We start from the raw sequence: 121,896 nt of genomic DNA, 5'->3' as shown, positions 1-121,896 counted from the left end.
CCTCTTTGAGGTCCCGTTGAAGGAAAAAAAAATCTCAAAGCATATAAGGCTAAAACTTGCTTTAATAAATATTTTAACGGTAACACTTTATTTTGATTGTCCATTTGAGCATTAGTAGACTGTCTGCTTAATATCTGTTAATACTGCTCGACAGATATTTGACTCACTGTAAGAAACTTTTCAAGTACATGTAAACAAATAAATAAATAAAAAAGGTCCATAAATCCCTGCATAAATAAAACAATAAATAATAAATAAACAAATACGCAAATATATATATATATATATATATATATATATATATATATATATATATATATATATATATATATATATATATATATATATATATATATATATATATATATAAAACATTAAAAAATCTATAAATCCCTGCATAAACTCATTCATTCGTTTTCTTTTCAGCTTAGTCGGTTTATTAATCTGGGGTCGCCACAGCAGAATGAACCGTCAACTTATCCAGCATGTTTTTACACAGCGGAAGCCCTTCTAGCCGCAACCCATCACTCTGCAACATCCATACACTCTCATTCCCACTCATACACTACAGACAATTCCTCTATAGCGCATTTCTTTGGACTGTGGGGGAAACTGGAAAACCCAGAGGAAACCCACGCAACCGCAGGGAGAACATGCAAACTCCACACAGAAACACCAACTGACCCGGCCAAGGCTCGAACCAGCGATCTTCTTACTGTGAGGCGACAGCACTACCTACTACCTAAGAAGTTTATAAAATTGCGTAAATAAAACAATAAATAAATACACAAATATATATATATATATATATATATATATATATATATATATATATATATATATATATATATATATATATATATATATATATATATATATATATATAGGTGCCGTGGCTGGGTCAGTTATTGTTTCTGTGTGGAGTTTGCATGTTCTCCCTGCGTTTGCGTGGGTTTCCTCTGGGTATTCCAGTTTCCCCCACAGTCCAAAGACATGCACTATAGAGGAATTGGATTGGCTAAACTGCCCGTAGTGTGTGAGTGTGTATGAATTTTTTCCAGAGATGGGCTGCAGCTGGAAGGGCAACATGTGCTGGATAAGTTGGCAGTTCATTCCGCTGTGGCGAACCCAGATTAATAAAGGGACTAAGCCAAAAAGAAAATGAATGAATGAACGAATGAATGAATGAATAAATGAATGAATGAATAAATATATAAATACACAAATTCCTGCACAAATCAATACGTAATTAATTAATAGTGTGGGCTAATAAATAAAAAAATAAATTACACGAGAGTTGGGGGAATGAAGAAATTCTAAGCAGAAAGTTAATATAAATTCAGAAATTCCTCCATAAATAAAATAATACATAAATGTGCAAATGTATAAATAAATGAATAAATAAATCCATAAATTTCTGCATAAATAAAATTATAAATATGCAAATCTATAAATAAATGAGTAAATAAATCAATAAATTCCTGCATGAATAAAACAATAACTAAATAAATATGCAAATAAATAAATCAATGTTTAACAAAAATCAACAAATTCGTGCATAAATATGTAACTAATTAATAGTGAGGGCAGGTAAATAATTAAATAAATTAAAGAGGGGGTCTGTGTCAATCATCAAAAGGCGATCTTTATTATATCTTTATAATATTTTTATTATATCTTCTGATGATTCAAATACATTTAAGAATAAATAAACGTTTTTTTTATTATTTATGCAGGAATTTATAAATTTATTTACTCATTTATATATTTATTAATTTATTTATTTATTGTTTTATTTATGCAGGAATTAATGGATTTATTTAGTCATTTATTTATTTATTTATTGTTTTATTCATGCAAGAATTAATAGATTTATTTACTCATTTTTATATATATTTATTTATTTATTATTTTATTTATGCAGGAATTTACGAATTTATTTACTTATTTGGGTATTTATTTATTTATAGTTTTGCAAGTCTCGTCCTCTATAATTCCACACAATGTGGCTTGTAGAAATACAAAATATCTTAAAGGATATACAATTAATTGTGTTTTTATTTGCATTGTCAATAGAAAATGTTAGAAAAAAATCGATTACTAATCGACCAGACAACCTTTGCTCATTTCGAGTAGGGGGAGGCTGCAGACTTGGATCTAGACAGATCTACGGCCCAAGCAGTTTTACGGCCTAGGCAGTTTTACGCCCCTGTTGTTCCTGTTGTGTCCAGTAGAGGGAGGCAGTACAGTATTATTTTAAGCCTCCAGAACTTTATCACACCCAACCAAACGCGACATGTTAAATACGTGTTTAAAACATTAGCAAACATGAAACTTAAACCTTGTTTTATTAGATTAAGGTCGACATGAGTGTATGTCAACACAAACAAATTGGTGTAGTATAACAGCAATTGAGTTTGACTCAATTTTAGCAGCAATTGAGTTTGACTCAATTTTAGTTAACTATGTGCAGGCCAGCTACATGTTATACATCAACAAAAGAGTAAAAGAACATTAACCTACATAAGAAAGTGTGTTATGTAGGCTAATTTTCTTGTACCTTTTTGTCTCAGCAAGGGAGTAATTATTTTATATTTTATAATTATTTAAAGATATATATTTTCTCATAGATTAGACAATACACTTGCATGGTCTGGGTTGTCAGCCAAATCTACACTTCAACTACACTACATTATTCCTCCAAATTTGACTTTCTTAAATATTGAAATAAATCTAAACAGATCTGAAAATTTAATTGATTTTATTTTAAATTGCATTGCTTTCAATTACAATCAATATAATACAATCCTGTTCTAGTTTAAACAATTAAACTATCATATATCCATAAATGCATATAGAAACTCACAATTATAAATGGTCTGCTCATTTTTGTTCATATAGCTATACAGTACATTTTATATATTACCAATGAAGTTTGCATTGCACATGCAATCATATTGTTTATCCCTTATTTTTTCATAATATTTATTGTAACAATACCTCTGCATTCTTATCAAAGCATATCATTACTCCATATTACACTGTATTGTTTGGTTATCATTTTGTTATTTTCAAAATGCAGTTATATATAAACAATGCAACAAATGCATATCTCTATATGAAAACGTATAGCTAGGCTACAATTAACCATTACAGTATCCAACAACTTGTGTTTTTAAGTTTTTTAATTAAATGAATCTAAATTAATTTGCAATAGAGCTTTTGCAAATCTGGAATTATTTGGTGAGTGTATCAATTCTGCATATTTTATAGTGAGTTTATAACTCACTTTATGGTACATTAATCTAGCGTTCATATTTAGTGTAATCTAATTGAAATTATATATATTTATTAACAGGACATTTAATAATCTGAGAGCCTTGACTTCAAATGTATTATGTGATCATGTATCTTTCATCCCCCCCCCCCCCCTACTGAACGCATTAGGAACAACAGGGGCGTAAAGCTGTGGGGTGTAAAACTGCCTTGGTCGTAAAACTGCCTGGATCCAAGTCTGCAGACGCCCCATATAGAGCTCATTTCTCCAGTCAGAGCTGTTTCGTCGCCGTTGGCCGCACGGGGGCGCCGCGACCTCCGTGAATAAACTTCCTAACAATCCAGCAAGCGCGTACTCGCTGTTTGGGAAACAACCATAAATTGAGTTTTCGTTTGGAAAGGTTGAGAGGAGGGGGTCAACGCCTGTACCCATTTATAGACAAAAAGAGCAGTGAGAGAGAAAACGCTGAGAGAACTTGACAAATCTTCTTCAGTTTAAGTACAACCTGGAGCGCAGGAACTTTATAACTCTGAATTACTGCAGCGCTGACGGGCTGGAAAGAAGACCAACACTGAGGAAAACCAGGCACATGCCATTGCTATAAATAACTGCCCATAAGACAGTGGTAAGTGTGTTTTCCCTGCGTTTTCAAGATTTATGGAAACTAGAGAGCTGACAATGCAATGCTCGGGTTTTTGCTGTTTAGCAGTAAATACAACTGCCAATTCTTACAGGTTAAAATTCCCGAGAGCATTTACTGCGTGGTATATAATCTGTATATGACAAAGTCAACCACTATAGACTTTGCATTTTAAGTGTTAGCACTTAATTTGCACGATTGAATGTGTTTTAATTGGATTTTGTTTGGGATTTTGTTTGTTCAGAGTATTCTCATTTCCCTGCACTGTATATAAAAAATACACAATTTAATGCATCATGTCACATTTCCTAGTATTTAATAGATATTACCCTTGCAGCTGACACTACTCAGTGGTCTCGTGCGCGCGCGCGATGTGTTTTTTCCTTTAGGAAACTGAAGCGCGCACGCAGCACTTCCAGTGAGCTGCTGAACACGCGGTAGCAGCTGTAGTCAGTGTGAAGGAAACAGCTGTGTGTGTGGGTGTGTGGGTTTAGCTATACAAGTAAGGGCTCAAATAACCTCACTTATATCAAGAAAACCAATAAGTGAGAACATCCTACTTTTCTTACTAGTTCAGAACTCATGTTTTGCCGAATGTACTTGGTTTGTCCAAATTAAAGATTTCAAGTCAAGAGCCCAGATTGTCACTACTGGTGTCCCACAAGTTTCTGTACTGGGTCCACTCCTGTTAATCATATATCTATTGCCTCTTGGTCACATTTTTAGAAAATACACCATACAATGTCACTGCTATGCTGACAACACTCAACCTGTCCACCAAGCCCTCCTGTTCTTTTCCTCCTTCTGCTTTGAGCAGATGTTTAGCTGAAATAAAAATCTGGCTTTCAGCTAACTTTTTAAAATTAAATACCGACAAAACTGAAGCCCTTTTCATTGGGACTAAAAGTGTTTTGGATAAAGCTGATAGTTTTACAAAAGACATTGATAATAGCACAATTCTTCCCTCTGTGCAAGTAAAGAGTTTGGGTGTCTCTTGGATAGAACACTCTCATTTAAAGGCCACATCAATAAAATTACGCATACTGTATATTTCCACCTGTGTAATATCACTCGTCTCTGTCCTACTGTCAAAACCAATGACACAGCAATTCTTATCCACGCATTAGTTACTTCACGTCTTGACTATGCATTTCTTTCTGAGCTTCCTTCTAAACTTCTTCATGAACTCCAACTGGTTCAGAACCATGTAGCTCGTGTCATCTCTAGCACTCCATCTCACGAGCATGTCACACCACTTCTTCATCAGCTTCACTGGCTTCCAGTAAAGTTTAAAAATATTACTTCTAACTTTCATGGCACTTCATAATCTTGCTCCTCAATATCTTATCAGACTTCACATTATTTATACCCCTTCGCACACCCTTGGATCAGCCAACTCTTTCTCCCTGGTACCACCTCGCACTTGATTGAGCACAATAGTCGAGTAGTAGAACCTGTCTCCCTTCTTTAGCTCTATGGCTACTCGACTAAGGAACTCACCTCCCCTGGATCTAAGGAGCAGTGATAGTCTTGACACATTTAAATCTCGTCTAAAGACCCATCTTTTTAAGCAGGCTTTCCTTTAACAATGTTTTTTGTCATGTTTTGCTATCAGGTTATTTTATATTCGCGATGTGTGTTTATACTTCTTTGGTCAATGCTTGTTTGGTAATGTTTTATTATTTGTTTAAATTTGTTCTAGCATGCCTGTTGATGCTTATTGTAAGATGACCTTGGGTGTCTAGAAACGCGCCATTTACAAATAAAATGAAATTATTATTATTTTTATTATTATTATTATCATTATTATTATTATTAAAATGCTTATACATAAGCCAGAGCATGTTTTATTTGTAACTAATAATAGGCATATGTTTTTTTGAGAGGGTTGAGGTTTGGGTTAAGGTTAGGCCAATAAAAATATCCTGAAACCGATATAAAATGAGTGGAATTGTTGGCAATGACCGCACTAAGACAACAGATACAAGATATAAACATGTAAGGAAGTCAGAAAGAGCAGAATTGCAAGAAATAAAGTCAAAATCACAAGATATGAACTTGGAATTGGGAATTGTAAAGTCAAAACTCTGCAATATAGACAGTGAATTGCAAGAAAAGGGGACAAATATCCGCTATATCAGATTTGTAGCATATTCAAAATAGTAAGAAAAGGGCAGAATTGCAATACATAAAGTCAGAACTGAGAAAATTCAGAGTTATTGTTCGTATTTTAGAGTGGTTGTGAGTATTCATCTTATCTTCAACTTAATTGCATTCACTCATGAGAAACTGCCAATTTTTGGGGGGGCAGGGAAATACAACATTTCCTGAGGGAATGTAAATATTTTCCAAACAAGTGTTAAGTTAGCGTATATAATCTTATATACGTACATCCAGGCCAGCTATTGAAAGGGCTGTGCAGATAAACCTCACTCCTCTGACCTCTAAAGGTGCTATAGTGACAGACACTAGAGGCTACAGTCTTTAGCCTCCTTGTTAGAACAACCAACTCCCATACAAAGAATCGCCAGTTCGATCCAAGCTGAGACCGGGTTGGGTGCAGTAGGACCGGTGGGTTAGATGTGGGGGCTCATCTGGGATAGGAACGAGGTTTAGGGGGGTGAGTGTAATGGAGGCCAGGTAGCGAAGGGTTGTGCTGGTAAACCTCACTTCTCTGACCTCTAAAGGTGCTCTAGTGACAGACGCTAGAGGCCACATTCTTTAGCCTCCTTGTTAGAGCAACCGACTCCCATACAAAGAATTGCCAGTTTGATCCCAGCTCAGACCAGGTTAGGTGCAGTAGGACTGGTAAATTAGATTTGGGGGCTCGTCCGGGATGGAAGTTAGCTTAATGCCTAGTTCAGACTGCGTGATTTTAGCCCCGATTTTGTCTCGCCGACAGGTTTTGAAAAATCGCCGACAAATGCCTGAAATCACAGGCAAATCGCTGCTCGTGCATGTGAGTGACAATCACACAGTATGAACTATCAAAGGCGCAATCTGAGAGAATCGCTGATGAGTCGCTGATGCCTGTGAGATATTTGGCATGCTAAATATCTGGAGCTGTCGGCGATTCAAATCATACCGTGTGAATTGAGTTTTGACTGAAAATAACATTGGCGATCGCCTACAGCCAATGAGAGAGCGGCATTCACTTGTGTGTACGTGTGTGTATACCTGCTGCAGGCTAGCGGGAGGCTGGGGGAGAAGTTAAAAGCGATCTTTTTCGGTTTATTTGGACCCACGAAATGGAGGAAAAACTAGTGCAGGTTTGACAGGACTCAGGAGCAACCGTGTCTGTTTGACGTTTCATACAGAAAGAAATTAGTTTATTATCAACGTTAAGGAGAAATGGCTAATTCCCTTTAAACCCAGGTGAGCAAATATGGACATTTTCTACCCCATTAAAGGCTTCTTTCTCATTATGTAGTTAATAACAAAAGACATACTACGTGTTTTTGGCTGTGAGACGTAGTTTGGACGAACTTGTCGGCGATTCTTCCTATAGTAAAGTCATGCAATGTGAAAGTCCTTGTCACAGATCAATTTTGCAGTGTAAACAAAGCAGCGACGAAACGCTAGCCCAGATAGTCATGCTGTGTGAAAACATCTGTGACACGATTACTTTGAAAATCATGCAGTCTGAACTCGGGATTAGGAGGATGAGTGTAATAGAGGCTAGGTAGTAAAGAGCTGTGCAGGTAAACCTCACTGCGTTTACACTACCAAGGGTACCTTTTTAGTGGGTGTGGTGTATGACAGAAAGTTTCAGTCAACGTCATTTTCGCTTAAGAAAATGTCTACAGTAAAGCTGTACGGGTCATTTACATATCATATGAGAAGCACTTCTAACAAAACAGAGGCTTTATACACAAATACTGGTGTATAAATGTTAATTACTAACTTATTTATAAACAGCATTTGATTATAACTGCAGACCAATGACAGTGCGAAATAGCCTACTGTAATGTCTGCAATTATATACACTAAATAAACAAATGCATCATATATGAACACATACAGACCCTTACAGTCTCCGATATGTAACCAATTAAAGAAAAACTACACACAGCAGACATTTAGTCCTTATTTGAGTTAAAAAACACAAAATATAGCCCACAGTCAGAGCAGACCTCTTATCTGTGTCTGTAATCTTCAGCAGCACTTGTATCCTCTGTTAGAGAGTAATTCTGTCATTCTGAGTTAATAATAGTCTAAAAGGTGATGATAATAGCTAAACAAGGCAGTTTGTTCAAGGCAGTTTGCTGAAAAATAATGTGCTCCTTTATTTTCAATAATCAAGCGCACGTTATTATCATCAGCTCAAGAAATTTGTTATTTCAGATATAGACGTGTGGCGAGCCAAGCAAGAAAGCGAAACCGCTCGCTCTTCAGACTCGCTTGTAAAAATGTAAGGGGCACAGGGTAAATCTGCTCTTCTTTTTGACTTTGTGGCTGTTCCTCAAGACGACGACAAGGTTTGTTTGAGCCCGGGTCAACAATGGCTTGTTATTAAATGTAAATATTATTACGGTGTAATCTCTCGGCTGTGTATTTTAAACATGGCAGTTTAACAGTGGAAACGCCCATAAAAGCGTACCAAACCGAACCGTACCGTACCACTCAGTGAAAAGAGCCATAAAGGTGCTCTAGTGACAGACGCTAGAGGCTACGGTTTTTAAACTCCTTGTTAAAACAACCGACTGCCTTACAAAGAATTGTCGGTTTGATCCCAGCTCAGACCATGTTGGGTGCAGTAGGACTGGTGGGTTACATGGGAAACCAATTAACATAAAAAAAGAAGGTTTCGAAGATAAGTTTGCATTAGAAAAAAATTATATTCAATATCAAGATCGCAAATTACAAAAACCAATACAAATAAGTCCTGTGTCTCATCAACACAGGAACTCTCACGGATACAGTTAGCCTCTCCAATAGATCCAGGGAGTTTATTGAGTGAGTGACCCCTCAAACTGATTTAATCTGATTCAACTTTGCATTTGTGAATCTTTGAAAGATTCATTTAAAAGGCTGACACACTGTGTGTTGTGAATTAGAAAACAGGTCATGAACAGTGCTGAATTCAGTGCATGACATGTAGATATTTGTTCAGAATTGACTCGATTCATAATTAAGTGGTGCACCGAAAATCACAATAACAATGTTTTTCTGTAAATGCTTTGTATAAAACACACAGGTCTATTGCTAGGAACTAAATATTGACCATATCTCAATACAAGATATATATCAATATACAGCAGGGGAAATAAGTATTCAACACGACACCATTTTAGTCAGAAAACATATTTCTAAAGGTGCTGTTGACTTGAAATTTTCACCAGATGTTGATTACAACCAAAGAAATACATAAATGAAAACAAATCTAATTACTTTACAAATTAAGTTCTGTGTAATAAAATGAAACAGGGAAAAAGTATTGAACACATGAAGAAAGGGAGGTGTAGAAAGGCAGTGAAAGCCCACACAGCAGCTGAAATCTCGCTGTAGTTCTTCAGCAACTCTCTGTCCTTCATTGTTGTAAATTATCATTAGCTGCTTCGGTCCAACATCTACATCACAAGGATGATGAAGATGAAACCAGGGTGGACATTTCAGCAGGACAATGATCTAAAACACAGCCAAGGAACCTCTCAGATGCTTTCAGAGAAAGAAAATCAAGCTGTAGGATGGCCCAGCCAATCACCTTGACTTGAATCCTATAGAAAATACAAAATAAATATCAGATTTGATAGACGAGACCTGCAGAACCATTAAGATTTTTACGCTCAGTCTGTGAAAACTAACACCTGAACAATTCATGTGACTTAATTCTTTATTTAAGAGGCGTCTTTAAACTGCAATATATAACTGTAAAGCAGCATTATTTCTGATGTCACTGATAAAATAAAGCTCATGTTTATTAGGCTAATAATTACGTTTACAGTACACTTTGGCAGAAAGGTGGCTAAAAAGAATAGCAAAATTGAGCAAACTCATACGGATTGGCCACTATAAATCAAACAGTGGCAAATTGCCATGAGATTGTGTTGGTTTTACCTCATGATCCAAGTTCATATCAGTGTTAGTGCAGCACAGTGACAATCGGTCACAGCAGTGAGATGCCCATGATGTGCATTGAAGGTTGTGACTATTTCTGGTGTCAGCAGGTCAGGGGGTGTGTGGACATGTGCTCTATGGATAATAAAAATACTTCACATGTGACGGACAAGTATGAAAAGCTGAGTTCAGGTCGTAAATAGACTCGCATGCAAACTCACCGATTATTAGAAACGAGGTATTTAAGCAATGATTCGGCTGTCAGATGTTTGCACTCTGTCCTAAATCACAGTCTCCCATTTCATTTTGCAACCCAGACGTGTGCTGTTCAAGAATGTGCTGAAGAAAAAGAGGACAAGTCCTGACAAAAACTGTAGCAGTTCTGTTTGTATTGGGCTGATTTCTGCTCATTTCTGCTGTTCACACGCAGGCAGTATAGTGAATGAAAAGTTTGTGTCATGAATGAGTGCAGGTTCTGAAATGAATGGTGTGTTTTCATAGCTGCTTATTTACATTTGTGGTCCTCGGCACACATTTAGGCATGAACGATTCTCAGATGCTGTTTGTTGATTTTAATGAATATTTTGTGTATTCAACTGCAGGTAGAGTCAATATGAGACAATATGTGTCTACTGTATGGAGTCAGAATAGACTCAATAATAATTCACGCAAAAGACACGATGTACACATGCGTAGCCAAATTCACGTGCATAAAACCAAATTCGCGTGCGTAAAATATTTATTTATATTCACAAAAAAATTTCAGGTGCACAAAATAAAAATAAATTTTCATAAAATACGTTTCACAAATGCAAAACACGATTTGCAAATGTATACGAGTGTACAAAAAGTTTTGAATGTTTAAACCTTGCGAGTTCACCCTGAATGAGAATGTGCAAATCCTCTTTCACGTACGACTCCCCCTGGATACGTGTGTGTGTATTTTTGAGACTTTCTTGGCAGAGTCAGGGTTACTCGTACCTTTCAGCCAATCAGATGAGAGCTGTATTCAATGAAACCAAATCTGCGCTTCTTTTGCGCAGACTGTTCCTCTCCTCTTTTGAATTTCTTTTGAGACTTATCTGATTCCATATGTTACATGTCCATGTATTTATTATTTATTTATTTGTTACTTTGTCGCCCTCTTGTGTTGTGTTGATGGTTGTGTTTTCATTTAGAGTTGATTTCCTCCGCACCTGCAGACAATTCATCGTCGGCTATTTAAGAGCTCGTGCTGCAGTGATTCAGGGACGGGGATTTGAGCGGCCGTCCAGACGTGGAGTTGTGCTCCTTTGTTCTCAGCCTGTGTTTATTGTGTTTCCTCCCCACACTTTATTATTATTTGATTGTTTAATTAATAAAACCCCTAGACTGATCCATTTGTGTTTTTCCCTCATTTAATGTTGTGACTGGGTCGTAACATTAATTGGGGGCTCGTCCGGGATTTGAACCCCGGACCTCTCGCACCCTAAGCGAGAATCATACCCCTAGACCAACGAGCTGGGTTTGGGAGCTCGTCCAAAAAGTTTAGATTATGTTCGTCAGCTGTTCAGTGTGGGAGGAGAGATGTGTGGCCACCCCGTTCATTTTGTGATTCGTCTGGATATGCTTTCGTTTGAGTGATCTCTTGCATCCCATATGTGAGTATTTGCCCTATTTAATTTAGCCGCCGGGTAGGTTGTGGACCTGCCACTTTGTTATTTTGCCTTTCTTATTTTTGTGGTTATTCGGAGTGGAGGTATGCTTCAGAGCACTTGCTGCTGATCTATCAATTGGGTCAGTATGCAGTGTTCATGATTTCAGCATTTAAAGTCGCCTCGAGCCCCTAACACCACTGAAGACTAGGGAAAAATATTGTGTTAAATGGGGTAAATACATTAGTTTTTTAGGGGATTGCATTTGGTTACGATTTTGTGAAATTTAAATTGATAACCTTTCAATTTCGTGTAATTTGTGGACTTATTAGGTTACAGCCTGGCTGTGTGTGCGCGCGCGGCTGTGTGTGGATACGGCTGTATGTGTGTGATTAAGTTGGAAAAATTAAATTTCGTTGATATTTTTGCTTAATCAGGTGAGTTGATGCTTTTTCGTTTAGATTATTTGATGGTTTAAATATTTGTAAACGTTTGGTTTAAAATATTTATCGTTAAAACCATTATTTAATTGTTTTGTGAGCATAACTGTGTACGTCGGAGATGGCGTCTGTAGTGGACACATTTCGTGAGTCTCCTTCTGAAGAACTGCTTTTATCGTGCACAAAAGAGCAGTTATTGCAAATTGCAGAGTCTTATGAAATTGAAATTGCTCCAAGATATAAGACTTTGAAGGAAACTCTACGAAATGTGTTAAAAGGTTATCTGGTGGAATTAGGCGTTTTAGAAATGCCTGCAGAGACTGTCAGTCTTGTGGAGGAAGTGGCTGATCCTTCAGTAAGTGAGCACGCTATTCGATTGAGAGAATTAGCATTGAAAGAAAAAGAAATCGAGTTAGAAAATGCTAAATTAGAGTTGCGAAAGCGTGAAATCGATCATCAATATGAACTAAAGCGTATGGAATTAGAGATGAGCGGAAAAAGTGTAGTCTCTAATGAATTTGATGTTGGTCGAAATCGGAGTATGGTTCCTCCTTTTTGTGAAAAGGATGTTGAGAAATATTTTTGTCATTTTGAGAGAGTCGCTGCTTCTTTAAAGTGGCCGGAAAATGTTTGGTCGCTACTATTGCAGTGCGTGTTAACCGGTAAAGCACAAGAAGCATACGCTTCGTTGTCTATTGAAGAAACTGCTGACTATAAGCTGGTGAAAGCTGCTATATTGAGAGCATACGAGTTAGTTCCGGAGGCATATCGACAGCGTTTTCGGCATTATGCAAAGCTTTCAAATCAGTCTTATGTCGAGTTTGCACGAGAGAAAGAGATGTTGTTTGATCGGTGGTGCACGTCTCAAAAAGCTGAGAGTAAAGAACAAGTGAGACAACTTATTCTTTTGGAGGAGTTTAAAAATTGTGTACCATCTGCTCTTTCTACGTACCTTAATGAACAGAAAGCTGATACACTCCACAAAGCTGCCACTTTGGCAGATGATTTTGTTTTAACGCACAAAATCACTTTTAAAGAGAAACCGCGAGAGAAAGTTTTTGCTGAAGCACCTGTTTCACTACCTCGTAAATCACTCCGTATTAGGTCAACTGTTCCGACTGATGAAAGGGCTTGTTTTTATTGCAAAAATTCTAGTCATTTAATTGCAAGCTGTCCAGTGTTGAGGAAGAAAGGGAAAGCGAAACATGTTGGGTTAATTTCTGTTGACTCTAGTTCAAATTTTAACTGTACGTCCGAGTCCGATTTTAATCCCACTAAAGATGGTTATGCGCCTTTCTTGCACTATGGAACTGTGTCCATTTCCAGCATGAGTAAGCCTGTGCCTGTACGTATTTTGCGGGATACTGGAGCAAGTCTTTCCATAATTTTGAAAGGAGTTTTGCCATTATCAGAGGAAACTGCCACTGGTAGCGCGGTATTAGTGCGCGGTTTTGAGATGGGAGTTGCTGATGTTCCGTTGCATAAAATCAGTCTACAGTCTGAATTAGTGAGCGGTGACGTGATCGTCGGTGTTCGTGCTTCTCTTCCTATTGCTGGTGTAACATTCATTCTAGGCAATGATTTAGCGGGAGGTAGTGTATGGAGCGATATTAACGTGTCACCTGAAGTTGTTCCTGTACCACTCGCTGGTACTGATGACTGTGCGCTTAAGTATCCGGATGTATTTGCTGCGTGCGTGCTTACTCGATCTATGATTAAATCCGCTGAGACTTCTGATAGCGTTGATTTATGTGACACATTCATGGTAAATTCTGACACAACTGATTTGTTCTCTGTCCCTTTACAGGAAAAAGCAGATCTGTTTCCTGTGAGTGCTGAGAAGGATGCTATAGATTGTGCTGATTTGTCTTTGTGTCCCGAGAAGTTAATTGACGCTCAAAAATCTGACTCCACTCTTACTTCGCTTTTCGAATTAGTTCGACCAGAGCAGGAGAATACGTGTGCGCCTCAGATGTACTTTCTTAGAAACGGCATTCTGATGAGAAAGTGGGTATCTCCAAAATCTTCTGAAGACTGGAATGTAGTTAACCAAATCGTAATTCCAGTAGATTACCGAGACATGATTTTAGATTGTGCACACAATGGTTCAGCTGGTCACTTGGGTATTTTAAAAACATACAATCGGATTTTGCGAAACTTTTATTGGCCTGGATTAAAGCGTGATGTTGCACGTTTTTGTAAGACTTGTCACGTTTGTCAAGTTGTTGGAAAACCCAACCAAACTATCAAACCTGCACCACTTTATCCAATTCCGATGGTTTCTGAGCCTTTTGAACACATTTTAATCGACTGTGTAGGACCGCTTCCACGTTCAAAATCTGGCTTTAAGTATCTTTTAACGATTATGTGCGCGACTACACGTTTCCCAGAGGCAATTCCTTTGCGTTCTGTAACCACTAGAGCGATCACCAAAGCGTTGGTCAAGTTTTTCACGCTCTTTGGTTTGCCAAAAATTCTCCAGAGTGATCAGGGAACGAATTTTACATCTCGAACGTTTTCTCAAGTACTTAAACGACTTGGTATAAAACATAACGTCTCCACTGCGTATCATCCAGAAAGTCAAGGTGCTTTAGAGAGGTTTCATCAGACTTTAAAGTCAATGTTGCGTACATACTGTTTTGAGCTTGAGGGAGATTGGGAGGAAGGACTTCCATGGTTGCTTTTCGCTTCACGAGAGGTGATTCAAGAATCACTGGGCTTTAGCCCTGCAGAGCTCGTGTTTGGCTACAATTTGCGTGGCCCTTTGGCCGTATTGAAAGAGAGGTGGCTCTCTGATTCAAAAAGCACCACCGTACCGGAGTATTTTTCACAGTTTCGTACACGTCTATACAGAGTTCGTGAATTGGCAAAGCAAAACCTTGAAAAATCACAAGAAAAGATGAAAACTTGGTTCGACAAGAAAGCGAGAGAACGAAGTTTTAGCCCTGGTGACAAAGTTTTAGTGTTATTGCCAGTATCTGGTGGGTCGTTGCAAGCTCGTTATAGTGGCCCTTACGAGATCAAAAGGAAACTGTCAGATCGAGATTATGTTATCCATACATCTGATCGTCGAAAAAGTCTGAGAGTTTGTCATGTAAACATGATTAAACCCTATTATGAGAGAAAGTCGGATACTGAGAAAGTTAAAAACGTCATACAGTCACCTGTTCAAGAGTCTCTATCTGTGGGTGTGTTTACATCTGAACCAGTCGATGAAAAAGATGTAGAACCATCTAGATGTATCATTGAGGGTAGGTTGAAAAACTCTGAGATGCTCGAAAATTTAACTAGCAAACTACCACACTTGAGTCAAACTGAGAAAGCTGAAGTCATTGGGTTAGTGAGAAGTTTCCCAATGTTGTTCAGTGACATTCCTGGTTTAACTTCAGTGATTGAGCATGATATTGATGTTGGTTTTACCCAGCCGATTAAACAACATCCATATCGTGTTAATCCACTTAAAAGGTCGCTTCTGCAGAAGGAAGTTGAGTACATGTTGGAAAATCACATTGCTGAGTCTAGTACTAGTCCATGGAGTTCACCGTGTCTGCTGGTAGAGAAATCTGATGGCACATTTAGATTTTGTACAGATTATCGTCGTGTAAATGCCGTAACTAAAAGTGACTGCTATCCTTTGCCAAGAATAGATGATTGTGTGGATCGTGTAGGTTCTGCTACATATGTTTCGAAACTCGATCTATTAAAGGGATATTGGCAAGTGGGGTTAAGTGAACGTGCTAGAGAAATATCAGCATTTGTCACCCCGGATGCTTTTCTTAATTATAGGGTGATGGCATTCGGGATGAAAAACGCTCCAAGCACTTTTCAACGGCTCGTTAACACCGTGTTGGCCGGTGTTCCAAATTGCGAAGCGTACCTGGATGATGTAGTGTTGTATAGTTCGACATGGCAAGAGCACATGAGTTTGCTTCGACAGGTTTTTAATCGATTGGCAGAAGCTAAACTTACCGTTAACTTGGCCAAATGTGAATTTGGTAAAGCCACTATTGATTACCTGGGAAAAGTTATTGGTAATGGTGAAGTGCGCCCAGTTGCTGCTAAGGTGACTGCAATTTGTGATTTTCCCTCTCCGAAGGACCGTAAGCAATTGCGTCGTTTTCTTGGTATGGTAGGTTACTACCGTTCATTTTGTAAGAACTTTGCTACGGTTGTTTCTCCGCTAACCGATCTGTTGTGTCCAAAGATCCAATTTGAGTGGTCCGATGCATGCCAATGTGCATTTTTGCCAATGTCCAGTGTTGGCTGCACCACATTATTTGAAGCCATTCAGTCTTGCGGTGGATGCAAGCGATGTTGGTGCGGGAGCTGTCCTTCAGCAAAGAGGTGCTGAAGTAGAACACCCAGTATGTTACTTTTCAAAGAAGTTTACTTCTACACAACGGAAGTATTCTACCATTGAAAAGGAGGCTTTAGCAATGGTTCTAGCCATCCAGCATTTTGAAGTTTATCTGTCCAATTATCACCCGATTGTTTTATATTGTGACCACAATCCTCTTACATTCCTAAACACTATGCGTAACTCTAATCAGCGTTTGATGCGCTGGAGTTTATTCTTGCAGCCCTACGACCTTGACATTAAGCATGTCCGAGGTTGTGACAACGTGGTGGCTGATGCACTGTCCCGGGTGGAATAAGTGGGTAAGGTGCATGAAATGGTGTTCGGGAGAAGGTGTTTGAAAATGTTTTTTTTTTAGTTTGTGTTTTGGTGATGAAAACACTTTTGGGGGATGAAGGTGTTACATGTCCATGTATTTATTATTTATTTATTTGTTACTTTGTCGCCCTCTTGTGTTGTGTTGATGGTTGTGTTTTCATTTAGAGTTGATTTCCTCCGCACCTGCAGACAATTCATCGTCGGCTATTTAAGAGCTCGTGCTGCAGTGATTCAGGGACGGGGATTTGAGCGGCCGTCCAGACGTGGAGTTGTGCTCCTTTGTTCTCAGCCTGTGTTTATTGTGTTTCCTCCCCACACTTTATTATTATTTGATTGTTTAATTAATAAAACCCCTAGACTGATCCATTTGTGTTTTTCCCTCATTTAATGTTGTGACTGGGTCGTAACACCATACTACTGTAATATGTTGATTTATTCATACTCGTGAAGCTCGATTCTGATTGGCTGATGACCATTTAAAGCAGTTACTTTTAGATAAAAGCATGGCTTAAGTAGTTCCACGCAGACCGAATTACACTTCCATATCTGAATGATTTCAGTTCATCCACTGACTATAACACTAAAAAATAGAATCAAAATGCTCAGGATGAGATGAATAAGCATTTAGAGACTACTTCTACACACAGGAGCTGTTTAAGGGTAAAAACCTTACAAATGTTATGAAATGATGTTTAATAAACAAATTTCAGGAGAAGCACGATCAGTTTTGACGAGGCTAATTCATTGTTGACAATCATTCTATTATCCAATCAACTTAGGACCAAACACCTATAAATAGTCAAGCACGTCCTTCCTCTGTTTCTCTCGACTTCAGTATCCCTCCACCATCCCAACTCCACACTTTTAATCCCAATACCTACATTAATGGGAGGGGGAGCGTTCTGGAACTGAGCTAGACACTGTGCTCGAAACCCTGTTTCTCTCTCTACCCTAACAAGAGGATTAACAAATGTAAGGGTGTCTTTCAGTCAAATCTGTGTGTGTGAATTTATGGAATAAAGGTATCTGAACAGGTGTGGTGACCATAGTATAAGCAGAATAAGTGACTCCTGTCTGCTGAATTATTAAACAGTGATGCAAATGTCAACCACATCACCGCCTGCTCAGGGTGTGCATTATTTTTGTAATAATTTGGTCGTCTGTTGTCAGTTTGGCCTTTTTCAACCTCTGTTGAGTACTATTGGTGTGATATTGCATGACTGACGAAGGAACAAATAATTCCTTTATTATCAGCTACTTCATCAGCAACCAATACAGAGTCGATTGTATTATTAGATAAAGTAATGTTCAAATTAATTTCTTAGTACTAGGTTGCTGGATCGAGTCCCAGCTGGGTCAGTTGGTATTTCTGTGTGGAGTTTGCATGCTCTCTCCTTGTTTGCTTGGGTTTCCTCCCAAGAGTGTCTTGTTTTTGACTCATTTTGAATCGATTTGTAAATTCAGCGATTCATAACTGGAGATTAAGTGGATCATTTGAATTAGTGAGTCTTTATCAGTAGACTCCCTCTGAATGAATCTTTTGAATCAGCGAGTTGTTGATGACGAAATAAAATCTTTCCAATTCAAAATGACAAGTGCAACCCAGGTTTAACAGAAAACAATCAGCATGTTCACAAGTCAGAAATCACATTCATGCCTTAAAGCAGGGGTGTCCAAACTCGGTCCTGCATAGTTTAGTTCCAGCTTCCTCCAACACACCTGCCTGGAAGTTTATTCACCTTATTCTCCGCCGACGAGTGGGCGCTGCCATTTGAATCTTTTTGGCTTGAGACTTCCAGTCTCATTCACTTCCATTCATTTTTTTGACGTTAAAAACTGCTCATTACGCTGCTTGATGTTGCAATTTGATATTTTCTTATTATATTCTTTTACTTGGTCTGTATAGTCATGCAAACATTTGTTTGTAGAGCAAGTAGTTTGACCGTTTTCTGCCGTTTATTATTCCTAGTCATTTCTCCCATAGGCGACTGAATTGGAAGTTCTAAGACAGTTGCGAAAACAGGCCCACTTCCGCATTTTAGAATAAGGTAAATAGTATACTTAGAAAGATCTTGATTAGATGGTTCAGGTGTGTTTAATTGGGGCTGGATCTAAAATATGCAGGACACCGGCCCTCCAGGACCGAGCTTGGACACCACTGCCTTAAAGCAAATGGTGATTCCTTCAGTTCAAAATAACTTTACTCACTTACAATTATGAAATATAGTGATCTACAAAGTACAATATTTGTTTTTTAATTGTGGTGAAGTAAAAGCATTCTCAAACACAAATTCTGTAGCCAAGCAAAAACACTGAGTTACTGTTTTCTCCCTACAGCGCGATGGCTCCGTCACTCTCACAGGCCTACAGGAGGCGCTGGTGGATGGCAGTCACCTCCATCATAGAAAACCTGCTCTTCTCTGCTGTATTGTTGGGATGGGGTTCACTACTAATCATGCTGAAGAACGAGGGCTTCTACTCACACCTCTGTACAGGTACGTGATGTGAACATGCTTATTCATGACGTTTTTTTCAGCACTTTTACAATATTAATTGTGTCAAAGCAGCTTAACGTAGATGTGGAAAAGAGAATAAAAATCAGAAGAATATTTCAGATTATGGATCATCCCAGCATATCAGGAAGAATACTGGTGTAGTTCTAGTTAAATTAAAACTGATCCTGTTTAGTTTAAAGTCCTCATGTAATCAAAATGAAGGTTTTTAGTTGTTAGTATTAGTTTGTTAGGCTTAAGGATATCTATCTAAGGTAGAGTGTTTCAAAACAGAGACACAATTCGTTTTAAAAAGATATAATTTAAAGTTTGCAGTTTGTCACAAACAAATGTTGACGTCAATTCATACTTCAGTTTCTCAACAAATCTTCTGACCAATCAAATGCTTTCTAGTAGCTCACATGTCCCGCCCCTTTCAGGACGCTACTGCTATACGCGCTTGAGCTCAACCACTCACTAGCAGAGCTGCGATAAAAACTAAACGCTATTGGCAGTTTTTTTTAAAGGGGTGGAGCTACACTATGTCCCACCCTGTCTCAATGTTTTAGTTCAAATTGCAGCACACATATCATAGGACCATTAATTAATGGATAATATCCTGAAGAACAGTTTTATGAGGCTGCACCATTCAGAGATTTACAATATTTCTCTGTTACTCCTCTGACACTGCTAGAAAATGTCACAGAGGGTCACAGTAACGTGAGTTTGACGGAGCAGACCGTTTGGCTGAGCTGCATTGAGCAAGAGGAGATTCTCAATCTGGGCTTCACCATTGGTTCCTTCATCATCAGCGCAGCCACTCTGCCGCTAGGAGTCTTGATGGACAAGTTCGGTCCTCGTCCAATCAGACTGTTTGGCAGGTGAGAGACATTGGTGTTTAATTTTTAAATGTTGACTAGAAAAAATCAGAGTTGAAAAGTGGCTGAAATATGAAAAGTATAAAGAGTTGGTGTTAAAATCCTTATTTTGATGTCGATGTTAGTATCAGTATTTTACTCTTAAAGGTGCAGTAGGTGATTGCCAAAATGCTACTCGGTGAGCATGTTATCTTTGACTGCAGGGCAGGGACTGTGTTTCAAAACTACACCTCCTGAAATCGCGAACAGTATAGGGAGTCTGTCATTGACTGTCTTGTGTTGTGAATGCGCGGCGCTCATGCAGGTGTGCACGCGCTAATGGCTGATATGCGTGAACAGAGATCTACATTTGCTGACAGACAGTTTGGGCTACTTATCAAAATTATGGTCTGCTTGACAATATTTAATTTGATGAACAGTTTTTTAGTCGTATGCCTTACCCAGAATATAAAAATAAATATAAACATCTTTAGATCATTTACTTTAATCATCACTATTGGACTGTGAAGAGACTTTGAACCAGCACAGCAAAACATGTTTCTGAAGACAATCACTCCCTGCACCTTTAAGCCGGACACATCAAGCTGACGCTTAACAACTAGTGCAGATGAAAACCAAACTTCTGGTGTGCATGTGCAAAACGTAAACAAAGCAGATTTAGTACTATTATCTCAGTATTTGTCAGTCACAGAGGAGGGATTCACTCTTGCGAATATGTCTGATAATCTGATAATCAGTATTGTTTGCAAATATTTGAGAAATGTAACAAAATTACAGCCGGCTTCTTTGTATTCCTTTTCGACTTAAATAGTTTACTTGCTATGCCACTTCCATTTTTGTTGTCATGTGCTGATTTATTCTTAAATTCAATCAAATCGCTCTCTTCGGCCATCGCCCGATATGATTCTGCTTGCTGAATCGGGCCAAGAGCTCCGACTTTAACACTAAACCAAAAACTAGAGAGATGCTGATCAACAACCAGACGAACCCCAATGGCCAACCATTGGCTTTGTGTTTCCCAGCCCAAAGGATATCATAAGATATTCTCTAAAACAGTGATAAAACTCACATTTAGAAGATATAAACATCTAAACTTACAGTTTGACACATCTGACATGTCCCGCCTCCTCGCTATTGATACATGCGCTTGAACTCAACTACTCTCATTGTCAGAGCCTTGATGAAAATTAAATGCAAACTGGCAGTTGGGGGAGGGGGTATTTTCCCGCCCTGTCTTTATTTTTCAGTTCAAATTACAGTTCAAATCAATGGTCACTTTCATTAACTGGTTGTTTTTCTTATTCTAACAGCTCATGTTTTGCGCTCTCTATGGTTTTGATTGCTGTAGCATCTTATAATCCAAAAGGTCAGTACTAATGTCTTATGTTTTAATTGTTTAATCATTAAAACGAGGTGCAATACAGAGTTCTTTTATATGCTTGTATCCTGAAAAAATATATATAATTGAGGACAAAAATATTAGCCCTCCTGTAAAATTTCAATTGTTTTTTAATTATTTCCCAAGTGCAGTTTAAAAGAGAGAAAATTTGGACTGCAGTGTTTTGTTCTGTAGTCAACTGAGGAAAAAATCTTAAGGGACTGATCATATTGACCATAACAGTTTAATATATTCCTGTCAAACTCAAAGAAATAAGACTTTAAAAAAGAAATATAAAAAAAAAAAAAAATATATATATATATATATATATATATATATATATATATATATATATATATATATATATATATATATATATATATATATATATATATATATATTCTTGCACTCTGAAAAAAACGAAGATAATATATTTAAAAAACAATTAAAAATTTCACAGGAAATAAAGTTTCTGAGCAAAATAGTGATGACTGTCATACAGTTTTGCTATGATTTACAGAACACGTCATCTTGAATTAAAATGTCACTCAGTGTAACAACAGTTTAACAGTAAGTAATGAACACATTGTTTCCTTTTCTTCACAGTGTTATCAGCTCTCATATTCATTGCTGTCTCTATGAATGGGTTTGGAGGAATCTGTCTAACCTTCACTTCACTAACAGTAAGAATACAGTAAATGTCTACATATTTGCACTGCTGGTATGTTTTGCACTAATGAAAGATACATAAATGAAAAATATTACATTTCTGAAAAGATGCATTAAATGACTCTGAAGAGTGGAGTAATGGCTGCCTCAAGTTCAGCGTAGCATTACAGAAATAAATTCCGCTGTAAAAAATTGCTGTAAAATTTATGGCATTACTCACAATTTTGGATGCCAGTAATACTGTAAAGTTTACAAGTGCATTATAAATTAACAATTACAATTGTGCTGTATCTTTTCAGCTCAATTGGTATTGTTAATTTACAGTGTGCTTGTAAATTTTACAGTATTTCTGGCAATTTTTACGGTATTACTGGCAATTTTTACAAGCACATCGTAGATTAACAATTACAATTACACTAGTTTTTCAGCACAATTGTTATTGTTAATTTACAGTGTGCTTGTAAATTTTACAGTATTACTGGCAATTTTTACAGTATTACTGGCAATTTTTTACAGTATTACTGGCAATTTTTTACAGTATTACTGGCAATTTTTTACAGTATTACTGGCAATTTTTACAGTATTACAGGCAATTTTTACAGTATTACAGTCAATTTTTTACAGTATTACTGGCAATTTTTACAGTATTACAGGCAATTTTTTACAGTATTACTGGCAATTTTTACAAGTGCATCGTAGATTAACAATAACAACTACACTAGTTTTTCAGCACATTTGTTATTGTTAATTTACAGTGTGCTTGTTAATTTTTACAGTATTACTGGCAATTTTTACAGTATTACTGGCAATTTTTACAGTATTTCTGGCAAAATTTACAAGCGCATCGTAGATTAACAGTTACAACTACACTAGTTTTTCAGCACAATTGTTATTGTTAATTTACAGTGTGCTTTTGTAAATTTTACAGTATTACTGGCATTTTTTTAAGTATTTCTGGGAACTTTTACAATATCTCAATATCAATTACAACTACACTGTAGTTTTACTGCATAACGCCTCATTCACACGGGGCGTCAGCATCAACGCTTCCCATTCACTTTGAATGGGTGATGTCAGGCGTTGTCGAACGGCATTGTGGATCCGTTGGCGCTGCTTTAGAGGAAGTTGGGAGTAGCTCAACTTTTCAAGCGCCGACGGAAGCGTCAGCCAATCAGATTGCTGTATACAAATACACCAGCTAGACAGTGGCCTATTGCTGACTGAATTTCATTGGCTGACACTTCTATGACGATTGCTTCAGCCCCAACTTCGTTAAGTAATTGTTAAGTTTACAGTGCAGTTGTACATTTTGGCATCCAAATTTACAGCATTTTTTACAGTGCACTTTTTACATTATATTAAAAAAAAAATCATTAACTAAACATCTAAAAACTTTTGATTGGTAATTATGTGTAAAACGTATATATTATGCTTAAGTCAGTGTGCATGCTTGATGTGCATGTGTTTGCATGTAAAGCACACTTATTCTTCCTAATGAAGTATGAAACAGCACCAAAATGTGTGTTATTCTGCACATGAAAGCTGCATTAGCGTGACTGCTCTTGCATGTCTTTAGCTGATGACTTCAGTGCTGCACATTCAGTGCTTTGGCTTCCTCTCGCTCTGCATTTTGGCATGCCGTTCTCAGCCAATCACAGCACAGATCTGTCTTCACGCCCTCACGAGCCCACCTTCTGCAACATTAACACAACTGTCCTTGCTTTCACTCACATGTCTGTTTCCCTCACGTGTGCGCGTCTATCTTTATTTTTACACTGCCAAAAACAAGATCTAGGATCCACTATATACATATATGCTCTATAAATGTATTATTAGAAATGGACATTTTATACTGGGTTGCAACAGATTTAGAAACATCAAGATTTGTTCATTTTTGTGCACATCAGGCTTCATTAAATATATGATAAACATTGTAATATTGTGAAAATTTTTTAATTATATTATAAAATAACTGAAAATATTAGCAATTCCAGCATTTATGGATGTGACATTTGCAGTAAAAAACTCAAATTCACATAGAAAGTATATGTTTACATTATATTGAAATATCGGTTTATATTTTCCAAAACAACTAACCACAGAGTAATAAGATCAGAAAAATATCAATCTGTCAACATGTTTTGTACTTAAAATGAGGAAAATAAACATGCGTTATGGATGTAACCAAAAAAGTCTGCGAGTTTGCAGTATATAACATAATGTGTAGAAATTCTGTGAATTAAACTACACAACCCCCATAAAAGTATGCTAATCAACAGGATAAGAGTTGGCTTACTATAGAACAAACATGAATTAAATTAATTTAATTTAATATTTTTGCATTTTTTTTTTGCATTTTTTTTCTTGGTTATGGATGTGACATTTGTAACATATAATTTATTCCTATGATTCGAAGCTGAATCATAAGCAACATAACCATTTTTTAAAAGCAAGATCTAGAATCGACCATATATATATATATATATCTGCTTTATAAATGTCTTAATCGAAATAGGCATTTTAATCTGGGTTTCAAAATATTTGAAAACATCAAGATTTGTTAACTTCTTATACACATCAGGAATAAATATATGATAAAGTTTTAGATACACCTGTCCAACTGCTCGTTAATGCAAATTTCTAAGCAGACAATTACATGACAGAAACTCAATGCATTTAGGCGTGTAGACATGATCAAAACGATCTGCTGCAGTTCAAACTGAACATCAGAATGGGGAAGAAAAGTGATTTAGGTGAGTTTGAACGTGGCATGGTTGTTGGTGCCAGACAGGCTGGTCTGAGTATTTCAGAAACTGCTGATATACTGGGATATTCATGCACAACCATCTCTAGGGTTTAAAGAGAATGACCAGAAAAAGATAAGTATCCAGTGAGCGGCAGTTCTGTGGACGCAAATGCCCTATTGATGCCAGAGGTCAGAGGAGAATGGCTAGACTGGTTCCAGCTGTTAGAAAGGCAACAGTAACTCAAATAACCACTCGTTACAACCGAGGTATGCAGAAGAGCATCTCTGAACACACAACACATCCAACCTTGAGGTGAATGGGCTACAGCAGCAGAAGACCACACTGGGTGTCAATTCTGTCAGCTAAGAACAGGAAACTAAGGCTACAATTTGCACAGGCTCACTAAAAATGGACAATAGAAGATTGGAAAAACTTTGCTGGGTCTCGATTTCTGTTGTGATATTCGGACACAACAATGTGAAAGCATGGATCATTTTACCTTGTATCAATGGTTCAAGCCGGTGGTGGTGGTGTAATGGTGTGGGGGATATTTTCTTGCTACACTTAGGCCCATTAGTATCAATTGAGCATCGTGCCAACACCACAGCCTACCTAAGTATTGCTGACCATGTCCATCCCTTTATGAGCACAGTGTACCTGTACATCTTCTGATTACTACTTCTAGCAGGATAATGCGCCATGTCAAAGCGTGAGTCATCTCAGACTGGTTTCTTGAACATGACAATGAGTTCACTTTACTCAAATGGCCTCCACAGTCACTAGATCTCAATCCCATAGAGCCCCTTTTGGATGTGGTGGATTCGCATCATGGATGTGCAGCCGACAAAACTGCAGCATTAGGGCAGATCCGAAGGCAAAAGGGGGTCCAACCCGTGTACTAGTAAGATGTACCTAATAAAGTGGCCTGTGTGTGTGTGTGTGTGTGTGTGTGTGTGTGTGTGTGTGTGTGTGTGTGAGTGTGTGTGTGTGTGTGTGTGTGTGAGTGTGTGTGTGTGTGTGTGTGTGTGTGTATAAAACCTGTAAATGTATTTTAAAATAATTTATTCCTGTGATTTAAGGCTGAATTATAAGCAACATAATTTACCAAAAACAAGTTTAGAATCGATCATATACAGTTGAAGTCAGAATTATTAGCCCCTCTCTTCTTTTTTAAACATTTCCCAAATAGTGTTTAACAGAGCAAGAAAATATTCACAGTATGTCTGATAATATTTTTCAAAATTATTCGCCCCTTTAAGCTATATTTTTTTTTCGATAGTCTACAGAACAAACTATCGGTATACAGTAACTTGCCTAATTACCCTAACCTGCCTAGTTAAACTAATTCACCCAGTTAAGCCTTTAAATACCACTTTAAGCTGTATAGAAGTGTCTTGAAAAATATTATTTACTGTCATCATGGCAAAGATAAAATAAATCAGTTATTAGAAATGAGTTATTAAAACTATTATGTTTAGAAATGTCTTGAAAAAATCTGTTAAACAGAAATTGGGGGAAAAATGAAAAGGGGGCGAATAATTCTGACTTCAACTGTACATGTGCTCGATAAATCTATCATTAGAAATTTGCATTTTATTCTGTATTTTATTTATTCTGAAAAACATTAAGATTTGTTCATTGTTATGCACATCAGGCTTCATTAAGTATATGATAAACACAGTATTATTGTGAAAAATATTGGATTATAAAATAACTGTATATATATTATAAGATGTGATTCAAAGCTCAATAATACACAACATTATTTTGGTTTTCAGTGTCCTTCCAGAAATCATTCAAATATGCTAATTTTCTCATGGAAAACATGTTAAAGTAATATCTCACAATATTTCTGTTTTAATGCATTTGTGATCAAATAAATGCAGCATTGGTGAGCAGAAGAGACTTTTTACAAATATTTCCTTAAAATATAACAATAAAAATAACGTCATTCATGCATGCCAACCCAAATTTTATTTAAAAAGGCTTTTTCCAGCAGCACTTTAAAAAAAAAATGTGACCAGCAATCAGTTTAATGTATCTGTATTTCATTGCATGTTAATAGAAAGCGTTCAAGCATTTTTGTTACCCGTTAACAGTTTGTATCTTACCGGTTTTGTGAAACTACACCATTATTATTTGCCATTATTTACTGTTTTGTCTTAAAAACATGCAAACATTGCTCCAGCGTTTCTCTTTTAGCTTATCAGCCGCGCTGAACTTTCCCACCCTCCTCTTTTTGTTCCAGATTTTTTGGATGTCTGTGATCTTTGGATGTTCTGACTGTCAAATTTCATAGTTCGATGCTGGCACACATACACACACGCCCACACATAAACACACACACACACACAAACACAAATATACACACGCTTGTCCCGAATTGAACTTAGTTAAAGTTGTGTTCAGTTCATTTGAGCTGCGTGTGTAAACTAATTTGACTAAAACTACTACACAATAAACCCCTCTGTTGTTGAATTAGTGTTAGCCGGAGTGCAGTATGTCAGATTTAAGTTCATGTCAGCTTCCCGAAAGTGTTTCAGTTCAATAACATATATTTATGTGCTAAAATAGAAAGTGTTTGTAAGAGCTGGGAAAGAACTTTTTCTCATTGGCAGTCATTTGTCGTGTAGGTTGAGTTTGTTTGTTTCAGTTTGAAGAGGATGATGTGTGTGTGTTGTTGGCACAGGGGGGCAGGAGTATTCATAGCTCATATATCCATAGCTATCATACCTGTGCTGTACCCACACAAATACAATTGCATGCTCAAGAAATTAAATAAATAAATGAATGAATCAATTGACTGCTGATCGATTGATTATGCAGTAAATTTTTGTATAAATATAACAACACGTTGAATTATTGCATTTTTTAAATAATATTAATATAATTAATATATGCTATTATAATATAAACCAAATATAAATATAATAATATAAATAAAATATCTAACTATTTATTGTGGGGCCGTGTTCGTGTGGATTTCCTCCGGGTACTCCGGTCAATCTAAAGTCATGTGCTATTGTCTATAGTGTATGTGTGAATGAGTGTATGAGGGTTTCCCAGTGATGGGTTGCAGCTGGAAGGGCATTTGCAGCGTAAAACATATGCTGGATAAGTTGGCGGTTCATTCCACTGTGGGGACCCTAGATTAATAAAGGGATTAATGAATAAATAAATGAATACTACATTTCCTGATGAAGGGATAAAGGCAGTTTCAAGCCTCAAGCTCCTAATGCTCTCTAGTGGCAGTGGACAGGTATTACAGTTTGAACACATGCTTTATTGTTAGCGTTCATTTGTTCCTCTGTCTTCTTGTATGTTTCTCTCAGTTGCCGAATATGTTTGGAAACGTGCGGTCCACCATTCTTTCGCTCATGATCGGCTCGTATGCCTCCTCCGCGGTCACCTTTCCTGGAGTCAAGGTACAGTCACTGTATAGAAGTGAAGTACTTTACACATGACCATACTCTTCTCCTGCTGTTCAGCATTTGACCCTGAATGTTTTCTACCCATCTGTCTGTCTATCTGTTTGTCTGTCTCTGCCTTTCTGTCTGTCTGTCTTTCTATCTGTCTGTCTGTCTCTCTCTGCCTGTCCATTTGTTGGTGTCTCTATCTGTCTGTCTACCTGTACGTCTACTCTATCTGTCCGTCTCTATTCTTCTGTCTCATTATCTGTCTGTCCATCTGTCTGTCTCTCTTTCTATCTGTCTGTGCGTTTCTTTCTCTCTATATGATAATTTGTTTCTCTATTTGTCTGTCTGATTGTCTCTATATTTCTGTCTGTTCATCTATCTGTCTCTCCGTCTTTCTTGTCTGTCTGCCTGTATATCGATCTGTTGTTTTGTCTGTCTCCACATCATCTGTCTGTCTCTTTCTCTCTCTGTCCTGCAGCTGATCTATGATGTCGGCGTGTCGTTCTCTGTGATCTTCTGGCTTTGGGCCGGGTTTGCCTGCCTCGTCTTCCTCAACTGCTTTCTAAACTGGCCTGGAGAATCTTTTCCTGCTCCAGAGGACATCAGATACATGTCAGTAAAATAAAATGCAAGAATCATAAACGCATACACGGACAACATTCTATCAATTATTATATATATGAGTATATGACGATTCAAAATGGGTATATCACACTCTACAAGTCAAACGTTTTGGATCAGTATTTTACTCAGAAGTTTTTTTTTAAAAACGCCATAAAACAATAATATTGTAAAACATAATTATTATTTTGGGTGACGCAGTGGCACAGTAGGTAGTGTTGTTGCCTTACAGCAAGAAGGTCGCTGGTTCGAGCCTTGGCTGGGTCAGTTGGCGTTTCTGTGTGGAGTTTGCATGTTCTCCTTGCGTTCGCGTGGGGTTCGTCCTGGTGCTCCGGTTTCCCTACAGTCCAAAGACATGTGGTATAGGTGAATTGGGTAGGCTAAATTGTCCATAGTGTATGATTGTGTATGGATGTTTCCCAGAGATAGGTTGTTGCTGGAAGGGGATCCGCTGCCTAAAACATGTGCTGGATAAGTTGGTGGTTCATTCCTCTGCGGTTACTGCAGATTATTAAGGGGACTCAGCCAAAAAGAAAATGAATGAATAAATAATTAATATTTGTTCTCTATTTGAATATATTTAAAAATGTTTTTATTTGTGTGATTCTGCATGGTCATGATCAGTTATTATAGATGCTCACAGTTATTAATTGTTCGTAGTATAATCAATGTAAATAAAAAAAACCTGTTTCAAACAATTTTATCTGACAGACTGGCACAAATATGTAGACATCTTCATTCTCACAACGAGTTTCTGAGTTCTCTCACCCTTCTAAAAGAGTTTGAGACTGGTTATGAAGCACTTCACCTCAGATGTTATTTCTTATTCTTGTTTATCTAGTAGATAACTGACCAATAAAAAATATAATAAAATTAAGATACAACGATGTGCTTTTATTTTCTCTGTCTCATGTGCGGCAATGCCCTTAAATAATGTAGCCTTTGACAGCAAGCATCGGTTTTTGTGATTGAAATAAGAATAAGGGATGATGGGGTGGGGTGGTGCTAGATATGAGCGTACCTTTGAATAAAAATCCTGCAGGCGACACCCCCCCTCTCCCTTCATGATTGTGAAGCACTTTGGGTGTATGGCCATACATGAAAAATGCGCTATATAAATACCCACATTACATTACAATACATTACATTACATGTGTCATAAATCTCCTTAGAGTCAAAAATGTGAAGTATTGAAATATGAAGCATTACTCATAATAATCAGAAATGTTTTGGGCAAAAAAATCAGCATATTAGATTGATTTCAGAGGGATTTGTGACATCTGGAGCAAAACTTAGCTTTGATACACACACACACACACACACACACACACACACACACACACACACACACACACACACACACACACACACACACACACACACACACACACACACACACACACACACACACATAAATAAATAAACAAACAAACAAACAAATAAATAAATAAATAAATAAATAAATAAATAAATAAATAAATAAATAAATAATTCATTCATTCATTCATTCATTCATTCATTCATTTTCTTGTCGGCTTAGTCCCTTTATAAATCCCAGGTCGCCACAGCGGAATGAACCGCCAACCTATCCAGCAAGTTTTTACGCAGCGGATGCCCTTCCAGCCGCAACCCATCTCTGGGAAACATCCACACACACACTCATACACTACGGACAATTTAGCCTACCCAATTCACATGTACCGCATGTCTTTGGATTGTGGGTGAAACCGGAGCACCCGGAGGAAACCCACGCGAAGGCAGGGAAAACATGCAAACTCCACACAGAAACGCCACTGAGCCGTGGTTTGAACCAGCGACCCAGCGACCTTCTTGCTGTGAGGGGACAGCACTACCTACTGCGCCACTTCCTCGCCCTTCTATAAATTATGTATAATGTAAATAAATAAATTACATTATGAAATATTAATATAGACCATTTCATTGTGGTCATGTCATTGGCCCATGAACATTTCCGGCTTGTTATTAAACTATTTAATAACTGTAACAAGAGGTGATGCAATCATAACTTAATGCTAAAACAGCTCTCATCACATTATTGGATTCTCGAAAGCTATGGAAATTAAAAATGTAAAACAAGAACTACATTGGGACCATTGTTTTTGCTTACATGCTTCAAAATGGTCTATAGGGAAAGAAATGAAATCCTCTCACAATACTGCAGTTAATTTAAAAAGCAAGTCAGTTTTGGTGAGAAACATTTGACAGGCTGTGCATTATAACTCAATATATACACCAACATTCTAAAACCCTCTTGTGGTTTATTTTACAGTGCTATGGGGAAGTTAAGAGGGAAAGAGCTGGACCAAAAGATGACCGACACTAATGTGGTACTGAGAGAGCAAGAGGAGCCCAAAAAACTGCCTTCCAGTAATGAAGCTCCCAGTGATGGAGCAGAAGCACAGAGCAAGTCTCTTAAACACACTGTTGACAAACATTTAATCATCTGTAATGATCACCAATAAAATAATCCTGACGTTATCTCTGTTTGTGGGACGCAGGCTCTCCTCCCTTTCGTCGATCCGTCTGCTCTCCTATCTTCCTGTGGAGCATCATCACCATGGCGATGACTCAGCTCCGGATCATTTTTTTCATGGGTGCCATGAACAAGATGTTGGAGTTCCTGGTGACCCACGGGGACCCGAACCGTGAGCATCAGCCAAACGTTTTAATAGTAGATTTTTAAAGGGGTCATATTGTGCTATTTACACTTTCAGCTTTAATGCAGAACATAGCGGTTTGAGCTTGTAAAAGAGTGCCAGTCATTGAGTATGTTTATATAGACACCAATAATCAGACTTTAATACAATTAAAACAATACTCTGGTTAGGAGTCGACCATGTAAACAGCTATTTTTGATTATTTATTTTAATTCAATTAAAGACATAATCGAACTAAACGGAAATGGAATTAAAACGTGGAGTATGCCGCTTTTGTTGCCATTATTGAAGTAACCGTGCTATCAAACTATTACCGTCGTGTAGGACTTTTCACCACGTTTTTTTAACAGGATAAACTATACACAAACGGCTGTTTGACACTATTCTCTGCACCTACCGAGTCAGTGAAGGACCACAGACACTTGCATCACGAAATGCAGAGGTTTTCTTTCCCATAGGGCTTGCAATATCAAATACCATTAAAATTATAGCTGCAAGCAGCGGTGAAAGGGACCTCGCACCTGGGCTCTTCGCCGCCCGGTGGCCTTAGGATGACAGAGAACAGCGGACAATAATAATTTAAGCTCAATAAATATAAAAAACCTGACCGTGTTAGCTATTTGTGTCATTCATACTTCTGTCAGCAGGTGGCGCTATGACTGTGAATGAATACTTACATGTAGATGTCTTCAGTATAGTACTGTAATCTAAGATGTAGAATCTAGGGCAGACTGGACATAGTAAGCCTGAGTTAAACCAGCTTGCTTTTCCATGGCGAACCACTGAGGTTTGTCAGGCCGCCACAGATACGCCTTTCGACGAATATCATCTTCACTATATATCATCACTAGAACTTTCAGATAACACCACCCAATTTTGGGGATGATACAATCCAATTTGTTGGAGGAGTTTGGTACACTGTAAAACATGTTATTTCGTGTTGCCAATAAGTGGCGCTATGACCAACAAGATATTGGCCTTGTAGATGTCAGAGGAGAATGACCAGACCGGTTCGAGCTGATAGAAAGGCAACAGTAACTCAAATAACCACTCTTTACAACCGAGGTATGCAGAAGAGCATCTCTGAACACATAACATGTTAAACCTTGAGGCAGATTGGCTACAGCAGCAGAAGACCACACTGGGTGCCTCTCCTGTCAGCTAAGAACAGCAAACTAAGGCTACAATTAATAATAATAATACATTTTATTTAAAGATGCCTTTCTAGCTACTCAAGGACACTGTACAATCAACAAGAGCAATAAAACAAAGAGAAATAATAAAATATACACAGCAATAGAGCAGATAAAATTAAGTATTAAAAGCCATGTTAAATAAGTGGGTTTTAAGTCTTGATTGGAATAGTGTGAGGGAGTCAATGTTTCTGATGGCAGGTGGTAGTGAGTTCCAGAGCCGCGGAGCAGAGCAGCTAAATGCTCTCTTGCCCATAGTTGAAAGACGAGAAGAGGGAACAGACAAGTGGAGGGAGGAAGAAGATCGCAAGGTGCAAATATGGAGGGGCGAGATTGTGGATGGCTTTGAATGCTAACATCAAGATTTTAAAGTCAATTCGAAAATGAACAGGTAACCAATGAAGCTTCTGCAGGACAGGGGTGATGTGATGAGAAGAAGGGGTTCAGGTGATGATACGGGCAGCTGAGTTCTGGACCAACTGAAGCTTACGGAGCTCGAGATCTATGAGTGAGACCAAAGAGAAGAGCGTTGCATTAATCTAGATTTGACAAGGCTATGAACGAGAACAGCAGTGGCATGAGGGGTAAGATAAGGGCGGAGACGGTTAATGTTGCGTAGGTGGAAGCAAGCAGACCGGGTGATGTTATTGATGTGAGAATCAAAAGATAGGGTGCTGTCAAGGATGACACCCAGACTCTTAACCTGTTTAGAGGAATAAATGGAACAGTCGTCAATTGAAAGAGCAAAGCTGTCAGTTTTGGAGAGTGGTTGGTTTGGTTGGTTTGTGGTTGGATTTGGTACCAACAAGCAAAACCTCAGTTTTTGAACTATTTAATTTGAGGAAGTTAAGAGAGAGCCAGGACTTGATTTCTGCTAAGCATACTTTAAGGTATGTAGGTGGAAAACAAGAAAAGGGTTTGCCAGAGAGATAGAGCTGGGTGTCCTCCGCATAGCAGTGAATCTGTATGTTATATTTACAGAGAATATTACCGAGTGGAAGGAGATAGATGATAAAAAGCAGTGGCCCAGGGACTGAGCCCTGGGGAACACCCGAAGAAACTGTAAAATGGGAATTGGGAAGTGAATGATTTGAGTTGAATGAAGTGAGTGCAGCCAAAGAGATAAGATTTAAACCAGTCAAGTGGGGTATTGGTGATGCCAAGTTTGGATAGTTTAGTGATGAGGGTGCTGTGACAAATAGTTTTTGTCTGTTGTCACAGGCTCACCAAAATTGGACAATAGAAGATTGGAAAAACATTGCTCGGTCTGATGAGTCTTGAGCTCTGCTGCGACATTCAGATGGTAGGGTCAGAATTTGGCATCAACAACATATTAACAGCCTTTTATTAACGGTTCAGGCTGGTGGTGATGGTGTAATGGTGTAGGGGATATTTTTTGTTACACTTTGGGCCCATTAGTACCAATTGAGCATTGTGTCAACGCCACAGTGTGTGCCCATCTTTTGATGCCTACTTTGAGCAGGATAATGCACCATGTCATAAAGCATGAATCATCTCAGACTGGTTTCTTGAATATTACAATGAGTATTCTTAGTCAAATGGCCACCAGAACTCAATCCAATAGAGCACATTTAGGATGTGGTGGAACGGGAGATTGGCATCATGGATGTGCAGTCCACAAATCTGCTGCAACTGTGTGATGCTATCATGTCAATATGGACTAAAATTTCAGAGGAATATTTCCAGTGCCATGTTGAATCCATGCCATGAAGGATTTAGGCAGTTCTGAAGGCAAAAGGGGGTCCAACCCGGCACTAGGAGGTCCAACCTGGTACATATTATACCTAATATGTACTAGGATGTACCTAATAAAGTGGCCGGTGATGGTAGTTATCCATTGAACATCAGTGAATATTTACTTATTTTTCTTTCATTGTATGATTAAGATTAAATGACAGTATCTGGGTTTCCATCACCCTGTGTGAATCGCATCCTGCAGTATCGCATTCAAATAAAGATCCATTAATTCTCATTGTTAAATTAAAGCTCACTTGTGGTTTTGGTCTTTGTAATAACGTTCGTTGTTGTTGAGGGAAGAGGAAGACAGGGTCGGCGATTCAGGTAAGCCAATACTTTTATTATTTTTAAATGTCACCACACATGTAGCAGTGTGTGTTTGTGTGTGTGCTCTCTCCTCTCCCGACTGCTCCTCCCGTTCTCCTTAAGAAGGGAGTCTCTCCGGCCCAATCACTAGAAAGACAGGTGTTATTTATCATTTCTGATTGACCCGCTGATTAGCCGGCGGGCTCCTAGCATGCTCTCCCCCCTTATTGGGTGTTTGATCACGCTTACCTCTCCACAATCTTATATTTGCCAATACATAAATGTGTTTGCCGATTAAACGTACTGTAGCAAACATTTCAGACACAACCAATCCACAGTCTCGATTATGCTTGTCTTGTTTACTCTTAGTTACTAGGTTACCAATACTACAGTCAGCCACTTGATAAACACTCACCGAATTCACATGTGGGACTTTTTGTTTTTGTTTTGCTCATTAAGTTAATATAAGGCATAACTGACTGTATTATCATTTAAAACTCTATCGTTTATATATAAAGAGGCAGGGAAACGCATATCAAAGCAACTCATATTTGCATAAAGCATAATATGACCCTGTAAATGAAATGAACAATAAAAAAGTATAAATGCTGTGATAAATGTGCTCAGTTATAGATGAATATAATTAGAGCAATCTTACTGCGGTATGCTACAGTATGTTTCTGCTGAAGTGTGTGTTTGTGGGTAGTACACATGTATTTTAAGCTGACTTAATACAGCATTGTTTTTATTATTGTATCAATTTGTTTTTTTAGCCTCTGAGGTGTTGGTGAAGGAGTCAGAAGAGCAAGGTAAGAAAAAACACGCTATTTTCAAATTTCATCAATTTTGGTTTTAATTTATGATGAAAGCTCAAGATTTGTCAGATATTTACTTATGGCTCAAACCAGCACAAACTACTATTTACTGCTTAAAACACTGGATAAATCTTTTAGTACACTCAGTAGACAATTATTGTTTCCCTAGTCGTAACAACGTGACACGGAACCACAACATGCTATTTTTTCCATGTTAAAAGGAGTTTCATGATCTGCGATGACGAGATGTGAAATTTCTATTTTACAAATGCTTTCTATTTCTACGATGCAACTATGACAAAGATAACCTCAGGTACCGGTTATGTGCGTTATTCAGTGTTAAATGCAGCAGCAGATAGTTTACCTCAGATCTTGAAAATAAAATAACTAGCAGACGGTTTGAAAATGAAAGTCAGAACTGTGATTCAGTGCAGACCAACAACATCAGTCATCCACTAGCCTGTTAATAATGTTGAAGAGGTTTAATATGCATTAATCACATTAAAAGCTTTTCCCATTTCATTGGGAGTGCAGTGGCTGGTGGTATTAAAATGTTTCCGTCATGTTGCATCGCTTTTAAAGACTGTGTTGCTGATTTTAGAAATAGGTGCAGTAGGTGATTGTCTTCAGAAACATTTGTTGTTGTGCTGGTTGAAAGTCTCTTCACATTTCAATAGTAATGATTAAAGTAAATTATCTAAATGTGTTTATACGTATTTTTATATAAATTTATAAAAAATGTTCATCAATTAAATAGAGTCAGGCCGACATCTCTCATAATTCCGATAAGTAGCTCAAACTGTCTGTCAGCAAATGTAGATTTGAACAACTGCGCAGCCGTTTGTACGCAACTCCACCGACCGCTGTTTGTGCAGCGTGTTCACGAGAGAGAGAGCACGAGCGCGCGATCAGCAAAAACATGCTGAATCAAAACTTTTTAAAAAACTCAATATTGGAGTTAAGTTTGCACGCTGGAGAAAGGATGACACAATGGCTGAAGGATTTCTCTTAGACAGTTAATGTTTTGTTTTAAATCTATGTTAGCTTCACGCAAAGCTGATGTAACGTTGGATGTTGTTTCAAATGGGTTATATCTTCGCAGAAGTGTTGTTCAGCCACTAAAACCTTCTGGTGAAAGATTGATAAGACTATTTTCAGTTTCATAATGAACCTTTTGCATCAATGATGTAGATTTTAATTAGTTTAACAACACAACACAAGTAAATACCGCTATTCGGCCTAGTCTCTCCCTATATTGTTTACCATGCAACTCTTAATGTTAGCTCTAATAGCATGTCAGTTTGGCTTCGTAATGAGTGTAATTCCTGCACGTCGCCAGACACGCACTAGTCGCTTTTAACACTTGAGAGAGAGTTCTTTTGCTGTCATCTTTAATGTGTGCGTGCTCCTGTTTCAGGAGGCGGGGCTCTGGACAGCAGGGAGGGACTGTGATTCAGAGATTTATGCTAAGCTGTTAGCATTGTGGAAGATCACTTACTGCACCTTTAACTATATGTTGTTAACTATATATAAGCAATATGTAAGTTTTTTACTCTTCTAAAACAGGAAAATACCATATGTTTGCAGATATTTAAGAAAAGTGATACGTGAGCGTACTTGTTTATCTGAAAAAGTCATTTATTCTCCTTAAAAATGTGTGTTCTGTGTTGTAATGTCTGTTTGTTTTGGTCTCTGTCCACTGCCAGTTTACCAAATTACATTTCAACATCCCAGGTTGCCGAAGTGGAAAACAAAGCATATTTTATTTCAGCTGCCTCAATGTAGAGGGGGGAAAAAACCCTCTCCAATATTTTGAATTTTGACTGCAATACCTAGTTTAACCACTAGGTTTATTCCATACATATTGCACCTTTACACATTAAAGAGCTTGTTTGTGTTGCAGTGAGCCTGTACTCGTCCATCTTCGGCACTCTTCAGCTGCTCTGCCTGCTGTCATGTCCTCTGATCGGATACATCATGGACTGGAGGATGAAGGAGTGTGAAGACGACGTCAGTTCAGCAGATGGAGAAAAGAGGTGAAGGGGTTGAAGGAGAGGAGAAGGGAGAGAAATGTGGAATGGCTTTGATTTTGTCAGTAACCTCGTTGTTTTCTTCAGTCCATCTAGGCCTCCAAAGAGGGACAGAAAGATCCAGAAACTGACCAACGCCATCAGAGCTTTCATCTTTACTAACATGCTGCTAGTCACCTTCGGCATCCTTTCCCTCATAGACAATCTACCCATACAGGTTAGAGGTCTATTCATCCTTATGTGAACAAAATTGGGTAACACTTTATTTCAAGCTGTTGTTAAATGTGTATCATGTTCTTACTGTAGTAATTACAATCGTTTAATAGATAATTGCATGAAACTAAGGCTCTGTTTACACTATTATGTTTAAGTTTTAAAACGCATAAGTTTTGCTAAGTTATGCCATCCGTCCACATTACCCCGGAGTTTTTGAGCTCCGAAAACAGCTTTTTGAAATTGCTGGAGAGGCTGTTTTCATTTTAAAACGCTGCTGCTCCGGCTCAGTGTGGGTGGGGGAAAACGAAGACATCTGATTGGGGCTTTTCCTCAATATTAATTAGCCTACACACAGTTCAGTCTTGCATCCTCTCCTTGTAAGTTCAGACTTCGCAAGTTTGATAAGGAAAACAAACTCCCGAGGACACGTCAGGTAAATCTTCACAGGGAACAGTGTACTCTATAACCTCAATCACATCACCCTGGTTACTAGGAATGCAACAATACAGTTAGCCTACTGTTTAATAAATACCTCTGGTTTTTAACACGGTTTTCGGTTTGGTTCGGTTTTGAGCTGCACGATTGTGGCTAAAATGAGAATCACGTTTTTTTTTTTGCTTAAAATAAAGATCACGATTTTCTCACGATTCTGTAAATTAAAGGTATGGTAAAAACAAACATATGGCACAACCTCGATAATAATAATATGTGTAGGTCTACTGTTTTTTATAAATAATTCTATTCTACTTATAATAATTATGATGTTGAATTGTTATGTTTGAGATATATGCTTGCAATCTGTCATATTAGACAATTTTATTCACTGGTAAAATCAGACATTTGCCATTATCAGATTATATTCAACAATATAGAGTACTTATACTAACATTGTAAACATTTATGTTCATGCACAACTGTGGGTTCGCTATGAAAGAAAAAACATATCAAATGCTTGTCGTAATCATAACTCTAAAATGCGATATGATCATTTAAATGAAGTGCACACTTTCGGTTTCATTCTGACTTCATTCTGAAGTGCTTGTTCATACTTCGCGTGCGGCTCCCAAATGATCACTGTGCCACAAACTGAATATTATTTGCAACTGTATTACTTGTTACTTGCAACATATGCAGGTTCTGTTCACTAAAGTAGACGCACGCGCGTCTATCATCATTATATTAAGACAAAAATGACATTTTTGGTGAATTATACCTTTTAAATACAGTGTGTGACTCATTTAACATTATTTGGAAGTGTCAATGTCATGGAGCAAGGTGTGTGAAACAATGAAAAGACTCGTGCAGCCGCCTTTTCTTCTCTCCTGAACTTGAAAATATGATTGACAGAATCGCACAAATGCTGGATTAAGATCGTCTAGGGGGTCGAATCAGGGTCGCGATCTTTTAACGATTAATTGTGCAGCTCTAGTTCGGTTCGGTTCTGATGGCTTTACACATATGTGTTTTTGTTTTGTTATTCTATATGCTTAGGCAATAGGAACAGTAAGAGGTTAAGGAGAGAAAAAAAAAACGATTTATTGCAATACTCCTTTATTGTACTTTAAAGCCAACAAAAGTACACTAGTTCCTATTGTGTAAAAAAACAACACTGAAATCTCACAGCTGCTGGTAGCCCATGTACTGTACAAACTGGGGAACACATAAGCCGCTTTTCCACTATCGTGCTGAATCGTTCTTTAAACAGAACTGTTCCATTCCGTGCCAAACCGGGCCAGACAGCACGGATACGGTTTCATTTTCCACTGTCGTGCTGCGACAAAGCTCTTTAAAACATTACTCAAAACGCATCCAGGGGTGATAGCGTTCCGGCACCACGCCGGATTTCCGGCGTACTGTGGCTGCGGGGAAAAAAAAAATCAGGTTCACGGATATTGATCTGTCATTTCTCTAGATTCACAGAATTCACTCACTGCTGAAAGCGGCGGATTGGTTTTTATTAAGTGCCATTTTGTGTGCTCGTGAATCATCTTTTGAGTGTAGACGCCATGTAAATAAAAGATTGTGTAATTTAGAGAGCTTTATAAATTTTAACGGATCTTTGTGAGATCTCTATGAACTAAGATTAGTGACGCTTTTTAGTGATAATAAGAGGAGCGTGCTGTGCACTTTCCAGGCTATAATCCATTCAGAATTTGTATGAAACTTTCGTTTTCGGCACATATACGCTGATATGTTTTGGGAATGACATCTGCATATTTACGCTGGGTTTATTCTCGAAATAACGGTGAAGCAATAGACGGGACAAAAATATATTTCCCCCTTCTCCTTAAACAACTTAGTGTTTCAGCTATAAAATAGTTCAGTTTTGTATGTAGCCTAATGGCAAAGTGTTTATATTTAGTTTCGTTTTTTATTCAGCTTATTTAAAACGTTTGGAGCATTTTTTATTCGTTAAAAATAAGTTTTTTTTTTGTTTTTTTTAACGAACAGCGCCCAGCGGAAGACCATCATTGTCTGTTTGATCAGTTTGCCTTCTCAGATCATCACGACTTGCCTAAAATAAAAGATATAAAACAGTTCAAGTATAAAACAATGGTGGCTTAAACGTTAAAGAATGTGTGCTATTAGGCGCATAGTTTGCTTATAAAAAGCTTGCAGGACATCGAGGCGCCAGAGCAATCACTTGCATTTTTTCAGTGGGAGCAATTTAAAGTTATCCGTCATTTTTGCTCACAAAGTACGAGTAATACATCAAAAAACGTTACAGCGTTTTTATAAAATAAAGAAAACCAAAATTTTGCGCTTTCTGTCGTCTGGTTTTTGAACAGGAGCGCTTAACAAAATGAAGCAAAATGTATATGCCTCACAGACATAATAAATATATTTATAGAAAGCTTTAAATTATTACTTAACGAAATAAAACAAATCGAAAAACAAAAAAACTCCTTCATGTAATCCGTAAAGATGAATTTCACTGTAAAGGCGAGTCCAAAAGAAGGTTGCCAGTCAGGATCTGCGACACTTACTCAGAATAAGTTTATTAATAAATAATTAAGATATGTCCTTACTCTTTCCTCGACACATTCATTGTTATTTGTTTTTGCCGGTGCTTGGGGCGAGTTTTAGCTTATTGTGTGCGCTTGAACGCGGATTCACAGTAGCAGTTTTAACATGGAGCGACACGACATCTGACGTACAGATGACACTGGCACATGCCACTGAGTGTAGTGACACTTCCGGTGGCACGTCCAGTTTTCCACTGTCATGTGTCACTCGCTAGTGGCATGTGTAGTGACCTGTGTCACTCAGAGTGTCGCGCTGCATGTCACTGCAGTGACATCGACACCTGGCGAAGCTTATGACATTAATTAACACGAGCAAAACCATATTTAATCATTACGCGACTTTTAACCTAATTTATCGCGTCGCAAGTTAGTTTATTTGCTGAGCTACTCCACGATGTTTTAATTTAAACGCATTTATTTTATGTATTCGTAGTCATACTTCCATACGTAATATAGTCATTTGACAGTACATGTCAGTCAAATTTATTGTGGCATGCTTATGTATGGGAGGGGTTACACTTATCTGTTGTACTGTATATTATTGCATCCTGGCAGTTCCTTTGTTCCCTACAATATGGACTTCTCTATGTTTTTAATTCATTCATTTATTTTATTATTTACTTTTTTCATTTTAAGGTATTTTAAATAATATCCTTTAAAAAGTTATAATAAAATGCATGTTGAAAACTCATAACATATATGCAAGATAACAGGTGTCATTTGCCTAATGATTTTTAAATATTAAAGCAAAGAGACTTATAAGATTAATGTGCTTATAACGTGCTTATACTGACACCTACTGGCACATGTCACAAGATCACTGACACTGGCATGTGTCACTGACATTACTGGCATACATAAGTATGCCACAATAAATTTGACTGACATGTACTGTCAAATGACTATATTACGTACGGAAGTATGACTACGAATACATAAAATAAATGCGTTTAAATTAAAACATCAGCAAGGAAAAAAAGTTCAGGCTCAGGAATTTTTTCCACTATCAGCCCTGCGCATCAGTAGTTGCCTTGGTAACGCAATGTAAACGGCTCCCTTTGTTCAATTAAAGTTAAATAAGAGCCGAAACTATTTATTTATTTTTTTCATAAAAGCAAAAGCAACCATGTGACTAAACACTGTTATGCCGCTCTATCATATAGGGGTGCTAAATATAGGTACATGTGCACCCTTATTTATTCATATGTTACGCAGCTCTGGCTAAATTTTATTTGGAGGGAAAATTACCAAAATGTAACGTGATGATTAAAAATAATTGGAGGGGAAATAAATAATATTTGAAATCTCTGAACATAACAGAAAAATAAACAATGATAAACAACAATAATAATGCATTTGCATTATAGTGGCAGAAATATAATTTGTCAAAGGTGAGCGGGCACTTTCACTAATAAAAACACAGCACTTAAATTATTTCATTTTAAACAATTATTTAAATTACACTGCGTTTTTATATAAAAAGTTGATAATGATATAAAATATACTACATTTTGATGGTAAAATGAAACCAATTAAGCGATGGCTGTTATTTGTTTTACTATTCAAACATTAAATAACGAATGCAGCAAGTGAAAAAAAACGAATATGAAAATATATCGCAGGATTTAAAGCATATAAAGCACTATTATATTTAGCAAAATGATGCTCTATTATCTTTTTATTTTGATCATTTTATTTTTATTATTATAATTATTTTTGTGTTCATAATTAACTAACAAGCTGTAGGCGAATTATTGCTAGACGTTTTAGAAAATATTTGCGTAGCTATATTAAAGATCACCACAAAAAAAAAAAAAACACAGAAACATGTTACATGCCTCATAAATATCATATAACTTATGTATAATTGAATCATATAATTGCCTATAGCTGAAATGATAAAAATTGCTCATTTTATTTTTATAAAACATTTGTGAAAACGTATTGATATTTTTTAAGTAAAAGCAATACTGACATTTAAGAATCCATATTTATTTAATTCATTCATTCTTTTGACTTGTTTATTAGTGCATATGCTATAATATAAATCATACAACAGTACCTTGGACAGTTACAGTGCCGCTCCTTAAAGCTTTCAAGCAAAGTCTTTTGGACGGCCGACATTACAACACGAACATGCCGTCCTTCAGGTGGTCTCGCCGGTATTAACAAGCTGTCCTGGCTTTGAAATAAAAAGTGCAATTATTTCCTCGTTCTTAAAAGAGTCTGCAAGTTCGTGTTCCATGGATATAGTGATGTTGTTGTGGAATTTGGACATTGACGATGCAAAGCGTGACTTTATTCGCTTTATTTGATGCGCAGCAGGAAAAAAAAGTCAGCAGCGCAAGTCGCTTGCATGTCTCTCCCGGATCAGAGCGAGTTTTGTGCTGTGGAATACAGCGCTGCGTGCAATAAACTCACATTCAGGCAAGCGATGTAGGTCTGTATTCAAGTCAATAAAATAATAACTTTAATGAATAAAATATCTTTGTAAGAATGTGATGAGTTATTCACTTCTCTTCCAGAGACTGCTCTATGGTTTTAAAATCCTTTTTAAACTGTATAGTTTAGACCTGGATCATTATTTTATATTAAATGTACTGTAGTTTATTGAGGATGTCTGATGACTAGCGCGCTTCTGCTGAGCCAGCTGTGGTAGCTTAGCAACCGAGTCGCGACGTCAACACACAGAATCTGTCAGCACAGTTCAGCACGGTTGTCTAACCGTGCCGAAAATTCCGGGCCAAGAACGGTTTGTAATCGTGCCGCGCCGTTCCAGGCTCAGTGGAGAAACAACCGTAACCGTACCGAAGTGTTCTTAGAACGGTTTGGCACGATAGTGGAAAAGCAGCTATACATTCCTACATTTTGAAAGTAAACGAAGTTAATAAACATAAATCGACAATTTCAAATAAACATATCTGTACTTCAGTAAACATAAATAAACTACCTTTATCTATTATTAATTATTAATTATCTCGGTGCTGGAAAAAAGTGCCAAACGGTAGTCTGTAAGTTAAGGCAGATCGAGTGCTTTTATAAGATGACAAAAGCCTGCATCTTCATTCACTAAAAATGGCTGCAAATCTTTAGCGATGAACACCCACCTCCACTGCCTTTGTTATTTTTATGTGTCTCTCCGAATCAGTTGGGTATGTTCACTGGAAAAATCAGCGAGGGATTGTTTTTTGGTGGACTTTATTACCTTCTCTGCTATGCTGCCTTCAGACAATGATATTGCTAGGTGATGGCTCCGCAGATGTGCAATCATGTTGGAAGTGTTTTCGTTTGAGTACGCTTTATGTGTAAAACAATGCTTGCGCGTTTTTTCTTTTATTGTCATTATACTCAACAACAAAACTGAAATGTGCTCACACTATCAACTTTCAAATCTGCAGTGAGAAATCCAGCGCTTCCTCGTACTGTTGACTTCACCGCCACTTGCCATATTAAAGTGTGGAATAATGGTTAAGCACACCCTAACTTTAGAGCATGGTGATTGATTATCTACTTGGTGCCAGTTTCCTCATCTCACCTCGTAGACTTACAGGCACACACAGTCTATTTGGAAAAATATAAAATGCACACAAATTATTTAAACGTAAAACGAAAAAAAAAAGAAATTCACAAGCAAGTATTGAACCGTGGATGTCTTACGGACTGGTTCAATATTATATTGAGAATCATGGCATCCCTACTGGCTACGTTGTTTCACCATCTTAACAATAAAATGAAAACAAGATATAAGGAACTATTTCATTTTGATATTAGCAACTTAACAGACGCCAAACATGTTGAGGCTTCGTTTAGCTGCATATTTATATATTTTCATAACAAAACGGAGCCCAGAACATTACTGCCTCCTTTCATTTTCAGTAAAAATACGAAACATACCCTGTCTCTTTTGCTGAATATCAGTTTTAATAATCAATAATCATAAAAAAGTTAATACATTATAGGAAATAAATGTAAGCAATCAGCCAAATGTGCAGAATCAGTGTATGTGATTATATTAATTAATATATTATCTTTGCCCTCAACCAAAACACGTCACCTGAGAACTAGTAATAGATTCAAAAGACCAAAGTCAGGCAATATGTCATTACATATAGACAAGATGAATTCAATATCTTGTTTAACAAATATAGTGAGATTAGATCCAGCGGAAGATCCTTGATAAACCGTCTGACGTGCACAGCTCTCATCGCTGCAGTGCATGCTAGAATGTATGTGTGGTCACGTGATGTGCGTTTTCAGAGGTATAGTGTGGACGGAGAGTTGTTTAGAAACGCTGGGTCAAACGCTAGTGTGGATGCTGATCGTTTTCATTGTAAAACGCAGTTTTAAGACTAAAACGTATTAGTGTAAACGTGGCCTAAGCCTAGACCTAACCCTCATCCCAACCCTAACCTTATTAAGTATATGTACACTTATTAATATCACTATTAAGTTAATAGTTCGACTGTAACAAGAACACCTTAAAATAAAGTATGACTCAAAATTGTAACCAAATGTATATATTTTATGTAATTCCAGCTGCAGAGTGTAATTCAAATGATCAAATGTTAAATAATCACAAAACACGTAACGCTCACACTTAAAGTATGTAAATAAGAACTCATGTTTTAATACTTTAATTGAAATATTTGGTGATTTGACTTTGACTAGTTAGTATTTTTTGATCTATCAAAACGTTCTGATAATTCATTTAATTAAATATGTCAAAGTTTTGCACTGATACTTAAATAGCATCATGCCATTTGATCAACTTTTATCAATTATTTTAAGAACTTAGCTATATTATTTTTTCTTTTCATCAACCAATTGTATTTGTATTGCTTAAGGTGATATTAACCAAACTTCTTATCCTGAGTGTGATATGCTCTGCATAATAATGAAGCACTTTTGCAGAAGTAGATGAAGCTGCTAGAAAATGCAAAGGCCTGATTGTCTAAAATTAACTTGAGCTCTACAGCTAAACTTCCCGTGAGCAGAGATGGGTTAAAAAATGAACACAGCATGTTTGCAAGTTAATATTTTAGCAAAATGAGAAAAAGAGGACGTATGTATGGGTGCGGCCAACAAAGGACTTGAGAATGATTGACAAGTGACGAATTGCGCTAAACTTCACCTGTTAATATCAGCGGCGTATAAAAGCAAGAGTCAGGAAATGAAAGTTGCGCAGCCCCTGAATTTAATTCTTGCATTGCATTGGGGACTACCAGAGTTGTGTGAATCGAATTATTCATTTGTGTCCAAGAAATTACTAATATTTTTGACATTGAAGAAAACTCTCTCCTGACCATTTTTATTTAACACGCATGAAATTGGCTAGACATTCCAACACTATGACTTCTTGCCCCAGCTATGTTGTTGCAGTAACATTATAATAATAATAAACCTTAATAAATAATAAATCTTCATTAGTTTCTCAATGTTATTATGCTGCAACTTAACTATAAGAATGGTTATTTATCTATTATATGCACTTCTCTTTTTCTCTTTCTCTCTCAGGTGGTGTCGTTCATTCTTCACACTGCAGTTCGGGGTTTCATTCACTCCTGCTGCGGTGGCCTTTATGCTGCTGTGTGAGTTTTACTCAGCAAAATAAACCTGACTTTCATTATATCATTTCAATTCCCAGACAAAAAGCATTGAGGAATAAAGCATACATGAAGAAAGTTAATATACTCAAGCTCCACTAACTTTTGAAAAAGGTGTTAGTAATTGAATATCTGTCCTATCTGCTGATTGTTTTCCATCGTCAAACTGGTTATTTTTGTATTTAGGTACCCAACCAATCACTTTGGCACTCTTACGGGTCTGCAGTCCATGATCAGTGCTGTGTTTGCCCTCCTCCAACAACCACTTTTCATGTTGATGTTGGGACCATTAAAGGGAGATCCTTACTGGGTGAGTCAAGTCATTTTTATTTCTATAGCGCTTAATTCTATGGTCTGTTGAATGTTTTGATTCTAATTGGCTGGAATGTGCGCAGTAGTTCATCTCATGATTTGTTAAAATTCTTAATTCTGATTGGCTGAAATGTGCGCTACAGATTTTATTCCATGGTTTGTTAAAATTCTTGATTCTGATTGGCTGAAATGTGTGCTACAGATTAGTTCATTCCATGGTTTGTTGAAATTCTAGATTCTGATTGGCTGGAATGTGCGCTACAGATTAGTTCATTCCATGGTTTGTTGAAATTCTTGATTCTGATTGGCTGAAATGTGCGCTACAGATTAGTTCATTCCATGGTTTGTTGAAATTCTTGATTCTGATTGGCTGAAATGTGCGCTACAGATTAGTTCATTCCATGGTTTGTTGAAATTCTAGATTCTGATTGGCTGGAATGTGCGCTACAGATTAGTTCATTCCATGGTTTGTTGAAATTCTTGATTCTGATTGGCTGAAATGTGCGCTACAGATTAGTTCATTCCATGGTTTGTTGAAATTCTTGATTCTGATTGGCTGAAATGTGCGCTACAGATTAGTTCATTCCATGGTTTGTTGAAATTCTTGATTCTGATTGGCTGAAATGTGCGCTACAGATTAGTTCATTTCATGGTTTGTTGAAATTCTTGATTCTGATTGGCTGAAATGTGCGCTACAGAATAGTTCATTCCATGGTTTGTTGAAATTCTTGATTCTGATTGGCTGAAATGTGTGCTACAGATTAGTTCATTGCATGGTTTGTTGAAATTCTTGATTCTGATTGGCTGAAATGTGCGCTACAGATTAGTTAATTCCATGGTTTGTTGAAATTCTTGATTCTGATTGGCTGGAATGTGCGCTACAGATTAGTTCATTCCATGGTTTGTTGAAATTCTAGATTCTGATTGGCTGAAATGTGCGCTACAGATTAGTTCATTCCATGGTTTGTTGAAATTCTTGATTCTGATTGGCTGGAATGTGCGCTACAGATTAGTTCATTCCATGGTTTGTTGAAATTCTTGATTCTGATTGGCTGGAATGTGCGCTACAGATTAGTTCATTCCATGGTTTGTTGAAATTCTTGATTCTGATTGGCTGAAATGTGCGCTACAGATTAGTTCATTGCATGGTTTGTTGAATTTCTTGATTATGATTGGCTGGAATGTGCGCAATAGTTCTAGTTAGTTCAGTGATGATTCAGTTCAGTTCAATACGAATGCTGTGGTTGAAGGAAGTGATTTACTGTAATACACCAGTCATGCATGTGCACAATTGATATTTATATTTAAATAGAGTACGGTTTAAAACTTGGAACTTTGCCTGAATCAACAGATCAACTTGGGCCTGCTTCTGTTCTCATTGGTTGGATTCCTGCTGCCAGGATACCTTTTCTATCATCGCAGACATCTAATACAAGAAAAAGCAGCACGCGACGGTCAGTCTCTGAGCCTCAACCAAACCAATGATTCCTCAAAACATCAGGGGACCAACGGGGACATCTGAGGTGGAACATTTATGAGTGTGATGTATGTGAATTATGGATTTATAGATTTATGACATAGATTTATGACAGTTCCATATGGAAATATAGCATTCCTGTTCAGCCACCACAGAGAAAAAGTGTAAAAACAAAACAAAACAGCGAACATGCAATTCAAATCATTCAAGGCTGTGTGACTGGACAGGATGTATTTTCAAGGCTTTTGTTGGTGCACCAAACCCTATGCTTTACGATACACCTCCTGACAAAAGTCTTGTCGTCAATCCCAGTAGAAAGAGCAACAAATAATAATTTGACTTCTAGTTAAAGTGGCAGAAGGTACATTTTTCTAATGAATCATTTGTTGAACTGCATCCCAATCATCACAAATACAGCAGAAGACCTATTTGAACCCGCATGGACCCAAGATTCAGACATGTTTGGTGAAGGAAAAATCATGGTATGGGGTTACATTCAGTATGGGGGCGTGCGAGCGATCTGCAGAGTGGATGGCAATATCAACAGTCTGAGGTATCAAGACATTTGTGCTGCCCATTACATTACAAACCACAAGAGAGGGCAAATTCTTCAGCAGGATAGCGCTCCTTCTCATACTTCAGCCTCCAGCATCAAAGTTCCTGAAAGCAAATAAGGTCAAGATGCTCCAGGATTGGCCAGCCTAGTCACCAGACATAAACATTATTGAGCATGTCTGAGGTAAGATGGAGGAGGCATTGAAGATGAATTCAAAGAATCTGGATGAACTCTGGGAGTCCTGCAAGTAAGCTTTCATTGCCATTCCAGATGACTTTATTAATCAGTGATTTGAGTCATTGCAGAGATGTATGGATGCAGTCCTCCAAGTTTATGGGAGTTATACACAATATTCATAATTTTTCCACTGCACCATGACTTTATATTCTATACTGGACATTATTTCTGTTAAGTGAAAAGACTTTTAAGCAAAGTCAGACCTTACTGACCTAATTAAATAAATAAAAATCAAAGAATGATCATATTTTATTTTGGTAAAACAAGTGTAATCTAGAGGCCTTTGCCTTTCATATAAGCCACTTCTGATGCCAAATGATCAACTAGAAGTCAAGATATTTTTTGTTGTTCCTAAAATTTGGATAGACGACAAGACTTTTGTCAGGTAGAGTCATTTGGATGTGGAAACAGCATTTTTTTCATTATTGTTGAATTAACAATTTGAAATGTAATGATAGGAAAATAGGTAGCGGTTAAAAAAAAGAATCACAAAACTTTCTTCAAGAACAACCTACGAGGCGGGAAGCGTTTTGTGAAGGTCAGTATGAAATCAAAATCAGCTCTACGTTCAGTTTATAGTATTATTGCACATCTTTCATCAGTGCATTTTATTATACCAAAGACGTTTGTGTTCATAAGTCCAAAAACAATTGGCTGAAAACGTATATTTTACCATGAATCGTTCATCATTATGTATGTGCGGGTCACAGACATACTCAAATTCTCTAATATGAATAGTCCCAATATGAACATTTTTAAATGTTTGTTATTTCGTGGCAAGCAGGGAATGTAATGTTTCCATCAGGGCTCAGGGCAGGTAAATGTATCGCCACATTACCTTCACATGTATCAACCTGTGGTCTTTCCTTTGTATGTTTTTAATAGTGGTTTTGCAATTCCTCGCTCAAACCAAACGGACAATCAGCTTTGTAGGACCATTTGGTAAATACAGATTTTTGCACTGTATTCCTTGTTTCAGAAATACTGTTCTGTATGTTACAGGACTATAATCATGATCTCAACCTTTTTAATGATTGTAGTGATTTTTCAACACAACGGTGCTTTGCATTCTGTGCTTGATTCTGTAAATATGCCTGAAAGAGAAATGTAATAAATCAAAAGATTTTGTCACAGATTAGCCAGTTTCTCAGCTGATTGTTTTATTTGTAAAAACAAAAAACAAAAAAACGTTTAAAAAAGCTGAATGAAAAATGTTACATTTTTCATTGAACTCATAAATAGACACTGAGGCACTTACAAATATAACGCTTTACCAGATCATCTGGTAATTAATACATTACGTAATCAATACACACACACACACACACACAAACCTGGCATCTGATTCTTACTGTAACATCAATTGTGGGACATCCGGTAAAAAGCCCAATTGTCCAGCTTGTGCTTCACTGTAACACTTTCCTCTTGTTTTTCAGTTTTATCTCAAACTGCTGGTGCTGGGCTGAGCTCCGGTCATGCCTGGGTGATCAGGGCTGTGGCGATTCTGAAAATAGAGAAATATAGAGAATTTTTATATACAATTTTATTATTTTTATTATCACGTGTATTATTCAGTTCACACAAAAACACAGTTCACACTTCTATTAATTTACTCTAAAATGTTGGAGACTTTTTTTTCTTCATTAGTCGAAAATTAAAGATGAATAAAATTAAATAAATTTAAAATTTGCTTAAAAATTTGCTTTAAAAATTAGCTAAAATCCAAGTCGTTGCAAAAAAATGCAAATCAAGCGCTACCATCTCTTGGGAGTCACTTTAATTTAGTTTTTCCTCGTCTATGCTTTTTATAATAATAATTTCTTACATTTGTATTGCGCTTTTCTGGACACTCAATGCGCTTTACACATTGGGGAAATCTCCTCATCCACCACCAGTGTGCAGCATCCACATTGATGACACGACAGCAGTCATATTGCGCCTGACCGCACAGCACACACCAGCTGATTGGTGGAGAGGAGACAAAGTGATGAAGCCAATTATGTCATGGGGATGGTTAGGAGGTCATGATGGACAGAGGCCAGTAGGCAAATTTGGCCAGGATGCCGGGGTTAAACCCCTACTCTTTTTCGAAGGACATTCTGAGGTTTTCAATGACCTCAGAGAGTAAGGACCTCAGTTTCATGTCTCATTCGGAAGACATAGAGTCCTCATCAATATACAGAGGTATTAGGACCCACACAGACCACAGGTTAAGCGCCCCCTACTGGTCGCACTAACACCACTTCCAGCAGCAACCTAGCTTTCCCATGTGGTCTCCCATCCAGATACTGGCCAGGCACGGCCCTGCTTAGCTTCAGTGGGCAACTGTGTGAGAGTAGCAGAGAACTAGCTGCCAGCAAACTCTCAAAAGTGCTGTGAGACATTAAAAATCATATTTTAATGTTCTACTAAAGACAAAATGTCCATACATACTACAAAAAGTAGATCTTGGATAGCATGAGAATGAGCAGGAACTACCGGGATCAATTAGTACCGCTTGCATCTCAGTCACTTGAGTGCCCAAATTTAACCCATAAGCAGCAAAATGAGTAAGAAACAGATGTCTTTGGAAAGTTTCTTTGCTAAGGAGAAAAGGCCCAGTGAACGACCCACGAACTGCCAAGAAATAGAACCGCAACCCATTTTTTAACAAATCAGGTGAATCAACTGAAAAGTGCTGCAGGAGAACGCAAATGATAGCGGCCTTTCAGGGGCCATTCGTATATCGGGTCGGTTTGTGCAAATTTATTTCTAATGGAGGTGCGCGGCTTGCACGTACCGCACTGCGAGTCACCTGATAAGAACTGACCGATCGATCAACCTCAGCTTGGTATGGAATATACACATTTCAGAAGACTAATCCTCTCACACAAAAACAGAACACCCAAACACTGCAGTGCTTTGTAATTTTCTCCATAAATGAAACTTGTATCAGAATGACAGCAATGTTTTGTCAGCTTGTCATACTCTGGGTAAACGGTTGATGGTCGTCTAGCAACCTACGAACCACCATGGTAAAACTGTTAAGCGTTGACCAGTCGGCAGTGATAAGAAAGTTGCTCTAGCATTTCTAATAATTTAAAAAAACCTTTTAATCAACGACTACTCAAACAATCTTAAAATCTTTTTCATTGTATTTTTTATTCAAGCTGTGCAATATTTGAACATTGATTTTGAATACACAAAGTTAAATATGTTATGTATATAATATTAGCATGTGACACTAGCTATGTTTCCATCCAAAAATGCGTATTAACTTTGTGCAAAACTGAATAATCACATAAGACAGGGGTTTTCAAACTATTCCTTTTTTTTGTGCACATCATAATTTACTCAGGTCGACAATCCTGACTTACACTTATAAAAAATAATTTCCTAAATGCAATCTAGAATTGGGTATTCAAGTTCAAAGAGCCACAAGTTTTACTTTGCTTAATTTTAGAAGCTTTGCTGACTTTAAAATGTCCATACCAGTTTGTTCTATTAATAATAATACTGAACATTACATTTAAATTAGTTACACAAACAAATATGGGAAAAAGTGGAACAAAAATGCATTTATATTCAGAGTATTAAAATGTGACCAGGTATGTTGAGCTCCATTAAATACAGAGCACTAATACATTTTAATATTTAATAATTATTAGCCCTATAACATAACACAAACAGATACATTATAATTTTTAAAGGCTATAGTGGTTTTACTCAGTGTGTATACAATTTAGTTTTTTTAATCATCCAGTTATGAACCAATGTGTGTAAGACGTCCACTGCAGAGCTCATCCAGCTGTCATTAGTGTAACAGGAGTGAAACTGAGCACTCGCTGATGTGATGACAGCTCCATTCATTGTTATTGCAGCACTTTTTGCTTTACAATTTTAATATGTTTGTTTGCCATGCTGCAAAGTCTGATATTTGTACAATGCAAAGTGTAAAAGCCTGTCGCGCTGTGGACGAGGTGCAATGTTGTGCCGTGTCTTTAAAATGCTATTTGTTTCCTATGAGTGAAGCCTGCGCAGAGAGGCGCGTACTCCGCAGCACCCAGCTGATCGGTTACTTAGGAATGCAAGCCATAAACAGGGTAGTGCTTTCAGCCACCGATAATGTTCTTATTGATCATGTATTTTAACTGAAATATAGTCAGTCAAACCTGAGCATTCATTTAGTTGTTTAGCGTAAAAGAGGTAAGCGTAAGTGAAAGGTAAACGCCGTCAGGTGCAGCAGACAAGCGCCAAAAATCACAGTCAGGAAGCGCCTGGCCAGAATCGCTTATTCAATAAAAGTCCCCGTCCACGGAGGCGGGCCGCTGAGCTTCTTTTCCTGTGTCACAAAAGTGTCAACTGCATTTAAATTACATAAGTATAAAGCTTCATTTTTGCAGTACTTTTGAGCTCAAATTATAATAAAAATATATTAACCTTCAGAATGATGCAGGACACAAAGTTCATCCATGTGGGCTCATTGATCTAAAATTTCTTTGCAGCCCCCCTAGCGCCATCTGGCGGCCCCCCAGGGGGCCGCGGACCCCAGTTTGAAAACCCCTGACATAAGAGATGCGCGAATGAAAGCAGCATTTCCATCCAACAAATCAAAGAGAACAATATTGTTACTTCCTGATTAACTGGCGCCAAATATCAACAGTAAAAACGGAATCTGCTGCGGTAGGAGAAGTTGTGTGAGGCTTTTATTTATTTAATAAATGACTTGCACCTCAGAAGGCAATCCTGACACACAGTAAAAGCGTGGTGGCGTTTGAAGGAATGAAACGCGGAGCAGACACTCTTGACAGTTCTGGAGGTCATTAATAATATAATAACACTAATACTGAAATGTCAGTTTTAGTATGACCAAAACAGCAGATCAGATGTTTTACAGTGTGCTCAGCCTGCTGGTTTGTCCATTCACACACATTTTTATCGTCACCTGATCTCTTATAACAACATTTTTGTTCGGTAAAAGTGTTTCCATTGTAGTTTATGCGCATCTTTTCTTATTGAAGAAAATGTTTATCCTACTCAGACATGCACATTAGTTTTTTTATGCACATTTTCAAAACTTATGCACATCTTGGTGTTTCCATCAACCGATTTTTTTAATGCGCATATCCAAAACGCGCATAAATGTAGGTGGATGAAAACAGCTACTGAAGACTGGAGTTATAAAAAATATAAATCAAACTGTATGCAAACTGTATATTTTAAATCAGAATATTTGTAATCATTACTTTCTTTACTGTATGTGGAGTCTTTAGATCTAAACATCTAAAAAGTAATGTTAAAATAATTCCCATTTGTAATGTTTTTTTCAGCGTATAATATAACAAGTGTATAATAACTGCAAATAACCTTCTTCTTTTTCTTATCTTTCTTCTTTTTCTTTCTGTCCGGGTCATCGTCCTTCTTTTTCTTCTTCTTCTTATGGTCTGAATCTGACGGAGTTTCTATGGTAAAGACGGGAGACTGGGTCAGAATCAGAATGCAAGAAAGCACACGTTCCTCTGTTTGTGTGTCTGTAAGGGGCCGTCACCTGGTGGTAAGGGGTCCTGAGGTCGATGGTGTTTGTGCTTGTGTTTGTTCTTCTTCTTAGGCGGCTGAATGTGCATCAGTCTGTACTGCTCTGGTAACTTCAGCAAGACAGACATAGAGTCAGATAAAACATACACAAAAAATCCCAGCAGATTCTGTAGGTCAGAATACACTCAATATCCCTCAAAACACTTATTAAGGAAATAGATCAATTTGATTGACTGACGCATGTATTACACAAACTAACATTACCAAAAAAGTTGACTCCTTGATCGTCCATATATTATTTGCACCCTGCGTAAAAACTAGGGGTGTAACGCATCACGGTTAATCCTAGATTCTTATGGATCACAACCCACATTTCGAAACACAAGTGACCCGTGGATTAATACATTTTTTAAATTGTAGATTAATCCTAAATTTGTAACAATTGCAGAGAGATCGCCTCTCGCGTCATTCAAATCACATGTATGAAAGCAATTACACTTTCCTGTAAAATATAATGATGACAGAAGAAGTTGTTGTAGGTTATTTGGGATGTGGTGGGTTTCTTAGGTTATTAAAGGTGTTTTCTGCCACTACTAGTTTAGCCTGTATTAATGCATTCAATGTAAGCTGCACGAATAATCATTGAAAAGTTTGGGATCTCAAAACCCCCGCAACCTGAACTTTAAATGATGGTGATTTGCATATGTTTATTGATCCTTCGACTCGCTGAATTCAAAACTGCGTTTGAAAAATGCAAAAATCAAAAAAGAGATTGAGTCTTTAGTCTTTTGAGTTAGTTATGTAGTTACAAACAGTCAAATGACACAGAAATACTGGTAGAACAGTCTATAGTTAATATCATTGGTTCTCAAACTGTGGTACTTCTTCTAGTGGTACGTGGACGAATTAAACATGTCATATGTACATGCTACATATATTTAAAAATCTATCAAAAATGATTTTATATATGAATATGATGACATATAGCCTATATTTATGAGGTCCAGGCAACATTTCCAGGTGTTGATATATAGGCTACTACATGTTAATACTTTACATTTAAGTACAGACTTTTTTTTTAGCTTTTAAAAACAGTAACCTATCATTTTTAATGTTTAAAAGCACATTTTAATTTAAATGTTGATGTTTTTAGTTTGTTTTCGTTATTTTTATTTATTTATTTTTTAATACAGTGTTAATATTCAAACTATAACGTTTAAAGTGGCTGACAAAAATAAATGGGAATTAAAACAATAAAATAGTAGGAATAAATCTGCCGCGTTTTGTAAATGTACAGAGCTGTAGCTGCTTTACTGGGCCTACTACGCTACTGGGTGGTACTTGATGAAAAGAGTTTGAGAACTATTGGTTTAGATAAAACCACTGGGGTTTATGGTAAAGATTAAAATCACCGTCATGTGCTCAGAAATTAAAGTTGTATGCAGCAATTACATTATTTAACCAATAGGTGGCCATCAAAAATATGCCTTTGAATTATTCTTCACAAGTAAATACATCTAGCAATGAAATATGACGTTTTATGTGTGAATAACTGAATCATTTATTGAAAATGAGAAATTTATTGAAAATGAGTACAAATTATAATGTTAGATTGATATACTTAGCATTATCAGAAACAGTAGTAGTAATTTTTCACAGTACTGAATATTTTACTATAAATTTTTATTCAGCTGATTATTGCTTCATTTTATTTGTAATAAAGTTACAAGTTCTAAGTTCTGTTTGTTAAAACCAAACTTGTCCTGCAGTACTGTTTTGTAATGAATAAAAAGCTAATTAAATTTGTTTCCTCCCTTTTGCTGACCCGAAAAATGGTCCGATCCGTGACTAAAAAAACAGTGATCATAATTATTATGATTAATAATAATTATGATTAAATAATCATAATTATTTATGATGATGTGATCCGAACCGTAAGATATGTGATCCATTACACCACTAGTGAAAACTATGAAACTCGTTCAATAAGATTTTTTACATCTTTACATTCTGACTGACGGTCAGAGTAATCCAATATAGGCAATGAATCAAAACTGGGCATCAAGACATGGTAGTGTAAATGAGGCCTAAATGCCTTTCTCTGTCTCTCTGTCAAACAAATGCACTTACAGGGCCAGTGTGTAACCTGAAGCCGGTGAGCATGGCTCCGGTCAGAGGACTGAAAGAGTTGTTGCACACAGGAGGCTTCTCGATGAGAGAGCGCAGAGAACTGTTGTCCTGAATGCCTGGGCTGTCTATCATACCTGGAGCACAGGAGAGTCAAAAACAACGTTGTAACCCTCACCTAGTGTTATGATACATTACGTACACTACAGTTACAAAACTGCTCAAAGATCTGAAAAGGAAGACAAGAATACGCACCAGGAAGCTCAGGAAGAAAGTTGCTGAGTTTCTCCTTCACCTTCTTCCCACAGAACTTGTTGTACGCGTGCTCCAGGTTGTAGTGCGTGATGAGATTAGTGTGTCCCGTCAGCTCATTTTCCACTGTGAAGATGATAGGAGGGGGTTAGTGAAGGTAATAAACAACATTGAAAACCATAAACAGTTCTTAATTCTTAATTACTACTTAATTCACTGCCAGGTCCGTGCAGAGACCGTCCAAAGGGCATGTGCAGGATACATTTTTTTAAGAGGGGGGGGGGGTTGTTTGTTGTTGCGCGCGTACTAAAGAGCGGTGTTGTCGGTTGTCGCGCGCGCACGTACTCAAGGGCGGTGTTGTCGCACGCCTACTGAAGGGCAGGACCGAGGGTGTGCTGCGTCGCGGGGGCACTTTTGATCATTTTGGAAGGGCACTTTCTATCCAAGACTAAAAAGGGCATGTGCACTGCACAGCCCTATGTGTGCACGTGCCTGTTCACTGCTATTACAAAATCTGCAGTGGCAACTTTTTCTGCTCCTGGAAAAATACTATGATCCAGATCAATAGTTCTTAGCCATTTTGAACTGGTAAAATGTGAATTAGTGTCAACAATAAATGTACATATATATATTTATAGCACATTCTTGCTCTACATCTTCACTGTTGGCCTTAGTGTGTACCCCTTTTGTCCAGTCGCACCTCTAAGTATACTACAAACCCAGTTGTTTGTTCTTCTCTCAGAATTTGGAGGCAGTTCAGACATTTTAAACTTGCTGCTGCTTCTGTTTATGGCCCTATTTGTAATACTCATCTATTTCAACATTAGAGACTTCTTATGGTTAATGTAAAAAAAGAGGCCTCTGACATTTTTTGATTTATTTACTCAGAGTTTTTGCTAGTTTTTCTGTTCTTGGAGAGAAATTTAACATTCCAAAGTCTAATTTGTTTTTTGTTTTTGTTTAGCTATGTAATTTTGTCTGTTCCCATTGACAATTTCATTTCCTAACCTGTCAGAGGCTTCTTTTTAAGAGAGATGCTTAATTCAGAGTCATAGCTCTATATCTATGCATGGGCCAGTGCAAGTTTCTGACGGTGTGATAACCTTGGATAAAATGTCACAGTTTCATGATTTCCCGGTATTGTGGTTACTGCTCTAAAATAAGTTCTTTTTAAATGTCTGGGTAAAAACTTTTTTCCCCATTGAACAGAATTTATTTTATTTTAAGAAACATTTATAATATTTTGGAACAGTAAACATGTCAGGCAAAATAGTTTAAATAAATCATTGACTTTTGCTGTCTTTGTTAGTTTCAAAAACTGAGATTTAAACAAACCTTGGGAATGGTATAACAGATAATTTTAGCGATATTAATACCTTGACTTTTCTACCCTCAATGGCTACTGAGGGTTTTTGAATGTTCTCGTTTACCCTTAGTTGCTTTAAAAAAGAGAAAATTGTAGTATTTTTTGTAGACTTCACAAAAGTAAATAATTGGACCCTGGGTTAAGATCTACTGAGGTAGATATGATAATTATTGTTACTATAACAAAACCTTAAATTATATATTTGATATAAATTATGTAAATTCCCTCAGGTGCTAACTTTTGTACTACTTTATTTTACAATACATGAACTTGCAATGTTCTTACCTAACAAAGTACTGCATTATATAAATTGGGGTTCAAGGGAAGTTTAGGAATAGTTATCAGTTTTTATAAATACTATAATAATAAATACATATAATGTATATGCAAAATAAAGGGGTTGTATAATAACATTCCATATCGCGTTTCATATTTTGCAATTTGCACACATGTTGACCACGATATTTTATTATATATTTGATCAGACATATGGGTGTATGGTGATATTAAATCGACCAATGCATGATCATACTATAGTATAGCAATAGCTATTTGGACGTGATATATCGGTGTTCTGTAGGCTGAATACTATCCTGCTATTGCAATAACATAATCACAGAGTCTTGTAAAATTACACCGATATGCTGTTTTATTATATATTATTATGGAGAAATCAACAGAAAAGCTGGTCTCACTGGGCAGTTCTCTCAGCAGATAGAAGGGCTCGTTCATCGCAGCCGGTTTTCTGACCGGAGCCCCTTCTTCCATCATCTGATGCGGGAAACACATCGGGCCCATGTTTTGGGGGACCTGAGGTTTCCCAGAGCCAAAGCCCAGCGCGGACGGTCCTGCGGGGCCCTGGGAATCAGGCTGGCCATACAACGAGGAGAAGATTTCTGTCATGATGACAAAAACTACGCTGCGAGCCTGCGACGGTTTAATTGTATGGACGTTTGTATTCGGTTGACAATTACTTAACGTCCGTAACGTTCTGTCTGTTGACAATTGCTTCCGGTTATTCGTTTACCTTCGGGAAAGTTACCGTAATTGATGAAGTACATGCTCACACTGTGTAGATTTCCAACATTTTACATAACAGACTTGTATATGGTGGTGTCACAATGCAGGTTATTATTTAAAACTGCTATTTAATTGCATAAATAATCATACACGACAAAACAAACAAATAATGTTTGCGTATGTGACGCATGTTAAAATCATCGCGTTGTGTGTGTTTATTACGGTAAACAACACACTTTCTCTTGTCCTTCCCTTTATGTGACATCACAAAACCAATAAGAGACGCCATTTGGGTGAAGTGACCAATCAACGGCCGCGCTTTAAAGAGGCGGGGCGATTTTTTCTTCGTCCGCTGTGACCTCTGTCCCTTTAAATCGGTTAATTCATTCGCCGACGAAAATTATCACGCACTGGAAGCGGCGTTGATGCGGACTCTGCCGTTTTGGACCACAACAGCACTTGTTTTCTGATAAAAGTAAAACCAACATGGCATTGTTAACACCTCTGTTCGCGTTTCTGTATCATTTGCCGCAGGTTTACAAATGGCTACTAAAACCGTACTACATCGCGTCGTTATTTATGTCTATCGCGTTCGTGATGATCCGCAAAATGCCCGGAGTCTGTGAACATCTTTCGACGCAGCGCGAGGATGGCAACTCGTGTGATTTTGATTGGGTATGTATAAAGCAGACACATCTGGGGTTTCAACATGATAACAGTTGCAGATAACCTGCTCTGTAACATGGGAACTGGGCTCTGTGGGCAGTGGCCACATATGATGGGTGACAGAATTTGGGGGTCGCTATTTAGCTTACCACGATATCGTTTGAGCATCGATATATCGCTATGTGTGTGTCTGCAATAGTCACATCGCACTCGCAGGATGTGGAATGTTGAGTTATGAATATAGATGACCAGAATCTACTGGCCAAAACACATCAGATTTATGGAGACACTGCAGAATTTAACCATTATAGAGTGAAAGTTTAAAATTTCCATGTGTTTTCAAGGCACATTGTGAACATTTTAAGAGTTTAAAGCGTTTGAAGAGAACATAAAGAGCAAAAAAAGTAAAAAACTAAAAAGCATTTTATGGAATTAATTATTTGTTGAAGAAGTTGCAATGCTCATTTACATTTGATTACTAAATTTTTGTCCCAGAATACACTCCCCAGAAAACCATAAATCACAGTTTATTTTAGCTTCAACATTTGCTCCATTGTGTTTATTTATAACTGTGGTTTGTTTATTATATGTATATAATAACTTACATATAATGTATTTATATTTCACTCCCATACAAATCTTCCCAATCATTCTAAACAAATGACTTTCCAAACACGGCTATTTAAGTCATGTAGTGAAACTGTATTTATATCACAATATCCAAGTTTTCCAGTATTGTGCACCCATTATATATATAAAATTATAAAACAATGAATATAACAGTATGATTGTGTAAGATCAAAATAAATAATAATGATTAAAACAAATAAATACAGATGAGATCCAAAACGAATAATGACATTTTATGTAAACAAGTAAACAGTTTGACGAGTAGATAAAATAATGTCATTTGACAAGTTAAAATTGAAATGATATTTTAGACCCATTTATAATTTTTACAGTATGAATTCTTTATACAAAGTCCATAACGTTCTACAGTTGGTTTCCCTCAAATGTGGATGATTATATTTGTGGGTCTATGGCGACTGACCTTTAAATATAAAAACCACTGTTTTAGCACAGATATTTTATCATAGGGCTCATATGTTAACTTTGACTGTATATTAACTTTACTGTAACATGTATGTTTAACATTTAATGTAAATTAATGCCTCTGCTGTGCTCCTGTGTTGTTTCAGAGAGAGGTGGAGATACTGATGTTCCTGAGTGCAATAGTCATGATGAAGAACCGAAGAGCAAGTAAGAGTTTAAACAATCTTAATCCATTATTTTCCCATCTGTGAGCAGTTCTTTATCTAATAACATTATATTTACTGACATTCAGAAAAAAAAAAACCTTTTGAATTTAATCAGTAGGCAGAGGTTGAATGATAAAGTGATAATTACCATAAAATTAAGTGTCATTATTTTACTTGGGTTTTCATTTGTTCTAAACCTGAGTTTCTTTCTTCTATTGAACACAAAGGAAGATTAATCTTTGTTTTGTTCCTACTATGTGCTGCTTTTCCATCATCATTCAGAATGTCTTTGTGTTCAATAAAAGAAAGACGTTCATAAAACTTTAGAAGCACTTGAGTGTGAGTAAATGCTGGGCAATTTTTTTGGGTGAACTATCCCTTTAAGCTTTGTTTATACATGAAACATTTCTCATTGGCAGTTGTGCTTGTGTTTGTTGTTAAACCAATTTTCTTTGTCTTGCAGTGTTTCTGTTATTGTCTATTTTCCATATTCATCTCACCCCATTTGACTTATGCATCACAAGTGAATTTTAATAATGTGTTGTTTTGTTTGAATCTTTGCTCCACAGTTACCATTGAGCAGCATGTGGGCAACATCATCCTCTTCTGTAAAGTGGCCAACGTGATCCTGTTCTTCAGACTGGACATACGTTTGGGGCTTTTGTACTTGACCTTGTGTATTGGTCAGTATTTGTTTTTTTTCTGCAAGATTGCAAATTGTGAATTGAGTAGAAAGTTTTTTTTTATTTTTATTTTAAACCAGAGATGCCCAAAGTAGGGCCCACAGGCCTACGGTAACCTTTGTATTCACCATGTCATCTGAAAAGAGAGTGAGAACATTGGGGAGGTGGTTAGGGCGAATGCCTTTGACAGAAATTGTCATTTTCAATTGAACATAATCTTTTGCTTTTAGTTTTATAGATAAGCTGAAATTAAATGGTTAATTTAAATGTATGAATGAATCAGACTTTTGAAATGTAAATACTGTCACCTGACGTACATCTAACATCTCCGAGCAAATCAAGGTAAAGGCAGGAGCAGCTCGATTAGTGTATTCAGCATTGAACTCCATTGTGTTATGAATTGGATTGTTAATGTTTTTACTCTAATAAGTTCATTATGAAATGTTAAAAATGATACTGCATTAGTTAATGTGATGTAAAGCAATGTTTTCTAGTTTGTTTTTTTTAGATATTACTGAATAAATCAGGAAATTCCCCTTGGCCAATTTACGGGTTGGTAAATATTTGGCCCACAGCTGTCAATCAAGTCTGGGTTTTGGCCCTTTATAGGAAAAAAGTTTGGGCACCCCTGCTTTAAACTAACAATAGACCAAACCAAATGTTAGGTACAGTTAAAGGCAGAATTATTAGAAATTAATTCGATTTCAGATTTTTCCTAAGTGATATTTAACAGAGTAAGGACGTTTCCACAATGCTTTCTATTATCTTTTTTCTTTTCTTTTTTTCTTCTTATTATTATCATTTAGTTTAGTTTATTATTATCATCAAATAGCATTGTCTATTGTATTATCAAAATACTTTTTTGATGCAAAATTAATTTAGACAGGCAGTTATGACTTATGTCACAGGATTAAGAAACCTGAATATTATCCTAAAGAAAATCCGCTCTAAAAGTAAAACTAAATGAATTGCTAAATACTTTTGACACATTAAAGTGTAAAGCCTACAGCCCTCAACAAATGTGGAAACATATTGCATATAATATTTCACAAAGTGTTTATTACAAAGTTCATGTAACTTTGTGTCATGTAACATGGATAATTTAACATTGATCAAATGGTGTTACTACAATACTGTGCCATCAGCCAGCCATTGCATTTCTTCTTTGTTCTTCTAGAGAAAGTTTTATTTGTTTAAGTTGGGCTTTTTACATTTTTTTAAGGACAATATTATTAGCCCCTTAAGAAAATAATTATTTTGATTGGCTACCGAGAAAACCCTCTGTTGTCGGATTTCAGGGACTCGCTTAATTAACTTAACTTTACCAGTTAAATCTTGTTAAACCTTTAAATCAAATTTTAAGCAAAACAAAAATTAGCATTGTTTTTGCAAAATAACTACAAAAGTATTATTTACTGTCATCATGGCAAAGACAAAATAGTGATAAGTGATTTAAAACTGTGTTGAAAAAAATCTTCACTCCATTAAACGGCACCCGGGAGATATATAAAAAAATTGTATTCAACTGTACATTTTAGTACGGATGACAATTTTTATGCATTTTAATATTTTCATGTCCCATTGCAGTTTTTCTGATGACGTGCAAACCTCCTCTGTACATGGGCCCTGAATACATCAAGTATTTCAGTGATAAAACCATTGACGTGAGTATTATTTCTGATCTGTGAATTTGCTTTAGAGACGAGGCAGAACTTGCAGGGCTCCCACAGTCATGGAATTTTAAAAGGCCTATTCCAGACATTTAAAGTCAGGGAATTTTATATTTGTTTTTGTCAAAGCCATAAAATATCAGGAAATTTTTATTTGCCATTAAAAATTCAGCTTCGTTAAATTCTTTCCATTTATTAAAATGTGGTTTTTTTTTTTTCTGTACCATGTTTTATATCACATTGTTACAGCAATTGGCAGTCAAATGTAGCTGAGTATACCTGTTAAAATACTTTCTGTGATTGTTTTTTGTCTGACTCGGTGTTCAACCAGTCCTTGCTATTATTTGCGGAAAAAAACAATTTCGATTTTTGCAGCCAAAAATTTTTTTGGTAATTTTTAAAATTTTATTTGTAAATAATTTTTTTTTATTTTGTGACAATATTTACTGCAATTCTTGTGGCATTTTGTTGTGAAAATATGCACAAAAGTACACATCTTAGTTGTTTATTTGATTTATTTATTTTTAACCTCAAGAATTTCTGTTATATATGACAACTTGAGGTATCACACACCAGGTAAGCACTTTCTATATGCATGTTTTTCTATATAATGTTTAATATAAACATGTTCAAATGTGTGGTTCTTTTAAATTAGTGTGGAAACTGCTAGCTGAACCAGTGTCTGTGCATTTTTACTGAAATTTGTAAACAACACTTTCCAAAGACTACAACATTAACATAGTTTTATTCTCATCATAGTCACAGTGCTGCTCATTAAAGGTTATTACAAATATCTTAAATGTGTTCTTCTCTTGCCTTAAATCTATATTTGTGTGTGTGACCAGGGAATTACTTATGCATTTTATAAAACAAGTAAATTTAGCCCTGTGCACAGCATTATTTTAGACGTTTCACCACAGATTATACATTTATAAAAGTTTTTTTTTTTTTTTACTTTTTTTGATAGGTGTTAAAAATGACAGCGTGGAACGTTAACTGAATCAGGACTAAATTTATAATTTTGTTAAGATTAAGCATTATTAGTTCAACAATTATAAATGTGTTTAACATCTCATTTCAGATTAGTTATTTTAATGTAAACATAATAATTGGTTAATTGGATTTCCTTTTAATTTTCATCTTAAGAATATTTTAATCTTAATACCAGGTAAAATGGGGTCCTTGTTACCTTTAAAAAGCCAAAATGTAGCGTAATACTTGGCTTATTACTTTTCTTTGTGGCTTAGTCCCTTTATTAATCAGGGATTGCCACAGCGAAATGAACCGCCAACTTATCCAGCATGTTTTACGCAGTGGATGCCCTTCCAGCCGCAACCCAACACTCTTACATACTCTTACACACTTCACATACATACACTACGGCCAATTTAGCTCATTCAATTCACCTATAGTGCTTGTCTTTGGACTGTGGGGGAAACCGGAGCACCCGGAGAAAACCCACGTGAACATGGGAAGAACATGCAAACTCCACACAGAAATGCCAAATGACCCAGCTGGGGCTCGAAGCAGTGACCTTCTTGCTGTGAGGCGATTGTGGTATCCACTGCACTACTGTGACACCACTTAAAAGAATTCGAAGGTCATAAAGGTTTATTAACATTGGGTGCTTAGAAACAATAATCCAAAGTAAGTTTTTAACCCAGGTTTGGCGGCACACTCAAATTTCAGTTAAACTTTACCTTTAGCAGCCTGAGGGGAATATTGTTTGAAAAATGTTGGTTTACGCTAGTGAATTTAGGATGTGGCTTTCCTTTTGTCTGCAGGAGGAGTTGGAGAAGGACCACAGAGTGACCTGGATTGTGGAGTTTTTTGCTAACTGGTCACCAGAGTGTCAGTCTTTCGCCTCTGTCTATGCTGATCTGTCCTTGAAGTAAGACACTTGCCCTTGAAATATAGACTGTCATTTATAAGTTTGCGTTTACAAACATACTTTTACATTTTTTTAATTTCATTAAAAGAATATTGGCACTGTTTACCAAAAAATACAAAATCTGTCATTATTTACTCACTAATCACTTGTCACAAACCTGTTTGGCTTTCTCTCTTCTGTTGAGCACAAAAGAAGTTATTTAGAAAAATGTTATAAACCGATAACTATTTACTTCCATACTATTTGTTTTTCCTAATATGGATGTCAGTGGTTAGCAGTTTCAAACATTCTTCAAAATATCTTCTTTTGTGTTCTTTCTAACAAAAGAAAGATGCTCGTAAAGGGTTCACCTGAGGGTGAGTAAATGGTCAGTAGTTTAAAAAAAAAAGTCTTGGTAAACAGAACCTTCATTTTTAGTACTTACATTTTATTACTAAGCCCAATCTTCTCATCAATTTCTAACAATTTAAATGCTGTGAATGGAGATGACTAACCTCTCTTACTCTGTGCAGGTATAACTGTGCAGGTCTGAAATTTGGCAAAGTGGACATCGGTCGTTACGGTGAAGTATCTAAGAAGTAAGTTGCTTTGTCTCCCATTGAACACATGCAGATTAATACCCAGTAGAAAAAGGATTAACAGCATTTGTATGTGTTTGTTGTCCTCAGGTACAGGGTCAGCACCTCTCCTCTGTCAAAGCAGCTGCCCTCTCTGGTGCTATTTCAAGGAGGAAAGGAGGTCATGAGGCGCCCTCAGGTGGACAAGAAGGGACGAGCAGTGTCTTGGACCTTCACAGAGGTATGGCGCAGGACCATGTTTATCTGGATACTTTTGAAAGTGCATAGCCTACCGTTTTTCCCAGGATTCTCCCACATTTTTTCTATTCTATCGTGATATCATTCAATTGAAATATTTTCCTGTATTTCTCCTGTATTTCTAATCTCTCTATGATGGATGACAGAAGCATCTACACCAGTGTTTCTCAACCACGTTCCTGGAGGACCTCCAGCTCTGCACATTTCCCATGTCTTTTTAATTAAACTCACCTGATTAAGATCATCGGCTCATTCGCAAAGTCTGAAAGACATGGCATGCAGTGTTGGTGGTCCTCCGGGAACGTGGTTGAAAAACGCTGATCTACACAGTACCACTGAACCAACAGGGGGTTCTCTTGCTTACATTTTGGTATACAAGAGCTGTTCAAGAGAATTATACTTTCTTTTTTTTTTTCTTTTTTTTTTAGGCATCGTCCGAAACTGCCTACTACCCAGTAGATAATTTTATTTGAATTTAAACGTACTCTCGGCTGTTAGAAAACTACATTCTATACAGTATCAATGTGAGTAGTATGAATGGATTTCAGACGTACTACATCGTCCATTTTGTCATGGTCACATGACCTACCCAGGTCAGTTGTGCTGCTTCACTCCCATTCATAAATTGTCTCTTGGGGCATCATGGGATAGCACAGCTTGCCTGGGATGCGCACTTCAGAATCTTGCCGGAAGTAGTAGGTCATCCGGTTACTTCTCATATATTATTTTTCGAATTCTATGAATTTGGACATACTACTCTGCTCGCTTACTGATTTTAGAGTACGATATAATATGGAAGTATACGGTTTTGGAAGTAGCTTTAAACACTTTGAACTGATGATAAAAATGGCTGCATTCCCTTCCTTTTCATTAAAGCCATGCAATGTCGCTCTTCTTATGCAACCTTTAAATAATGGAGAGTATCCTTTATTTTCTCATTCCAATAGTTGCATTTTTAAAGTATTAAGCGTCTTGTTCACACTTAAACATTGGTCTGAAAATTATATTACTGTGAGATTGCCTAAACGCACAATAAGTAAGGAATAATGTACATCTAGGCGGTTTATTTGCAGAATAAAGCCTGACTCGCTTATCATTAGACTGAAGGGATTTATATTGAGCAAACTGTCTAGATATACATTACAGTTTATTACACTGATACTTGTTACAAAACTTAATATTTAGACACAAAACATTGACCTGAGCTGTAATTTACAAGCCCTTTAATTAAACGGGAAAGCTGAAAGAAGCAAAACAGGCGGAATGCAGCATAAACATATATATTATTCAGTTACAAGATGGCGTCAAACAGTCAATGTAAACGAATGTATGTTTTCAGTCACAAGATGGCGCCAAACAGTCAAGAACAGCGTTTTGAAAGAAAAGCCTGTTAATATGGATATGAATGTGTTCACTAATGGTCAAGATGACACCAACTATCTGTACTGCTGTGTTCAGGTGCAACAATAGTACAAATCTCAAAAACACTTGCCAGAAACATTTAAAATAAGAATCATTTGATGGCTTTTTTATAGACCGCAGTGCAGCTCCAAAACACTAATTATTCGCCATTTTGTTTTTATCAATTACCGCAATTCTTCAACCACTAAGCTTTACTCAGAAATACAAAATGTTTTCTCAGAAATACATTTTTAATTCTTTAAAATTTATTAAAATATTGTCACTTATTCTCTTAATGATTGTGAATAATTGTGAATAAATCTGGTAACTCTGAATGACGATTGGACATTTCAGCTATCTTTAGTTATTTTATTTTCACACAAGTTACCTGAAACATTAAAGTGACGTTTGACTTGCCTATATTTTGCTTTCTATGGTTAGAAATTCATTTTTGTAAACTAAATTTGTCACAGGCACCAAAATTTGATCCCATCTTTGACCCGCATAATGGTGTAAACTTAGAAATCTATGGTTACAAAACTGCATCATAACTAAATGTGTGTCATAGTTCTCAAAGACCTTTATTTTTAAAGTCCACACTACAACACAAAAACCCACGTTTCCAAATTTATCCATTCGGGTGCATCTTAAATTCAGTTTTTGAAGTATAAAAATCTCTTTGTGTGTGTGTGTGTGTGTGTGGTTGGAAGGCCAAACTATGAGGAAAAAATATGCAAATGTATCTGGATTTATATAAAAAGTTATAAGTAATAATAATAAAAAACTTCATCCATAAAACAGCTCACATGTGTCCTAACTACAGAAATGCAAGTTTAATTATATGAGTAAATATTACATTTCATTAACATTATGAAAGTACATGCTGAGTGACTGATGTTGGTTTGCAAGTAGTTCTGACATTTATGATTAAACTGTTTGCTAGTTGTTTTACTTTCTAACATCTGCTGCTTTCAGTATGCCAATAACGGTCAAGTAAATAATATTCAAGCTCACATTGGCAGCATTTAACACTGAAAAAAGCACATCATCAGCACCTGAGATGATCATTGTCATAGAAGTTATTGCTGTTGTTCAGCCGCGACGTCAGAGAGATAGAAACCATTTATAAAATAAAAAACATTTATGCAACGTCTTTATAGATGTTTATAAAAAAAAAACTAAGTTGGTAAAACTATTGGTTAAAACGTATTCGTTAACTGAAATGTTAACACTGCTGTCACTGAAAAACAAAAGTAAAATTATAATTAGCCAAAAAAAATTGTAAACTAGCCATAGCTAACTACATAAGATCCCTAATTTGTCTGAATTCATATAAACTGCATTTGTATGGTTTTGTGTTGTGTTTGTTCAAAAAAATATTACTAAGAGGTTTGCAAACTAAAAACTAAAATTACTAAAACAGAGACCAAATATATAAAAATAAAATCAATGTATTCACAAAACTAAAACGAACAAAACCGTTAATAAGGAAAAAAAAAAAAAAGAACTGAAATTTACAGCACATTTTAAAATAGTATCGAAATAAGTACTAATTTAAAAATGCAATAACCTTGGTTTCAACTCCAGCATCGCATGTAGATAGACATTGTGGCTGCGTCTGAAATCACTTATTGCCTTTCTATATAGTATGTGATAAATCAATAAATATAACAGTATGTAAGCCGAGGACTAGTATGTCACAACTCATAGTATTTGAAAAAACGATATACCTTAATGATAAATGGAAAACAATTTGAAAGCGATATGCGCATCCAATGGATACGCAATACGCTTCCCATAATGCCACACGAGAGAATTCACGAATGTAACTGAAGCGACGAAACTGACATGTGATAATGACAAATGGCAGATCTAGTACATCCGAATTCCATTCATACTATATAGAGCATCTCTAATGGTCGTGTAGTAAATTTAAATGTAGTACCCTTTCGAGTAGTAGGTGATTTCGGACACAACCTTCACCTTATATTTTCTGTGTACTGTTTACAGACAAATGGTGTGACCCTTTTATTGTTATTGTTGCTTATTTCTAGGAAAACATCATCCGAGAGTTTAACCTTAACGAGTTGTATCAGAAGTCGAAGAAACTCGGAAAGACCAAAGAGAAGTTGGAGAGGCCCAGCGAGCTCGTGTTTTCCACCGTCCCGGAAGAAGAAGAACCAGAGGCTGAAACCATCAGTGCAATGGACACAGAGAGCAAGAAGGACAAATAAAAAACTGCATGCGGCTGATGAACACTGTTGATCACCGCTGGCCTGGAGCAGATCGTGCTGAAGCTCAGCATGCGGAGAGAACGCTTGTGTGTAGTTACCAACAGAATGATTGTTCTTTTCTTTTGTATAACCTATTAATTCAATTGCAAAATCAGTCCAGTAATTTAAAAATTCCTAATATTATTATTGATAATCATCAATGAGCTGGATACAGTACGCACAGGCATTCAAATCTATCATTTCATACAGCGATACTTGATTTCTGTCAGCTGTTATTTTTAATCGATAATTAGACATCTACCTCTACAATGGCTTGTAAATGTGATCCCAGCAAGCATATTTTTGTACATCTAATCGACATCTTGGCTAAAACAAGTCTACATTTGGTCTGTCAGTGAAAATCTAACAGACATCTAACAACAGTGTAAAAATAGACTAGTCAACAGATTGACAGGAATGAACGACTACATGTGAAATCTGTCTATTCGACAATGAGTCTGTTATTGGTTTATTGTTAAACGTCTATTCGATTTTTACAGACAGACCAAATTTAGCCTGGTTTTAGCTTAGACGTAAGTGTTTGGATGTCTTTTAGACGTCTTTTAAATACAAAAACTGACACATGAATGTCTATTAGATGTCTGTTAGATGTCTTTTAAACAAAAACTGATACATGGATGTCTGTTAGATGTCTTAAACACAAAAACCAATGTATGGATATCTATTTGACGTCTTTTAAACAAATCCATGCATGCATGTATGTCTGTCAGACATCTTTTAAACAAAAACTGATGCATGGATTTGTATTAGACATCTTTTAAACACAAAAACCAATGCAAGTATGTATATTAGATGTCTGTTAGACATCTTTTAAACAAAAACTAATGTGTGGATGTCTATAAGACGTCTTTTAAACCTAAAAACTGATGAATGGATGTCTAATAGATGTTTATCAGATGTCTTTTAAACCCAAAAACCAATGCACGGATGTCTACTAGATGTCTATTTGATGTCTTTTACACACAAAAACCAGTGCATGGATGTCTATTAGACGTCTTTTAAATATGAAAACTGATGCATGCATGTATGTATATTAGATGTCTGTTAGACGTCTTTTAAACAAAAACTGATGCATGGATGTCTTTTAAACATAAAAACCAATGCATGGATGTTTATTAGATGTCTATTAGACTTCTTTTACACAAAAAATGATGCATATTAGACACACACACACACACACACACACACACACACACACACACACACACACACACACACACACACACACACACACACACACACACACACACACACACACACACACACACACACACACACACACACACACACACACACACACACACACACACACACACACACACACACACACACACACACACACACACACACACACACACACACACACACACACACACACACACACACACACACACACACACACACACACACACACACACACACACACACACACACACACACACACACACACACACACACACACACACACACACACACACACACACACACACACACACACACACACACACACACACACACACACACACACACACACACACACACACACACACACACACACACACACACACACACACACACACACACACACACACACACACACACACACACACACACACACACACACACACACACACACACACACACACACACACACACGATGCATGGATGTCTATTAGATGTCTAATAAACAAAAACAGATGCATGGACGTCTATTAGATGTCTTTTAAATAAACAAAAACAAAGTGCTTGCTGGGAGCATCACTGTTGGGGAACAAATTTTATATCAGTTTCTTTCTACTGTATTGTTGCTCTACTCATTCCTTTTTCACTCCTTGTGTTGTTGTTTTCATTTTGTTTTTGCTCTTCATGGTGTGCTTTTATGATGGTACTGAGTGTTCGACTCAATTCAGTGTTCTGAAAAGGGAGGCTCTTGCCAATATTCATGTCATGAGAATCTGTTCAAGCAAGATGTTATGAAACATGGTAACACTTTACAATATGGTGGTATTGGTTAATGCATTTACCAACATGAACAAACAATCAACAGTACAGTATATTTATCTTTGTTAACGGTAATAAAAATACAGTTTATTGTTAGTTCATGTTAACTTCCAGTGCATTAACATTATTAGCAAGAATTAGTTTGGATTTTAATGCATTAGTAAATGCAGAGCTATGATTAATAAATGCTGTACATGCTTTTTCGTTAATAGTTAATGTTGGTAAAAGTTAACATCAACGCAGCCCTATTGTAAAGTGTGACTAAGCTTTTATTACATGATTTTGTGGTAAACTTCAGTCACCAAGACCAGACCCAACTCTGCAGTCAATGTCTTAAATATCTGTTTTATGTATTAAGTTTATCATTTGAATTTTTTTATTAGTGATGAATGATTAAAGCTTTTAGTATGTTAATATTTTAAACTGAAAGGCACAGAAGAAAGCTGCAGGCAGTCTTCATGTACTACAAACTACTTCACGTCTGCAAAAAAATTAGCAATATTATTTTAACGCCCTAGTGAGTAAATGATTATTGATTTTTTTTTCACTAATTAATGTATGGAAGATGACCAAGTGCTATAAGTGGTTGTGGATGGAGGTTTTTTATTTGCCATTCCAATAAAACTGCTTGTCTTGTTGATCATGCATGTAGACTGGGATTTTTATAAAGTCGCTTCAAATTCATACAGAATAGAAATAACCAGAGTTTTAACAGAGAAAAACGGCCTACAGGTACTTGACTGGCCTTCCAGCTGCTACTGTCTGGGAATCCATATAAACTCATTCACTATGGACAATATAGCTTACCCAATTTAACCGTCTTTGGACTTGTGGGGAAAACCGGAGCACCCGGAGAAAACCCACGCAAACGCTGGGAGAACATGCAAACTCCACACAGAAACGCCAACTGACCCGAGGCTCGAACCAGCGACCTTCTTGCTGTGAGGCGACAGCACTACTTACTGCGATACCGCGTCACCGGTTAATTAATTCACTGTTGTCGTTATTTACATATCAAAACAAATCCCGTCAGGCTATTTTAAGCTAATACTTTCCTACCAAAGGATCACGGTGCACCTTTAAATAATGCATTTTACATTTTTATGTTACCACTATCCTTCAAATCACATCATTGTTAGGGCTGAGATGAATTAATAAAGAATGTATATGTGTTTAAAAGACGTTTATAGGCCTACAGTGCTGCTAGTTAAGTCCCAAAATATTTTGTTGCCGATCGTTCATGGCGTCTTCGCTGATAGATGATTCCCGCATTGTGGAGAACAGACTGAATCCAGTCATAACATTGAATTATAAAATGCTAAATTAAATAAAACTTGGCAAACATTGGATCAAGAGCTAAATAAATTCTGTCTGTGAATAAATGACTTGTTTACTTTACCTGTACACAGGGCCGGAGTGGGACTCCTTTTCAGCCCTGGAGTTTCAAGCCTCAGACCAGCCCACCTCAGTTCACGACTGACTATATTAAAATAAGGTAATTTCCAAATCAGTTTCTAATGACACTATCACGTCTTTTTTTGAGAAAACAACTGCTTTAGAACTTCAAATGTTCAACAACCCTAACAGTATTATATATCTTAACAATAAAAATGAAAAAAAAAAAAAAATTACTCAGACGAGGATCGAACCCGGGTCTGCGGGGTCAAAAACCAACGTACTAACCACTGAGCCACATCAGCGAGAAAATAGATAAAAAGAGTAGAGCTGCGGTAAAATAATGAATAAAACGGCTGTGGTCAAATAAATAACTTAGATAAATAAATTTAAAAAGTGTGACTGCTGAGAGCAACCGATTCTGGAGCTAGGGATACCGGCCCTCGCGGCCAAAAAACGGACCGGCCCACCGGGAATTCTCCCGGTCCTCCCGATTAGCCAATCCGGGCCTGCCTGTACACTTTTCTGCGTCGTCTAAGAAAAAACGTTAGTTTGTCATATCCGCTGCACCGAGGGTCACTCGACCAGCTATTAAGAAAACTTTCATTATCATAGAAACGTTAGGTTTAATTTGAAGACATTGTGACTGAAATAAATGCCTTTTACTTACTATTTCTGAAGCCTTTGTGTATTCATAAGGGTTAACGCATTATAAGAATTTTTACTTATACTGTTTTTTTCATGTATTGTTACAATTTTTCGTGATACAACACATTTTAACACCGTTTATAAGGCATTTTGAATGTTATAACACACTCAGAATATCATTGTATTGCATTACAAATACAGACAATAACATAAATTGTTACCAAATATACCTCTCAAATAATACAAACTATTTATAAAGTAACAAATACATGTTTCTCCGATGTTTCAACACTTTCCTGTGTGCAAACAGTAGTGTTAAAAATGAACCTTACCTGCAGTACTTTCTACATAAACTGTGAAATCCCATTTAACCATTTTGTGACTAATTAAAGTAAATTAGTCACAAAATGTACAACGTGGAGACCGTGAATACACACACATACATACACACACACACACACACACACACACACACACACACACACACACACACATATATATATATATACACACACACACACACACACACACACACACATACATACATACATACATATATGTACATATACACACACACACACACACACACACACACACACACACATATATATATATATATATATATATATATATATATATATATATATATATATATATATATATATATATATATATAAAAGGCTTTGAGGCATCTGGGATGGACCATCACAATGAGAACATGTACTGTGGTCAGATGAATCTGTATTTCAGGTGTTTTTTGGGAGATGGGTGCCGTGTGCTCCGGACCAAAAGAAAGATCATTCAAACTGACCAGCAACAAGTTCAAAAGCCATGTTGTCATGTTACATGGTTATGACAGTGCCCTTTACAATGGTAACTTGCACTTCTACGATGGCATTTTTTAATGCTGAAAAGGACAGAGAGATTTTGAGAACAATATGCTGCCCTCTTATCCAGAGACACCCATGAATATTTCAACAAGGCAATGCAAAACCACATTCTGAACAAACTACAAAGTCCTAGCAACAGAGAAAGAAGATACAGGTAGTTGACAGGCCTGCCTGCAGTCCTGACCTGTCTCCAATAGAGAATCTGTGGTGCATTTTAAAGTGGGAATTTTTCAATTACACCTGAAACACTTGATCACTTGGTGTCTTCAGTCCCTAAACATCTTTTTAATTGTTGTGAACAATTAAACATTACAAAGTGCTAAATGCTTTACTGTTCCACCTTTTTTGAAACGTGTTGCAATGTTTGTTGTATTGTCTGCAATGAAATACAAGTCAAAGTAAATTTAGAAATCACAATTTGTGTTTTCCATACTGTCCAAACCTTTTCTGATTTGAGGTTATATATATGAAACAACTAAATGAATAGAGAAAATAAAGCAAAACAGAAAGAAAATAGTGATGACAAAGGCCAAACAAAAGTCAGAAAGACAAGTCATTTATAAAGAGTTTATTACCAATGCTCAAACACACACACACACACACACGCGCGCATACACATATTCACAACCATGTTCACTCACACTGAACTATACAGTACACTTTCTTCTCTTTCTTTCTTTCCCCTCAGTTAATCTTTGTGATCCAAAAAAGAAAAAAAAAATCCTATGAATGAACTGCTCACAAATAAAATTAAATCTTCTGTCCCCTGATTGGCCAGCCCTGATCTAAAAGACGAGACAGACGATGATTGAAATGACGGCAAAATGTCACAATCTTTTTCTAAAAGTGATAGGTAAGCATTAAATAATAATATTAATAATAAAAGGCTTTCTGATTCGACAGCTAACGTCCACTGATTGGCTGAACTGTCGTCCAATCAGAGGGCACTGATATGGTCTCCAGCATCCTGGTGGTGTAAATCCTACATGGCTGGCTAGTCAAGGCCACTGATGAGATTTGCCCCTCATGTATTAAAAAAAGAAATAGCCTAAGAGGCAGACAATCAATGTCTACAAGATACAATTTGAAATACGAGCCAAAGATGGGGCTCCTCCATGTCAAATAATTATTTTTTTTGGAGTGTGTGTGTGTTATGAGCAACTTTCGTTTTTAGAGCGACCAACAGTTCTTCATCCATCTATATGATTAGATAAAAGCCCATCGAGAACAAATATCAGCCTTTGTAGAAAAACAAAAACATTGTTTGATCTTATCAATAACTATTTATAAAGTCATATAAAATAACACTTTAAAAATTAAATAAAAACACGTTTCCTCCTTGAATTTCCAAGGCCATTGCTCTGAAAACACTAGATTTGAAAAGGCTGCGGTCATTTAAATAATGCATTTGCTTTCTTATTTTCCTAGCGTTTTGCTTCCCTAGCGCTGATTGGATACGGACGCAACATTGTCGCATGCCAATCACAGTGGTCTGAAACGGCTACTGGATGCCACAGGTCCCCTTTTGGTAAAAATCAAATTCCACTCTTTGAAAACAAAACAAAAACAGCGACCATTTTTTTCTCTATACAGAACAATTTACACATTTACGTCAGATAAAAATCTCTTCCTTTTTTTTTCTTATGTACTTGAAATGTTTTGAAGGCAATCCGGTCCTTTGCCGTCACGTTGACTTGGTCTTCCAGCTCCTTATGTGTAAGTCTTGAAGTCCGATCACGTGACGGTGAATGAATGAATGAGTAGCTCCCTGCTCTTCCTCCTCCTCCTCTTCCTCCATGTCAAATCCAACCAATACCTGCTGGTCAGCAATGATTTCCTAACATTTGCACGGCCACCAATAAAAGTCTGGTGCGCAGTTATTATTATTCTTTTCTCTGCTATGGTGAAGAAATGAGTCTGTGGCTCGTCTGTCACACGGAGATCTCGTAAGTGGTCCCTCCGACACCGGTCACCTTCTTCACGCCACCTCCAGGCTTGTGCGCGGGACTCTGGGAAGAGCCGGCACTGGAATGTGCCTGGCCTGGGCGAGTGGACACGCTGATGGGATGAGTGGGGGATGAGGGGGTGGAAGAAGGCTTTGGCTGCCCGTTTGTCCGACTATACGACTTCATCTGAATCTCGTCCCTAAGTCAAGAAAAATGGAGAGAAACTGAGAAATTAGAGAAAGACCTATATATGAGCATTACTGTTCCAACATTTGAGGTCAGAAATGATCAGCAATGCTCCACTAGATTGATCAAATCAACGGAAAGACTTTTTTTGTTTCAAATTAAAATGTTATATCATATAAATGAAAATATAATAAAACAAAAATATATATTAAAGAAATCCTAATACCAGTTTCCCCCCTAAATCTCAAATAACTTTACTTGTATAGCACTTTTCACAATAATTATCTTTCCAAAGCAGCTTCACAAAATGTGCAAATCATACACTGCATTAAAGTCAAAATCAGAAAAGTCAAAGAGTTGTGTAAAGAGTTGGCAGTAAATAAATGTAGTAGACCTGTAGTAATGCAGTATATACAGTGCATGCAGAAAGTATTCACTTAACTTCTTCACATTTTTTATGTTACAGCCTTATTTTAAAATGGATTAATAATGACAATGTGAAAAAATATATATTTTTTTTAATTATTGCAAATTTATTACAAATAAAAAACCTGAAAAATCACATGTACACAAGTATTCACAGCCTTTGCCATGAAGCTCTAAATTGAGCTCAGGTACATTCTTGAGATGTTTCAGCAGCTTCATTGGAGTTCACCTGTGGTGAGTTCAGTTGATTGGACATGATTTGAAAAGGCATACACCTGTCTATATAAGTTCCCAGGGTTGACAGTGCATGTCAAAGCCCAAACCAAGCATGAAGACAAAGGAATTGTCTGTAGACCTCCGAGACAGGATTGTCTGAGGCACAAGGCTGGGGAAGGTGACAGAAAAATTTCCGCTGCTCTGAAAGTTCCAATGAGCACAGTGGCCTCCATCATCGAAAGATGTTGCAGCGGAAGATGTTTGAAATTACCAAGACTCCTCCTAGAGAAAGCCGGCCATCTAAGCTGAGTGATCGGGGGAGAAGAGCCTTAGTCAGAGAGTTGATCAATAACCCGATGGTCACTCTCTCTGAACTCCAGTGTTCTTCTGTGGAGAGAGGAGAACCTTACAGAAGGACAACCATCTGTGCAGCAATCCACCAATCAGGCTTGTATGGTAGAGTGGCCAGACGGAAGACACTCGCTGCCTGGAATTTGCCATAAGGCATCCGAAGGACTCTCAGACCATAACCAACAAAATTCTCTGGTCTGATGAGACTAAAATTGAACTCTTTGGAGTAAATGCCAGACGTTACATTTGGGGAAAACCAGGCACCGCTCATCACCAGGCTAATACCATCCCTACAGTGAAGCATGGTGGAGGCAGCATCATGTTGCAGGGATGTTTTTCAGCAGCAGTTACTGAAAGACTAGTCAGGATAGAGGGACAGATGAATGCAGCAATATACAGAGACATCCTGAATGAAAACCTGCTTCAGAGTGCTCTTGACCTCACACTGGGGCGACGGTTCATCTTTCAGCAGGACAATGACCCAAAGCACACCTCCAAAATATCAATGGAGTAGCTTCACAACAACTCGATGAATGTCCATAAGTGGCCCAGCCAGAGCCCAGACCTAAATCCTATTAAACATCTCTGGAGAGATCTAAAAATGGCTGTACACAGCTACTTCCCATCCAACCTAATAAAGCTTGAGGGGTACAGCAAAGAGGAACAGGCAAAAAACTCCCAAACACAGGTGTGCCAAGCTTGTGGCATCATATTCAAAAAGACTTGAGGCTGTAATTGCTGCCAAAGGTGCATCAATAAAGTATTGAGCAAAGGCTGAGAATACTTTTGTACTTGTGCTGATTCAGTTTTTTTTTTTTAATACATTTTCAACAATTCCAAACAAATCACTTTTCACATTGTCATTATGGGGCATTGTGTGTAGAATTTTGAGGAAATAAATTTATTTAATTCATTTTGAAATAAGGCTGTAACATAAATGTGGAGAAAGATAAGCTTTCCTTTCCAAAGAAATCATTTTTATTTTTGCACTATATATGAGATGAGAGAGCTCTCCAAAATAAAGTAAATAATCTTCATCTGTGTTCTGAAGATGAATGAAAGGAACGTCATGAGGGTGAGTAATTAATAACAATTTTCGTTTCAGGGTTAACCAACCCTTTAACACAGGCTAGTGACAAAGATGTATTATATTGACCTTATTTTAAAATGCGGAATTGCGCCTGTTTTCACGACTGTCTTAGAACATCCGTTTCAGTCGCCTATGGGAGAAATGACTAGGAATAATAAATGGCAGAGAACGGTCAAACTACTTACTCTACAAACAAATGTTTGCATGACTATAGAGACCAAGTAGAATAATATAACAAGGAAATATCAGTTTGCAACATCAAACAGCGAAACGAGCAGTTTTTAATGTCTAAAAATGAATGGAAGTGAATGAGACCGGAAGTCTCGTGCCAAAAAGATTCAAATGGCAGCGCCCACTCGTTTGCGGAGAATAAGGTCAATAGATGGCATGGCAGTTTAAAAAAAAACTTCCCAAAGCAGAAATTAGTTAAAAAAATAAAGTTTTAGCTGAAGTGGCGAATCCAGCCGTGACAGCCAGTTAATTTCAATTTCTCTGCCATGCAATTTGGAAAGGAAACATTTTCTTAAGCACTCAAGTGCAGCAGGTTTATTATAACCATTAGCATGCCACTGAAACGTCTTAAAATTGAGGGCCAATGTCTCGGCCCTTGGTTAGACTTAAAATAATAATGCTTGCATGCAAACTTAAAATATAAAACAATGATAATGGAATATAGTTCATTTTGTTCTCTACAAGAAAGATGCAACGAAAACACATTCTCTGCTCTGGTCAATGTTGATGCTTTTTTAAAATGCTGACTAATAACTCCAAGATGAGCAGGCTTTTAAACCTCTATAATGAGCAGCATGATGATGCTTCTTGTCTGTCTGTGATCTATCCATCAAGTCATTTTACCAGTGAGGAAATTGGATTGGCTTATTCTGTATCTAGTTTATCTACAAACGTCACCATTGTAATGACTTAAAAAACAACATGACGTCGAAAGATTTTAAAATCTAGATACTAGATTTCTAGATACTAAAATCATCTGTTCGCTCGTTACACATTAACTTGTTCTTCTGATGTTTATCATAAGATCTATTTTTGGATACTTGTGTGTGTGCATGTATAATATATATGAAAAATGGAGGAAAATAAAACAAACCACTTGAAAAAGTTTTGTTTTTGGGATTTTTGAAGCATGGGTTTGAGTAAAATATGAATATTGGTTTAATCACTGATCACATTTTAATTATTAATCTAAATTTAACATACAATAATTGTCATTTATAGCATTTTCCACCAGAAAATATAAAATAACTACTTTATATTTGAAGACATAGTACAATTTAATATAATGCTGTGATTTCAACGCTAACTTTTTAGTATTACACTGGTCAATTCTTCAGAAATTACTTGTTAACATGCTGAGAAATCTTTTTACATCTTTTTACATTTTTACAACTTTCACATCTTTGATTAATAGCAAGTTCTGAAACACGGAATGTGCCTTAAAATCTTTTGTAATAAATATGTTTATTATCCTGCTTTATCCATTTAAAGCATCCGTGGTAACTATTCATTTCTATACAATCCTAACCAATTTTTTTTTTAACTGTATAGTGTAGGTCCAATTCTACAAAAACTATTTATTTTTTCTCTCTTTATCAAAAAGTCCTGAACAATATAATTACTCAACTGTTAATTGATCATAATAATAGCCTATCTAATAATAATAAATGTTTCTTGCAGAATAAATCAGCATTGAAGGATTTCTGAAACATCGCGTGACTGCAATAATGATGCTAATTCAGCTTTAAAATCACATGAATAAAGTCTATTAAAAATAATATAAGTAAATTACTTATTTAAGATTTATTCAAACACAAGCCATTTTCACTTATATCAAAATATGCTTTTGCTGTGCTGTGCTATGCTGTGTATTTTGGATCAACTAAATGCAGGCCTGCTGAGCAGAAGATTCACAATTTGCACTGAAGCTTGCGATGCTTTTTGGGGAAACTCATGTATTTAATGGTGCTGTATGTAAGTTATTGACTCTTCTAAAGCATAAAAATACTGTAATATACTTGCAGATATTTAAGAAACATGCCAAGCAAACATTCATGTTTATCTGTAAAACAATGCTGAAGTCAGTTATTCTGCTTTGAAAATGTGCGTTATGTGCCAGAACGTCTGTCTTTGTTTTGGTCATTTAACCTGCCCACTGCCACTTCAGCCAATTATATTTCATTTTGGCACATTTCTACTTAAAAGGAAAGTTCATCCCAAAAAATCTCTTATGCTCCACTTGTTCTAAAACTGTTCGAGTTTGGAGGTTGGTTTTTTTATGGTTGTATTAGAAGAATATAGAAAACGGGCAGCCATTGACATCTAAATGTCTTTCTTTTCTTTTTTATTCTTTTATAACTTGTTTTAACACATTTTAATCGGTTTATAATCACCTTTATTATTTGTTTTAATTTTCTTAAATTTGTCTCTTTTATTCCTGTTAATGTAAAGCACTTTGAATTGCCACTGTGTATGAAATGTGCTATATATAAAAAAAATTACAAAAAACTTGCCTTGCCATAGTATCTAGTTTTCCTGCTATGAACGTGAAAGCTACTGGTCTCCAACATTCTTCAGAACATCTTTTTTTTTGTGTTCAGGAGAAGAAGGAAACCCATAAACGTTTAGATTCAGCTCAGGGGCTGAGTAAATAAAATAATGTAGGTGAACTATCCCTTTTAATAAAAAAGGGTATTGTACCAATATTGTCTGTTCATAAGCTGTTATAACAATATATTCAACAAATTAATGTTAAAGCACTTTGGTAACAATCAACACAAAGAAACAAGGTAGCAGAAAGCAGCTGATGAGAGCATAAGAATCACTGGAGATCTGCCTAGACACAATGAGTTCAGAGCGGTGCGAGAAAGAAAACGTCAGGAAGAAAGAAGTGAAAGAGAGGCACTCACAGGAGTCTGGGAGGAGGAGGAGGAAGAGTAGGAGGAAGGAGGCAGCAGGCTGCGCAGAGCGTCGTAAGCTGGAGGGGAAGTTACTCACTTTGGCGCCTGAATGCCCCCTCCCGCAACCGAGGCCGAGGCTTTGCGGACCAGGCGGTACTGCATCTCTGCAGCGGCAGCGCTAGAGTACGACAGAGACTTGCCCAGCGGCGGGGGGTGCGGCGAGCGTGGCGGGTGGGTGGTGTCGGTGGAGCGGGTGCGGTAGGGGTATGAAGGCTGAGGGGGGCCCGAGTCAGAGAGCAGAGGGGGTCGAGAGAAGCGGGGCGGCCGATGGTGGTGGTGATGATGGTGGTGGTGGTGATGGTGCTGAGCTTGCGAATCGTGCAGCAGGCGCTCCCGCTCGCGCTCAGGGGGAACGGGTGGAGAACCGGAACCACGGAGAAACACTGCATGCTGAGGAGAGGCCATGAGGGCGGAGCTAGAGGCCACCGGCTGGTGGAGCTCTGCCTCCCTCTGATGGGCAATTTGTGCTGACAGGAAGGGGGAGCTATATCCAACTACAGGCGTTCGTGGGCGACCCGGAGACATCTCTGGTGCTGCCGATTCAAAATCGGGGCTTTCGGAAGGTGTGAGGAGACTATCGTAGGACAGGCTACCGTTCCTCGCAGCCTGCGGCGGAGTCTGATTGGCTAAGCTCTTGTAGCTGGTGGAGGTGGTGGCTTCGGATGGCGGGGCGTTGTGTGTGGAGCGAACGCTGGAGGAGCGCGAGGCTCTTTCGGCGAGCACTGTAGGATCAGAAAAGGAGGGATATGAGCGACCTCCTAGGGAGTAGCCTGGGATTCCTGAGCCTGGAGGTCCTCCAGGGCCCCCACCTGTTCGCTCGGCCCCGCTTCGCTCTGCTCCTCCCCCCTCGCGCCCATCCAGACTGGGCTCAGAGCGATAGCCGGGCTGCTGACTGGACTGCAGGAGAGAGGAAGAGGACTCTTTAAGACTGTCCCCACGACTCATCTACAGAGAGAGCGAGAGACAGAGAGAAAGAGACGCACACAGAGAGAGAGAGAGAGAGAGAGAGAGAGAGAGAGAGAGAGAGAGAGAGAGAGAGAGAGAGAGAACGCAAGCAGAGGAGTTTATAAAGATACAAGGGAAATCTGAGAGCTAATTTCTAATGGCATGTTCACATCAGACGCAGATGAAGACTCGAGCGTGAATGATTTAAATGTAAAGTCAAGACGAGATCAGATATCTTGCTGCGCTATTCGCACAAATGAGGCAAATTAAGCGAATAGCACATCCCAAACTGAGCCTTTCAGGCATTTGACAAATGTAACGTGTGATTTGTGCGAATCACTTGCGTTGAAAAATCTGAACGAGGCGCATTTACCAATCAGAAGCTTGCTTTAGTAGGGGCGTGATTATGACGGAGCATCTGTAGTTGGTGTCCCGAGGTGGAATTTCCCAGGCAAAGCTTCTGGAGGAGTTAATGAACTCACAGAGCAGGGTGGATCTCTAAAAGATCTAATGGATCCAAAGACAGCCCGAACAAATCTATGCTGTTTTTCAGCCTTCCTAAAGCATATGAAGCACAGCTAGTCTATCAATAAAATCTATCTCAGTCCTTAGCATTAAAACTGAAGCCACTTAGCAGACAGATGCGCCTCTCATGGCACGAATCTGTCTATTGTGAAGTGAATTTGATGTGCAAATGAAGCGTGTAAACTCAAAATGTCTACATGCATGGATACCGTAATTTATTCGCGCAAGCTGCATCTGGTGTGAACGCCCCAAAAGGGACATCAAGGGAAAGCCCTATGGTAAGGACCATGTGGGCTACTGGGGACAATGATTTGGGAAAGTTTTCTATTGCTAAAATAAAGAGCCAGCATTACAGCATTTGACAGACAGAGAGGATAAGCTTGGAAAAGCAGGAAACACTGAGATATTGGCAACAAACTTGGAAGCACTTGGAAGGGCAAAACATGGTCGTTTCTCACATGAGTTTTAAATGAATAGAACTTTTGCTTGTGTTTAAATATACAAGGTACATCACAAAGGTAAAAGTCCCATCAGTTATCTTTTCTTGCTTTGTGGTTTTTACTGGCAGTTGGAAAAGCCCTGGGGCCTCATATATAGCAGGTAAGCTACGGACATTTGACCATGCCGGCTTCATAACTTAAAACCAAACATCTGATTAAAGCCAACTACAGATGACCTGTGCATTGTTTAATCTATTTAACTCACAGGTACATATTTATGAGCAGAAATACATTATGAAATGTTATTTTCAGTTTGTTTTTAGCTACTAAACACGATCAAAACAGAACCTTGTAAATGTGATTCTAAATCCCAGCAGACAGATCAAAGGGACTGACTGTTTCCCTGTTTAGGAGGCTGTGCTTAAAGTTTAGATCAGAGGTGCCCAAACTTTTTCGTATGATGGGGCCAAAAACCAAATATCATTGAGAGCCATGAGGCAAAGATAAATATACCAAACTACATTACATTAAAGTTGCCATGGGTAATTTCCATTGCTATTTTTTTTTCTTAATATTTAAAAAAAATAGAAAACATTACTTTTAATTGTATTATCTAATGCAGTATAACGTCTTAAATGAGAACTCATTCATTCATTTTCTTGTCGGCTTAATCCCTTTATTAATCCGGGGTCGCCACAGCAGAATGAACCGCCAACTTATCCAGCAAGTTTTTACGCAGCGGATGCCCTTCCAGCCACAACCCATCACTGGGAAATAAATGAGAACTTATTGCAATTAAAAAAAAAACAATCACATTTATTACACAGTGGAGTTCAACGATGAATACATAAGTCAAGCAGAATCTGCCTTTGACTTAATTTGCTCACCGAAGTCTCTGCATTGTCGGAACAGTATGTCCATTTAAACAAAATCTGAATAATTTACATCATTTAATTAAAACATTTAATTTCAGCTAGATTTTAACATTAAAACAAACATACAAAGGGTGACATTAAATTTGAATTGAAAATTTCGAAACAATCCTCATCATTCTTACTCTCTTCTGAGATGGGATGGCGGGCCAAATCAAAGGTTAGCATGGGCCAACTTTGTGCTTAAGGCCCTAGTTTAGGCATCTCCGGTTTAGATTAAGCAAACGATTATCATATTCTTTGCGAGTGAACTACATCTTAAGTCTTTAAAAGGGTTTATAAGGCTTAACTACATGACTATAATCACAACTAAAAGATTTTACAGTAGTTCACGGTTGATTTTGCATCTGAGTGGTGGAAGCCAAATCAACAAGAGCAAAGAGATAGATATTAATCTTTAAATTGACATTTGTGGCTGTTTTGTGTCAGCAAATCACTGTCAAAATGTGACCTTTAGAACTTTACGCACAAAGCCTCAGGTCTTTCAGAATCAATCAAAATTGGAAGATGCTTTTTATCTAATCTATCTCAGTCTAATGGTGTACAGCCAAAACTGACAAACCTCCAAAGCTACATGTGTTGAGTATAATTAAATAAATTATATTCATCATCTTGTTTTCAGAATGACCATATTTGCCAGTTCCAAATGTTTCTTTATATAAGCTGTAGCCTTTTGGAAAAGCAGTCAACATCTTTAAATATTTTATCATTTTTAAATATCAAAATGAGCATATAATTACTACCTGATTAAATAAATACTAGGAGCATCACAAGACATTTAAATTGAAATTAATGCATGTGTACATTTAAAAAAGAGATAAAATTAGGGTAAAGAGAAGACCAATGACACATAAAAACAGACACACAGGGGGGAAAAAGTACAGTGTAAACTTACTGATACTGTTCAACTGAATGCCACTGAATGAACCAAATTGGAAGGGGAAAAACAATTTAAATGAATTGAACAAAATGTTATAGGAAAAAGAAAAAAATATGTGGTATAAAGGAAACAATAATTACAGTCATGCAAAAGAATGTGAATGATGACACATCAACTCATTAAATGCAGTGAATCACCACCATAGAGGATGAGTGAACATGTAGAGCTCTGGACTCTGTGTAAACAACACATACATGAGCAGGCAGAAGATTTACCTGATTGGCATAGGCATGAGTGAGGGCAGTGTGATTCTTGCCCGGACTGCTGTATGTAGGCCTGTATTTGAACATGGTGGGGGTGGGTGGAGCTTTATTCAACAGACTACTCTCTGCACAAAACAAACAAACAAAGAAAGATCAGATACAGAGTTTAAAATACACACGTATGTAAACATGGACCACAAAGCCAGTCTTAAATTGCACGAAAATACATTGTATGGTTCAAAATTTTACATTCTTTTGAGCAAAAAACATTACAAAATCAAGTAAAAATGTTTCATGAAGATATTTTGTACACTTCCTACCATAAATATATCATTTTTAGATTAGTAATATGCATATTATATTAATTTGAACAGTTTTAAAGGCGATCTACTAAATATTTGCATTTTGCTTTTAAACACTTAGAATCCAGACATTCAAATAGATGTTTTTTCTGCTAAATATTGTTCTATCCTAACCAATCATACATTAATGGAAAGATTATTTTACCAGCTTTCAGTTGACACACAAATCACAATACTTGGCTGGATTTTGCAATCACAAATACTGAATTTAAGCAAGTGCAATATCATACTTCTTTAGTTAAATATAAAATCTAAAATCCTATTTAACTGAATATTAAAAAGGAGACAAGACTAAATCACAATTTAACATTCTATAACAACAACATCGCTGCGGTTTCATTTTGAAACTGTGGACGAACACCAATTAAAAGATGAATATGGAAACATGATTAATAAATGTTTAAGACTACATATACAGCACTGTGCAAAAGTTCTAAGCACTATACCAGCTTTGTTGGTCTAAGACTTTGGTACAAAATATAAAAAATCAGTCTTTTTATTAAAAACAACAGAAAGTATGTACAAAAAACCCAAAACAGTGACAGCCCAACATTTCCGTTGCGAACAAAGTCTTTTTTAAATGTGTCTTAGCACCAAGCACAGCTTAAATGTCATTTAATGTCATCTGACATTTTCTGAAATAATGTGCTGTGCAATATCAGGCATTTTTAGCACTTTCCAGAATTCTTCTTTAGGTTTACAAAGTCATTTCTTTCTTTTTCTGTCTAGATGATCTCATACAGCCTCTATAATATTCAGGTCTTGACCCTGTGGAGGTCATTTCATGACTCTCTGTCTTTCATCAGCCGTTTTCTTTCTCGAAATTGGATTTCACTGCAATTAGCAGATCGTTATCATGCTAAAAATTAAAACTATTACCACTGAAGTCCTTTCCAGAAGGAATGGCATAATGGACTAAAACCTATATGTACTTTTCAACATTCACAATTGCATCAATTCAGACAATATTGCTAAAAACATGCAGATCAAATCGGGTAAAACAGCGTCTCACTCCAACAGTTTACACGCAACAATTAAACCAAAATTATTTAAATTCTAACCTAACTCCTATCCTAATAAACCACACATCAACTAAAAGATCATTTATTCACCCTGTATAAATCTCAATTACACAAAATGACACTTATGACTGGTTTTGTGGTAAAGGGTCACATATATCCATTATACCATCAGCAAAACAACAGATTTAATGTTGGCTTTTGCGCAGTGCTGTATATAAATAAATCAGACTGGTATTAATGGTTTGTCATGCTGGTTTTCTCTAACCCTCAGAGTGTCCGGCAGGTCCTCGTGACAATCCCGGGTATCTGAGCTCCGGTTTAGGTGGAGGCGGAGGCTCGGCATCAGCAGACTGACTCTCCATCATCTCCAAACTGCTCTTAGACTGAAACATCGCAAGACAGAGGAACAAAAACAAGTTGTAATTTAAGCAAATAAACAGACAAAAAAGTTGTAAACTTTCATTTAAAGGTTGACTAATTTAAACAAATACACTAATGCAATCTTTTTTTTTCAACAGGCTTAATAAAAGATTTAGGTTTAAAGGCATAAAGGGGAACTTAGCATGAAATGCTATTGATTTAGTGTGGAATTTGTTAGCAAAATGAGTGAACCACTATCTATTTATATTCTTTGGACAAAGTCTGCAACACAATAGCTGCTTCAACTCCCAGAATTCTTATTCACAATTTAATATGTCTAAAAATTATTTGTTTTACTGTGTAAAAATGTGGCAAGATACACAAATATTGTAAAAAATGTGCTATAAAAATACGCAAATTTCAAGTCCACATATAAAAACTGATGGAAATTCACTGAATAAATCCTTCCATGCACAACAAAACACACAAGACTTCGGATTGGACAAATCAATTTCATTGCACGGGATCTCATATGCAGTGCAAGGCATAAGCCATTTATGATGCATCAAATGAGACAATTCCTTTTCAAATGCAAAAATGTCCATTCATATTATACATTTTTTATGCCAATTGCTAAGAAGTGAGGATTTTATTAACTTGAACACATAGGATGGAAACAGGGCTTTATCTGCTCATGTTTTATGTAATATTTCAAATCTGTGCCCAAGTTAAATGGTCACTTTGTATGGAAACAGCTGAGCATAGAAACATATTTCACCCCAAAAAAAATTCAATCATTTATCCTTCCTGCCTGATGTGGTTTCAAACCTTCATGAGTTTCTTTCTTCTCTTGAACATACATGTTTTTCGAAGAATACTGGTTGATGGGACCCATCTACTTTTACTGAATTTTATTTTGTAATTTATAGTGACTTCTGTAATAATTGTATTTCCTACTATAGAAGTCAATGGGTCCCACCAACCAGCATTTTTCAAAATATCTTCTTTTGTGTTTAACAGAATAATAAAACTCAACTAAGCTTTGAAGAAGTAAATGAGGTAAATGATGACAGAATAAATACTTTTGGGTAAACCATTGCTTTAAGTGATATATTGTAAATATTTTGGTACTACAGCACATGTTTACTCTATTGGTACACCACACTACCCTTGGCACAGGCCAATGTGTTGACGGGTGGGGTGACATGAATACACTTTAGGCTCTTTCTCTAGCTCTAACGTGCCAACTTTCCACGAGTAACCGTTTAAAGCTGGCACACCTCTGCGTTGCTGTTTACTAGGGTCTTGGTATCAAGGCAGAAGATTGAGCAACCTTATTATAGGGATTAGACCAGGACTTCTGAAGCTAATGGTAGAGAAGTGAATGAACATTTTGCTAAATCTGTTCCTTTCATTTGTGCACATTTACCAAACAGCTCTCCCTGGCACACTAGACATCTCCCTCGCTCTCTAAATAACTCAGCAAGCTCCAAGCCTTTCATTTAAGAAACCATTAATGCAAAAAAACACGCATTGCCAAAAAGCTGACGAATTTTCTCGTAACTCCTGGTTGCAATCTTTAAAAAAATGTCCAAAGCATGTAATGAAGTGTTCCAAACAGATAGAAAGTTCCTGTAGTTGTAGAACGTAAATCACATGACTTTTCAGAATACAACCTTTCATTATGGAACAACAAAGTATTTCTGACAGTTTAAAAGCCAGGCTACGATTCAGCCGTATTAATGGAAGTCTGTCTGTGTCAGCCGTCCTCAATCACAAAGTAAACAGCACAAACAGATATAAATATATATATTTTTCAGCATAGTCTGCAAGAGAGGGGGAATTTGAACCAGTAGCTTGCAAAACAATAGTGTGACCTAGGGATTTTGACTCAATGGGAAGAGTTGATGCTAATTAATGAATTCAGTTGTCATATCCAGCCAATGTAAAGGCCAGGTAAAACTTGTTTGATAAACAAACATTTCAGACATTTATAAGACAAAGTAAAGAAAACAGTCAGTAAGTGTTCTAAATGTAAATTTACAGGCAACACAATGAATAACTATTACAAAACACAAGAATAAAGAAACTACTTTAACTCTAGCTTATGATCAGACTGAAAAACAAGTAAAATTTTTGTCTGTTTTTTTTTTCTTGATCCATTGGCTGAGAGTTATTCAGTTTATTTTTCAGACTGACTTGCTTCAAGTACCGTACTTTCCACCCTATAAGGCAAACCTAAGTGCCTTAAATTTTGTCAAAAATCAGCCGTTCGCCTGATAATCCTTACGTGTGTTCCAAAATCTGTAAGAATATTGTTCTGAGACTTTGGTAAGCCCTCCACTTAATTGACCTTCGGAGCATTTCCTGCCGACACAGGGATGTAATACGTACACAACGCAAGTATGCTGGCAGCGATTAACAAAAGAAGCGCTGGACATTGGTGTAAACAGGGCATTTAAAGTGAAGTTGCGAGTGGAATGGGAATGATGTATGATAGACGGTGAACACACCTTTACTAAGACTGATAGGCAGCGCCAGTCGAGTTACGCCACCATATGTAAAAGGTTTGTGGATGCATGGACTAAAATATCTGCTTTAATTGTTGTCCGAGCTTTGGCGAAAGCAGGCATAATTGCCGAACAGCCACCTGGCAATGAGACTGACTCCGACAATGAGGAGAGGAAAACTGGCATGTCTGATGGCGAAATTGCTCAGCTGTTCAATTCAGACACAGAAGATGAGGGCTTTGAGGGTTTTGTGGGAGAAGATGAATTAAAAAGTTATGTGAGTATTGATAATAGTAGCGGAAAATACAGTAAATGAATCCTGAATTAAGAATGTGTAGATAATTGGATTGGAAAAACAAATACACTGAGGAAAATGTATGTATTTTTGCATTATATGAACATGCTCAAGCTCTGATTTATAATATTTAAGGCTTTAGGTTGCTGAAAGGCAAATCAGGCCTTTTCTCCCCAGAAACTAGTGATGGGTCGTTCTTAAACTTTTGTATGACTCGAAAACGGGAAGTCCTTTCTGGGAGCGATTCGTTCATTTGCGCATGTGCACATTTGTGCAGGTGGAGAAGATTAGTCCTCTATCGGGCCTGAGTCGTTCATTCATCACGTGAAAGACAGAAGCCAATTATATGCATTTAGAGCTGGAAAAATAATTAATTTCTCGAGTCCTCTGGTTTTGAGTCATCTCTCTTCTTTACATGCTGTCACAATGAAAAACCAGATGCCTTGAAAGGTGAACCTATCATGGCTCCTTTCGGCTCAGACTGTGTGCATTGACTAAGCTTAAAAGGGACAGTCAGTGTGACCTGTCAGATGAGGTGAGCTGAAATAATCAGACAAAAAAAAAAAAAAAAAAAAACAGGTAAACAATAAATGATAATTTTCTCTTTCTTATAGTATTCTAGTTCTGTCTTGTAATGTATTTTTTTTTATAATGTATTTTTTTTATTTATAACCATGTCAGCAACCAAGGCTATGTATGCAAGAACATTTCAATATTAAATAAACAATTAAGAACAACAAACAAATAAATACACAAATTAAATACGTTTTTTTTTGTAATAAGAATTCAAAAAATTGAGTCATGTTGCTAAAAATGTCCTTAAGAGAATTCATTTCATAAAAAGGTCTTCTGGAATCATTAAAAGCAGGACAGTCCAGTAAAATGTGTTTAACAGTAAGGGGAGTTTTTCAGCACAAACATTGAGTTTGATCTTCATCTAGAAGTAAAAAGGCGTGAGTTAATCTTGTATGCCCAAAACGACATCTTGTAAAAATCACTTGATCAAATCAAGTCCTAAAATGTCTTAAAGTTGTGTGTGAGATTTCAGGTTGGATTTCATGTAATTTATCATTTTCCAATGCATCCCACTCCTCTTGCCACTTATTTAAAATGTAAATGATGATAAAAGGTCTCATCTCTGATGGAGAAATTTGGCATTTGTTCACAACTTGCTTCAAAGCATCTTTAGCAGCTGCATCAGCTCGCTCATTTCCTGAAAGCCCAACATGTCCTGGAATCCAGCAAAAAATGATGTGATAAAACTAATTTTGTAGATGGTGAGTTCTGTCTTGTTTGTAGTGTGCACCAACATTTGGTGCAGCTGTAGATGCGTTTGAAAGCAACTTGTAACATTCTAATAATATTTTGGCAAATTAAATGAAATAAACGAAATTACTTGGAAAAAAAGGTTAGTTCATCTCAATCAACGAGACTCAAAGGTCAGTAAAATGATCTGAACTTCCCATCACTGCCAGAAACAGACTGTTTAATAAATCCTTTAAACAATTTGTAATTCTGTTTGTTTGATTTATCAATAATAAACAAAATGATGACCATATACACGAGAAACTGGTCCATTATTTTTTCATGGCTTTTTTAAAGTCTGGAAAAAACAATTAAAAACTCCCTGTCGTTTATTAAACCGTCCCAAAGGAGAATTTTGGACAAAAACAGACAGAGCAGTAAAGAATAGAAGTAAAATGGGATTATTTCCTTACCCGGTGCAGGTCTCCCTGGATTCCGTTGTCAAGTACCTTAGCTGCAAGTTGAGCCTCGGTAAGCTGCGGTCTGAGGAAAGGAGGCTGAACAGACACAGTCTGAGCCTTCCTCTTTCTACCCAGATACCTATCAGATCAAAACACAACACTGTTTTAAACCCTGAAGCAGAAAATATAACATGTAGGTCAAAGTTTTGAATGTAGATAAAGACCTGGGTGCCTGGGAGCTGCAGAGAACATGCGAAACGTTCCTCAAGCAGCCATTTGTGAAGGGGTTTACACCTCCCCTAAACTTTCCTGTCACCTACAAAAAAACACATTCAACAGTTCATTTAGTAGTTACTTCCTAAGGTATTTGTGAAATAAAATTAGTCTTTAAAAAAAAAAAAAAAACTAAAGACAAGTGACAATAATTTGCTTAAAAGGACAAGAGTGTGCACATGTGGACGACACAAAGAGGAAGAAAGCAGGAAACCGATTTAAAAGAGGATTACGATGAGATTACAATCTAAAGGAGGAGGGCTGAGAGAAGGGCATATTTTTTGGAGGATTATAAAACTGCTTAATAGGGATTTAAATCCCAATTCACCACCAGAGACATGATTATTGACAGGAAAACAAAAACAAACACGGCCATGAAAGATTATGATGGCCCAGGACACAAGCCTTCCTGACCTGCTCGTTGGTGGTTCTGCCTCTTGCCACCAGAACCACATGGAAACCAGTGAGGCCTGCTACTGGGATGAAAAAAAGCCCAGCAACACACATGACGGCCATACTGACACACAGTCAAGGAAGAACAAATAAGATCTTAAATAACACCGAACGCAATTTTTGTATTAAAAGATGCCTTTTTTAATGGTTTACTAATGGCTGGAGTGTTAAGCGTGCTGCTTATGAGCGCCTCATGATTTTGATAATGTTTGTTCACACCAAAAGTCTCTACTTTGTCCTTAAAGGTCCCATGCAATTAAAATAAAATGGTTTAGTTCGTTTTTATTAGTATTGTTCGTTTAGACGATATAAAACATCTGTAAAGCGTGCAATTTGTCACTTTCAACTAAATGGATTAAAGGTTTTATTCACATCACATTTCAGTTTCTCATCAAATCTCAACCAATCAAAAGGTCTCTGGTATGCCCCGTCCCCTTCAAGATACTTCACATTTGATGCACTTGAGCTCAACCACTCTCACTGGCAGAGCTGTGAGAAAAACTTAACGCTATTGGCTGTTTGTTTTAAAAAGGATTACGTCAAACATTAAATAAAAATGCACATTTCAAAGCACTTCACGAGACATTTAAAAGTATCTGTTATTGTCTCGACAAAACAAACACTGCTGTCACCTCAACAGAAACCCGATTTGAGGTGACAGGAGTGTTTGTGTTGTCAAGATAACTATGGAGACGTTTAAAGACAAAAGAGATACTTGTGATCGCTTTTTAAAGTTAACCAGAGCTGTTACAACATTATTATAAAATGTTGAATTATAAAATATCAACAGCAACACTCGCGCACAACACATGACCGATTCAGTCGTTGCCCAGCAACATAAAAAGTGCAGCACACTTCTTTTTTTTTCTTGTCAACAAAAAAAAAGCAGTACGGTGCACCTTGCATTCTCAGAGTGCTAATACACATTCACTGTGATTGGCCCTCAAGGCAACATACAAAGCCAAGTAACAAGGCAGCGCGGGATGATAACCAGTCTCAAGGTTTACCACGGTTTGAAAAAGCCACAATTTTAAAACCACTAAAATGCGTTCTACCGTTCCTACGATACATATACTTTTGTTTTACGTGTTTTTACGACTATTTCATTTAGTTTTTTAGGGCAACAGTATCTCCAGCAGCAAAATGACCCTCCACATCAAAAGCTACTGGTGTCAGCCCCACCATTAAGGAAACATTTAAAAAATAAATTGCTTGTATATAAACATCCATGCATACTATGAACCTGAACAGTGCAATGGCTTTATTCTATATCCAAAAAAGAGAGAGATATCCAGAGATGCCTTTTTAGGTTGTAAAGAAATGTTTGACTCTAGTAAAGATAGCAGAAGTCAATGATTAATTAGAATGATTTAGCCGGACATGTTTACTGTTCCAAAATACTTCTTAAAATAAAATATATTTAGTTCAATGGGGGAAAAAAAGTCACTTTATTTACTGAGACAACATATTTCAGAGCAGTAACCGCAATACCGTGATATTTTTATCCAAGGTTATCATACCGTCAGAATCTTATACCGGCCTATGTCTAGTAACAAGTCCAGACTAGTGCGGTTGGCATGAACATTTCCAACAAATGCTTAAGGATACGTTACGGCCGAATGCACTCTGTCCAGCTGCTGGGTGTGGTAGAGAATGAAGAGAAGGCCGAAGCCAAACACCCCCATTATGTGAGCTGTCAAAGAAAGCAGGAACAGGAAGAAGTAACGGTAGTTCCTCCGGCCGATACAGTTGTTCACCCACGGACAGTGATGATCGAAATCCTGCAGGGAGAAAGAGGGGAAACATTGTGTGTGAATCATAATGGCAAAAGAGAGAGAGAGAGAGAGAGAGAGAGAGAGAGAGAGAGAGAGAGAGAGAGAGAGAGAGAGAGAGAGAGAGAGAGAGAGAGAGAGAGAGAGAGAGAGAAGCTTAAGGCTGCCCAGAGCAAGCACACTTCTCTACTTAATTAACACAAATCGATCAGTTTAGTCTGCAGAGCATTAGTCAGAGCAACAGTGGACAGAGTGATTAATTAGAAAGATTTACCCTGAGAGTAACAGAAACAAGACAGTAAAAATAAACATCAAGGAGCAACATTTATACTTGAACAGAATTGCTGTATGTTGCAATGTCATGTGTTTTGCCAGTCCGCGTGTGCATGTGTACCTCAACACAGTTGTCACACACAGAGCAGTGTGAGCACCGCGGGGGTCTGTAGAAACGGCAGGTGGAGCACCACTTCATCCGCACTTGAATGCCACGAATCTCCACGGTCTTATAGAGGGGAGCCCGAAAATCATCCTCTTTATCCTCGTCCTCCTCAGCTACAACACACACAAACAAGGGTTAGTTCACCCAAAAATTTTAATGGTCACCATTCACTCACCCTTTACTTGTTTCAAACCTTTTTTTCTTCTGTCGAACACAAAATATATATATATTTTAAAAAGGTGTAACCACTGAATTCCATAGGATTTATTTTTTCTACTATGGAAGTCATTAGATGTAGGTTTTCAGAGTGAGTAAATTTTTACTCACTCTGAAAATACTTCCTCAGAGGATAACCGCATGCTTGTGTTTCATTCATTTTAGGCTTCAAAGTCAACGTGGAATCAAAAATTATCCCGGTTATTTTCTTGCAACTGAATTGTGTTCCTTAACCTCGCATATGTGTGCCAAACTCACCAGTGCATATTATCAGTGTTGAAAATTCAGATTTCCGAAAAAATATTGAAGAAATAAAATGGGCTGGGAAAGTGTTTTCAAATTTAGCTATGAAGTGGACCTATTTTAGTCTTCCCATTTACGATACCTTCTCGTGTTTGTTTAGGTCAATTAATAAAATTAACATGAATAAATATAATTAAACGTAGTAATTTTTAGTTCATTTATTTATATACATATCTAATATTTAAAATTAGATTTACTTTACCAAAAGTATAAACAAAATAAAGCAAACAACGGTGCTTTCACACCTAGATGTTTGTTTCGGAACCAGTCTCATTTGCCCAGTTAGCGTGGTTCGCTTGACATATGTGAAACCCGCAATCAAGCTCGAGTCCGTGACAAATCAATCCGTAAGAGATGGCCTGAATGAGGTAGTGTCGGCTCGATTGAAACAAACTCTGGAGCGGATCGATTAACGAACCAGGCTATATCACAGTGTATTACGGCAATGTAATAGCCATATATACTGCTATATAAAGATAGAATTATGAGTAGTGCAGGAGGTCATGTTGAATACAAAAATGAAAGCATGCTGACATATTACTGAGAGCTTATCCGTAAGAAAATTGACAGAAATTACCATCCAATATTTCTTCCATATTTTAGTCTTATAATATTTTGTATTAGGCCTATTGTTTTGTTAATTTCTGCACTGACACCTCGAATAAAGTTCACCCTGATCTACTTCATGATCTAACTGCAGTCTTGACTCATCTGTTATGTCTCTCTGTAATTTAAGCCTCTAAAGCATAATTCTAGTCAATGTGTTTTTTAAATAGATTGATTAATTCAATATATAGACAAAAATAAACATTGTCACAATTTTAATCCCTGTTTCTGATCAAAATTATCGATCTACAGGTGTGAAAGCACCCTTACTTACAGGTGTATAAATATCAGAGTCAAATAAAATATGTTTAATGGACAGTGGAGTCTTGACATGATGAACTCCTTGGTAAATGTTCTGCTTTTGAATTGCTCTGCAATTCTTGTATGTTCTAATGGCCAACCTTGTTTAAATTAAGAAAATTTTTATTTTTATTAATGCAATTAATATTCTTTAACAATAAAAGCACTGCTTTAAGGATGATTTGGCTTACTATGCTTTAATTATACCATTTTTAAAAATGCTATTTACTGAGTGAAATGGTCCTGATTAAAAGGGAAGGGAAGGTGAATAAACACTCCCTCGATTCAGTTCAATTGCTGAATTGGCTGATCACATGCAACACTGACTCTGTGAATGAACCGTTGAGTTTTAAGGCACCTTTATTCCACACTTTCAGCTACAGCTGTATAATAACACATTACATAGTATCATATCAAAAATAGTTTCCTTACCTCTGGGAAAGATGCCAGGATCCATAAAGGTGGCCATACAGAAGTTGGCCAGAACAAACATAAACATAACGCCATTGTATATTGGCACAGCAACAGAAAACTGCTCCGAAAGCCAAGGGCACCTAAAAGAAAGAGAGAATCACAAATAGGACATAGCAATAGACAGATATTACATCATGTTATCCTCTATACACTGTATATAATCTTTCTAAGATATAAATACTGTTTAAAAAAGAGAGAGAAATAAAAAGTAGAAGATAAGGGAGGGAAAGGTGGTACTTCATGACAGATGTTGGCCTAATTTCACCGCCTTACAGTGTTTAATCTGAGGGTTTGGCGAGAAGAGAGAGACCAGAGGGGCAAATGACTAAAAATGAACAGACATGACATAGCATCTGACTTAAGCCCTTCAGATTTACTCTCATGTGCCAGCGGGAAGGGCCGTGTTTTTGTTTTTTTGGGGCTATTTCTTCTTCCTGTATTTACATGTCATGACTTACAAAATCCAGGACATGAGAAGTCAATGTGATTTCTCCATTTCATCAAAAGAAAACAGCTCTGACTGCACTTTTAATGCTGATGCTGCATGAACATTGTGATCTTATTGGTTTGTGCAAATAAACCATTCAGTGCATCATCAAGAAGCTTATCATTAAGACCTGTGTTCATACAAGTCATACAATATTTGCCTAAACATTAACATAAAAAGTTGAAACATGTCACAAACTATATGTGTATAGCGCTTTTATAATGTAAATTGTGTCAAAGCAGCTTCACATAAAAGATCATGGTAAATTGAAACAGTGTAGTTCAGTTTTAAAAGTTTAAGCTCATTTCAGTTTAGCTGAGATCAGTGTAGTTTAATAATCACTACTGAGAGTCCAAACACTGAAGAGCAATCCATCGATTCAAGCCAGTGGCGACAGCGGCGAGGAAAAAACTTTGCCAATTGATGAAAATGAAGAAAAAAAAACCTTGAGAGAAACCAGGCTTAGATGGGCACGATGATGAGACATTATAAGTGAGAATTCGACATTAAACGCATATCTGCAGATAGAAATTACGTCTCGCCCGACTCATAATCCTCTCTTCATATAGCCGTATATATGGCTATTATTACCTATCCATAATACACTGTAATAAAGCCTGGTTCGTTAGTTCATTGGATCGTATTGACTTCTCACTACAATCCATTGAGACTTTTTAGTTATATCAGATAAACACTTGCTAAAATCAATCAGACAAATAAAGCAAAAATAAAGTAAAGATAAATATTGTAAGCAAGAAAGCTTTTGAACATTACAGCCAGGGTAAATTCTGAAATTCTAAGACATGTGCAAAAGAACGATCTGACATTCAAGACTGTTGTATTAAATATTAACATATCATAAACGGAGGATATTATTAGAAGCATACTCCTTAGAGGGATGCTGTCAACAACTTCAAAACACTACACAAAAAAGGCCTACTCCAGTTATTTTAATACTGGCACTGTAAGAGTCTCTGATGTGCCTCATTTATTGTTAAAAAGGTTGAAAAGTGTAGCAGCGTAATGATTACATTAAATAGACTGCTACAACAGTCTTACCTACACTTTATAGAACTCTTGTGCTTCTAGAAGTCTAGATGACTTCAGAAAAAATCTCATAAATTAGAGCTGCAAGATATTGGAAAAAAAGGAAATGGTGATATTTAATTTTCTGCAATATATATTGCGATATGAATATAATTTCATAAGATGACTATTTTGGATAGAATTCATCATTTTACACTGACTGGGATAATTTGTATGAGTTAAATTACGATAGAGATGAAAACAATTGAACAAAGATGAAAATGAACAGTGCTTTATGGCTTTCGGGGGTCTTAGAATATTAAGGTACAGAAATTCAACTATCAAGTCTAAAATAAAACTATAGTCTTCATTGTATAAATAAATAAACACATTTAATCTTTGTTATAATTTCTTGTGCACAAATTTAAGGTATCTTTAAATTTTACAGTCGCAGGCCTTAAAAATGCATCCAAATAAAATTTGTTTACACTATTTGATCAAAGTTAAACTTAACTATAATTAAACTTAATTATAATCCCGACACAATATTGCACATCCTGCGATATGACTATTGCAGATTTGCACATTGCGATATCGATACCATAAATACAGAGGGAAAAAAATATTGCTATTTAGTTTTCTTTTTCTTGAATTTTATATATAAAACCTGAGAAATACATGCTGTCTCCTTCTGAAGTCCTCAATAAGCATGTATAACATCTTTAAAAAATACTACAGTTTTTACTTAATTTAAATATTCATTGATATTAAAAATGAGAATCACAATTTTTTTGCTTAAAATAAAGATTACGATTTGCTCATGATTCTTTAGGTGTAAAACAAAGGTTAATATGAGTAGGCTATTATTACTGTTATTTCTCAAGCGTGGTAAAACAGCAATAATAATATTAGGCCCAATCCACAGTAATGACACAGTAATGACATTGGTAAAATAGGACATTTTTCATTATGATATTCCTACTTGCATTATATTCAACATTTTATAGGCTCGAGTATTTATACACAACACTGTTAAACATTTATTCGCATGCACAACACTTCACTATGAAAGAAAAAAAAAAACATATCAAATGCTTGTCATAATCATAACTCTAAAATGTGATAGGATAATTTTAATGATGTGCGCCATTTTGGTTTCACTTTCACTGCCTAATGCGCTCATGTTATGGCCGCCGTCATTCTGAGAAAAAATAAAAACATACATGCAAATCATACATCCCGCACGACTCCCAAACGATCTCTCTGTGCAACAAACTGAATTTCATTTACAACTACTTTACCTGTTATTCAAAGCCTATGCAGTTTCTATTTACTAAAGTGGACAGCATTCACAAGCATCTTCTGTCACGTCACGTGTGATTTTGCGGCCGCAAATACATCATTACATGAAGGTAAAAATAACATTTTTGGGTGAATTATACCTTATAAATATAGTATGTGACTCTTTCAACACTATTTGGAGGTGTCCACGTTGCTGATTAATGTTGTGAAGACTTGTGCGACTGAATCGGCTGAATCGTAAAGATGCTGGATTAAGATTATCATGATCACATTTTTTTTTTTCAATTAATCATGCAGTCCTATCCCAAACATAAACATACTTGTGTATCAACATGTGGAATCTCACAAACTAAACATATGCCAAATTACTGTCTGCCAAACGGAGTAAAAAATGGGTTATAATTCATTCAAAACCAAGAGCAATAATAGTAATTTCAGTTATTATACCCCAGCTTGTTTTTCCTGTTTCTAATTTTATAATTAACACTTTTATATACAGTATATCTTATGTAGTAGCCCATTTACATCATGCAATCATTTAAGCACAAGTAAGCCACATTTGAACAATGGTGTGATTAATCCAGTGATGATGATAAAAACTGCTCTTATGAAATCACCCTGGAAATCAAATCCACAGGGCAAATATTGCTCCTTAATGGAAAATACACTTCACACAACGCCACTTCTCACACCAGTATGATCTTTAGAGCTGCCTTATTGTTTATACTCCCACAATACCATGCAATAAAAAGCCATTTAAACCATATAACTTTTTTTCCATGGTGGTTTTCATCTAGTGTGCACTGTCAGACTAGCTAGGGAACACCGTATCTTACTTAACTGTGCCATCTATTGAAGGTAAAATAACGTCTGATAGAGTTCAAAGCAAAGACAAGCCATTACTCAGTCGGCAATAGTCGTTTTGATCGTTGTTATTAACCAGTACGTGCTGACTCATCCATCATAAATGATTGCTGCAATCAGTGTTAGCACATGTGTTCGTGTACTCACGTGAAGCAGAAGAAGAGCGTGGTTGAGCCAACCAGGAAGGCCGTTGCCGCAGAGACTGGCACGTAGCGACTAGGCCGGAGAGGTCTGGATGGGACGGTGGGATGGGGTGGGGAAGTGGGTCCAGAGACGCCCCCACTCATACTGCCGCTCGGCATCACCCAGGGGGCAGGATGGAAATATATCCGTTAGGGAATGCGTTTGTGTTGTCAGGACAGCACAAACCAAAGAAAGACTAAGGGAGGAGTTGCTGTCCCTTCAGCATTTTAAAAAAGGCCACAAGATGAGCATCGCCGGGCATCAATGGCGAAACAAATAGTCCTCAAAAAAGTGATATTAAATGACGAAAGAAAATACAAAGTGGTGAAAGAGGCTGATAATTAGATCATCTGGCTTATAGAATATTAAAAGTCAATCACTAAACATGAATGTAGTTGGTCAAGTATAAATATCATGTTTTGGTCATTTAAAAAGCTCACTTAAAACGCTTATGAACTGATGACAACCTGCCACTATGGGCAATGCTTTGGAAACATTTAAAAAAACAAAACAAAGTGTCAAATCAATCAGACGTGCTTAAAAATTCAACAAAGAATCTGAGAAATGTTCTCCTTGCGAAACCGATTTGGTGTTAATGTATGAGTTAAGAGGTAGTGGAGAACGTCATCTATGAATTGGCTTTCTTGTCTTACTTTTTAATGCTGACAAATATTTTAAAATATATATGATTTGATTTTTACAAGTTTTTACAAATTGAAGTTTACAAGTTGCCAATTAGTTTAATTTGAATGCAGTGAACAGGAGTTCAATAAACTTCCAAAATAAAAAGCAACAACCATTAAAAGAAACTGAAGAGCGTGAGACGAAAAAAAAAAAAAAAAGCGCCAGGAGAATTTCTCTCACTCTCGGTGCAGTTCAGTTTTGAATGGAGCAATGATAATAATGAAGGAACCAGATGGCAGTCACAACCGTCAGACCGTTTCCCCCCACCATCCACACTATCAGAAAATATAAAAATGTCTCTCCTTCATTTCAGCCAGCAAGTGCTACGTTGCACCTTCAGAAATGAACCCTTGAGTGTTTCTCTCCTGAGTTGAAGCATTACTAATCCACAGGTTTGTTTCCAGTATCTTCACAAATAAACAGATTTACACCTGCATGGCTGATTAGATCAAATTCTTTCTCTTTGGGACAAAATACATCAAACGAGAGGAACAAAAAAACTTCACTTGATGGAGCTTCAACAAACACAGAAAAGAGCAGCTCTTGCACACACTCTTAAAACTCCTGGGAATTGATCCAGGTCAGTGGAGCAATTTCGAAACGAAAACTTGGGCTCTGAGGAGTCCCGGGAAACCTAGGTAAGTATGTGGTGATTGAGGGAGGAGAAGGGGAAAAGAAAGAACAATGGAGTTCAACTTCTCCCTCGGGACACTTCAGGGAATTCCTTACAAGTGTACATGTGAATGTATTAGATCAGGTCCAGCTGATGTCTATTAGCAGATGAGGAAACATTACATAAAGATCTCAGGGGGACGAGGCCTCAAGGGAGTGTCTTGAGCCATGCCTGCACTTCCTCCTCTGACTCTGTGGCGTTATCTCCTCTTTCAGCAGACCATATGCACACTCGCAAACAGAGTTAGCACACGCTCCTCCTGTGACAGGCCTTCCAGTGGGTGTGCTGGAGAGAATGGAAACAAACTCCACCTGAAAGGAACAAAAGGGAGAGGGAAAAAATGAATTCTGAGCCAAAAAAAAAGACTTGGCAAATATGAAATGGGGTAGGGCTAAAACAAACAACACATTTGATTATTGACATGCCTATTATTTACTTTACAAATATGAGCAGTTATCTTTCTCTGCAATCTCTGTGCAAAAATGTAAATGAAAAAAGTTGGCTGAAAGCAAAGGTCACAATATAAAGTAAAAATGAAATTAACTAAATGGTAAGGCTTTGCGATTTGAGGAAAATCTCTAGTTGCATATTTTTTGACAGATATTTTATTTTGTAATTAAGCTTCACCTCAATAATCTGTATCGTAATCTGTTTCTTACTGCTAAAATGAAATGAGTCTTAGTAACCAAAAGGGAACTAAAAAGATTTCATAAATTTGTTTTTAAATATTTTGAAATTAAACATTTTTTTTCTCTAGAGCAAACAGTAAGAAGAATAATGTGACCTTAAGTTCAATTCAAATTAGGGAGATAGTAACAAAAAAAAAAAAGAATTAAAAAATACAGAACACTCAGCAAACAAACATGGCTGATAAGAGCCTTTCTGTAGCTTATATTGTCTAAAAACTAAATAATTATCACAGATGAAGCACAAAATATCAAAACAATCAACGTACAGCTGTGGTACTGCAACATGTCTAAAATGTTTGATACGGAAGTGTATACCTCCTATCCAACATTTGGATGAGGTTGAGTTTGGTCACTGCACTAAAAGCGAGGTCATGAGTTTTGGCGTTAGTTATCTCCTGGTGCCTTTGTGATGTTTTTTCATATGGTATAACAGCCGCACACAACTGAAATTTTACTTTGCTGTTGCTTGCTACTAGATTGAGAGTCACTGGCAATACTTCAGTTTACTTTTTAGCAAGACGCTCCTCATATAGCCGGCTGTGGTGCTTTTTGTTGTATTTCCTGGTGCTGGCAACAGCTCTAACAAATTACCTGTTTTTGTTCAGTGTCTTTGAAACCAAAGTATTCCCATATTATAGTCATGATGTTTTTTATATGAATTCATCTGTTAATGCTTCTGAATTGGCAGACACCATCATCCTACTCGTCTGCGCTTTTCTGTTTGTTTTTTCTTGTTTTATTGTGGGCGTTCCAAATTGAACCAAAACAAACCATTACATTTGGCTTAAGATTGGCAATCAAAATTCGGGACATTGCAACCTGCAGAACCTGGAAAGTAAAAAAAAAAAAAAAAGTAAGTTAAAAAAACTACACTTAGAGTAGAACTATTAATATTTGAGGTGCTTTTTTTGCCAAAATACACAAATTGTGAGAAAGTGTAGTTTAATTTACAAATGACAGGTTGTTTTAGTGAATCAGTGAAATGGATTATGAACTCAGGTGTTGTTAGCAGTGTGGTTTAAGACATGACTCACTTTCTGAACTGAATGTTTTAATTATCTTCAAAAATGTTTTGTGCAAAATTATGCACATTCTTTGGAGCGAATTCAGTATCATTACTGACTAATTGTTTGTATAATCAATAAGAAGTTAAAGATGTAATTAAAGCAACATCTTAAAAGTTTATTGCACATAAAATGTAAATTAATAATGCAATTGACATGAATGTTATTTTGATAAAAACAAATTTCATTTTATTGTCATGCAGTTACTTTTCGTTAAATTATTCAAAGGTAGCCATCCAGCATTTTTGATAATTTTATAAAAAATAAAAAAATAGCCCACGGATTATGTTATTTTAAGAATCATAGATCATGCAATGTGTTAAAAGAAGGAACAAAACCTGTACCTTTAAACAACAAAATTTTTATTCTACATTATTGACAAATTTAAATATCTAGATATTTTGCTCAATACTGAACTGTCTTTTAAACCCCGTATTTATTTTATAATTAAAAAGTCATATCAGTGTTTAGGTTCTCTTTATTGTTCTATTAATTGTTTTTCATTTCAGGTAAAAAAAAAAATTTGAAAAATGATTTCTTAATTAATTTTCCCTCTTATCAATTATGCTGATGTTATTTTTAACAATACGTCTGATTTCAATTTAAAACCTTTAAATACCGTCTTCAACTCTCTATGTAGGTTTGTATTAAGATGTCCGTATCAAACCATTATTGCATATTATACGAATCTCTTGGTTTGCTTCAACCCAAGTTCCTTAGACAATATCATTGGTATTTTTTTCTTTTTAAACGTGTTTATTTTAGTTTCTTCTTATTTAAAGCAATTTTTTGTTCCATTTACCTCCTCATATTCTCTTCGACATAATATGCAACTGAATTACTTTTTTGTTCCAAGAATTGCAACAGAAAGTGGCTGTAGGTGCTTTCAATACAAAGCTCCTTTTGACTGAAATATTCTTCCATCTTCCTTTAGGTCAATGAAGACATTTAGTCTTTTCAAGACTAATTTATCTTCTTATTTTGAGAACCTTTGAACAACTTGTAAATGTTATTAATATCGGTTCTAATTGAAATGCTTATTTATTTGTATATTAAATTGTACTTCTGATTACATGTTTTTGTGTGATCAGGATTTAGACTGTGGGAAGTGTTTCAGGTGAAGTGCGCTGCTTGTTTGTTTTGACAAAATTTTGAAATCATTTACAATTTTCACCATAGTAATTAAACTATTGTGTGCTGTTGGAGACATTTTCATCCACTCGGGGTGAGTTTGAGTCTTAATTTTGCCACATCTTTCTTTGTGTTTCAGCAAATAGAGTGATTTGTAGATACAAATCATATTTTGACACATATTTTGGGAAAATACTTTAAAATGTAAAAATAATTCAAAAATACACTTTGCAATCGAAAAACGTCATTATAAATGGAAGTCAATGGGGCAAAAATAGCCACAACCTAAATGAAAGGGTAGTCAATTTGAACAGTACACAAGGATTAATCAATGAGTTGTTGCAGCCCCAATATTAATCAAAGGCAATCAATGAAAGAAATTCAATCTTCTGTTGAAATTGCAATGCTATGGGAATTTCCAGGGTTTCCATCACATTTGGAGTTTTCACACAAGAGCGTATTCTAGCCTTCATAAAAAGTTTAATACTGAACACACAACTGTGCTCCTCTGAAAAGATGTGCATGACAATAACAGGTATGATCAATCGCATTTGTAAATTCATTGGAATTTGATTGATTGCCCAGCTCTAGTACACATCAAGCCACATTCAATAGAATTTTTAAAACATCAAAATCACACCCAACCCAGATAAAAGAGTCCTTTTACTGACACAAAAATAGCCCTGACCTTAATTACAGAGCCGTGTGTGTGGAGCAATCCCTAACCTGATTCTCTTAGGCCCCGTTTACACTAGTGCGTATTAGTTTTAAAACGGCGTTTTAGAATGAAAACGATCCGCGTACACACTCGCGTTTTACCCAGCGTTTCTGAACTGCTCTCCGTCCACACCAAAACGCTGAAAACGCACATCACGTGACCACACACACACTTTGGCAATCGCTGGAGCCCATCTACCCAGATAAGAGCTCTGCTAGTCGGACTTCTCATCAAGCATCTCCCGCTGGATCTAATCTCACTATATTTATTAAACGTGATATTTCATTCATCTTGTTGTCTTTATCTAACGACATATTCCCTGACTTTGGTCACTGGAATCTATTACTTGTTCTCAGGTAACGTGTTTTGGCTGAGCGCAAAGATAAGTTAATGATTAATGTAAGCACGTAGCCTACATTCTGTATATTGACTGATCGCTTGCCTTTATTTCCTATAATGTATAAACTTATTGTATGTTATACTTTTATAATGGCCATTATCGATTATTAAAACTGATATTCAGCAAAAGAGAGGGTGTGTTTCGTATTTTCACTGAAATTGAAAGGAGGCAGTTGTTATCGGCTCCGTTTTGTTATAAATATGCACACAGTGAAGATGACTCTCATGCAGCACGACGCCTCAACATTTCTGCTGTCTGTTTAGTTGTTAATATTAAAATAAAAATAGGCAGTTCCTTATATCAAGTTTACATTTTATTGTTGAGAAAGTGAAACAACGTAGCCAAGGTGATGTGAATGAAGTTATAAAGTACACTGTTCCCTGTGAAGATTGACGCGTGTCCTCGGTATGTTTTCCATATCAAACTGAGAAGAAGAGATGCAGCCTTGATCAAACTTGCGAAGTCTGAACTTACACGGAGAAGATTCAGGACTGAACTGTGTGTTAGGCTACTTAATATTGAGGAAAAGCCCCAATCAGAGAGGCGAATGTCTGCAGCCCCGCCTCCGTTTTCAGATATCTCCGTCTTTCCCCATCCACACTGAGACGGAGCTGCAGCGTTTTAGAATGAAAACGGCCTCTCCAGCGTTTTCGAAACGCTCCGTTTTCGGCGCTCGAGAACTCCGGCGTAGTGTGGACGGATGGCGTAACCGTAGCAAAACTTATGCGTTTTCAAACTAAAACGCATTAGTGTAAACGGGGCCTTAGTCAAGCGCATTTGTTGTTGGGATGACATCACATAAGCTTTCACTATCAAATGTTGTGCAAACAAAGGTGATGTGGTGTTTGCAAAGCCTCAAGGCTTTTTGATGTTGTGCGTACACCTATAATAGCTGGGTATTGCTAACTACATCATGAAACCAGCACATACACAGTGATACTATCATACCTGAAGAGTGAACCTGTACACTAAACCAGTTTGTGATCTGATAAAAAGTTGACTGACAAGATCCAGGACTACAGTAACATAAACAGCAGATGCGCCAAAAAAAAAAAAACGTTGACATTTGATAATTTGAAGCACTGAACTTAATTGGCCTGACTGACAATGACAATAGCCCTTTCCCTACAGTAATACTGGTAAATTACCATAAAAGTACTTTATTAGTCAATTTAATAATACATTTTTCTTCGCATACGCACTGACGTTTCGTAACCTTTCTGGAAAAGCACCATACACATCCATTCCGAAATACCAACATTGCTGCACATGTACTTGTAAACAAGGAGGTCAGTCTTATTATTGATGGTTTCATTTTGGTTTCAAACTTTCACATTCATTTACCTGCTTTTGTCTTTCAAACAAGTGTGAAACAGTCCCTGTTATGTTGTGTTTACACTAGACGCATTACAGGTGGATAAATCGCGTTATTCGCGCCTAAATAGACGTGTAAACTAGCTTCAATTTCGAAAAACGAAAAGTCTTCGTTTAAGGAAGACTGAAAAACAGCGCAGATTTATTTGGGGCCATGCCTGAGTCCACCCAGCTCTGTGAGCTCAAACTCCTCCGGAAAATATACCAAGTTGATGGAAGCTTTCAGCGGTGCTTCTGACTGAGCCGAGCCCAGTTTAATGAACGGTTGTCAGTGTCAGCAGGAGGATGGTGTCAACAGGTGCTACGTCATATTCACAACCCCACAAGAGCAAGCTCCTGATTGTTTAAAGTTGCGCGAATGTCTGCTGAAGTTCAGATATTCAAAATAGAGCGATTCGCGTGTTGTGCGTCAATCATGCAAAACACTTAACTTGCGCTGCTTCATTTGAATGAATCGCATAAACTAACAACTATTTATTAGTTTAAGATAAACATTTTAACATTCTGATTCCAATGCCTGATTATTAGATTGCTAAAATGACTATAATCAAAATAAATATTCTTCAGAAGAAAATATTATGCAGTTTTGGAAGACTGTACTTGCATTGTAATGATATTTTATTGTCTTTCTGGCATTATGAGTAGCAAAAAATGGTCTTAAAAATACAATAATATTGTTTACCACAATATAATTTGATGCAATACATCATACAAAAAAAAAAAAAAAAAAAAACCTGACAGGCCTACATAATGATCTTGTTCTTCAATGTGGAAGTGCGCTCGTTTCTGCGATTGTTTTAGAATCTCTGATTCAGTCGCCTATAGGAGAAATTACTAGGAATACTAAACGGCAGAGAAAGCTCAAACTACTCTCTACAAACAAGTGTTTGCATGACTATACAGACCAAGTAGAATAGTATAATGATAAAATATACATTTGCAACATCAAGAAGCATGAGGAGCCGTTTTTAACGTCTAAAAATTAATGGAAGTGTATGGGACCGGAAGTCTGGAGCCAAAAAGATTGAAATAGCTGCGCCTGCTCATACGTGAAGAACAAGGTGAATAGCTACATGGAGGTCTGTAGAGAAGTGTTTTGAACAAATCTTATAGAGATGCGGACAGAACACTTTTGAGAACACTTGAGATATAAATTTGCTTCAACTTGTCAAACTCTTTGGAACAAAAGTCTACTGGTGTTGCTCCCAAGCCGACTCTTCAGCTGGTAAAAATCACACTCTCAGATGCACGTGTCACACAGTTGAACATTATGTTTGCAGTTAAACTCCCAGTGGTTTATCACTTGCATTTTGTCAATAATTCTTTCAGCACAGTTAGCACTAAAAAGAACGCAGGAATGTTGTTTGATTAACAAGCTTTAACTAAATGTGTCTCGTCCAAGGACTCAAAGGCTTCCATTTCTGTTAACAGCACAGAGTAAACGCATCACTTGGATCATACTATTCTGATTGGCCTGGAGTAAACGTCTCATGCCAGTGTGTTCTGAACTTGTACGTGCACATAGCAGGAATTTCCCTACTGCATTCATACACAGACGAATTCCAGCAATTAACTGGTAATGCTGCAACTTCTCATTCCAGAAAACTGACAAAAACATTTCCGATATTTAAAAAAAAAAAAAAAAGGGGGACTCGTTCACACATGATCTCTTTGGGACAATTTACCTGTAATTTTCCAAAAAAGTCTGTCTGTGTTAAAGGTGCTATTGAGCAGTTGAAATACACAATCACAACAGAGAGGTAATACTATTAAAAGAGATGGCTGAAAATAAAAGAAGAGGACTCTGAAGTAACAGCAGTTAGGTAGTAGCTGACAGATGTGCTCATTAATTAATGAATAAACGGGTGAAGGTGCAATTCAGAGCAGCAATTCAATACAGTAACTAACTCCTGCAGAATGAGACTACTGTTACTCTTCCCAATTTTAAAGGGACAACTTAACACAAACATTACCAAAAACATATTTGTTCTTATTTTCAGGTTAACCTGTTATTCACAAATACCACACTATTAGTAGACTACTGTAATTACAAGTGAAAGGAGACAGACTAACTATAAATGCTAAAGCCTTGAGGAAAGCAACTTAAAAGAATGCATAATAAAGTTGTGAATAATGTAATGTTTCTGGCACAAACATTTAGCTTCATAGGACTGCAATGCATTTCCAAGATCAACAAGGATCAATTTTGTTTCACTTATATACAACTAAAGGCTCCGGCATGAAGGCAAAATGAAGTTTGAATAGTTTAAAGGACAATATACTATTTTCTAAATCTTCCAACGCGCCTGTGTTGCAGTAGGCGAGGGATGCCATGCTGCTCGCAGGACCCCTAAACACAACAATCTTTCATAAACAGCCTTCTGCACATTAGAAAAGCGTGTTGTGTTGCTTCAAAAAAGTTGCAGATGCCTTTACCAATATCAAAATGCTTTTGTAAACATCCAGTTATTCTTTACACCAATTAAGAACCGGCTACAATAATACTAATATGGCAACTATAATAAAGAAAATCAGCTCTAACTGTAAAACTAAATAAATTGCTAAATACTCTTGAAACATGATTATTGCGTATCATATTTAACAAACCGTTTGCTATGAATTTTATGTAATTTAGCTTGCATGGATAATTGAATATTAATCAGATGATGTCATTATGCTGCTGTGCCATCAGCCAATCGTTGCATTGCTGATCATGATTTCGAGGATCGATAGATGTGTCCTTCCAATACACGCAGTGATCTCAGATCAGTTTATCCAGACATTTCAATCTGATTCACAAACTTGTTTGAAGTCAGAGATCAGTTATCAAGATTAAAAGATCCAGGATCTGCCAAACCATCTTAGATCATTCAAGCGAGGTACGAAGAACAGACCCCAGTACTGAAATTGTAAAAACATCCATTTCCCCCAAACATTTAAGCCATGTTCATCGCGTTCTTAAACAGCTCTGATTTGCCATTGTTTACTTGCTCAACAGAAATGACTGTGATTGGTCGTAAAGGTCACCAGTTCATTGCACTTCACCGATGTTTACAGAGTGCAAACACAGATACAGGTCACTGGGGCGGTGTTTAAAGGCTGATTTATACTTCTGCTTCAAACGCCGGCGTATGCTATGGCGCAGACGCATAGCCTTTCGCCGTGGCCGTCGGCGTCACTGACGTGCACCTCTCAAAAAATGTAACTACACGTCGCAACAACGCGTAGCGCAAGCTCTGTGATTGGTCGGCTTGGTAGCGCTGACGAGTCCGGGCGGGACCGAGAGCCGCGCGAATGGTGCGAGCGATTGTTTACAAGTGTGGAGTCCCGTGAAGGAGCTCCGGATGGAAAGTTTTGTTTTGTGTTTACCTCATAGTTAAAGTTGTTGCACGTCCGCTGTTTCCTGCCTCAAAATGAGCGAGTTTGAGTCACTTGTACAACCAGGAAGTGTTCAGCAAAAGCAAAACAGAAGCGAAGAAACTCGACACAGAGGAACATTTACACCTCACTGCCAACTAGCGTTTCGGAAGTGTTAATGCAGACCAACAGAGACAGCGCGCAGAAGTATAAATGCACAGCTGCGCGTGTTGCCTGCGCCATGAGTTACGCCGGCCACTTGACGCAGAAGTATAAACCAGGCTTAAGAGCGTGCTCAACAGTGCTTAAATGTTAGTGGGAAATGGACTATTCTAAAATGTCAGTACCGATTGGAACCAAATTCCAGTATTGTGACAACACTATTAGAAGCTAAAACGAACATCCCCAAAAAGATTGCTTTGGTCAGCTGTTTCGAACTCCCAAAACAAACTTTGAATGAACTTCATTTTGGCTAGATTTAGTCGGAAATGATTGCATTTTAGTTTGTTGTTTGATTTTATTTGAAGTACACTGCAGCCTTAAATCTTGAATAGCCAGGGAGGCGAGTACATTTATAGCAATTTTTCATTTAAATAATTCCTTTAAATAAAATATGAGACAATACATTCCATTTTCCTAAAATCCCAGCATTTGCAAGGTGTATTTGCAAAAGGCTGGCTTTAGGCCCTGCTTAAAAGATTCTGTTACAAATTCTGTTATTCCACTGCTTTTAGACTAAAACACACTTTTGCTTTCTTTCTCACAATCATGCATCACAACTAAACAGGTTTAGCTTGGTCTAGCGTCTGTTTAGAGACAGATTTCCTTGAAGATCTGTAGAATTAAGCTCTTTCTGTTCAGCAGTTCAAACATTAGCCAGGCATGTTATCAGTGGCTATGCCTGACATTTAGTAATATGACCCGAGGTTTGGTCTAAAATTGCCATTTGCTGAGTAACCCTGCATAAGGTCCAAGGGACAACACTCCAAAGCATTTCAGGGTGGAGCTGCATAACTGAAAAGCTTTGGTTTGTAAACAGTAAGTAGATGGTCCTGGGAAAGTCTGATCCTGAAACAGCATCCAGCTATGCGGTGCATCCTAGAGCGAGAAACATTGTGAAAGCCTTTATCAACCACTGGACCAGGGTTCACACTCAATGTGGTTGAGTCAGCAAACAGCCGGGAAATATATGGTCTTGATATATGTAGTAGTATGATATTTTGACCAGTATTTAGGAAAGGTTTGATATGGGATCAGAGTGAATGCCAAGTGAAAGAGAAAAAACAAATTTGAATGCTAGAAATAAATTTCGAATAGGAATTTGCCTTTTTCTAGTATCTTCCTTTTCAGACATTCTGTCATTGCTTTTGAATTGTAGTGTAATTTCAACAAATGGACAGAAAAAGCTTTTGCAAAGCCCTACTGTCTATGAATGAATTAATAAATCATTACAACTGACTGAGTGACTGAACATCCACAATATTACACCAACAATCGCAAAACAAACAGCAGAAAGAGCCTAATAGATTTAGCAAATTTTGGTTGTAAAGATAACAATAACTGAAACTGTAAGAAATGTTTTTTACACCTTAAAATTGAAATGGGTTCTAAAAAAGGTTTTGCCAGTTTTGATGAGGTTGAAGTGTTTGAAGAGGGAATTAATTACATAAAAGGGGAGTTTTATTACGCTTATAAAGACACAGGCAATGCAGACACATTGGGGATCGTTGGTGAGCGCAACAGTAAGAAGCCAGGTTGCCATCCTAACATGAAGCAAATATTATTAATTCACAAAAAAAATTATCTAAATTGTTAATTACCTCCATTAGTCATCGAGTTGTTAGAATGGCTGTACTGTAGTATTGATAATCTAGTAACAGCAACAATTAAATAAGGCAAGCATAATAGTCAACCGATACCATTCATACCATCAAAACCACCTCAAGGAAGCGAAATATTTGTGAATGAGGTTTTATATTTTTTATTCGACATTTCCATCTTTTGTTTCTCATGCAATACTTTAACAGGGTGATCATCAACAGTGGTTATGTAGTACACATACAAAATTTGTAGAGACAACACAAACTGGTGTAAAATCAACAAAATGTACAAGGAAAAGAAAAGAAAACTTTTATAGACCTAGAATAGTCTCCAATTATAAAAGCCACACTAAATTAATTGATCACATAAAAACCACCATCTGCACTCAGACTTAAGCGTCAGGGGAAATGAAAACAACACTTTTGTGATGGCTTGTCTCTTATGGAAATAAGCAAAAATAGAAAAGTCAAGAGATATCTTCTCTCAAAATTTAATTTCATTCATTATAATGAACAGTGACTGGATCAAACAACCCCTTTCTAATTAATAAATGCAAAGAAAGGATTAAAATCTAATGGCATACGTGTGTACTCTCTTACTTTTCAAAGCGTAAGAATGAATTTGTGCAGAAAAACGCCAAAAACAACAACATAGTTTAGACTCGCTAATAAAATATTCTATAGTGGTCCTGTTACAGTTTTCAGCAGTGTGCCACCTATATCCGTTAACACCTTAAAAAAAAGAAGTGTTTTGGGGTTGAAGTATTTTGGAAATTATTATTTGTTTTGTCTTTTTCAAGCTTCAACCCACATAATGTCAACACTCTGATGACAGTTAAATGCAAATGTAACTGTATTGTCTGAAAAGTGTCCTTTATTTCTAAATGAGACATTCAAAACAGGCAAAAAAAAAAAAAAAACTGTCTGTTTTTAAGTACACAATTTTTTTTTTAAAGCACAAGTTCCCCAATTGTCTGATGACCGCTCATATTGCTTACGTTTGTGTTTAGGAATGTAAAAGTAGCAATAGCTCAAAATCTTCTAGGGCCTCATGTACGAAGACTTGTGCTGAAATCATACTAAAACATTGCGTACACACAAAGCTGTAAATGTGCGTACACAGTAAAAAATTTAGATGTATGAAACACTGCGTACGAGGAATATCACGCATATTCTTTTTGTACATATGAATTAACGTGAAACTGAGCGCACGTGCAAAAGCGCAAAACCCCTCCCTGCCTCCTCCCCCCTAATAAATATAGTAATGACTCTACTTTAGCAAAAAAAAAATGAAAAAGTAAAGGCAAAAGCAAGCAAAAAGAGAAACTTTGAACAGAATGTGAATTGGAGGTGCTCCTATCAAAGGTAGACCGGAGAAAAATTATTTGTAAGTTTGTCTTGTCCTCCAGAATTAATAACAAAAGAAAAAAAAAAGAGTGGCAGAGTTTAGCTGACGTGGTTAACGCAGTTGGGTCTGAACATCGCACTGTGAGTGAATTAAAAAAAAATGGTCCGATGTAAAGGTGTACAATTTTTATAGTGTCTATTTAGGCTAAGGTCACATACTCTCCATCACGAGGAAGACAAGTAGGAATCATTAATAAGTGTGTGTATTATGTTAAGCGCATTTGAGCATCAAATAGTATTTGCACATTTATTGAATGGAAATGTTTCCGATTCACGTATGCAAACGCATCTTCAGATGGCGCCTTTATAGCAATGTGCGTGCAGTCAATCTCTCAGACTAGATTGGGGGGGGAAACGGCGATCGCTGCAAATTGCGCTTTAATGTTTGGCTTGTTAACTGCATGGTGTGGAAACCTTATAAACCTGCTAGACATTGATTCCGTCCCATACAGCTGCCCCTGCACGGCTCAAAGATGCTTTGTTGTGTGCAATTTAACATAAGTGTCTCTAGTCGCCAATGAAAATAAAACAAACACACACAAGAAATGCATGTACGCCAGACACGAAGTTGGCGTGGACCAACGCACATTCTCACGTTCATTTCATCGTTAGTAAATCCAAACGCGAGCATAAAATCTGGCGTACGCAAAGCTTTTGTGCATACGCAGCGTTGATACATGGGGCACCTGGTCTTTAAGGCCATGAAGAACTAAATAATATACTCTATTAAATTATGAATAGAACACTGCAAACACACCAAGATATTTCAAAATAGAAATATTTAAAAAGAACTTATAGTGCGACTAAATGTAGGCTCTAATCTCATTTATACATGGCTGTGTTGCATTGTCTTTTAGACTAGTTTTTCAAACTTGCTGATTTTCGTATACAATTGAATGTTTTTCAATTCAGAATTGACGTAAATTGATCACACTTTTCTGAAATATTGGAGCATACCAGTCTCTGGACACTTCTATAAACTCTCATTCATTAATTTTCTTGTTGGCTTAGTCCCTTTATTAATCCAGGGTCGCCACAGCAGAATGAACCGCCAACTTATCCAGCAAGTTTTTATGCAGCGGATGCCCTTCCAGCCGCAACCCATCTCTGGGAAACATCTACACACAGAATCACACACACACTCATACACTACGGACAATTTAGCTTACCCAATTCAGCTGTACTGCATGTCTTTGGACTGTGGGGGAAACCGGAGCACCGGGAGGAAACCCACGCGAATGCAGGAAGAACATGCAAACTCCACACAGAAACACCAACTGAGCAGAGGCTTTGGTTCTATAAACTAAAAATTGTAATGTAACAGAGTTTTGAATAATTTCAAAATTTAGACACATTTGAAAATTGCGACAGTACAAACCTGTGCATAGCTACAGAATAGGGCTGCACAATATTGGAAAAAAATCTAACATTGCAATATTTATTGTGTTTTGAATACAATTATACCAGATGACTTAAAACTTTTTTTGGAAAAAAAAAATGTATAATTTTAGATCTATTGGTATCATTCTGCAGTGGCAGTGCATCTCCATAAAATCAAACAAACAATCTAGAAATGTTTTGGGGTCCCCCGACACATTTTTCGGTGTGGTCTGCGCTGTCTACAGTGCATTTCTGTATTTGCATGTGTTGTGAGTACATGCACTTGTTTAGTTGGAGATTGATGAATTACTGTTTACTATTTGTATCTAAATAAAATCAAATAAACTATACATTTTTGGGGTCCAAAAATACACACAGCCCCATTTACACTAATACGGTCCTAGTTTAAAATGCCATTTTAGAATGAAAACGAATTAATCCACATCCACACTGGTGTTTCATCTAGCATTTCGGAAAAGCCTTTCATCCAAACTATACCGCTGAAAACGCACATCATGTGACCACACACACACACACACACACACACACACACACACACACACACACACACACACACACACACACACACACACACACACACACACACACACACACACTCGATCATGCGTAATTTGTGTGTAACTTATCTTTATTTATTTATGATTTGGTTATGGGTATAACAAAGACCATGTGAGTCAGGTAGTTAAAACAGTAGGCTACAGATAATTAATTCATTACGAATGAATTAATTATTCATAAATAATTCACTGCCAGCTACGGCATTGATGCCATCATCCATCGCAATGTTTTACATTAGACATTGTACGATGCCAATTTGGTCAACATCACCTAACCCTAGAACTGAATAATAATAACAATAAAATTAATCATTAAGTTCACAAACTAAACAATTTCTTATGCATGCATGCTTATAAATCATTACACAATTACAGGAATCAAAAACAAACGAAAATTATAAATTGTAACAGACAACATTGCAAATCCTGCGATGTGACTATTGACAATGATCATATTGCGATATCAATACTGAAACGATATAATGTGCAGCTCTAACTACAGAAGTATGCAATTATTTGTTTATTTATGTAGAGGCCTGCATGTACAAGACTTCTACTTAAACTCTTTTTGTGTGAATTCTCGCTCTATACTCCTCCTCACTGTCCTCTAACACAACAGAATGAGCAAAACCTAAAGCCATGTGGCATTGCACTCACTGCCAACTGAAGCAACCTGCATTTCCCACTAAACGTCTGCCAATTTCACATGGCGACAGAAGCAAAGCTTCTCTCTGATTCTATAAGAAGAGAAAAAGAGAGAGCGAGATCTGTCACATTTTGCCTTTTGAACTTCCCTGACAGACCCCTATGATTAATAAATAAAAAACACAAAAAATAAGCAGGTACAGTAAGTTATGTTACCTACATTGCTAGGAAACACCCTGGAATACAGCCAGAAACGGGTTGAATTTCACACTGCACGTTTTCATTCATACATGAGTCACTATTGAGTGTATGTAACCGGTTTAGTGTCCTGTTATTATTTTACCTGACTGCTATTTTTACTCATTGTTAACTGTAATTACAATGGAGTGTCAATAAGCAGGTAAACTGATGAAAATTAATGACTCGCATATGACTACAGCACAAAACGTGCAGAACTGATGTCATTATTATCAGGTGAGGCGATTAAATGCCTAAAAGGAATAAAAAAAAAACAGTGCGGCGTTGTCTTACTTTGAGGCGGTGAATATCTTTTGGGTGTGTTTCGCTGCAGCTGCACTGTTGTCATCGGTTTTAGGCCCTGACATGAATCCGCGCGACGCCGATACCGAGCGCGAGGAAGAGGAGGCGGCGGCATCGCGCGGAGCGTACGAGAGAACTCGACCGAATGCCTCTGTGAAACTGCATGACAAAACGACATTTAATCCCTACATATAAAAGGTTTAACGCTGAAACCTGCAACAAGAGCATGTCAGTGCAAAGTCTATCAGTGGTCGGGTTCTTGAAAACACGACTTACTCTGCTACCTTAGAAATGACAGCAAACACAAGCCCTGAATAAATGACTCGCATATCAAGATAAATCATTGTAATATTTAATATTGAAGCGATAGATTCCCATATAACTACAAGTAGTTGTGGCACACAGCTGGGCAGGACTATTAGCATGACAGCTAGCATTTTATCGCCTCTTCTTCAAAACAGTGCTTACGTTAAAATACATGAACACCCCTGTTGACCTACCTGTCAGTTCATTAGCGTCGCTGCTTTAGAGGATTGGTGTGTGTGACATTGGTTATCCTCTTTAATAGATTAGATGATGGCTTTAATCTCCGTTTCAATCTTTGGTTGGTGGGGTCTTGCCGACGGCTCACTTAGCCTGCTAGCCTGCGTCCAAACTGTGAATCTTTCGCCTTCTTTTTTGAACACGCCTGAGCTAATACAATATCGTTCAAGTATTGGGTCCTCTTCGTAATCGTTTATATGTATATTCTGTCGCATATGATTTGATAAAGCTCGCGTAGTTTAAAGCTAACGACTAGGTTTAACGTATTTTCACCCAGCTCAGCGCAGCGGCACGAGCTCCAGTCCACATCCACGAGCCTCCCAGAACAGTCTTGGGTCACCGCCCCTTCTGTGAGCTCATTGGTCGAGAATTGCTGTCAGTCCACCCTGCGCGGCCAATCAAAAGCCGCAGGTGAGTGTTTGACGGCACTTGCCAAGCTCAGTTCAATCTCAGGTGTTGATGAAAGAGCGTACGGACACCTCAGGACTTTGACGACACAAAAGGCAATGGCAGAACTTCAAAATAGTTCATATGCTTATACTTTTTTTTCCAGGCTGTAATGAACTGACAGACATAAACAGATTATTGAAGGATAAAAAGTAACACAGTGACATATTAAATACGTGTATGTGTCTGAAAGGGAGGCAGAACAGACAAGACGCTTGTGTTGCTCTGAGGATTAAAGGGACAGCAGGAGTTTTACAGATAAGCGTCTCCCCCCACCCAGTCTAATATCCCCACAAATCTGACCAACATCTGTCACACCACCTCTTTCAGACCAAATAACACAAATCTACTGCTCTGTGTACAACACACACATAAAACCACAAGCACCCTGACAGATGCCATGGGTTAAAAACAGACTGTAATTTCCTGTCAGATGAACAGGAAAACATCAACACCCCGAAATGGCCAGATATGGTTTAAAATGACAATGGATGTAAATATAGTGTAGCCAACTGGATTACTGTAGTTGTGTCTGGCAGTGGAATATGCAATTCATATCCTACATGATGTGTGACCTTCTTCCAGACAAGTTCATCATAACAATTGCTAATCCAAGATCAGTGGATGCTCATGTATTCATGAAAACAGACCCTGAATCTGGGCATGCACTCTGTTTTATTACATGATTACATGAACACAGGCCCGTAGCCATGAGGGGGTTCGGGTATAGTTCGAAAGACCCACCCTCCTTCTGACAAAGTCTATAATTTGGCCCCTATATGAGCACATTTGTCTCATTTTTGACAGCATGCTATCATAAATTGTGAATAACCAATAGAAAAAAGCTTTAGAAAGAATAGCCAATAAAACAACTGATAAAAGAAGACTTTTATTATTTAAATGGACAAGAAAATGTGACAAGAAATGAGTTGTCCTGTTTGTTATTTGCCTATAGGCTACAGTTTTTCATTTAAAACAAGATTTATTAGATTCCCAATTTTTTTGTTGTTTGTTTGTTTGTTTTTACATTGGATGTTAATAAATTAGCATTTAAAATAAGTAATTTTTCATATTTCTAAAATTCTAATCTCATTACATTTTATATAAAACTGTAATAGCTTACTGTTTTAATACACATTTGTAAATAAACATAATTTTTATAAACAAGAAATAGTATGATAAACACTTTAACAAAGATGTAGGAAGTATTTTTGTTGCATCAAAAAGTGTGATAATGACAACCATCCGACAAACTAATCCAGCACAAAACAGTGCTTAAAATGTCACTAAAATGCAGTATTTGAACTTCGAATAAATGTGGTCCACTTTTTAAGAAAAAAGAACCACCACTTTTAATAGGCCTAAACAATAGAGAATACACAGAAATACACAGAATACACAGAAATGTGTATAATTTAAACAGAAATTGTAGCTTAGTTCATTATTACATCCAAAACCAGTTGAGGAATTTGTTGTTCATTGTCATAAGATAACATCTATGATTTGGTAACACTTTACTTGAAGGGGGTGTTTATTAGACTGTCATGAGTGTGATTTTATGCATGCTTTTGACTTAATTGTCATTAAGTATCATTAGCTCAGTTATTTTAAATGCAAAGGGTTGATTGTTTGAGATGTCTTTGTTATGACAACTTGACATTTACATCATAACCTGAGTTGTTTTTACATTATCAAGCCAACATAACTTGTCATAAACCTGTCATAAACATGATTGTCATGCGGCCATTATTAATGTGTCATGAAGTTCATAACAGCATCATTTATATTTTTCTTGACCTCAACTACTTTATTACAACTTGAACTTGTCTTTAAAATGTCAAAATATAAGTTATTTGACAGAGTATTGACTCTGAAAGGGTCACGAAACACCAAAACATATTTTTTGAGATGTTGACAGTCATATACTGTACATGACCCACGTTGCTAAAAACACTATTAGGACACATATATTTAGCTAACAAGTGAAAAAATGGTTGTTTTTGCGTTGTTTTGAGCAAATTCGTTCTTCTGGCTTGAACAGAAATTTTTAACCAATGTCATGGCGATGAGATCATTGGGTAAATTCCAGCGTAGAGAGTGGCTGTCTATACTGGCTAATACAAAGAGACGTCATTGAGTTTTCAGCACATCTGTTCATCTATTCATGAAAAAGACTTGGTTCGAACCAATCAGCACGCTCTATTGTTAATGAGATGCAACTTCATTAATATGCATGATAGCTTCGAAGACTTTTTTTACAGTGTTCAGAGAGACGCCACATGTTGCCAACTGTAATTCAAACAAGTAGTAGAAGAATTATTTGAAGACATGAGTCGTCAGTAGCTATGTTTTCATCCAAAAATTTGAATTTAATTTATGAGCAATACTGGAATATAGCATACAAGATGTGCGAATAAAGCAGTGTTTCCACCCAATGAGTTAAAAAGAATAAAATCACTTCCTGATTAACTGGCCCCAAATATCAACAGTGAAAATGTAATTTACAGCAGTAAAAGATGTTGCATGAATCTTTTACTTATTTAATAAAGGACTTGAAGGTGGTGTGTTTGAAGGCTCGAGATGCTCTTGACAGTTCTGGAGATAAATAATCATTTGGAGTGGCTATTTGCACTTAGTGTAAATAGCTTCTGCCAACATGACGGGCTATTTTCACTAACTCTGCCCAAGTTTGCTCTAACCAAGCTCAAAACGGTCACAAAGTGTCTCAATCGGGGTCAAATGCTGGTCAAATTATGGTGCAAATATTTCAATTTTGAGCAAGCAAAATCATGGGATTGATCAGATATTGGATGCAGCAAAGTGAATCGGAAGAACGCATTAACCTGCTAATTTCTTGGTAAGTAATGTTTTTAACTATTTAATAAAATAATGTGAAATTCATTCATTCATTCATTCATTCATTCATTCATTCATTTTCCTTTCAGCTTAGTTCTTTTATTAATCTGGTGTCGCCACCGTGAAAATGAACCACCAACTTATCTAGCATATGTTTACGCAGAGGATGCCCTTCCAGCTGCAACCCATCACTGGGAAATATCCAGACACACTCATTTACACATGTACACTATGCACAATTTAGCTTACCCAATTCCCCTATAGCGCATGTCTTTGAACTTGTGGGGGAAACAGGAGCACCCGGAGGAAACCCATGTGAACACATGCAAACTTCACATAGAAACCTACTACGCACTGCGCCACCGTGATGCCCCTAATAGGAAATTTTAATGACAAGCTTATTAAGTGCCAGTGAAAAAAGTGAACAGAAAAAGTATTTATA

At 36.9% G+C, this 121,896-nt stretch overlaps 5 protein-coding genes across 19 annotated transcripts; 3 read left to right on the top strand and 2 right to left on the bottom strand.

Moving 5' to 3' along the window:
* The first annotated feature begins 3,596 nt into the window (after window positions 1-3,596).
* On the top strand, window positions 3,597-50,269 carry slc43a1b (solute carrier family 43 member 1b). Of its 2 annotated transcripts, XR_012397109.1 has the most exons (16): window positions 3,597-3,902; window positions 19,061-19,218; window positions 19,910-20,096; window positions 21,404-21,459; window positions 22,078-22,154; window positions 28,220-28,312; window positions 28,782-28,915; window positions 31,215-31,348; window positions 31,444-31,590; window positions 35,633-35,668; window positions 37,578-37,710; window positions 37,792-37,921; window positions 46,461-46,534; window positions 46,736-46,859; window positions 48,213-48,579; window positions 49,506-50,269. XR_012397109.1 is itself a non-coding variant. In NM_001083000.1 (15 exon segments), coding segments are annotated over 14 exon segments (1,650 nt in total). In that variant the 5' UTR covers window positions 3,757-3,902; window positions 19,061-19,064; the 3' UTR covers window positions 48,384-50,264.
* Window positions 11,068-17,299, top strand: LOC141386185 (uncharacterized). The gene is made up of 2 exons (XM_073953688.1): window positions 11,068-11,406; window positions 11,488-17,299. The coding sequence occupies exon 2, from the start codon at window positions 12,170-12,172 to the stop codon at window positions 16,397-16,399; it is 4,230 nt and encodes a 1,409-aa protein (XP_073809789.1). The 5' UTR covers window positions 11,068-11,406; window positions 11,488-12,169; the 3' UTR covers window positions 16,400-17,299.
* On the bottom strand, window positions 50,270-59,387 carry med19b (mediator complex subunit 19b). Its single transcript, NM_001003416.2, is given in 6 exon segments — window positions 50,270-50,635; window positions 54,478-54,572; window positions 54,659-54,755; window positions 56,776-56,909; window positions 57,028-57,150; window positions 59,086-59,387. Coding segments are annotated over 6 exon segments (723 nt in total). The 5' UTR covers window positions 59,294-59,387; the 3' UTR covers window positions 50,270-50,569.
* Window positions 59,388-59,818: 431 nt separating this feature from the next.
* tmx2b (thioredoxin-related transmembrane protein 2b) lies at window positions 59,819-71,051 on the top strand. The gene is given in 8 exon segments (NM_001002113.1): window positions 59,819-60,085; window positions 61,276-61,336; window positions 61,905-62,018; window positions 63,606-63,682; window positions 65,473-65,579; window positions 66,092-66,157; window positions 66,248-66,377; window positions 69,850-71,051. Coding segments are annotated over 8 exon segments (924 nt in total). The 5' UTR covers window positions 59,819-59,896; the 3' UTR covers window positions 70,030-71,051.
* Window positions 71,052-75,576: 4,525 nt separating this feature from the next.
* zdhhc5a (zDHHC palmitoyltransferase 5a) lies at window positions 75,577-118,484 on the bottom strand. Of its 14 annotated transcripts, none has more exons than XR_012402550.1 (14): window positions 118,109-118,484; window positions 101,113-102,816; window positions 97,245-97,366; window positions 95,343-95,500; window positions 94,785-94,957; window positions 93,138-93,240; window positions 92,675-92,766; window positions 92,463-92,589; window positions 87,845-87,962; window positions 86,208-86,320; window positions 85,948-85,970; window positions 83,020-83,155; window positions 82,160-82,932; window positions 75,577-77,168 (listed from the first exon to the last, which is right to left on the bottom strand). XR_012402550.1 is itself a non-coding variant. In XM_073948439.1 (13 exons), exons 2-13 carry the CDS (start codon window positions 101,265-101,267, stop codon window positions 76,955-76,957), a joined length of 2,196 nt encoding a protein of 731 aa, XP_073804540.1. In that variant the 5' UTR covers window positions 101,268-102,816; window positions 118,109-118,484; the 3' UTR covers window positions 75,577-76,954. The 14 variants fall into 14 exon arrangements, 7 of the variants coding, with proteins under 7 accessions (XP_073804540.1, XP_073804544.1, XP_005160301.1 ...); XR_012402551.1 differs by having other exon boundaries at window positions 82,248-82,932; XR_012402548.1 differs by having other exon boundaries at window positions 82,248-82,932; window positions 83,020-83,107.
* Window positions 118,485-121,896: the final 3,412 nt, after the last annotated feature.

This window comes from Danio rerio, chromosome 1 (genome assembly GCF_049306965.1).
Source record: "Danio rerio strain Tuebingen ecotype United States chromosome 1, GRCz12tu, whole genome shotgun sequence".
Classification (NCBI taxonomy): Eukaryota; Metazoa; Chordata; class Actinopteri; order Cypriniformes; family Danionidae; genus Danio; species Danio rerio.
Note: the sequence above shows the minus strand (reverse complement) of the source record. Positions and strands in the feature narration are given on the sequence as shown.

Bases quoted from the DNA above. Each gene is read 5' to 3' on its own strand.
- LOC141386185 (XM_073953688.1), top strand. From the start codon at position 12,170: ATGGCGTCTGTAGTGGACACATTTCGTGAGTCTCCTTCTGAAGAACTG.
- zdhhc5a (XM_005160244.5), bottom strand. From the start codon at position 101,267: ATGCCGAGCGGCAGTATGAGTGGGGGCGTCTCTGGACCCACTTCCCCA. The intron at 93,241-94,784 runs GTATCCTTAAGC...ACTGTGTGTCAG, and splicing joins AGAGTGCATTCGGCCGTAAC to TATGGCCGTCATGTGTGTTG. The intron at 92,767-93,137 runs GTCAGGAAGGCT...GTTTTTTTGTAG, and splicing joins GCAGAACCACCAACGAGCAG to GTGACAGGAAAGTTTAGGGG.